At 41.5% G+C, this 123,528-nt stretch overlaps 1 protein-coding gene across 1 annotated transcript; it reads right to left on the bottom strand.

Moving 5' to 3' along the window:
• Nucleotides 1-26,611: 26,611 nt before the first annotated feature.
• NWD1 (NACHT and WD repeat domain containing 1) lies at nt 26,612-121,560 on the bottom strand (the record flags this gene model as incomplete). The annotated part of the gene is made up of 21 exons (XM_082260980.1): nt 26,612-27,007; nt 35,505-35,610; nt 38,944-39,491; nt 44,469-44,745; nt 44,930-45,084; nt 48,026-48,116; nt 48,921-49,199; nt 55,723-55,919; nt 57,209-57,331; nt 60,096-60,293; nt 64,731-64,895; nt 70,006-70,123; nt 73,843-74,002; nt 75,200-75,403; nt 77,194-77,792; nt 77,871-78,197; nt 81,493-81,848; nt 93,119-93,473; nt 108,222-108,338; nt 111,402-111,487; nt 121,458-121,560. The coding sequence occupies 21 exons, from the start codon at nt 121,558-121,560 to the stop codon at nt 26,709-26,711; spliced, it is 4,863 nt and encodes a 1,620-aa protein (XP_082117106.1). The 3' UTR covers nt 26,612-26,708.
• Nucleotides 121,561-123,528: the final 1,968 nt, after the last annotated feature.

Here is a 123,528-nt window from a genome sequence, read left to right as displayed (position 1 = left end):
AAAACCAGTATTTTTTGCTAGAAAATTAACATAGATCCCCCAGACATTATATATCTATCTATCTATCTATCTATCTATCTATCTATCTATCTATCTATCTATCTATCTATATTTAGCAAAGACTCTGGAGAATAAAATGGCAGTCATTGCAATATTTTATGTCACGCAGTATTTGTGCAGCGGTCTTTCAAACACCATTTCTTTTAAATACATTAAAAGAAACTGAACAGTAAAGTTAGCCCTTTTTTTTTTGTATGTTGTGAAAGATGAGGTCATGCGAAGTAAATAGATACCTAACATGTTACGGTTTAAAATTGCGCACACTTGTGGAATGGTAACAAACTACGGAACTTAACCACTTGCCTACAGGGCACTTTCACTCCCTTCCTGCCCAGGCCAATTTTCAGCGCTCTCACACTTTGAATGACAATTGCGCGGTCGTGCTACACTGTACCCATATGAAATTTTTATCATTTTTTTTCACACAAATAGAGCTTTCTTTTGGTGGTATTTAATCACCGCTGGGTTTTTTATTTCTTACAAAAAAAAAGACAGAAAATTTTTTGTGAGTACATTTTGAAAATAAATAAATTTTTCTCCTTCACTAATGTGCGCTGATGAGGCGGCACTGATGAGGTGGCACTTATGGGCACTGATGAGGTGGCACTGATGGACACTGACGGGTGGCACTGATGGGCAGCACTGATGAGCAGCACTGATGGGCAGCACCATCACTGCCCACACCCAGTGCCCCTAGTGCTGCTAGTCAGTGCCCATCAGTGCCTAGATGAGCAGACACTGATGGGCACTGTAAACAAAAAACTATTAGCGCAAAACCTAATACGTGATATACATACAGTGCAAGCAAAATAAAATCACTGTGCGTGAAATTAAATGTGCTGAAATGTGCATAAAAATGTACATAACCTGTAAACAATCAATGTGCATCAAAGAATGACCGGCAGCATACACCAATCGTGTCCACACTTCACAATAAAAATCACATAAATAAAAAACGTGATGCGCCAGATGTGCACAAAATTATTCCTAAAGTGACTATATAGATGAATAAATAAAAGTCCACATATACAATCCAATAATAATCGTGCTCAAATCCAATTGTAAATGTGTAGAAGTGTCCAAATTAAAGCCTCAATCCCGTGAGAGATAAGTAAACACCGGTGTGTAAAGTCCCTCCACCAGAAAGATTGGCCTCTCACCTCAATATAGGACCCTAACGGGCCAGCATTAGCCTATATGTGGGTAATGGACTCCTGGGATGACTCTCCAGCCTTTCACCTCTGGAGGTCGCGGGACATATAGTAAAAGATAAAGGCAAAATCTAGTGCTCTCGGCTTATAAATGTGTAAGCTTTATTGGGTAAACGAAAGCAACTCACATTGTATGGGCACTCAGCCGTGCCTGCTAGTATGGAAATCGGTAGTATGTTCCACCCGAGAGACGAGCGGCGTCAGCCACGCAAGCTCCGCCCCCCCTATGATGGGCACTGACTGGCAGCACTATGGGCACTGATGGTGGGCAGTTTTGTCATTTTATTTCCCTCAGTGCCCTGATTACATTCCTCTGTGTCCCCTAACCGCTGATCGGCTCTCCTCTTCCTCACACGCAGTCTCTGTGTGAGGAAGGAGAGCTGGCAATGAGAGATGATCTCATATGTTTACATTTGAGATCATCTCTCATTGGATGTTCCGATCGCGTGGCAAATGGCCACTGTGATTGGCCATTCACCACGATCTGTGATTGGCTGTGTCCAAGGGACACGGCTGACACAGATTTTCCCCGATGCGCGCGCGGGGAGCCTGTTATTGGGAGGCCGTTTAAAGACGGCCTCCCAGAAATTAGAGCCCGCGCTGTAGCCGTCTTTCGGCTTTAGCGCGGGCAGGAACTGGTTAAGCACCCGCCGACAGTAATCCTACTGCAGCAGTGCAGCTCCCCTGGATCCAGCGACCTACGTCGCTGGACTCCTAGCTGTCTCGGCGGCGCCAGTCGGGCCGGAAGAGGAGAGGCGGTAATCACCGCCTCTCTTCCCCGATCGTCGGGGAAAGTGTGAGAAGACCCGTCTGCTTATGTAAACATAGCAGGCGAATCTTCTCTGTGACAGACAGGGAGAGAACACAGGATTCAGCATAGCTGAACCTGCAATCTCTGTCTGTGTCACAGAACCCCCTCCCCCCACATACGTTAGTAAGCATGAGGCATACATTTAACCCTTTGATCACCCATAGGGTTAACCCCTTCCCTGCCAGTGTCATTATTACAGTAACAGTGCATATTTTTAGCACTGATTACTGTAGTAATGTCACTGGTCCCCCCAAAAGTGTCAAAAATGTCAGTTAGGGGTCCGATCTGTCGGCCGCAATGTCGCAGTCCCGCAAAAAATCGCAGATTGCCGCCATTACTAGTAAAAAAAAAAAAAATTAAAACGACATAAATCTTTCCCGTAGTTAGTAAATGCGATAACATATGTGCAAACCAATCAAAATACGCTTATTGCAAATTTTTTTTTTTTTTTTTTTTTTGTACCAAAAATATGTAGCAGAAAACAAACTGGCCTAAAGTGTTAAAAAATTTAGATTTTTTTCTTTTTTTTTTTTTGCGACTGTTGTATAGCAGAATGTGAAAAATATTGTTTTTTTTTTTTTTTTCAAAATTTTCGCTTTTTTTTTTTAAAGCGCAAAAATTAAGAATGAGGACAGGTGATCAAATACCACCAAAAAAAAAGCTCTGTTTGTGGGGAAAAAAAGGACATCCATTTTATTTGGGTACAGCGTCACACGACCGCGCAATTTTCTGTTAAAATAACGCAGTACTAAATCGCAAAATAGGGCCTGGTCATGAGGGGGGTGAAATCTTCTGGTCTTTTAGTGGTTAAAAATCTCTATAGGCGACGTTTTAAAAAATTTTAACGGTTACCAGTTTAGAGTTGCAGAGGGGCTCTTTTTTTAGAATTATTGCTCTCGTTCTGGTGATCGCGGAGATACCTCACGTGTGGTTTGAACACCGTTTTCAGTTGCATACGCGACCTGCATATGCGTTTTCTTTCGTGCGCAAGCTCACGTCGACAGGGGCGCTTTTGAAATGTTTTTCTCTCTTCGCCTTCCAGGACGGCCCAAACATGAGAGATGATAGGCTCCTCCCACAGGAAACACAATCAATTAACAGTTGTTAAAGGCCCCACCCTTCCCTCTGTACCTCAGTTTAGATTGTGTTTCTTCCTACAGCGGAACGTTTGTTGTTTTCACTGACCTGCAGACTTTTTTGATAGTCCTATGGTACCCCTGTGAGCCAGGTTCAGCAAAGCCATTGAGAGTAGAGCTCTACCTGCCACCCCTCCCGGGTTTCTCACAGGTCGCCCCCATGCCTACAAGCCGTCGGTCACCTGGGTGCCCCTCTAGGCTTGTCTCCGGCGCCAGCAGCTCTCCTCCACAGAAGGCTTTTTGGAAGCTGCCGGATGGACGCCTCAAGCCGCTTCTTTGAAACCACAACTTCCAGGATGCAGCAGCGGAGACAAAGTGTGGAGGAGACGCCGGATCCGCTTACTAGCGGGAAAGCAGACTCCCAGGCTACAAGAGCCCGGACAGTTGAAGGGGAAACGATGCCTCCACAACCACCCTCCGCAGAAGGAGGTGGAAGGCCGGTCCAGTCGCAGCCAAACCCATGGTTTTGATCCGGGTAAAAGTGCTGGAACATATCCTTGCATGTTATTAAAGACGGCTGGGGCTGAGTCCCGTTTCCCAGACCTTAGTCGGACTTACTTAGTGTCCTTTCTATGGTCCATGTATAATAAAAGAAAGAGGGGGAAGGCAACCCACCTCATGTGATGCATCCGGACAGCTGCAAAGCAAGGACGCCTACCGCAACCATCCTCATGTGAGAGGAGGGGGAAAGTTGGTTTAGGTGGCTACAGGTAAGCCCAGTCGGAACCAGGTAAGTGCTCTGTTTCCTTGACTGTTTGGGATTAATACCAGCATTAAGCAATCTGTACCTGTAGCCAAAAAATTTACTGTGAACAGGAAGAGTGATCTGGTAGTGGTTTCCTCTTCTCCTGTGAATTCCCTAGATGGGATATTAAGCTAGAGCCATGCTCCCCATGGGGAAGCATGTAGCCGGCTTACTATGAGCAGGAAGAGTGACCTGGTGGTGGTCTCCTCTTCCCCTGCGAAATCCCCAGATGGGATATTAAGCTAACTGATAAGGAGGTCTCGGGTTTAGTATAAACACTTTCTCCCTCTGGGAGCATGTAGCCGACTTACTATGAGCAGGAAGAGCGATCTGGTGTTGGTTTTCTCTTCCCTTGTGAAATCCCCAGGTGGGATATTAAGCTGGCTGGTAAAGAGGCCTCAGGTTTAATGTGAGTTTCCCCCTTCCATGTGTTCAGGAGGACAGTAAGCAAACCTGGGGCCGTGGTAATCCTAGGGAGCTTAGCAGCAGATCCCTAATTACACCAAAGACTGCAGCTGGATCTTTGCCAAAAAAGCTTCCTGACTAAATCAGAAAGTGCTGTGAGCTTTTTTAACTCTGAGAAGGGTGTGGCACTTGTATGGACCCTTTCGGTTTGTGTGCAGTCAGGCAGATCCTTGCACTACATGGAGAAGATAAATCTGAAAGTAATCTAACAACGAGGGTTGTATTGTGTGTATCCAGCCTTAGAATTCTTATAGGCTACTGCTACCACTAAGCAAGCTACTCATTCCTAAGGGATTAAAAACAGACTTGGCTTTGGTGTGTAAGGCTACATCTACACTGCCAAAAGTCATGCGACTGGCAGTGCGATTTGCAGTGCGACCTGGATACGCCTTTTTTTTGTATGCAATTTTTTTATCTAATATTGCAGTTTCTGACTAGGGGGCGTGTCAGGCTGGTGCAGGCACCTTTTATTGGTAAGAGTCGCTGCAGCTTTATGTCGCACAGGACCAGGGAAGGTCGCATGACAAGTCGCACCAGTAGAACAAAACTTAAGGGGTGTGACCCCTAGTGTTTGAACTACTACCCATCCCGGGTCAAACTAGATGCATTACTGTCTGCAACTCTAGTTGATAAATTATTGTTAAGTACAAAAATCTCTGTACAAACAGCTATATATATATGGTGGTTTGTCCAGTCTCTTAAGGGGCTGATTGCCTTCAAATAAAGTTATGTCCAGCCCTTCATGCGAAGAGACTGAAGTCATTGATCTCCAGACCTGTGCTCGTTAAGATCTCACACGCAAAAAAAAAAAAAAAAGACTTGACTTGACTTTTTGCATGGTTTGATGGCTTCTTACAAATACACAATGCAGAAGCTCATTGGTGTCTTTGAAGTGTTTTGTGGTCGACTATCAAAAACACGCAGCCTTGGTTGTCTGTCTTTTTGTCTGTCTAGTTCGACTATATGGTATCTTGTCTACTGAAAATGCTCCACATGGAAAATTGGGGATGTCTGCGGTTAAAACCTATTACACCTTTTTCCTTCAGCATTTCAGAAATGCACTACATTGTTGGTAGCAACATTTCTGTTGGTTACTTGGTGGTAACCTGACTATTAAGTCAGAAATGCACAAGGGCCAGAGTCAGGTCTACTATAACTGCACTGGTGCTAACAAAAAGTAGCAACTTTAAAGCGATTGTTAGTAACCTCGGCGACACAGCTGTACCAGGTTACTATTCAGAAATACGTAACCGTAGGTTTGGAAGTGGCATTTCAAAGTATCATTTCGGACAATCCATAAACTCTGGAGGTTTATGGTAACATTTCAGTCACACGGCTATACCATGTGACCATTTAGAAATGCACGGCATAAAAGACACAATATTGCAAATTTTGTTATAACTTTTGTTGCCTGCCTGGTACATGCCTATACCATGTTACCATGCAAATCGCACACCATTCAAATATGGATAGTCAAGCTGTACCTGGTTGCTAATCAGATATTTTCAACTCTGTTGTTAACAATGTTTTGCCACCATATGACTACATCCGGTGGCCAAGTATAAACGCACAACAGGGACATGGCTAGTGTCCTGGGTACCCTGTTGACTATCAAAAAATCCACGACATGGATGTATAGTGGTGTTCGGACATATAACTATACCTTGTTGTTCCTTAGAAAGGAGAAAACTTAAAAGTTTGTATTCCATCTGGTGTGTTGGTTATATGAAGGTACCTGGTCAGGTATCAGCAATACGCAACATGGGAGTTGGTGTCCCTTCTGTCCTTATATGGACTTATGAAGTTAATGTTGTGGCCTGCCTGAGCTAGCGGTGCCTCAGATATACGCATGTATGTCTACATCCTTTTTTCTCTGGGGTAGTGCGTCAGTAACGCACAATCGGTAATCTTCTATACATGTGATGTTATTGGTACATATATCACCTTTATCACAGACCTTATATCCCCAGGGAAATGGAAGGCTCAGAAGCTTTGACTGCAGAAGCTTCAGATACCACAAGACACAGTCCTTTTCTTATTAGGTCATACCAGAGGTCTTCCTCTGCTTAAAAGCCTGGTAAGGTCATAGGACCCTAAAAGAGGGATAAAATATCCTCCTCTGGCCTTTAGGAACTCTGTGCATGGGAGTTTATCACTTCAGCCAGAAGGGTAGAGGACGTGGTAGTCTGAAGAGTCAGTGTCAGAACCTGTCTGACCCGTATGCCCTACACTGTAGTTTTACGTCTTGGGATGTATCCCTCCTGGGTACCTTACGGTATCCAAAGGGCTCAGCTCCTTTCTGCTTAATTGCGGACAGATCTATAAGGAGTTAGTTTATAGCCTTATATCTACAATAGGGCCAAAATATGAGTTTATCTAGCTCCTGTCTACTTATGGTGGACAGATATATAAGGTTGAACCTATAGAAGAGGTTCCCCTTTTACGTTTTGGTCCTCAAAACTAACTTCCCGTAATTATCACTTCAGCAGAAGTGTAGGGGATTCACAAGATCTTTCTGGAAAAAGATCTTTTAGGTTTTATCTTCCCAGATAGAATTGTTCGCAGGCCAGATCCCTTAGACCTGCCCAAGGTAACCTCTTCCTTTTACAGGAAGCAAGTAATAAATTTTACCATCCTTGGGTGGTAACCCTAAGAATGCAAGATAAATAGGATTTCACGGATTAGATGTGAGGAGCCGCCTCCTCAATTAATTATGGAGGATCAGGGAACTGGAGGGATCCAATCATCCGCTGATCCCCTACCCTGGACCAATAGGACCACGGGCCTAAAAGTTTTCAGTCCTTGGAAAAAGCTGGTGCATCTGGAGAACAGCTCCGCAATACGGCCACCTGGTCCAGACATAGCACGGCTCTGAAGAATTACCGTGGAGAAGTACTGTCTCAACTAGACCTAGCCTTTGGCCGGAAGGTCTTATAGGCAGTAGTCCCACCCTAAAGTAGGCCGATGGGTAATCTAGTATCCTCTCATGTTTGGGCCGTCCTGGAAGGCGAAGAGAGAAAACTTACCGTTAGTTTACCGGTAACGACTTTTCTACTGAGCCTTCCAGGACGGCCAGCCTACCCGCCCTGTTAAAAGGGTGCAAGTAAGAGTAAAACTTAGGTGGTAAGTACCTATAGAATTTTTGGAACACTTCCCTCGAAAATGATTGTGGAAGATACTTTTTTACAACTGAGGTACAGAGGGAAGGAAGGGGCCTTTTAACAACTGTTAATTGATTGTTTCCTGTGGGAGGAGCCTATCATCTCATGTTTGGGCCGTCCTGGAAGGCTCAGTAGAAAAGTCGTTACCGGTAAACTAACAGTAAGTTTTTTTTTTTTTGTTTTTTTTTTCCCCTATTTTATTTTATTTTTTATTTTTAGCACTGTTAAAAATAAAAATCTGATCAATTTATTGCTGTCACAAGCAATGTAAACATCCCTTGTGACAGTAATAGGCAGTGACTGGTACTCCTTTATGGAGGGATCTAAAAGACCCCAGACCCCTCAACTGCACTTCAATTATTCAAAATAATTGCCATTTTTGAATACTGACCGTTTTTTAAATGGGGTGTCGTTAGCCACAGAGTAAACGGAAGTGGCGTCATGATGCCTCTTGCGGGTCACTACTTCGGAGACTCAATCAAAGCCAAATCTGACTTTGTTCCGGAGTCCAACCAGCCGGTGGATGTGCCGGCTGGTTGTTCGGATCTCCCGCTGGGACAGAGCCGCGGGAGGGGGGACGCAAGCAGGATTTTTACCGTTACAAGGGAAGTGCAACGGACCAGTGTGAAGACAAACCTAGAAGTTAACGTGTTTGTTAAACTAAAAAAAAAAATATAGAGATCCTGTTTCCTTTATAGCAGGTTAAACAGCACAGCACAGTGCTTCTGCTGTCTAAACTGCCCCTCTGGAAACTGTAAAAAAAAAAAAAAAAAAAAACTTGGCTGATCCTTCCACTTCCTATGTCCCACCCTGTGTGCTGACCACGATAATCGTGACTGCTGAGCCTTGACTGCGGTGGTCTGCCTGCATGCCTCTGCAGGGCTGCCGCTAGAATTCCTGGGGCCCCATACAGCCTACCTGACAGGGCCCCCTTCCACCGAAAATATCAAAATTATATTATCACCCCCTCCCCCAATCCCTCTTCCTAGAAAAAATCCCTCCCAATCAGTGCTAGATAGGGAGTAGTGCCTTACTAAGCTGACCAAGATTTCCCATAGATGCAAATGTTAGACAGGGAGCAGTGCCATACCAAGTTGACCAAGATTCTCCATTGAGGCCAATGTTAAAAATCGGGAGTAGTGCTATACCAAGGTGACCAAGATTTCCCATTGAGGCCAATGCTAAATATCGAGAGTAGTGCTATACCAAGCTGTACATAGTAGCGAATGTACGTAAATGCCTCTGTACTGCACCCTCTTCCCAGCTGCTACAACCTCTGCAACACACACACCTCTCCTCTGCCCTTATCTTCCCCAAAGGTCCCCCATCTTCCACATGATTACCTTTCTAAAATACTTTTCTGTTGCTGGCTGCCATAGCTTCCTTCTCCTTCTTCCCTATGCATGTGTTGCTTGACACAGGGGCCGGGTCTAAGTAGCAGTCCCGCCCATTACCGACATCACAGCAGGAATATGACAGGTGCAGTCTCTGCATAGTGCACACCCAGCTGGTTTGTTAGCCAATCCCTGGCTGTTCTAAATGTTCCCACTGCTGCAGGTCCTTCTGAGCTAGAAGGTAACATTTATCACCAGAATTATGTCAGACAAAGCCTCTGTACAGCGGGACAGTCCTGCCCAGGTTTGGAGGTATGCTGTCATCCTACCGATCTTCCTGCTGTCCGGGCCCCCTTATGTGCCGGGGCCCCATACATGAGTACTGGCTGTACCCCCCTGATGGCGGCCCTGTGCCTCTGTCATCCGCTGTGTCTCCTCTCTGCTCTCCACCGTTCTCTCCCCCCCCCCCCCCGCATCAGCTCGGGAGTCTGTGTGTCTCTCTCTCGGCCTCAAAGCCTCTAAATACAGAGCGGCCAGCTCAGCAGGGACTTGACTCCTGGCTGACGTCAGAGGGAGAGCTTGGCTCCTCCTGCTGTAGCCCTGGATAGTAGTAGCAGAGCAGCTGGGAGTCGTGACCAGCCTGAAGATACTTCACAAATAGGTATTTAGAGGCTTTGTTTCTTACAAACTCTTATACAGTGCAGGATGGGAGCTTGAAAGAGAGGGGCTGGCAGCAAGGCATACTTTAGGGTTACAAACCCTTTATTAGGCAAGGGGAGAGAGAGCGGCACAAATCTAAGTGCAGTATGTTGATCACCAGCAATTTATTGGAAATAAAAACACTCGCATAGTGACGTATGGTACAGGCATGGGATAGTGTGGAGTACACTGTAGTAGTGGGGTCCTGGTGATAAACAGAGGTCCTGTGTCTCCCCACGTTCTGGCCACGCTGGTGGTGTCCTGGGCTCCAGGTTCAGGGAGGAGAGGAGGAAGGGCTGTCGTCACTGGTCGACTCGAGTGGCACCGATTGGCGTGCCCCGTTATTGGGCTTTGATTCCAGGAAATATCCTGCTCAGTCAACCAACAAGGTACTCTAGGGGGATATATATAGCAGCCATTAAGTGTCTATGAAGTGCTACGACACTTTAGCTACTAAGTATATGGGAAGATCATTTGTGGCATTGGTCAGCTAATATACAGGGAGTCGTTTCTGAGATCCTACAATAATATCTGACTTAACAGCCCATCATATTTAAACACGGTATGTTTTGCTATCTCTTGTTCTAAGATAGGAATTGATACTTTAGTCATTATATTCCTTTCTTTTCATTCACATATACCGGTATATATTTCGGTATTTGATTATGGAATTCTGCACACCTACCCCACCGTTTTGATTAATGGGATTCCCATATCCGCCTGGGGAGGCGTCCATTTCCCGGTGCCCTTGGGGTGGGGCTCTGCATTGAATAAGGTAGGCATAGAGTGATTTTGCATACATTGTATCTTCTTTGATATATTTTGCAAATATTATGTAACATAGTTCATCCTTGATATGAAAATTAATATGTGATTATTGTTTTTCAGTATTAGATGCTCTGTATGATGATATAATAAGCTCCTGAAGAAGCTGCAAATATTCCACGAAACCTGTTGAGCCCAACCAATCCAGATGGTATTGTACATATTGACAGCTAAGATACCTTTAGGTTGACTCCCATTTGTGATGTATCATTTCAAGTGTAAACATACTAAATACTTGCAGTTGTATTTTTTGTATTAGCGTTTTACTATGGAGATGTTCTCCTTTATTTTGTATATCTTTGGATAATAAAATTATGTTTTAAAAAAAAAAAAAAAAAAAAAAACTTTTTCTTACCCAATCTGTTACGGTACCATTAAAGTTCATGTATGCCTCACTTCTCTCCTCTCCAAATTAATAGGATGTAGGTACCGTCTCATTTGTATGTACTATATGACTCCCTCTTTATTTCGACTGTTGTTCTTAGACTAAATTTTCTAGTCCCGGAGTTCAGCTTTAAAGTAAAACTCAAGCCAAAACTTTTTCTTTTTTTTTTTTACATTTTTTGGAGGTGTTCTAAACCCTGTCAATTTTCTTTGAAATTATATTTCTGGCCCATTGGGGTCATTTTTTTTCACTACTTGTCCCATAGCCAAAATAGGAAGTGAGAGGAATTCCCGCAAAAGCAAGAAAATCCCTGTTTGTCACCAGAACTAGTGTCACCATTGAATGATTTCCCTCCCTATTCCTGTTCTGGTGACAACTCAAAATTTGGGTTTTACTTTCAGTGATAATGGTTTACCAGGACAAACAGAGGGGACATCATTCTAAGCAGGACACAGACAGCAATAAGAATCATGACAGGTGTTCTAATTCATCTTCACTCCGTTCAAAACTACAAGTTTTCCCTTTAGCTATACTTTAAAGCAGAGCTCCACCCAAAAAGGGAAGTTCCACTTGTTTGCACCCCCCCCTCCACTGCCACATTTTCGTTCCAGTGATCTGAGCCAGAGGTGACCCCCTGCAGTCTTCTGGGACACATCGCAGGTCCCAGAAGACCACGGGACCAGTCACAAAGTACAGCATGGCTTCACTTTTTGTTCCCCTTACTTGCTTGCAATGCTGGCACCCAAAGAAGAATGAAGAATCGCTTTTGATGAGGTCATCGCTGGATCTCTGGACAGGTATGTGTCCTTATAATAAAAGTCAGCAGCTACAGTATTTGTAGCTACTGACTTTTTCATTTTTTTTTTTGGCGGGGGGGAGCCTGGAGCATCCAATTGGGGAGCTTTGCTAATTAGATCCAGCAAGGGTGTGGAAAAAAAAATTGATCCAAGAGCCAACGTGGACTGTGAATTATTGTGTAATATATTCAGTACCATCCTTTCCAGAAACTATTGTGAGACATAAGAGAGAGACAAAAAAAGATAGAGGAACCAGAGTGTCTCAGAGAGGCACGTCTCTTCAAATGGGGTCAGGTCTCTCCGGTCAAGGTGTACAGACGTTACTGGGGATGTTCAGAAGCGATCGGCTGGCTGCACAGCCACCAGATCGCTTTCATCTGACAGCTAGCAGTCGTATATACATACACTCCTAGTGACAGTGTAAAATCCTGATGTCAGGTCAATATGGCATACAGACCTGGAAGCTAAAGGGTATGCCCAGGGGGCAGGAAGGATTGGCGATTATGTGACAACTGGGATTGACTGTCACAGTGGTCACATATTTGGAAACCAGTCCTGTGAGCTGCCGACTGTTAGTGGGGTTAAGAGCTGTCTTTGAAGCAGCAAGTGTGCTTTTAGTACAGAAACATTGATTTCCCAGTGACGCACATGTAAAGTGTGTGGGCATTAAAGTGTTATGTGGGCTACAACAGGTTAATATGGACATACACTATACAGCCGTGGCCAAACGTTTTGAGTGACACAAATAATAATTCTCACTAAAGGGCCCATACACACAGTAAGAAAATCGGTGGTAAAATTTCGTCCGACAAACTATCTCCTGATTTTCAGATTGTTGGTATAGTGCTTTCTACAGCCGAATAGGAATTTTAAGACGACAAAAACCGAATGTGCAGGCTAAAAATTTTTTATTGTATGTGAACGCAACGTTCAGTTTTCGTTTAATTAGTACAGTTTTCGTCCGAAAAAAATCGTAAGAGCAGGACTACGCATGCTCGGAAACGAAGGAATGCATACAAAACAATTCAACACATTACATCACTTCTGAAGATGAATTTGTATGAGAATTTTAATATGAAAGTAACCTCTTCACTTTCAATACGAAATTAGCATGCAACAAAAAACAGATGAAAATTTTGTCCGACGCTGATTGTGTGTACAAGGCTTAAGTCTGCTGCCTCAGTTTTTCCGATGGCAATTTGCATATACAGTAAACCCCCCTCCATCGTGGGGGTTACGTTCCAGGCCCACCCGCGAAAAGTTAAAATCTGCGAAATTGAAAGACCCTATTTAAATACACTCTATGCATGTTTTTATAACTTTCACTGTACTTTTAAAAGCATTTTAAGGTCTTTAAACACACTTTTAAAACAACTGAAACGCATTTAAACACATAAAAGATACTGAGAGACAGAGCAAGAGCAATGGAAAACACAAAAATATTTAATTAACAATGACTTAATTAGTCAAATAATATTAATAGGTCTACAGAAAAAAAATGCAATATACCGGGACCGCAAAAACTGAACCACGATATAACTGGGGTTTACTGTACAGTGGATATAAAAAGTCTACACACCCCTGTTAACATGTCAGGCTTCTGTGATGTAAAAAAAATGAGACAAATAAAAATAATTTCAGAACTTTTTTCACCTTTTAATGTGACCTATAAACTATACAACCCAGTTGAACAACAAACTGAAATCTTTTAGGTGGAGGGAAGTAAAAATAAAAAATAAAATAATGTGGTTGCATAAGTGTGCACACCCTTAAACTAATACTTTGTTGAGGCACCTTTTAATTTTTTTACAGCACTTTCTTTTTGGGTACGAGTCTATCAGCATGGCATATCTTGAGTTGGCAAAATTTGCCCGCTCTTCTTTGCAAAAACTCTCCCAATCTGTCAGATTGTGAGGGCATCTCCGGAGCACAGCCCTCCTCAGAGCACCCCTCAGATTTTCAATTGGATTCAGGTCTGGGCTCTGGCTGGGCCATTTCAAAACTTTTAATCTTCTACTGGTGAAGCCATTATTTGTTGATTTGAATGTATGCTTTGGGTTGTTATGCTGAAAAAGGAAGTTCCGCTTTTAAGCCTCGTACACACGATCAGATTATCGTCCCCAACCGCTCTGCTCGCTGCAAAGGCCGGAACTAGGCCCAGGAGCAACCCCTCTTGCTTAACTTCTCAACCTCCGCAATCCTCCTCCGCCCCCAGGTTGAGGTCCTGAGGCGGTTGTGGACTTACTATTTTTCGGATGTTACCCCTCATTTTTGCTACTACTGTCGTGGTGATCTGTTTTGCACCACTAGGACACAGAAGTGTACCTAATTCAATGCAGACTTTCCGATGGACCCACACCTGATGCTACACCATTTTCCCCCAATAGGTCAACTCCAGTTTCGCCCATTATTTGGGATCTTACGCTGCTCGATGGCCTCCACTCCTTTCTCATCCAGGGAGTCGAGTGGGAGCCGACTAGTGATGTTTGGCTATACCTACATGCCCTTGTGGCACTGCTTTTTTTTCTTTTCCAAATGTAATGTGTGTTTTTGTTATCGGTTCTTATGAGTTCTCTGTTTCTTAGCACTCTAACAGATGGATCAGTTTGTTGCAGGTCTCTCGCTGCATTGGCTGGAAACCTGGGGTATCCCTTAAACCTCCCTCTAGAATGGCTTCTCTGAAGATTGTATCATACAAAGTCCACGGCTTGGGATCGCTCTGTAAACGCAGTAAGTTGTGGCTCGAGACGAAACGCCTGGGGGCACACATTCTTTTATTACAGGAAACACTTTCACACTGACTCAGACCCCTGCGTCCCCAACCACCTGCGTAATCAATGGTATCTTGGCAACTCTCCACATCCTAAGTCGGGGGGGGGGGGGGGGGAGGCCAAAGCCAAACACAAGCTGTGTCCTTTCATTATGAAAGACCAACTCGTTGATCCCAATGGTAGATTCATGTTGCTTAAGGGCATCATTATTGGACGTAAATTCACTATTTCAGCCGTGTATGCCTCGAATTCTCAGCACCTTACCTTCGTAGACTCTGTTCTGGACTCCCTCTCCACCTTTTGGGAAGGCCAGTTACCCTGGGTATTTTGGCATCCAGTCCTGACCTACAACTAGACACATCCACGGGCCATTCAGTGCACTCCTATGCCTTCCTTAAACACTTTAGAAAGTCATTACACTCTTAACACCTGGTCGACTGCTGGAGAGGGCTGCATCCTACTGACTTGGACTTCAGCTACTATTCAGCAACTCACAATATGTATATGCCAATAGATATGCTGCTGATGGACCAGTTCTTCTTGCAGTCACTCTCTGGCACGTCAATGGAATCGATAACTGTTTCGGATCATGCCCCGGTGTCCATTTCCCTACATCCCCTGACGTGAGGTCTTTGACCTGGTGAATGAATGAGAATGTCCTAGACAACTCAGTGGCGCTCAAGCAGATATCGGACTCTATCTCCATATCTTTTGCAGAGAACTTAACGGATGACCTGGGACTGGCCTACATTTGGGAAGGGCACAAAGCAATAGTTAGGGGAGAGTTCATCTCTCAAGGTTCCAGGTTGAAAAAGGCTCGGGAAGGGGGAACTGCAAACTCTGCTTACAAAAATTAGCAGTGGGGAAGAAGGGGAACACAGACACGACTTATGGACCCGGGAGCTGGCTGCGAGCCTCCAAGCCCTTTGTTTGGAGATCCCTAACCTGCGTGATACTCGGATTCGGGTACGGTTGTGACCTAACTTCCACAAATTTTACGAGTTCTGGAACAAATTAAGCAGACTACTTGCCAGAGCCCTTAGATGCCAATAAGCCTCAGGGCATGTCTACACAACGGTAGGTACCTCAGTTGTCTATTCCTCTAAAATAGCTGCAGCCTTTCGCGACTCCTATGCTGAGCTTTACCACCTCCCTGACGCACAACCTCGTATCACAGCGACTCAGAGGACTGAACGCATCCTGCAATATTTGGAAAAGGCTCAGTCACCTCACATTTCTACTTAAGTAAGTAAACAATTAGAGACACCCATCACTCTGACAGAGCTGACAGCGGTCATTATAGAGCTCCTGAAGGAGAAAAGCCTGGTCCCGATTACTTCAACAATGCATATTAGAGCAAGTTTTACTCACTACTGTCCAGCCCAATGTGTGCATACTTTAAGGCCCTGGTCTTTGGTACCGGGACACTCAAGGAGGGGCTATTCGCCCATGTTACAGTTATCCCTAAAGAAGTGAAAGACCGCACCATCCCTAGCAGTTATAGACCAATTTTGCTAATAAATACCGATCTAAAAATACTAACAAACGTCCTGTTCTACCAACAGTGATACATCGTGACCAAACAGGTTTTATCGCCGGAAGAAAAGCCCGGGATATTTAAAAATCATGCAATTCAGTAATTACACTAAGCACAGTCACAGACTGACAACCCACCCTGTCTCGTCCTTTCCACGGATGACGAAAAGGCATTTGACAGGGTGGACTGGTGGTATTTTTGAATGGTGCTGACAAATTTAGTCCTTGGCCCTTACATGCTTTTCTGGATAGCATCGCTATATAACTCTCCAGAAGCTTGAGTAAACAGTACCCGTTCTGATACGTTTCCAATTTGTAACAGAACCAGACAGGGTTCCCCCCATCCCCCCTCATTTTCACACTCACCCTTTAACCACTGTGTAATAGGATATGACTGAATCCTGATATCCTGAACCCTGATATGGATTTTTGCGTAGGGACGAGGGAATATAAATGATATGCTTACGTGGATGACATTTTGTTCTTTGTTGTGGACCCCTTGATATCACTTCCCAACATCATGGCAGAACTACAGGGATTTAGCTTGTTTTCAATTTTAAAAATCAGCTATAGTAAGTCTGAAATTCTGCCTCTGAATATCACTTCGGATTTACGTGCACGGCTGCAATCCTCCTCTTCCTTCACCTGGTGCCACACTTCTCAAAAATACCTGGGGGTCCACCTCACTCCCCAATTCTCATAGCTATAGTCCTGTTATTATACCCTCCTGCTCCCCACGATAAGAGTAGATTTGCAAAACTGGAACCAGGACACATTTTCGTGGATGGGCCGAGTCAGTGTTTTAAAGATGAACGTGTTAACTCGGATCCTTTTCTTCCTACAAATGTTGCCCATCTTCCTGCCCAGGTCTTTCTTTTCGACCCTCAACAATATCTGAAAAATATTTGGCATGGGCGAAGCCCACATTTGGCTCCCTGCATATTGCAGAGAACGAAACAGATGGGCAGATTTGGCGTGCCTGTTATTCGTAAATACTATGAGACGATTGCCTTGCAGCGGATATTGGACCGGCACCTCAATCTATCTACTAAACCAGTGTTTCCCAACCTTTTTTCTGTCAAGGCACCCTTTTAAATTTTGCACAAAGCTCGAGGCACCCCATTCTAAAATGTAAAATCCTAAATTCATAGTTTTACAAATTGCAGCAGCATGCACACACATGGGACACCCATCATTAGATATGATCTATTCCTAAAAATGCAATGTACCCCTGCACACTGGTACTGACTAGCATTCCAGCTTTTCTCTTCTGCCCCAGTTTCTTTACCTTATGCCCCGTACACACGTGCAGATTATCTGAAGACTTTTGTCTGCAGACTTACCAAAACCATATAATATGAGGTCAAACCTAAACACTTTCAATTTGTATGCAATCCGGCAGGCCCTTGCACTACATAGAAAAGGTAAATCTGAAGACAAAAGTCTTCAGATAATCTGCACGTGTGTACGGGGCATTAGTCAGCTAACGTGACCACAGTAATGACAGAGAGGGGCGGGTAAGGATCAAACAAGGATGTTGTCAGGCGCCTGGCATCTTTCTGATCAACCTATGCCATTAGTTGTTGGGACACTAGCAGCTGTCCAACACATTTCCCAAACTTGTAATGCTACACATTAAAACACTGCGGCTTTGTGTAACAAAAAAGGCAGCATTAATCCACCCTCTGGTTTATTGACAATTTTTGGGCAATTTTTAGACATTTTGCCAAGGCACCCTTGAAGAGTCTGTAAGGCACCCTGGTTGAAAAAGGCTGTACTAAACTATGAGTCTTTTTGGAAAAATTCCTGGCTGTTCGCAACCTAGCCCATGCACCCTGGCTGCCTCCAGAGTATCGAGGACTCCTCTCCCACCACTGCTCATGCTCTACTGTTGTGGGATGGGTAAATAAATCAGGGGAACTAGCTCCCCTGATCTCCCCACTTGCTCCCTTGGGAGGCTTCCCCTGGGTTACTCCGAGGTAACACATTTCCTCCTTTCGCTTATGGGAAGTGGATGGAGAGGTGCGTTGTAGGTTTTTCCACGACCAGGGGTTGTTATCTCTGGAGACCCTTAGGAACAATACAGTCCCTTCCCTTTGGATGATTGGCAGTATAAGCAGCTTCAACACTACTCGCAGCTTACCACAGGCCATTCGTTTCCCTTCCTCTGCTACTCCTATGTATGTCCACTGCTGCGATTCCTCACTCCCACCTCTGTCTTGAGTGGACTGCTGTCAACACTAGAATACAGGGGAAAACAAGTATATATATATATATATATATATATATATATATATATATATATATATATATATATATATATATATATATATATATAAGGGAGTGGGAGAGAGACCTACAACACCAATTCACTGAGCCACAACTTGAGCATTTATATCACCTTACCCATTCCAGTTCTGTGGATACAAAAATGAAGGAGAAAGGTTTTAAAATATTAACCAGATGGTGCAGAGCTCCCTCTAAACTCAAAAAAAATTTACCCTGCCCTTCCTGATGCCTGCTGAAGGGGATGTGGACACTGGGGTACCTTCCTCCACATTTTGTGGTAGTGCCCTGGATTGAAACCCTTTTAGCAGGACATCAGGTCCCAGATTAAAGCCATTTTGGGCAATGATTTGGCTGATTCCCCAATAGAACAGCTGCTTCATGTGCTACATGTATGTGATTTTGCGCAGCCGGGCCACCCTGCCGCAGTATATATGCAGTGGAAGGTCCCAAACTGGTTAATTATGTTAAAGTGACTGTTATGAGAAAGGTATGGGGACTACAGTTGCTGGCCCTATTTTGAAAATGCTTTTGGCCAGCTAACTGGAGAGAGTTGAGAAAGCAGTGATACGCAGTCTCCCCATTCGATTGATAATGGACAAAGGACAGATGGGATAATACTAAGGGGACCATCACTATCAAGATAGACCAAAGGGAGAGTTAATAATCTTATCTGGCTGTATAGCCCTGGCTGTCTCTCTCCCTCCTCCATAGCCTCCCCCCCCACCTTCAGGGACTTTAATATATTTTAGATAAACTCAGGGAACCCATGCCTGTATATTACAATATGGGATGTTATACCTGCCTTTTTAACATGTAACATCTTTTTACATCAGAAGAGTGGACCCCAGCCTGTCACTAAATAAGACCCTCTATTATTTGCTAGAACCTCTCCGATTGGTCTCTTCCGATATACCCCAGCGCCCTCTATGGGTTACCGATACTATTATAGCTCTGAGAAGGCACTATCCTTGTTCCCCTAGCCCTGAGGAAGCATATATTTTAGCAAACCGCATTGGCCATTTAGGAACTTATATGAATGGTGCTTATCTCATAGCCATGACGTATATCCATGTAGTTTGTATTGGGATCATGTGCAATAAATGAGAAGATACATGTTGGCATCTGTTTTTTAACTATGTGTAATAAAACGTGAATTTTTATTTATACGGTTTGCGAGTACTTCTTCTGGCCTGTATAGTCCGACCTCTGTTTCTATATATTTTGAAAATGCTACTTGCCTAGTTGTGTCTAGCTTTAGTACTTTTAAAGTAACAGACCCAAACAAGGAGCTTATTGTAAAAGAATGTCAGAAAAGTGTCAGAATTTTGTATATATTTGTTTTAGGTCCGAGACCCGCAAAGCATTACAGCCAGGGAACTAACATTTTCAAGGGAGAAGTCAGCATTGACCGCTCCATAATATTTTTTTATGGCAAAATCACTTTAGGAGGTATACTGAAGTTTTGTAAATTGCAGTGACTTGTATTGGTCACTGAGTGTCACTGTGGTAATATGATTTTATGACTGTGGAAAGCGCCAGAACTAAAACTTTGTGATCATACTCCTATACATATGATAGCACTAATATATAATTTTTTTTTGTCATTTGAATTTATTTTATTAATTTAGTCTATGAATCCATCATTTTTTTCACTTTTATCTTTTTTATAGAAAAGATTCTACAAGCCCAATTAAGCCCTTTGCTAATGAGTGCATGCATTAAATAATGTTGTAGTGAAATCTTAATCCTTGGTGCTAAAAACCAGTAATAATGTGCAAAGTGAAATAGCCCATTGCAGCCTGACATATTTCTTGCCCCCTCTGTTTAGAGCAGTCAGTACAATTAAAATGTTTCCTCGGACCAGCCACGAATGCTGTCATAAAAGCAATTTGTAGCTTACAAAGCACGCCTTCAACTGCTCCTAACAACCAAGCACATTAGTGGCGAAATGAAGGAGAGGTGAATATGGGGAGGGGGAATTAAAATGAACCCATTGCTTTGCTGTGCATGGTCAAAGCACGGGTTCACTTCAAACACTATTGAAAATGAAATATCATGAACATTTTTTCATAAAGGTAATTTTTGATTTTCATAGAGATCTTTCATATGGGAATTGCCTATTCAAATTTTTATAGTGGGCCAAGTTAACTACACTTAGATTTGTAGGGGACTAGGGATGAGGCCTAGATTATATACCAGTAGTAGTTTTAAGCCATCAATATACATTTGATAAACAACATAGGTACCTTTTTTAAAGAGACCTGGTGCCGGACAATTTAAAATCCTCTTTTAAGAATGTTTAATGTTTTCTAAGCATCTTATTTAACTACAAATGCCTCCCTTGTGGTACACATCAAAAAGCCCTGAGGGTGCTGAACATTTTAAAGTTGATGTCAGCAGCTCCAGCAGATTTAGAGCTGTTACTTCAGTCACACTCTATAGCCGGGGTCGGCAACCTGTCGATCACAGGCAGGGGACTGGTAGACCGTAATACTTGATCCCCAGAACTGGGACAGTAGGGGCGGCGAGGGCAGCAATTACTGAAACTGATTCCCTGTATTTTCCTCCTGCACAACCTTAAAGTCTGCTTCTCCATTTCTCTCCCACTGGCATTCAGCTGCTGCAGGAGTATAGATACCAGTAATTGCCACCCCCGCTGCCTCTCCTGTCCCTGTTCCTCTTCCTTATGCTGCCTGGGCCCCCTGTGTGCTTTCCTGCTGCCTTCCCTCTCCTCTCTTGCCAGCTGCTGCAAGGGATCTATTCAAGATGGAGAACATGTGAAGGGGCCAGTATATATGTAAATTATGGGCCCCTTCCTTTTCTGAATGAACACTCACTGTGTTCATTCATAGCTGAATCATAGCAAACTGTGAATGAACAGGAAGCCACTCAGAACATAGCACTTTTATTCACTGTCCAATATAGCTGGGGCTGCAGAGAAAGGGACTTGTAATTTTCTGTCCTCAATCCCTTTCTTTGTCTCAAAGTGAAACATCTGGGGTCTGTTTCCTCTGCCCTACTGACACCGTCCTCTGCCTTACTGACATTGTCCTTTGCCCTACTTACACCATCCACACCGAGTCCACTGCCCTACTGACTGATACTGTCCACTGTTAAGGTAGGGTAAGGTAAGTTTATATTTTTAGAGTGACATTTGTTTTTTTATATTTTTCTTGGTTTTGCTTACGATTTAGTTTAGCCTTGCTAGTTAATTTCTTTAAAAAAAATAAAAGGGTGCCTAAACTTAGTAATTTTTGATCTTTCATGTTGTTCCGGTAGGTTATTGTATTGGATCAACCGGCACCAGACTGAGTACCTCCATTGACGGATGCTCCTAGTGCTTCCCAAGGGCTCCAAGAACTCCACCAGACACCATAAACACCTCAGACCCCACGAACCACCGCAGCTTGGTTGGGGTCTCGCCGTCACCTATCCACCCTGGACCTACAACAAGGCTCCAGGTTCCCGTGGGTGAACCTCTCTTTCCCCAGAGAGTGAAGAAGGAACAATCTCTTACAAGAGCTTAGTGATTATCCAAGGGAGTATGAAGAACATAGCAATCCCTTGTAGCAGCTTCCCCCAATAAGAGACAGCACTCTAGATTGAGGGTGAAGTAGAACTGAAGCTTTAATGGTACAGCTGCACTTTTATACAGTTTTCCCTCACAAGGTTACAGCCCAGGTGGGCCTTGGTGTGGACAGGACATGACATTCACAATCCAATAGAAACAGGGTTTTACACTCAGTCATTCCCATACAGTGTACACAATCCCTCCCCTCTGGCTGCTTACAGTATCATATGCAGATGAAAGTGTATACAGGAACTAAATATCTAGCCATCTGGACAGAACAATGTGAGGTAATTAACATTTAACAATGGGACAGACACAATCCACATTCCCTCCCAATACACAAACAATAGGGAAGTTTGCCAATGACAGTCTGTGTGTGTGTTATTTTTCCAGTTTTTCATTCAAATTTGTTTTTTCTTTTTTTTCAATAGCGGAATAGAACAACAGTATCCAACCTGTTAGGTGTGCGGTGCTGCACATATCATGCAACCTCAGTGCATATGTGGCTGCTTAATCTGCCTTTTAATAAGAAAATAACTTTTTTCCTTCATATTTTGCTGTGACTTACAGCGTTTAGACAGACACTGCATTTCAAATATGCTATTCAACAAGCACCAATTAAGGGGACAAATTTTTCAGTTTTTCATTCATACATTACAGTGCGATACATCCATTGCATACTGTTGTATTGCGCCTTGCAATAAAAAAAAAACATTTAGGGGACAGAAAGATATTAAATTGCGGCTTAGTCTGTATCTGTACATGTGAGATACACCCGTTGTGTACTGTTGTTCTAGTCCGCTATTCAATAAACACCCATTTAGGGAAAAAACATTACATTGCGGCTTAGTCTGCATATTTTGCTGTCAGATACACTCGTTGGATACCGTTGTTGTATTCCGCTATTCAATAAACACCCATTTAGGGAAAAAAGATTACATTGCGGCCTAGTCTGCATATGTTACAGCGCAACAAGGCACACAGGTCTCGCATGGAGGCCCAGTTACTGGTGGTGAAGTGCTGTTCCGCAGAGCGACTCATGCGTGCGTGCTGCAGCTGAAACTCCACTATGGCCTGCTGCTGCTCGCACAGTCTGGCCAGCATGTGCAAGGTGGAGTTCCACCTTGTGGGCACGTCACATATGAGGCGGTGAGCTGGAAGGCCAAAGTTACGCTGCAGCGCTGACAGGCGAGCAGCAGCAGGGTGAGAATGCCGAAAGTGCACACAGACGGCCCACATTTTTCTGCAGCAGCTCTGACATATCGGGGTAATTTCTAAGGAACCTCTGCACCACCAAATTAAGCACATGCGCCAGGCAAGGGATGTGTGTCAAACCGGCTAGGCCCAGAGCTGCTACGAGATTTTGCCCATTATCGCACACCACCAGGCAAGGCTTGAGGCTCACTGGCACCAACCACTCATCGGTCTGCTGTTCAATGCCCCTCCACAACTCCTGTGCGGTGTGTGTTTTTTTTTCCCCAAAAGAGGCAAGTTTTAAAACTGCCTGCTGTCGTTTACCCCTGGCTGTGCTGAAGTTGGTGGTGAAGATGTTACGCTGACCGGATGAGGAGGCGGTAGAGGATGAGGAAGCGGAGTAGGAGGAGTTAGGAACAGGAGGCAAACTGAAGCGCACTGCAATCCTCGGTGGTGGAAGGCCATGCGCCAAACTGCCATCCGCCTCAGGCCCAGCCGCCACTGCATTTACCCAGTGTGCTGTTAGGGAGATATAACATCCCTGACCGTGCTTACTGGTCCAGGTATCCGTTGTTAGGTGGACCTTGCCACAGATGGCGTTGCGCAGTGCACATCTGATTTTGTCACCCACTTGGTTGTGCAGGGAAGGGATGACTTGCCTGGAAAAGTAGTGGCTGCTGTGGGACAGCCATCGCCATAAGGCTTTTAAAACTCTGCGTCTCCACCAGACGGAATGACAGCATTTCAAAGGCCAGGAATTTTGAAATGCTGGCATTCAGGGCCAGGGATCGTGCGTGGGTAGGGGGGTACTTCCTCTTCCGCTCCAGTGTTTGGGAGATAGAAAGCTGAACGCTTCCATTGGACATTGTGGAGATGGTTATTGGTGAGCCAGGTGGTGGTGTTGCTGGCAGATCCTCTGTTTGCGGGGTGGCAGGTGCCGGTCTCACTACAGAGGTGGATGAAGAGGCCGAGACTGCAGCAGCAGAAGAGGAAGCAGGAGGAGCCAGAGACCTTTCTTGGTTTTTGAGGTGTCTACTCCACTGCAGCTTGTGCTTTGCACTTAGATGCCTGGTCATGCAGGTTGTGCTCAGGTTGAGAAGGTTTATGCCTCGCTTCAGGCTCTGATTGCACAGCGTGCAAACCACTCGTGTCCTGTCATCAGCACATTGTCTGAAGAACTGTCTAGGGAACTCCTGTGAGCTGGCTTTGGTGTGCTCGGTCCCTTGCTGCGTTAGGCAGTAGCAGGCGTAATGTCTAGGGCACAGCCGCTCCGCTTTTGCACCCTGCTCCCTCTTCTGCTGTGCTGGTGGCTCTGTGTGACCACCGCCTCTTCCTCCAAACTACTCAGGTCACCTGCATGACGTTCATTTCATGTGGGGTCGAGGACCTCATCGTCCTCCACATCATCTTCCACACAGTCTTCACCCCTGCAACCCTTGTCGGTTTCCACAATTCGGAATTCCGCAGCAGTCGGCACCTGTGTTTCGTCATTATCTGAGATGTGCTGCGATGGTCCTCCCATGTACTCATCTTGAGACATAAGTGGTTGGGCATCGGTGCACTCAATCTCTTCCACTTCTGGGGCAGGGCTAGGTGGATGGCCCTGGGAAACCATGCTAACAGAGTCATCAAAAAGAAGAAGAGACTGCTGCATGACTTGGGGCTCAGACTGCTTGGCTGATTTACAGGGGGGGTGAGGTGAAAGATTGATGGATATGGGCTGCAGGTGCCAACTCTGACCTTTCAGCAGAAGACTGGGTGGGAGACCATGTGAAGGAACTGGAGACACTGTCAGCAACCCAATCTACTATCGCCTGTACTTGTTCTGGCCTCAACATTTGTAGAAGCGCATTAGGCCCTGCCAAATAATGCTGTAAGGTTCTGTCGCCTACTCGCAGCTGAGAAAGGTGTTTCACTTGTGCGTGTAGCTGCCACAGATCGACCACCTCTTCTCCTTGCAACAGGAGCTCCACCAGCAGCACCACCACCCAGCACTAACATGGTGGAGCAGTATGTGTGCACACGCCTAGACGTACTGAATGACGGGTCTGCCCCCTTCAACTTCTGGGTCTCCAAATTGGGCATGAGCTTGCCCTTTACGCCTTGGAGGTGCTGGCCTGGTGTATTATCTGAACATGTATTTAGCACGGCTGGGGGCGCTATCACAGACAAGCGCAGCCGCCTGTCCAGAGCCAATGTGGACAAGCTCACGTTCATTAAAATGAACCAGGCATGGATCCCACAGGACTTGTCCGTACCTTGTGCAGAATAGACATGTATACCGTCCTTACCCAGCCATTGTTGTATTTTTGATCTTTCTCACTCTTTTTGGGGTGTACCCTAATTTAAAAGGAAATAAAATTAAAAACAAAAACCAATGTTGGCTACCTTGTCCTCCTCCACCGCCGCTTCCACCTACACCGCCACCTCAACCTCCTACTCCATATGGGCCTCATCCTCCTCCTCCACTGCCGCTTCCACCTACACCACCATATCCTCCGTCACCTCAACCTCCTACTCCATATGGGCCTCGTCCTCCTACATCATTCAAGATGATTATTTTTTATTTTTATGCCATGCTCTTAAGATGATTTTGCTGACATTTTCAGCCCCCTAGCCCTTTCCATGTTTGTTTTAGAGGCATTTTAGTGCTCAAAAGTTCGGGTCTCTATTGGCTTCAATGGGGTTCTGGATCGGGACAAAGTTCGGGTTAAGTCCAGGTCACGAACCCGGACTTTTTTTTTCAAGTTTTTTTCGGTCGCTAAACTCTACCCATGACATGACCATGATAAAATCTATCTTTGCAGTGCTCCCCCACACTGCGATGGTTAACTGCTCATTTCATGCAGAAGTGCAGGAATAAGGTGTGATACTTACCTCATTCTTCACTTCAGCAGGGTCCTTCCACTGGTGTGATCAATCCCGTTATGCCATCTCATTACGTTGTTCCCAGCCATGGCCACACTCCTGCTTCCGTCACATTCAATGCAGTATTAACAGCTCTGCATTGTACATGTTGATACCCAGGGACTGCCCACAAAGACTTTTGTAATGAGGCAAAGCGCAATGTGCAGTATCTCATAGCAACTAGTCAGCAAGGGTGACTGCTCTTAACTGCTAAAAAATGTATTTTGAATGGTTTGAATATAAAACCAAACCTGCTTCAAACAAAAATTTCCTCCCAAAGCATAGCAGGCACTCTTTCTGCAGAGGGTTGAAAGGGAAAGAGTAAGTGGCAGCTGACCACGTTCCACTGGGGGTAGGTTTGGGGGGGGGGGGCACATAATCTTAGACTTGTAAGGGGGAAGAGAGGTAGATGATCGTGGACCGGGAGGAGGGGTCATGTTTAAACTGTCAATTATCCCAATTACAGGAGTTCCCACCAGTTCCCCCCTTTTCATGTCATGGCACCAGCCATGGGAAGCCTTTGACAAATGAGAAAGGGCAAGGCTTAGCACATACAGTACTCTTGCATATTTATGAAAGTAAATATATAGGGGAGGATATAGAAAGAAATAGGATTAGAAGCAAAAAAAAAAGAAAAAAAAGTAGTCATTGAAAAAAGGAAAATATTAAAGTGCTTTGTAATTAGAAGTGCATATTTGGCAAATTACACATTTGTATAACATAGTTTGCTCAGTTTGTAAATAAAGTGCCGAAAACTGTTTTTAGGAAAAATGTAAAAATGACAGACTAGATATATAAATGTTTTTTCGTTTTAAACAATGTTGCAGATTTGGGAATTTTTGTTTTCTTGTTCTTTGCATCTCCACCATTTCCTTTCATTTTTTGCTTCCAATTTGACAGTTTTGTTGTTGGCACCTTTAGACTTTCTAGAACTGACAGTACATGTGGCTTTGATGTTTTGCAATGGGTCATACTGCGGGCTGACGGTTTCTGGGCACTGAAACTTCTCTCGGATCACATAGCCCAGACGTGTGGTTCCTATAAATCCACTAGAAGTAGAGACAATTCGGGTGACAGTTGCATATACATATTGTACTGCAAGCAGGGCACCTGTGTAATGGGACATGACAAGAAAGAAGCATTAACATTATGTACCACATGCCTAGTCACATATATAGTATCTCACAAAAGTGAGTACACCCTTCACATTTTTGTAAATACAAACCCAATTCCAAAAAAGTTGGGACGCTGTACAAATTGTGAGTAAAAAAGGAATGGATTAATTTACAAATCTCATAAACATATTTTATTCACAATATAATATAGATAACATATCAAATGTTGAAAGTGAGACATTTTGAAATGTCATGCCAAATATTGGCTCATTTTGGATTTGATGAGAGCTACACATTCCAAAAAAGTTGGGACAGGTAGCAATAGGAGGCCAGAAAAGTTAAATGTACATATAAGGAACAGCTGGAGGACCAATTTGAAACTTATTAGGTCAATTGACAACATGATTGGGTATAAAAAGAGCCTCTCAGGGTGGCAGTGTCTCTCAGAAGTCAAGATGGGCACAGGATCACCAATTCCCCCAATGCTGCGGCGAAAAATAGTGGAGCAATACCAGAAAGGAGTTTCTCAGAGAAAAATTGCAAAGAGTTTGAAGTTATCATCTACAGTGCATAATATCATCCAAAGATTCAGAATATCTGGAACAATCTCTGTGCGTAAGGGTCAAGGCCGGAAAACCATACTGGATGCCCGTGATCTTCGGGCCCTTAGACGGCATTGCATCACATACAGGAATGCTACTGTAATGGAAATCACTACATGGTCCCAGGAATACTTCCACAAAACATTGTCGGTGAACACAATCAACCGTCCCATTCGCCGTTGCCAACTAAAACTCTATAGGCCAAAAAAGAAGCCATATCTAAACATGATCTAGAAGCGCAGGTGTTTTCGCTGGGCCAAGGCTCATTTAAAATGGACTGTGGCAAAGTGGAAAACTGTTCTGTGGTCAGCCGAATCAAAATTTGAAGTTCTTTTTGGAAAACTGGGACGCCATGTCATCCAGACTAAAGAGGACAAGGACAACCCAAGTTGTTCTCAGTGCTCAGTTCAGAAGCCTGCATCTCTTATGGTATGGGGTTGTATGAGTGCGTGTGGCATGGGCAGCTTACACATCTGGAAAGGCACCATCAATGCTGAAAGGTATATCCAAGTTCTAGAACAACATATGCTTCCATCCAGACGTCGTCTCTTTCAGGGAAGACCTTGCATTTTCCAACATGACAATGCCAGACCACATACTGCATCAATTACAGCATCATGGCTGCGTAGAAGAAGGATCCGGGTACTGAAATGGCCAGCCTGCAGTCCAGATCTTTCACCCATAGAAAACATTTGGCGAATCATAAAGAGGAAGATGCGACAAAGTAGACCTAAGACAGTTGAGCAACTAGAAGCCTGTATTAGACAAGAATGGGACCACATTCCTATTCCTAAACTTGAGCAACTTGTCTCCTAAGTCCCCAGACGTTTGCAGACTGTTATAAAAAGAAGAGGGGATGCCACACAGTGGTAAACATGGCCTTGTTCCAACTTTTTTGAGATGTGTTGATGCCATGAAATTTAAAATCAACTTATTTTTCCCTTCAAATGATACATTTTCTCAGTGTAAACATTTGATATGTCATCTATGTTGTATTCTGAATAAAATATTGAAATTTGAAACTTCCACATTATTACATTCTGTTTTTATTCACAATTTGTACAGTGTCCCAACTTTTTTGGATTTGGGTTTGTATTTTATTATTTCTTTTCATGTGATAACACTGAAGAAATTATGTAAAACTGGTGAACCTTGCGCTTATGGTAAATAAATAGTGATAAATAAGATATATTAATTAAATATATGAGCTGCCTGCTGCAATAAAAAAGTGCAAGTGCTTTTTTTTAAATGTTGGTCTGTGATTGCAGCGCTGCTTCAAAGTGTAAACGTGCATAAATAGCTAAAAATTCAGTAGTGCAAAGTAAATAGATATTTCATACTAAAAAAGGTAATTCATATAGTGCAATTATACTGTGCTTAAAAATAGTGCAAATTAGCTTGATAAATATCATCCAAAAAAACAAGTGCAGAAATTATTACTAATGAAAGTCCAATATAATAGTCCTTTTTTCAAATTATAAAGTATTTAACTTTATAATTTGAAAAAAGGACTATTATATTGGACTTTTATTAGTAATAATTTCTGCACTTGTTTTTTTGGATGATATTTATCAAGCTAATTTGCACTATTTTTCAGCACAGTATAATTGCACTATATGAATTACCTTTTTTAGTATGAAATATCTATTTATTTTGCACTACTGAATTTTTAGCTATTTATGCACGTTTACTCTGTGAAGCAGCGCTGCAATTACAGGCCAACACTGAAGAAATTATACTTTGCTACAATGTAAAGCAGTGAGTGTACAGCTTGTATAAGATTCGGTTCACACTGGGGTGGCACGACTCCGTACTACTTCGGGGCGACTTGTGCATTCCCATGCACCATGACTTCGGAGCGACTTGCATGGGCTTCACATAATGGAAGTCTATGCAGGTTGCTCCGAGGTCGCCCCCGAAGTAGTACAGGACCCTTTTTCTAAGTCGGAGCGACTTGTGTCGCTCCTATAAGAACGGGTCCTGTAGCAGTCAATGGACCGCGAGGGAGCGCGATTTGTCAGGCTGACAAGTCGCCTGACACGTGGCGCTAGTGTGAATTGAGCCTTACAGTGTAAATTTGTTGTCCCCTCAAAATAACTCAACACACAGCCATTAATGTCTAAAACGCTGGCAACAAAAGTGAGTACACCCCTAAGTGAAGTTCAACATGGCACCTCATGGCAAAGAACTCTCTGATGATCTGAAAAAAAAAGGATTGTTGCTGTACATAAAGATGGCTTAGGCCAGTGATGGCAAACCTTGGCACCCCAAAAGTTTTGGAACTAAATTTTCCATCATGCTCATGCACTCTGCAGTGTAATTGAGCATCATGGAAAATGTAGTTCCAAAACATCTGTGGTGCCAAGGTTCGCCATCACTGGCCTAGGCTATAAGAAGATTGCCAAGACCCTGAAACTGAGCTGCAGCACGGTGAGCAAGACCATACAGTGGTTTAACAGGACAGGTTTCACTCGAACAGGCCTCGCCATGGTTGACCAAAGAAAATGAGTGCACATGCTCAGCGTCCTATCCAGAGGTTGTATTTAGGAAATAGACATACGAGTGTGGCCAGCATTGCTGCAGAGGTTTAAGGGGTGGGGGTTCAGCCTGTCAGTGCTCAGACCATACGCCGCACACTGCATCAAATTGGTCTGCATGGCTGTCGTCCCGGAAGGACCCCTCTTCTAAAGATGATGCACAAGAAAGCCTGCAAACAGTTTGCTGAAGGCAAGCAGACCTAAGGACATGGATTACTGAAACCATGTCCTGTGGTCTGATGAGACCAAGATAAATGTATTTGGTTCATATGATGTCAAGCGTGTGTAGCGGCAACCAGGTCAGGACTACAAAGACAAGTGTGTCTTCCTTACAGTCAAGCATGGTGGTGGGAGTGTCATGGTCTGGGGCCGCATGAGTGCTGCAGGCACTGGGGAGCTACAGTTCATTGAGGGAACCATGAATGCCAACATGTACTGTGGCATACTGAAGCATAGCATGATCCCCTCCCTTTGGAGACTGGGCCCCCGGCAGTATTCCAACATAACGACACCAAACACACCTCCAAGACGACCACTGCCTTGCTAAAGAAGCTGAGGGTAAAGGTGATGGACTGGCTAAGCATACGGTATCTCCAGACCTAAACCCTATTGAGAAGCTGTGGGGCATCCTCAAATGGAAGGTGGAGGAGCTCAAGGTCTCTAACATCCACCAGCTCCGTGATGTTGTCGTGGAAGAGGACTCCACTGGCAACCTGTGAAGCTCTGGTGAACTCCATGCCCAAGAGGGTTAGGGCAAGACTGGAAAATAATGGTGGTCACAGAAAATACTGACCCTTTCGGCCCATTTTGGACATTTTCTTTTAGGGGTGTACTCACTTTTGTTGCCAGCGGTTTAGACATTAATGTGGTGGGTAGGAAAGTGCGCTGATTCAATATAGGGTGTGCTGCTACCTTAGAGTGTATGTTGTAGAATAGGTAAAGAAATCAGGTGCGCTGCCCTAGTGCATATGTGCAACATACAAAATGATGTAAACAAATAAACCAAAAATGCAATAATAATGCAAAAAAATGAAAACGTATGCAAGTGGATGCCCTATCGGGAGAAACGCGTCAGAGAGGAGGCGCCGCGTCATCACATCTAGACCAGGCAGCGGTCTGCACTGCAGGCGGACCCCGCCATACAGCTCCTCCGTGAGGGAACTCGCTATTATTGTCTTCACAACTGTAAGTGCAACCACTTGTTTTAATAAAAATCTACTGTTGGTAATGCACCATTGCGGTCCCCTCTGTTGTGTCCCCTATTATTGAGGTCGACCAGACTAAGGAGTTACAGCAGCCAATCAGAGTCTAGCCACCTTTGGCAGGATCTTCTTTCGTCAGGCTTTCTGACTGGGTCTGTTCCTCTTGGACACAAGCAACTACATCAGCCATCCTAGAGTCCAGTAACCCCCGGCAGGACCACTCATCACCATAGAACCAGGCTTCTTGTTTGGCTTTTGTCCGGTAAGAGTCTAGGGAGCACGAGTGTGTCAGAGTGCCTTCTGTATTTCTGGGAACTTTTCTACCTGGCTGCATGACCTTTGGAGCGGTCATATTCATATATGCCCTTAACGTTTAACTTCTGGTAAGAGGCCAAGCTGGTGGTGGGACTTTGCACCTTCCAATCACAGTTCACCTTTCCCCAAGCTGGAAGTTTTTGTCACCATTTTTTGCACTTTATTTATGGACTTATAATATGGACGTTTATTGCACATTGGTGTATCACTAGTCACCTTCTGGACATTTTTTGTTTTACACGATTTGCATACGTTTTCATTTTTTTGCATTATTATTGCATTTTTGGTTTATTTGTTTACATCATTTTGTATGTTGCACATATGCACTAGGGCAGCGCACCTGGTTTAGACATTAATGGCTGTGTGTTGTTATTTTGAGGAGACAGCAAAATTACACAGTTATACAAGCTGTACACTCACTACTTTACATTGTAGCAAAGTGTCATTACTTCAGTGTTGTCACATGAAAAGATAGAATAAAATATTTACAAAAATGTGAGGGGTGTACACAATTTTGCGAGATTCTGTACGTGCATTACAATTTAAACAGAAAATCAATTAAATATGTTGGTGAAATGTGGTTTACTGTAAATCCATTCCCTAAGTGTAAACTGCTAAATATACAATTTTAATTGTAAATACCAAATCGTTTTCCATGTTGTACAGTAGTCTTTCATAAAATCACGAGTCAGTCTCTCATCAAGAGAGCTCAACTATGCCCACCTTTTCCACCCTGCTACGTCTATCATATAAGTCGTACTACAGCTTCTATGAATAAAAAGCTATCTGTGAATGGAGGAGAGGACGATTGATTGACATGTCCATCCCCTCCGTTCATAGATACTGCTTCATTAAAGAAGCTGAATAATGGCTTCTATGGATGGAGCAGCTGGTCAGAAAGGGCAGGCATAGTCAGGCTTTGTTGTTTAAGAGTCTGTGAAAGCCCGTTACTTGTATCAGCCTCTGTCACACTGGAAGCAGCAGGAGTAGGGGGGCATGGACTTACTGGAAGATTTCTACTTACTTAAGACGAATCCGCATAAGGGGCACATCCTACTGACTGTAAGTTGTCTTTTTTTGCGGATTCCTTTTTTTTTTCTTTTGCCTGTTCACTCCGCCAGTAGGTCTTTTTTTTTTTTTTTTTCAACTTTCTTTACCAGACCAAGCTGTCCAGTAAAACTGGCAGATACAGGGTTGAGACAAACCATTTAACACTGACAGGGGTGCTTACGATGGTCAGCTTTTATTCATTTATGTAAAACCTTTATCCCAAAAGGCAAAAAATGTTTATGTATCTGGTTAAAAGGTTTTAGCAGGAGTTTTGCTTTACTTTGTTACACAAAACCATCTAAATCTAGCCAGTGCATCTAACGCCGCAAAACAAAAGTGTGCAAAGTCTTACAATTTAGTTTTCTCTTTATAGCAGCTACAACATAAGTAGAAAAGTCTTTCCCTTGCCAGCAGCTGCAGTGTAGGACTTGTCTGATATGCCCTCTAGTTAGTCAGACCTATAACTCTACAATTTGCAAAGCTCTTGCTGCCTGCTGATTGGAGAGCTCTATAGTTGCAGCAAAGATCACTGCTTCCACAAACAGATTAAGGATCTCATTCTGCACCACGCTGGTAGGAAACAGCCTTTTCTACCCAGGCTGTGGCTGCTTTATAAGACTGTGCACACATTTTGGGGGAGACTTACTAAAACTGGTGCACACAGAATCTGGTGCAACTGTGCGTAGTAACCATTAGCTTCTAACTTCATCGTCTTCAATTATACGTTGACAAAAAGCCCCTGTTCACAACGGTGCGATTTGTCAGTTCCAAATTGCATGACAAGTTGCACCCCATTGTTGGCAATGGAACCATTCAAATTGCAGCGACTCATGTTGCAGCCATTATGAAAAAGGTTCCTGCACTACTTTTTTCTGATTTCATTGTGACTTACATAGACTTCTGTTAAACTAAGTTGCAAGTCGAAGTGAAATCAGAGGTGCAAATCGCACTGATCTGTGGCTTTAAAGTAGTATTTTCTGGAAAGTGTTTAGCAAATTTAAAATGAAAGTTGGGCTTAATTTGCTTTCAAACAAATGTTTTTATTTTTTTATTTTTATTTTTTTTATACAATACAAACTATGCATTGTTTTGTAAACAAACAGCTAATACATGCTGCACCGTTGAAACAAGATTCCAAGAACACTGTGGGGTTGATTTACTAAAGGCAAATAGACTGTGCACTTTGCAGTTGCTCCAGAGCTTTACCTTGTTTACTAAACTACGGAGCAACTCCGTTTGGAAAGTGCACAGCAGGGTCTGAACAAAGATTGGAAACCTCTCTGCTGAAGCCATATGAAATGGTGGTGGGGAGGGGAGGTGATTCATTGCTTTGGTCTTTCTACCTCTGTGTGTAAATTTTATCTTCAGCTATTGAGCTCTTTAGATAAGTTTTTTTTTTATAGGAGGATGTAAGGAGAAACCAGCTGCCTGGATATAAGCATACAAAATATCCATATTTTAAATATGTACAAAAATACTATAGATTTCTTTAAGCATTCTGAGTTGATGAATATATTCAGAAATAATTAAGGGCTTGTTTACACTTCAAAATGTTGCGGGGGATCAGTAGACCTGGGGATTACTAATAAATGGGGGATCAGCAGAGCTGGGAGTTAATGCTGAGTGGGGGGGGGGTCAGCATACCTGTGGGTTACTTCTGAGGATCAGCAGAGCTGGGGGTTACCACTGAGCTTGTGATCAGCAGAGCTGAGGGTTAATGCTGAGTGGGGGATTAGCAAATCTGCGGGTTACTTCTGAGTGGGGGATCAGCAGAGCTGGGGGTTACTACTGAGCTTGTGATCAGCAGAGCCGGGGGTTAATGCTAAGTAGTGGGATCAGCAGAGCTGGGGGGTAATGCTGAGTAGGGAGATCAGCAGAGCTGGGGGTTAATGCTGAGTGGGGGATCAGCAGAGCTGGGGGTTAATTCTGAGTAGGGGGGTCAGCAGAGCTGGGGGTTAATGCTGAGTGGGGGATCAGCAGAGCTGGGGGTTAATGCTGAGCAGGGGGATCAGCAGAGCTGGGGGTTAATGCTGAGTAGGGGGATCAGCAGAGCTGGGGGTTAATGCTGAGTGGGGGGATCAGCAGAGCTGGGGGTTAATGCTGAGTGGGGGGATCAGCAGAGCTGGGGGTTAATGCTGAGTGGGGATCAGCAGAGCTGGGGGTTAATGCTGAGTGGGGGATCAGCAGAGCTGGGGGTTGCTACTGAGCTTGTAATCAGCAGAGCTGCGGATACTACTAAGCAGATCTGCTGAACAAAAGTACTTATGAGCCAGGGATCTGCTAAAAGGGAGTACTAATTAGCTAGGCCCCTTTAAAACAAATAGAAAATTAGCACACCCAGTTCATTTGCCAAGCTTCAAAAAAAGCATTGCATAAGCATCAAAAACACATTAAGGCTGCATTCACACTTGAGCATAGCGTTTTACCGCAATTTTTACCGTGATTTCCAGTCGTTTTTTTCAGGCGTTTTTGGAGGCAGGCATTGACCTCTATCAAAAACGCTGGTAAGCAGCCCAAAAAGAAGCTCATGTACTTTTTTCAGCTACAGGCGTTTTGCAAAAAGCTCAGATGTGAACAGGGGCCATTTAAATGAATGGGGTTTTACTTGTTGGGTGTTTTGGAACGTTTTTTTTTAGCGTTTTTGGAGCTGAAAAACACTCAAAAATGCCCAGGTGTGAATGGAGCCTAAAGAAGCATGTTGAAAGCAGTAGGTGTGTGTGTGTTAAAGTTGAAGCAAATGTAAACGAGCCCTAAAAGTGTATGAAAATAAGGAAATTAATACTCACCAGTGGACACATCCCACACCTTAATGGCTCTGTCCTTAGATCCAGTATAAATATAACGATCATCTGGTGAGAAGCAGGCACAATCAACTCCTTGAAAGAAAAAGCCCTGGAAGTAAAATGAGAGTGCCATTTAAAATCTTTATTTTTTATCTTTTTTTTTTTTAATGAGCATACATCTCTCTGAAGGCAGGGAATAGGAATAAAGCTGTCAATGGTCTCATATCATAACACTCACTTGCCTTGACCAGTCTGTAGGTAATACATGTTTGAACTCTTATATAAGGCTGCATTTACACTTAAAATATAAGTATACCCTCAGCTTGTAAAACATTCCTTTCCGTTTAACCACTTCCCACCCAAGGACGTCCTCTCTATAAAGAGGACCTGTCATGGCCCATGTTGTTCATCCCATGTGATAGCACACAAAAATAGTATAAATAAATAATTTTGTATAAAAAAAAATTAAAGCGCCCCTGTCCCACCGTGCTTACGCGCAAAAATGCAAACACATATGTTACTCCCGCACGCATGTGTAAACGGTGATCGCACCACACATGTGAGGTATTGTCATGAACGTCGAAGCGAGAGCAATAATTCTAGCACCAGACCCCCTGTGCAACTCTAAACTGGTGACCTGTAAAGGTGTTTAAAGCGTCGCCTATGGAGAATTTTAAGTAGGACTGAAGCAATGAATCAATTAATCGACAACTAATCGATTATGAAAATAGTTGTCAATTAATTGGTCAGCGGATTAGTTGGCCTGCATACAGAATGCATTAACAACGAATCAATGATTATGTTTACATATCAGAAAATGCAGTGCAACGCACATACAGCTCAGTACACCGTCCATACATGTCAGTAGATGACAGAGAACTTGGGAATGTGTGAGGAGCAATGCCTCATGGGAAATGTAGTCCTGGGCAAGAGAAGGAACCAAGTGATTCTAAAGGCAGAGGTTTTTTTTTACTTTGCTATATACTGTACCTTGCTTACAATCACTTTAAGGGCTCTGTGAAGGGAAGATCAGCATCTGAACCTGGAGAAGGTGGAGGCTGATAGACTAGAGGCGATATAAGGCATTACAATTACATTTAAACTACAAGTTTACTAGTATCCTAGTATTGTGCATTATATTTAAAATATTATATCCATGAAAAAAAGTCTCAGCTGTTAGTACTACTTTAATATATAAATGTTATTTTCCTCCCCCTCCACCCTTCATATAGCTTCATGTTTGATTCCCAGTTAAAATATCCTGCATATCCAACTTCTGGGCCTATTTTTTATTATATACTTACACATGATACAAGATATAAATACTTTCACTGTTTCACAGTAGAAATTATAATTATATTACAGTAGCGATATCTGCTTTTTTTTTTTTACTAAAAGGGCTTTTTTTTTTTTGTAACCCCATCATGACAGGTGATGAAAAAAAGCATGCTGCTGCTACTAAAAGGCTTCTGGTGCCCGTGTATTGTATTGGATTTTTGAACAAAAATATTTGCATCTATATTTATACAAAAATGATTTGTATATTTGTTGAATGGACAAGTGTTGTTTGAAAATTCCACTTAACAATCCAATTTTAAAATGAATATAACTCCTGAGCAAGAACCAAATACACTATTTGAAGATTCATTTGATCGAGAAGTTTGCCATTCTGCTCCTTCGAATGTTCCTGTCACTGTGGTTGACAATGAACCCCAAATAGACCCCACTAATGGTTGGAAAATCGGATGAATGTTTTTTAAAAATTTTCAAAAAAAATGTAGTTTGTGTATGGCCAGCATAAGTGACAGCAGGCGCAGGGAGCTTGTATCCAGCTACCTGCCTATTATTAAGGGAGTGTGTCATGAATATTATATACCAATCTGGCATGAAAATTTGCAAAAAAGTGTTTTAGGTCTTTTCAAATTTTAAAAATGTTGGTCTCTGAGTCTGATATGTACCACATTTAAACCAATAATATATATATCTGTCTCCGAGTGGATTAAATATCCAACCATATAGCTGGATATTTAAATTTACCACTGCATATAGATATTCAAGAATATTAACTAAATTATACACCAACCTTTTTTTTGTTGAGGTTTTTATCCAATTAGTCGATTAATCGAAACAATAATCGGCCTAGTCGATTAATCGAAACAATAATCGCCCAACTAATCGATTATGAAAATAATCGTTAGTTGCAGCCCTAATTTTAAGCACCGTAGTTTGCCGCCATTCCATGGGCAGCTGCATTTTTAAAGCGTGACATGTCAGGTATTTACTCAGCGTAACATCATATTTCACAATATACAAAAAATTGTGCTAACTTTACTGTTTTTTTTTTTTAATTCCTGAAAATGTTTTTTTACCCCAAAAAATTGCATTTGAAAAATCAGCTATCCTTGTTGTCAGTGCATTTTTTGTGTGGCTCAAGACAATTCCTTCTCTTCCAATGTAACCCAGGAAAGTCACAAGGTGTGACACCCCTGTTTTTTTTTTTTTTTATAATAGTGGTCATGCCTTAGGGACAGAAGAACCTAAAGAAATGGATTTCTTTACCAGAGCCCTAGAGAGAAGGAAAAGCAAGTTGTTTTTTTTTTTTTTTTTAAACGTATCTTAACCCAAAAACAAAAATATAATTTGCAGGTTACCTTGCCTAGATGTTATGGCTGTATTTGTTTTCTATTTCAGCTGTTTTTTTGTTTTTTAAGCTGGTGTTCCTGCCAGTAACACACTTCCTGTCCTAGGTTATCAACGCTCACTTGCTGTACTATATCTATGCTCCCCCTATTTGCATGAAAAATGCCCACCCATCTTATTTTTATTACATAGAGGGAGTTAGTGTAGTTTGCAGAGGTTAAGCTGGCCATACATAGATTAAAATTCATCTAGTTCAGCAGGGACCGGCCAAACTTTGATCCATGTATGGGCACCCTGGTGGTACACAAGTCGATCTTTTGATCAACTTGTGTACAAGCAGCCAGTCAGGTTTTTACAGAACAATTAGGGCTGCCAGCTATAGCTGGCAACATTAATCATTGTGTTCTGCTGGCAGGGAAGGCTCCCCGCTGGCAGAACACAATAGCATTGTGGGACAGATTCCCCCATCGACACAGTCAGCGCAATCAAACTTTTTCTTTCCTTCCACCAATGGAAGGATGTGGCCTGCCTTAGCTAAATACAATTACCCAAGATTTGTAGCTAGATCGACAGGACATTCTTCCTTTTGAAAAAAAGTGCATTCAACACACCTAATAACCAGTAAGCTGCAATATATTACATTTTTATTTTTGTGTTTAGATAAACTTTAACGTTAAACTTTCAATTATTGGCTTTTATATTCTGGGGAGATCCATGAAGTATACAAGCATTCTAATTAAATTACATAGAAACCTTTGCATTCAAAAATTGGCATATAAACTGTATGGTGAGCATAGGGTACCTTGTAACACATCTCATGTTCCCAGCAACCAGTTTCCATGTTCCAAAGACGCTGAACTGAGTCCTCACAGCCACTTAATGCATATATTTCCTTTGAACTTGTTTCTAAGCAAGTCACTTTGCTTACATGGGAATCCAAATGCTTTTCTTTCCTTTCTGGGCAAAAAAGACACATGTCTCCTCTCTCTGTACCATAGATAACCCTTTGATCTTCAAATATAGCTATATTGCTCACAGCACTTGGGACTTGTGGATGTATGGAGTGTAATGGGCCATCAAGCATTGGAAGTGGATCCCCCTTTGTAACTTGATAAAGGAGAATTAAATTGTGGTGTGCTACAGTCAGGTAGCTTTCTTGTTTGCTTAATGAGAGGCAAATCACAGCCAATTTATGATCAGGTGGTGGAATACATGCCACATCCTGCCTTTGGTCTAATGGAAAAGCCAGTACAGTGCCAGATGTCAAACCGCAGAACAAAATCCTCTTGGTGTTGGCAACCTCCAGGCACGTTACTTCAGAAGAGGCCTCAAGGATATCTGTCATAAGACCTGAAAAAGCATATAATTATATGACCTCATGTTGTGAGAATTGTATAATCTTGCACATTTACTTTTGTTTACACTGTGGAAATTGTTGAATTTTATAGCACCAGACACTAATTAGAATCAGAAACTGCTTAAGGTGAGCCTGTGGCCACCAAATTGACAATCAAGTATTTATGAGCCTCAGACCTCTTTAGCCATAGACACTATGGAACAATCCATCCTCAAAGTTTAGAGCAGCTTTTTTCTAACCTTTTTAAAACAAAGGCACACTTGCATTACCTTGTCTGCCTCAGGGAACCCCTGCCAATAATTACTATAGCTACAGTTCATTGTACATTAGCATTTTGGTCACTGCAAAGAATGCACCCTACATTTGTGGTCGTTTGGAAGAATCACCCCTCCTTAAAGGTAGCTAAAAAGATCAGTAATGTCAATGGTTACTTATATGAAGGGCAAAAATTAATCCATTGCTCAAGGAACCTCTGGCACAATCCTGGTTGAGAAAGTCAGCAAAAAGCACTGAAGTCCTTCGGCTCAGTTCACACTGCCGCGACTTGTCATGCAACTTGAGAGAATTAAGTTGTATGACAAGTCACACCCCATTACCTGCAAAAAAACTGTTCTAAATGGTGCAACTCAAGTTGCAACGACTTAGAAAAAGGTTCCTGCACTACTTTGGGGCGACTTCATCATGACTTGCGTTGACTTCTGTTAATGAAGTCGCAAGCAAGCCGCAGCAAAGTTGCGCAACTTTCCAGTTGCGGCAGTGTGAACCATGCCTGAAAGTTATTTTCTCAGCTGCTTAGCTCACCCTGCTCCCTTTCCTAGCAGTACCTTGGAAGAATTTAGCCTTATAATCTCTAATGTAAACATGGCGCAGGTTCTATGGGAGGGGGGAGCAGGGTTAGCTGACCATGCTGAAATAATGTAACTTTTAAATAATCCAAAACAAGGAAGGGAGAGATGCTCGCTAAATATAAGCCACCTTCTAATTAATTAAATCCAAAGGATGCACAGAGACAGTTCACCTGGTGCCATGGCAGTCCCCACTCGTTTCACTCCTCACAGGAGCTAAAGCCTCGTACACAGGAGAATATCGGACAAATGACCATAGTTTTATTTTGCACGTCTCATATTGAAAATGAAGAGGTTACTAAAGTTATAAAAATTCTCGTACGACAGAATACAACTTCGGATGGGATGTATTGTATTATATTGTAATGTATTCTTTCGTTTCCAAGCATGCGTGGTCTTGGTCTTCTGATTTTTTTTGGACATCCCTCCCCCTGCCACCTTTCACTGCTTTCCCAGGCTCTTCCCATCCCATCAGGAGACCCGAGGGACTAGTCAGCACGTCTGTCGACTGGCCCGGCGACCCGAACAAAGGTCTCGGATATAGTGATCAGAAGAGATGTCATGACATCACTTCAGGTTTCGTGGAATCCTAAAGGTTTTCATTACTTGTGACAGCGATAAAAGGAATAAAAATTAAAAGCAACAATAAAAAAATCCAAATATAATATAATAAATTATTCATAAATGTATTGATTAAAAAAAAAAAAATGAAAGTACCCCTGTCCCCCCGTGCTAGCACGCAAAGGGGAATATGTGCATCAGTCCTGAACGCATGCAAACCAAGATTGTCCCACACATGTAAGGTATCACCGCAAACGTCAGATCATGGACAGTATTTCCAACACCAGACCTCCTCTGTACATCTAAAGCGATAACATGTAAACACTTTTAAAGCATCTCCTATGGCTAGTAAAATTTACATTGTTTGTCGCCATTGTGTGGGCATGCGCAATTTTTAAACCGTGAAATGTTTGGTATCTATTTACTGTACTAAGCCTGACATCATCATTTATATTTTACAAAAAAATTGGATTAAGTATTGTGTTTTTTTGCCTTAAAATTTTAAACTGTATATGTTTTCCCAAAAAACATTGAAAAACATAAAAAATGTCAAAACCCATCAATTTAATCTTTAGCGCCTCTCATTTAAAAAAATATATAATGTTTGGGGGTTCTAACTAATTTTCTAGCAAAAAACAAAAGAAATAACAGATTTTCACATGTAAACAAAAAGTACCAGAAAATGCCTGGTCTTCAAATGGTAAAACGCTACATGGACATTGTCTGACAAGGGAAGAGGCATCTCCAGCAGCCGGATAACAAATGAGACAAACATAACCCGAAGCGGATCATAGTTTGTTTACAGTACACTGGGTAATAATATTGGCGCATACACCAACACTGTATAAAGCAGCTGACACTCAAAAGTTAATCTACATAACCCAACAAAATAAATCCAAAGAAATAGTGCAGCGCTAAATAAACATTCATATAAAATTCATATAATATTCATATTCATATAAAAAAATTAAAAGCAACAATATAAAAATCAAAATATAATATAATAAATTATTTATAAATGTATTAATCAAAAAAAAAAAAAAAGTACCAGAAAATGCCTGGTCTTCAACTGGTAAAACGCTACATGGACATTGTCTGACAAGGGAAGAGGCATCTCCAGCAGCCGGATGACAAATGAGACAAGCATAACCCGAAGCGGATCATGGTTTGTTTACAGTACATTTGCTGAAATATTGCTTTTAAACAAGTTCAATACTTCTGCTGCAAACTTTGAGCATGCACTGCTCCAGAGTGACTGCTGCTACAGCTGTCAGTGAGGGCATGTGTTTTTACTTAAGCCCCGTACACGTACCGATTGTCGGCCGTAAAGATTCGGCCGACGACCGATCGGCCGATTGTAGGCTTGTTAGTATGATGCTTCCAACAGCAGACAGCGCACTTTCGGCCGAAAAGAATCTGTCGTGCAGGCATTAAAATTTTTGTTGGCCAACACCAGAACGGCCGATTGTTCGCCAGTCAGTACAGAATTCGGCCGACAATCAGCAGATTTGCAAGACTGGGCATGCTCAGAAAAGAAAAAACACAGGGAAAGTTAACCATCACATGACATCACTGCAGTCGGCGGACAAAATTCTTGTGCAGTCTTTTGCACTTTTCAGCGGACAGGACAACCCTGGACAAAAGACGGCCGATCAGTCGGCCGACGATCAGTACGTGTGTATGAGGCATTAGTCTTTATGTATCATTTTCAAAACAGACAGAAACATTTGCTTTAATGAGCAAAGTAGATAAAAAATATATAGTAGGCCAAGAAGGCATAATGCACATGTACAGTAGTTGTCAATAGTTAATCACCCAGTATCATACTGGGTGACATGGGCATATTATTCAGATATACATAACAAGAATCCATCATAATAGGACATTTATTTCAGGACTCATTGGGACCATCTACTTGTGGATTAGCCCTAAAGTGGTTGTAACAGCCAGCTGTTCTATTAATCTCTCCTACACTGTGTAATAGTTTTTTTTTAAAACAATGCCTGTAAATACCTTATCTCCTCTTTCATGGCTGGTCATGTGACCTCCAGTCGCTGTATTCCTCCGATCTACGGGCTACAGAGGGAGGACCTGAGATCCACTCTGATGTCAGCCGGGGAGGTCAAGTGACCGGGCAGAAGAGATCAGAGATGAGGTATTTGCAAGCTTCGTTTTACAAAAACTTTTACACAGTGTATGAGAGATTACTATAACAGAAGAGCTGGCTGTAATTGTTCTTTACTTTTACTGTCAGTTACTAATAGTAGGTGAGAGGGGGGAGAGGCACACACAGGAGCTGACAGGGAGAGAGGAGAGCAGCAGGATGACAGAGATCATGTAACCTGACCATGGTAATCAGGGATCAGCAGCCATGATTACCGTGGTCAGCACACAGAAGGGGACACAGGAACAGGCAGGATCAACCAGGGGCAGATTATACAGCACAGGCCATATGGGAACAGGATCTTTCTCTTTTTTTTTTTGTTAGGGTTACAACTACTTTAAAATGATAAAGGAAATATAGAACAAAAGAGAAAAGCGGAGAGTTTCAGTCAAAATGAGTGCTTGTTTTAATTCAAATTTACTGCTTGTTATGAACATGCAAATATGTCATAGCCTGGGCAAAGACTCACTTTAATGTTGACACTAAATATAAATGGCTGATATGGCAGAATTTTTTCCTCTAAGGAATCAGTGGGGGGGGGGGGGGGAGTATATTTGGTATGTCACAGTACAAACCTTTTTTCATGTTTAATAAATGTTTGAGTTTGGATTTGAAAATGTAGGTCTAGAGTAACTTCTAGTGGTATGGATACAACCACTGGTGTGCTGGTACTGCTGTGTTGAGCGGCAATTTGCTTTTATTTTTAAGTACTGTATATCCATACTTTTTTTTTTCATCCTATATGCACATTTTTTTAAATTATTACTGATACAAAGAGTATCAATATAGTACTTTATTATTTTGATGGATGTAGATTTAAATATATTATAAATTGAAAAATATATTAAATATATCACCTTGTATAACTTGTATATACATTATATTCTGTCCCACTTTTCATATTAAAGTAGAAGTCCACCTCAACACTAAAATTCCTGCATCTATAGACCTCCACGATCTAACACTAACCTATCTAGCCCTGTAAAGAAGAAATCCGTATATATACCTTTTTTGAAGCTGATCCAACCTGATCCCACGCTGAGCTGTCAGCCGCGGCTTCGCTGTGGGGACAGGTGCAAAGGAGGCAGCCGACAAAAGAAGCCCCGTAGTATTGGTGACGTCACTCCCCATTCATTTTACAGCCATTGTCAGCTGTGTCCTCTGCAGAGCTTACACCGCTGGTGACCACATCAAATCGGCTTCAAAAAAGGTATATATACTAATTTCTTCTTTACAGGGCTAGATAGGTTAGTGATAGATCGTGTATGTCTATAAATGCAGAGGTTTTAGGGTGGACTTACACTTTAATTTATTTTTCAGTATTGTAAATAAAAACATCAGCAAACATGGGACCATGTGTTTGAATGTAACATCTATAAAACAGAAGTGCTTTAATTTACCTTGCACTGTGTCCCAGACCACAATTTTGTGTTTGTTACCAGTTTTTGGGAAATAAACCCGGTCACCTCCATTGGAGAGGGCTACACAGCCACTACGATCTTGGAAAGGAGGCAGTGTCTTGTGCTTCTGATCATAATCTAGGTTCCAAAGTTTGAGGTAGTAGGCAGTGTTAGATGAAGATAATAAAGTGCTTCCTTTTAAAGCCAGTCCAGTGACTGATACTCCCATACCAAAAAATGTGTCTAGAAGAGCTCCCCTCTTTGACAAACTCCAGACCTACAAAATATAGTAAATGTAATTGTGAATTTTTAGTTTGTCAAAGAAGCACCTAATTTGTATTTATTATCAATATATATATATATATATATATATATATATATATGAAGTGCTCAATCTATTACACAGCAGATTTTGTACTTTCTGGACAATATCGTAGTAGCTTTAAACGCTTCTTACTTACTCTAATAGTTTCGTCTTGGGATCCAGTTACAATTATCTTTTTGTGACTATGTATTACAGCAGTTTTTACCATGTCATCATGTTCTAGACAGGATTCTAGAAATGTCCTAAGGGTGTTAGAGTCGGCCCGAAATACTTGCACTTGTTTCCCAAATCCTGAATAGAAATAAAGAGATTTTTTTTTGGAAATCATGAAAATCAGAATTGTACAAAAAAAAATGTTGTTTTATAACTGAGAAATTTTCAAAGAGGAGGGGTCTGTGCAGGGGAAACATGTCTGGATTGAGGAGTTTGTACTAAGGGGAGGTCCATCCGTACTAAGGGGTCTTTGCTGGGGGTGATCAGTTTATGCTGAGTGGTCTGTATTGGGATGATGAGTCTGTGCCTGGGGGGGGGGGGTCTGTACTGAGGGGCTTGTGCTGGGAGGGCATCTGTTCTAAACAGTCTGCACTGGGTGTGGTCTGTCTGTACTACTGAGGGGTCTTTGCTGGGGGAGGTTGGGCTGTGCTTGGGGGGGGGGGGAGAGAAGGATTGGACTGTAAAGTTGGGTCTGTCTTTACTGAGGAGTATGTGTTGGGTGTTAGGGGAGATCTGTACTGTGTGGAATGTGGGCTTGGGATTGATTTGCTCAGGGAGGAGGGGATAATTTTTGGTTGTACTCTGTAAAGTGGCATGTGTGTTACACACTCCAGGGTAGTTTATCAAAACTGGAGCTACCAGAGTTTGGAGAAGTTGGGCATGGTAACCAATAAGCTTCTATGTTTTATTTTCAAAGCTTAATAGAACAAGCTGAAGATAGAAGCCTATTGGTTGCCATGTATGTATGTGCTAAATATTCTGGCTACTCCAGTTTTTTAAATGCCCCTCACTGTGTTTTATATATTTCATACTCCTGACCACTCTATATACATTATTATTTATTTATTTTTCCTGAAGTTCTTAAAGTTAGACTGTGTGTAGAAAAGCTAATAAAAAGGAACAAGTTTATTTTAATTTGTGTTTTAATGTTTATATGTGTCTGTTACACTCTAGCTTGTGGCAAAGTCATTAAAGCATATTTTTTGGGTAAAGGACTGTGGCATATGTGTGCAGAATATAGGGGAGTATCTCAGGTTTTATTAAACTATGCTCCTTTAGGTTGCTCCCACTGTGCAATATGACCACACCCACAATTTGGCTATTTTTAGGGGGGGGGGGCAAAAAATTACCCTGGGTGCCAGATATGCTAGGTATGCCACTGATTACCATTTTTGAGAAACAATACTTGGGGCTCTTACCGATTAAAACCTCATTCTACATCTGATTTTGATCTGATTTACTAAGCTAATGAAAAGTTCTCTTGCAAAGCGAACAGCCTTTTTGCCTTTCTTTTGGTAAATCAATCCCGATCCTTGATCTGATAAACTCTGATGCTAAATCTGACAAAATAAAATAAAACATGCATTGAAGGACACTCAAAGAATATCATGCTCTATGTATGATGCTATCACCTCCTCCTACAGTCTTCATCCCAGGTGTCCAACCTGCCTCCCTTGGGGCCCTAGATGCTTTCTTCAGCCAGTAAAGAAAACTATTCTTAACCGGTTGCCGACTGCGCACAGTCAGCCCCGGCCAGGCAGAGTGATGTAGATCTACGTCGCTAGCCTGTCACCGGGTTTTGAGCCAATAGCGGGCTAGCGAGCGCCCCTGAGGCGCGCGCCCGCCTCGGCTCGTTCACAGAGGAGTCCGGGCGTGTGACCGGCGGACCCGATGTCCGCCGGTCACACTACGATCGTCGGTAGAGCGGGATAAAGGCGGACGGCTTATGTAAACAAGCCGCCTGTCATTCTCCCCTGTGTAAAAATGGAGATCAGACGGTTCTACTATGTAGAACCGTTGATCTCTGTTTTTACAATAGGAGACCTGTCCCATCACAGTTAGAATCACGCCCCTAGGACACACTTAACACCTCCCTCTCCAATACAGTTAACCCCTTCCCTACCAGTGTCATTTTTACAGTAACAGTGCATATGTATAGCACTGATTACTGCAGTAATGTCACTGGTACCCCCAAAAGTGTCAAAAATGTCAGTCAAGGGTCCGATCTGTCCGCCGCAATGTCGCACTACCGCAATAAAAATCGCAGATCGCTCGTTAAAAAAAAAACACCAAAAATGACAAAAATCTTTCCCTTTGTTAGTAAACGCGATAACTTTTGCGCAAACCAATCAAAATACGCTTTTTGCGATTTTTTTTTTTTTTCAAACATATGTAGCATAAAACAAATTGGCCGAAAATGTTAAAAAAAATTTTGGGGGGAATTTCATATAAAAAAAGTGAAAAATATTGTTATTTTTGCAAAATTTACGCTCTTTTTTTGTTTATAGCGCATGATCAAAAAATCACACAGGTGATCAAATATCACCAAAAGAAAGCTCTGTTTGTGGGAAAAAAAGGACGTGAAATTGGTTTAGGTACACGACCGCGCAATTGTCCGTTAAAGTCACGCAGTAAAAAATCGCAAAAAAACCCCTGGTCAGGAAGAGGGTAAAATCTTCCGGGGCTTAAGTGGTTAATACTGGTTTTTAGTAAGTACATTCTTTTTTTTTTAATTTCTTTCACGCTATGTTACTTTTTTCCTGTTAGGCCCATCACTTCTTTATTTATTACAGGTACTTATATAGCGCTGTCAATTTACACAGTGCTTTACATATTAAACAGGAGCCAATTAACCTACCATTTCTTTTTCTTAGTGCGGAAAAAAAGCAGCTTAAAAGACATGCATAAAGCTGCATCTTACACATGAATTTTGGCCTGTTAAGCGTTTGAGCGTTTCTGGAATGCATTGGCAAGAATATTAATATTATTATATTTGTTAAATTTATGATGAGGTTAGTGGAATGTAGGATGAGGTGTTGTTTAAAGTTGGATGAGATGTTGTCTGCTATAGGATACAGTTTTGTTAGCTGAAAGATGAGGTTTCATCAGTTTTAGAATGAGTTGACAAAAGTAGGATAGGTTTTTGCTGGATGTAGAATTCATTTTTTTTTTTCAGATTTGGCCTGGGGTTTGGTAAATGTTGGTTGACTGTTCAAGACGGTTGTGCCTCATTACTTACCTGCAGCAAATAATGACTCATCATCAGAGACCACTGAAAAGATCAGAGCACTGGGCATTTTTTCAGCTGATACAGCTCCTCCGGTGGAAATCTGATGTACAAGACGATGAAACTTAATCACACAAGTACAAGTTTTCATTATGATCATCCTTTATTCAGTTTGACCCACATATAATTACCAATTACCTAATAGATTTAAAACTTTTGGTTTCGCCAGTTTTTATTTTCCAGTAGGTGTTGGATTTGACTTTCTATTACGCATATATAACAGGAAGTCATAGAAGTACTGTAAATAGCATTTATCACAACTTACTGTACATTTTTAAATACTGATGAGCGCCTACATAAAACAAATGTATACAAGGTCTTTAATATTAAAATCAAACCCAGGAATTCCTGTGGGACTGATGCCCTTTGTTTATTCAAATTTTCCCAGAGTACTCCCATTATTCCTCTTCAATGGATTATGTTTTGTTAGTGTGTTCAATCTATTCCTTGAGTAAAAAGCCTCAAACTAGCAGAGAGAATGTTCAAAGCTAAGCATTGAAGTATTTTACAGAAAGATTAGTTGTTGATTGGAACTGACTTTCAGCAGTAAGTCCATTTAAACGGGCTTGGGACAAACAAAGATCGATACTCATACAAAAAGGTTTAAAGAAAAGCAACACAAAGAATAAAAATGGGGAACAATGGATGGACTTGGGTCTTTTTCTGTCGTCTCTCCTCTGTCTCTAAATAAAGGTCATTAGAAAAAGTTTCAATAAGTTTAAACCTGATTCTTAAAAAAATTAAAAAAAAAAACAAGAAAATGTAAAATCAAGGACAAGTGTTGAAGAAATGAAGAATTAGTAAGCATGCACTAGAATGTTGCAGATGTAATAACCATTCAACTTACCAATGCCAGAAGGCCATTTTGGAACCCAACCACCATCTTTCCATATTTGGGAATAACGCAGCTACATACTGGATGTGCAGTCTCAGCATCCATACCAGGTATCTGTCTTGAACCCCTTAGCTGTCCTGTGGTGGATTCCCAAATGTGAACTGTTCCTCCTTTAGTTACTGTCATTACAGTTTGTTGTGGGGAATATACAGCAGCTTGCAATGGAAACCCAGGAACTCCTGGCGAAAAGCACAGAACAGGATCCCCAGATTCTATATTCCATCCACAGACCTGAAGAATGAAGAAAGACAAAAGTGGTTGTGATATTAGAATGAGTAATAAAGAAACAGGAAATGTCAGTTAAACTTTATCTGGACTTCATGCACTTGGGCCACAGCATACACCATCCTCATTAGGATGATACTCCATCTAGTCGAGCTCAAGCTTGGCTATACTAAAACTCTTTATATGGTTCACCCTCTAAACCCTTTCTTTGTACATAGGTTGCACTGAATTCAGGTTAATGTATAGTAGGTATATAGAGAAAGTACTTGATGCTTTTGGCTTGCATTGTCATGTGTTCAGAACTGCCAATGCATTGAGCAGGGTGCTATAAAATACATAGGTTTTAACAAGGAGATCCCTAATGTTTGTCCATATTTATTAAGCGTTAAGTATATAACTCACCTTTTATGTTTGTTTTGGGTATCTTATGAAGAATTCCAAATGTGGTATGAAATATTGCTCAGTGTAACTTATTTGTGTGTGTGTGTATAATACAGTGCATCTGGAAATTATTTGCAGCGCTTCACTTTTTCCACATTTTGTTATGTTAGTCTTATTCCAAAATGGATTATTTTCCTCAAAATTCTACAAACAATACCCCATAATGACAATGTGAAAGAAATTTGTTTTGAAATCTTTGAAAATCGATAAAAAAGAAAAAAATTCTATGTACATAAGTAGTCATTCTATGTACATATGTAGTCACAGCCTTTGCGCAATACTTTGTTGAAGCACCAATTACAGCCTCCATTCTTTTTAAATATGATGTTACAAGCTTGATACACTTATTTTTGGGCAGTTTCTCCCATTTTTCTTTTCAGGACCTCTCAAGCTCCTTCAGGTTGGATGGGGAGCGTCGGTACACGGTGCGACCTTATATAGACGGGTGTGTGCCTTTCCAAATCATGTCCAATCAATTGAATTTGCCACAGGTGGACTCCAATCAAGTTTTAGAAACATGTCAAGGATGATCAGTGGAAACAGGATGCACCAGAGCTTAATTTGAGTGTCATGGTAAAGGCTGTAAATACCTATGTACATGTGTTGTTTTTAGTTTTTTATTTTTAAAAAATTTGCAAGGATTTCAAACAAACTTCTTTTACTTTGTCATTATGGGGTACTGTTGGTAGAATTTTGAGGAAAATAATGCAATGAATCCATTTTGAAATAAGGCTGTAACATAACATAATGTGGAAAAAGTGAAGCGCTGTGAATACTTTCCGGATGCACTGTATGTGTCTCTCCTGTAATATTTAGTTACAATAATGTCAAATCTCTTGCTACCTGAATAGAAGCTATAAAAAGCAATTTGTAAAGGCAAAAAATGACCAGCGCTATGGAGTGTGCGGTGAAGCGTGAGAGACTGACAGGTGTAAGCAGCCAACAACCAAACCCCAAAAGGGGTCAGGATATGTGTAAAGTGCAAAGAGAGGTTGTAAACGGCGCTACCTTTGTGCAATTAAAAGAGATAAAGTGCATACATTCACTGTTAAAGAATTATAAAAAGGGGGTGTCCCATAAAATTGAAAAAATATATATGCTGTATATCAAGTGGGTTCAAGTCAGAAAAGATCAAGATATCCTAATCTGTGATAAAATAAAACCCAAAAAGTGCTGAAGTGCAATAAATAAGTTTAATACCATAGACAGTGTTTTTATTGTGATGTACAAATAATAGAAATCAATCCAGTGTAGAAATAAAATCAGATGTTAGTGATATTCCGGGCACTGTTTATTGCTGAAAGTGCACCATGCCCGCAGAAAACAAATCAGTGAAGTGAAAGTGATAAAGGTTACCAGGGAAAAAAATTCCTTAAAATAAGAAGGAAATAATGAAATGAAAATGCCAGCTGCAAACACCCGTGTGGCCACTAGGTGTCGCGCTGTAAATACAACCTGCCCTGCACGGAAGCTTTAGGCAAGGATGGATCTCCAGGGGTCCCCCTCCACAGTCAAAGCACCAGTTGGCGTGTTTCCATATGGAGAGAAAGAAGAGGGGAGCCTCATGAAGTATCAGATCGTATAAATAAAGAAGAAACGTAGCATCCACTCACTGTGTGAAACCGTGATAGCTGCCTCGAATCAGTAGTACTCGCCAGGAAGCTTCCGCGTTCCACGGCGGTGGAATCTCAAAACCGGAAGTGACGCTGTGACGCAAAGGGCACTTCAGCACTTTTTGGGTTTTATTTTATCACAGATTAGGATATCTTGATCTTTTCTGACTTGAACCCACTTGATATACAGCATATATATTTTTTCAATTTTATGGGACACCCCCTTTTTATAATTCTTTAACAGTGAATGTATGCACTTTATCTCTTTTAATTGCACAAAGGTAGCGCCGTTTACAACCTCTCTTTGCACTTTACACATAAAAAGCAATTTACACTGCTTTAACCACTTGCTGACTGCCCGCTGCAGATTTACTGCAGCCGGCTGGCTGGGCTGTGCGAAAACGACGTAGCCCTACGCCGGTCGTGCGCGTTGTGCTCCCGCCCCCACTAGGCAGCGGGATGCTGATCCACTGGACCGGCGGCCACGATTGCCACTGGGCACCCGCGAACGCTCCCCGCTGAGAGAGAAGAAAGGTCAGCTGTTGTAAACACAGCTGACCGTTCTCTCTGAAATGCTCACCGAGCACCTGTGATCCTTCTATATATATCCTTCTCTGTGGTCATTTCACAAGCCCATCCCCCCATAGTTAGAAAACACAACCCTAGGCTCACATTTAACCCTTTGATCACCACTGTGTTAACTCCCTCCCTGCCAATGTCATTATTACAGTAACAGTGCATATTTTTAGCACTGATTACTGTAGTTATGTCACTGGTCCCCCCAAAAGTGTAAAAAATGTCAGGGGTCTGATCTGTCTGCCTCAATGTCGCAGTCACGCTAAAAATTGCAGATCACCGCCATTAGTAGTAAAAAAAAAAAAATGACATAAATCTTTCCCCTAGTTTGTAGACGCGATAACTTTTGCACAAACCAATCAAAATACGCTTATTGAGATTGTTTTTTTTTTTTACCAAAAATATATAGCAGAATACAAATTGGCCTAAAAGGAATTTAATTAAATTTTTTTTTTTTGGGAATGTGATATAGCAGAATGTGAAAAATATTGTGTTTTTTTTTTTTTTTTTTTTTTTTAGAATCGTCCTTTTTTTGTTTATAGCGCAAAAAATAAAAAATCACAGAGGTAATCAAATATCTCCCCAAAAAAAACTCTATTTGTGGGAAAACCCCAAAACCAGAACACCACGAACAGGGGAAAAGTTTGTTAGAACATGCAAACTCCACTGAAGTCTGTGGGACTCGAACATGAAAAATCAAAAGTCCTCATTTTAAAGGCTTAAATGCAAGTTATTGCCAAAAAAAGTGTATGTGGTTCGGGTACAGCCCTAGGGGACATGTACCCATGCAAAAAAAAAATTCTAAAAATAATAGTTTTTACAGGAGCAGTGATGTTTTTAATATCGCTTAAAGTGAAACAATAAAAACAAAAAATTCCTTTAAATATCGTGCCTGGGGGGGTCCCCTTAATGTGTCTGTAAAGTGGCGCATTTGTGTGATGTATGTAGCCTGCTGCAACAATACTGACATTTCTAAAGGAAAAAATGTCATTTAAACTTGCTCGCGGCTGTAATGTATTGTCGGCTCCCAGCAATACAAATAAAAAACCTGAAAAAAATGGCATAGTCCCCCAGTCCATACCAGGCCCTTCTTATTTTTCATGCCAAGATTGAAAAAAAAAAACAGCGTGAGGTCCCCCCCCAAAGTCCATACCAGACCCTTATCCGAGCAAGAAGCCTTGCTGGACAGGATAATGGGGGGGGGGGGCGAGCGAGCACCCCCCCTCCTGAACCATACCAGGCCACTTGCCCTCAACATGGGGATGTTGATGGGGACAAGGGCCTCTTCCTGGATAACCCTGGGCTTTGGTTGTCGGGGTCTGCGGGTGGGGGGCTTATAGGAATCTGGAAGCCCCCTTTTAACAAGGGGGCCCCCAGATCCCGCCCCCCCATGTAAATGGATATCGGGTACATTGTACCTCTACCCATTCACCAAAAAAGTGTACAAAAAAAAATAAAGACAAAAGCCAGTTTTTGACAAGTCCAATGGCCAAGTGAATCTGACCTGAATCTGATTGAGCATGCATTTCACTTTCTGAAGACAAAACTGAAGGGAAATATTAAAAAATCAAAATAGTGTCCCCCGATGTAAATCCATCGTCAATCACTTCGCCCGCCGCGGTACCCAAAAAATAGAAAAAAAAAAAAAGAAGCTCCTGCCTCTTCACACGCCTCCCGTGTAATGAGCTGTTTGAGTTGTGACAGCTCTTTTATAAGAATCTGACATCACGAGCGCCCCATAATGCACTGCTCAGGTGCAGTGAATAAATTACTGACGTCACGTCAGAAGGGGCAGTGCCACCGGACGGTGTCCCCGCCCCTTTCCTATAAAAGAGCTGTCACAGCTCCAGCAGCTCATTATGCCGGGAGGCGTGTGAGGAGGCGGGAGCGTTTTTTTTTTTTTCCTATTTTTCGGGTGTGGGGGCGGGCGACGTGATTGACGAGGGATTTACATTGGGGGCACTATTTTCTTTTACTTTTTAATAAAGGACTTGTCAAAAACTGGCTTTTGTCTTGATTTTTTTCTTACACTTCTTTGGTGAATGGGTAGGGGTACGATGTACCCAATATCCGTTCACATGGGGGGGGAGCAAAATCTGGGGGCTCCCTTGTTAAAGGGGGCTTATCGGAAACTGGACCGCAGACCCCGACAACCACAGCTCAGGGTTGTCCAGAAGGAGGCCCTTATCCCCATCAACATGGGGACAAGGTGCTTTGGGGGGAACCCCATAGCACCCTCCCCATGTTGAGAGCAAGGGTCTTGATATGTCCAGCCAGGCTGCTTGCTCGGATTTTTATTTAAATTCTGTCATTAGAATCAGCCCTATACTACACTGCACTGCTTTATATAAATCCTGCAATAACTGATATATATTTATTGATTTATAGATTTATTTATATATATATATATATATATATATATATATATATATATATATATATATATAAAATATATATACTACACTGGCTGATCTATTACTAGATACAACACACAATCCACTAACTACCTGCCTAATCTCACTGCTATCTCGCCTAACACACTATACACTGCTGCATGTAAGCAGAAGCTTTATATAGTGCGTGGCATGGACTTAGCCCCTAAACCATGATTGGCTAAAGGCACCCTGCCTTTGGCCAATCACAGACATTGTGCTGTGATTGGCCAAAGCATACAGGTCATGTGCATGCTTTGGCCAATCATCAGACAATCAGTAACTTATTTACTGCACCAGCGCAGTGCATTATGGGGCCCTCAACGGCGGGCTAACTTCACGCCGAGCGCCCCATTTGTTCGTGTTTTTAGCGAACACACGAACGCCCGATGTTCAAGTCGAACTTAGTTTCGTCTCAAACTCAAAGCTCATTCCTAGTTATTACTCTCTGCTCTGCCCCTCCACTGCTCATATGACGGGAAAAGGGCGCATGCGCAGCTGATTTTGGCTCTCAACTGCATGCTGAGAGCCAGAGCCAGCTTCAATCAAGGCTCTGGGCAGATCCTAAAAATGTGGTTGGGGTCCTTCCAGAGCCTAAAGTTCCTCTGTGACTTTAGCCAGCTATTGGCTGATTCTGGGTCACAGGAGAGCTCAAATAAGCACACTCCTGTGACCCACAAGAGTATAGCCAAAAAAAACATTTCAGTAAATTTACATCACATCCCTAAACTCTCTTAAATGGGTGGGGGTGGGTTAAATGACACCCACTGGAGGGTCATTCGCAGCTGTAGATATTGTTTACCACTGAAAATATGAAGGCTCCCTAAGAGTCATTCATGACAGGCAATGACTAATACATCAGACTGAAGTTAAGCTGCAGTAGAATGGACTCTGTAAATATTGTCAAGCACTTTTTTTTAAATTATTTCTCATTAAAATTATTTTCTTCTCATAAAATGCTCTCAGAAATAAAGAATATCTACCTTTTGGAAGAAAGCTATCATATTGTAAACTCTATTACCTTCCTCTCTGGCACAGACATTTCTTTTAGGAAGGAATTGCTACAGCATATGTTGTAAATGTTCTATGTTTCCATTAAAACACATGGTAGCAGCTACTGTTTGTGTAAAGGACCAACTCCAAAGTTACCAACCCCAGTGATGATCACCCTCAGTCTGCTGGTGCAGATTGTTGTTCTACAGGCTGGATATCCAGCAGGTTGAGGCTGAGAGTGCATATGTCACACTCTGGTGACAGCAGTGGGATTTGAGACTGACACTCTCAGCTATAGATACACTCTAGGAGCCATTGGCATAAATGGTAAAAACAGCTAAATTAGTTCTGGTTACTTTTTTTCCACATCCTTGTAGTTTTTATTCTGCTTTGCTGAAGAAGCCAAATGTGCACTCTTTTAAGTTGTGTGTTTATTTTGTAGAGTTTATTACTGGATAAAAAAAAATGACGCACCTGAGATCCTGCTGCTGAATAAACGATCCTGTTCTTTTCATCCACATGCAAATAGGCATTTTCATAAATTGTATGGTCTTCTTGAATGGTCAGATAATGTTTACCAGTTACCAGATTCCACAGGAGCAGGGTATTGTCAAGAGAGCCAGAGACTGCATGCGTTCCTTGACCAAAAACCTGGATGCATAGTATCCCAGCTGAAAGTAGACACAGTGAAGGAGATTTACTAAAACTGGAGCACTCAGACTCTAATGCCATTGTGCATGGTAGCCAATCCACTTTTAAGTCCAGCTTGTTCAATTAAGCTTTGACAATAAAACCTGGAAGCTGATTAGTTTTTTATGCAGAGCTGCACCAGATTTTACACTATCCACTTTTAATAAATAACCCCCAGTGAATTAAAATTAGTCTTGTTTTTAAAGTGAACTTGTAATGGCAGGAAAATTAGAGCCACACTTACTAAATTTTTAAAATGTTCGCCCTCAATGACCAATATAATCTTAAATTTACTACCTATAGTTACTGACTTTGAAAAGCTGACCTGGTAGGTCACATCACTTTATCTTTAGGGTTTTCTAAAATCCAGGATAATCCATGTTACAACGTAATTCACAATAAATGTAGTGACCTCACCACAGCAAGTAAGCATATTAGTGGCAAAGTTATGTTCTCCGCTACCTGTCCAGTAATGTTCACAGTGATTGAGTGATATGCTCCCAGTTGCTTGATTTGTTAGGCCCACTAGTCCCTTTGTGACTGACTGCCTTTGTAACATGAGGCAGATGGTAACCCACCTACTGTAAGATCACAAAAAGAGGATGAATGACTATGGAGCGGTCACACAATTGCAAATAAGGGGTATTTTTAGGGAACTATAAAATAAAAAAGGTATTGTACATTTACCAGGACAGGGACAGTTTCAGAGGTAATATTTTGTTTGTTATCTGGAGCTCTAGTTTAACATGCAAGATATTTTTTCTATTTTTGGTCACATACTGAAATGATAAAATAACTACTTGTAGTAGTATAACCCTGAAAGTGACAGTCCACCAAAAAGTGACATTAGCTAAGGTATAGTGGCTGGCACTGTTTCACACTCCTTGGAAATGTAGTTCCTGTCTACCTTGAGGTGTTCCAACTCTTCCTGTTTCATTATTCATCATATAAAATTATTAGAAAATCCAGAAGTAAGAATAAGAATTGTTTTTAAGGCTGCATCAGCTGTGCCAGACCAATGAAATCAAGAGTCAAATATGAGAAACTGATAGATGGTCCACTAGCTGATATTTTAGTTTTGGGTGAATTTCAAAATAGACCCATTGTGTAACTCTTTATTTGTTATAAGTATATAATAATGCAACATTTATGTTGTGAAAAGATACTGTATCTATGGAATTTTTCCCAACGTTGTATACATCCATTATATTCAAAGCAAATTATTTCATTTTATTATATTTAGTGTTTTGTGATTGTCTTTACCACCTACCAGAATGACCAGTTAATGTGTGAATCACTTCAATATCCTTTATGTCCCACACTATCATTGTGCCATCATCAGATCCCACAACAACAAGATCCTTGTACGAGCAAACTTCCATTACCGTGATGCCTAGAAGGAAGCATTAATACATTAATAAATATTAGATCAGCAGCCAAGTTGTTTCTGTATGAATCCAGACCAATCTTTAGCCAGTCTAGAAGGGGCATGATGCTTATAGACTCTAGCAGGATTGAACTTGGCTATGATCAAAATCAGGGTGTGGAAAAACCTGTACTTCACCAGAGTCTCAGGTGGTTAGACTAGATTTGTGTGGAAAACACTGTCAAGAGTGAGACCCTTAAAATGGCCCTTCTAATGACATCTAGCTGGTACACAGACAAACATTGAGTGCCAAATGCATGGAAAAGGAGAAGTCAGGGTTTAAATTCAGCCAAGCAGAGGCCAAAGAACAGATCCCTCCATCTATATAGCCTGCATAAATAAATCTGCAGTGCTGGCTAAAGTATTCTGAAAGCTAGCACAAGTGGCTGTCAGAATATCCAAGCAACGACTGCATCTAATTTGTTGGCTGTTCAGCCAACAATTTTCAGCCAGGAAAATCAAAGGATGTTTTGGTGTGATGAGTCATCAAGAACCAGCCAACATTTACTCAGTATATGACCATCTTAAGGATTAGACAGAAACATTTTTGTTTGGTTAGGATCATTGCCTAGGGCAACCAGAGAAAGGTGTTGAACGGGGGGGGGGGGGGTTCTGGGCTTTCAATTTCAAAGGACAAAGCAAATCCACACAAGGCAGAGCTCAACAGAGTACAGAGTTTAACAAAATTAAGCTGGTCATACATAGATCAAAATTTTGATGCATGTATGGGCAGGCTGATTGTACCAAATTCGATTCATCAATCTACTTCTACTGGTTCAACCAGCCTGTTGGATTTTTCTACATACGATTACTGCCAGCGATTATATCTGCTAGCAGTAACCATTGTATTCTGCCAGCCGGGAAGAATACAACAGCGCTGTGGGAAGCACTGATTGTGTTGATGGAGGAATTGGATGATTGTATTTTCTTCTACCCATAGTGCAAGGAAAGAAAATCAAGCCATCATTGGCCTGCCTTAGAACACGGGAGGTCAGCAAGATCCATCCAAGCAACAGCAAAGTGTACCTAAGGGCTAAAAAGAGTAGTATTTACGGTTTTCCCTTACAAAAGGAGCTTAGCCAATCAAGACAAATGCCATTATAACCCGATGTGTGGGTGTACTTATTTGACAGAATGGGGGTAAATCGCATTTGATATTATATACTGCACTTTGAACAAAAAATAAATGCCTAAAAACCAAAGGGAATTTCTTAATGTTCATTGAGGGGCACAGGAATAGTAGCAAATCATACAAAACTGGATTAGAGCTTACAGTAATGTGGTTTGGTATAACAAATGTGTCAACCCCCGTTTAGAGGGTCATAAATGACCGGCAGGAAGAGCTGGGAGCATTTGCAGTTGCTTACCTGCATGACAGTGCAGTGTTACTTGAGAACAACACCTCATACAACTGTCACAAAACTTGGGTGTACTGACAGCAGCTAATCTGCCAGTCAAACCCAGTAAGTGTCAGACAGGCATGACAGAAGTCCAGTACTTGTGACACCTGGTAGAAGACACCCTGAAATAGTCTCATTCTTGGGCACAGCTGGCTACTAATGGAAATTTCTACACAACTATAGACCCTTGACTAAACTCCCAACTGACCTAACCAACTACCTAAGTTGGTGTTCTGATTGACAAAGTATAGGAACGCCTTTCAGGCTGTAAAGGAGGACTGGCCAGTGTTCTTGCACTACAAGCTCCAGATTTCACTTGTTGCTTTCTGGTGTCTATATTTCTGCTTATGGCTTAAAGGTGATCTTGAAGCAGGAGGATCAATCAGGATAGGATTCAGGAACATCCCAGGGATTTGTCTTTTCTATTTGTTCTCTTGGGTTTTTTATTCTTTCACATTCTCTTCTCATCTTTTTTGTTCTGCTCTATACTTTTGTTCTCTATTTGTTACAGTTTTAACTTGGTATATATTCCTCATCCACCTCTGGATATATAGTATAATGCTTTTTTATGTGAATTAACTCTAATATTATCCATTGCATGATTACTTAGTCAACAGTTAAAACATCAATAAAAAATATCTGAAAAGCCAGAATACTGTGATGTATGAACCTCACTCATTTTTTTCCAGGACAGAAGGATGGTCAATATAAATGTCAGTTCCTCCTTCCAGGATAGCACCCCTTCATTTTAAATAACCCTTGACGATGTGGTAGGGCAATCTATTTGAACATGTTCATGCAATAAAGTTTATCACTAGCACTGTATCTTATATTCCTGCTCAGAGATTGTGCACGTGATATGACAATAGTAGAAAGAAAATTTCCTTTCCTATGCTAACCCATTAGTTTTTTTATTTCTGCACTGGGAAGAATTGAATACTATACATAAAGGAACTGCAGCTTTAGGCACCAAAAAAAAAACAAAAAACACTAAAGGCATAATTATTGTTCACTGTGGTATATGAACTAGAAATTAAGTGGTGGGGTGATTTACAAAAGGCAAATAGACAAAATATACTTTGCAAGTACAGTTGTTCTAGAGCTTAGTAAATAAGGTGAAGCTTCACTTTGCAAAAAATACCCAGCCACACGCAACCGGAACAAAAAACAGCATTTTTGCCTGCACATGAATGGATGATGGAAGTCAGCAGAGCTTCCCCTCATTTAATAAGGTGTAGAACAACTGCAACTGCACAGTGCACAGTCTATTTGCCTTTACTAAATCAGTCCCCATAGTTCTGATATTCTGGCATCAATTCATCATCAAATACCTTTCTTGAATCCTGTAAGAGTGGTCTGTAGAGGTCCACCAGGTGGCTGGAAAAATCCACTTATAGGAATAAAGGTGGGATTTGGATACTGCTCAAACCAGGTGAAACATTGCTCGCAGAGGTCACCAATTAAAGATGGGCAGGACAGTTTAAAGAAATGCAGCCTTGCCAACATCTCTACATATATGATGCAGGGATCTGCAGGGAAATAACAAAAGTTTTGATTACAAGAGCCTTTTACACATAAATGGTTAAGGCAAGCAAATATCACCTGGAAGTCCTGTTTGTTCTGAATTTTAAACTGTTGCATTTAACATGCTCTCTTTCAATATTCCTTTGGAAAATTACATTTGCACGTTACGCTTTACAACAACCACCAGGCAAATAATACATAGCCAACATGTTATTTACTGTATTAAATGTAGGTTTTTTCATGCTTCTAGGTTATGTACCTAAATCTGTCTTAATACTGGGTTTCTGCATAGCAGACTCAACAAAAAAGACACATTTTCAGCCTAAAGTAACTATGTCATTATGTAGCACCCCCCTAGGTAGGTGCTAGAGAGAGAATGGCATGGGTCTGCCACCTAAGGGTTAACTTAGTGCAGTCTAATTTCAGTAATTGGCAACAGGCTGCCTTATTTAAACACCTCAGCAGCACTGTGTCTTTGCTGTCCGATCTGCAGCTTTAGCTTGAGTTCTGTTCCTGTGTTTGTATTGATTCCTGTATTGACCTGGCTTGTCTGACTTCGTTGCTATCTCCAGTCCTGACCCCGGCTTGCCTTGACTCTGCTATACCTGCTTCCTGCCTGATATCCTGCTGCCAACCCCTGCCTGTACACTGACTACTCTCTGCCTGCTGCTTGAACTGTATCTGATTACCTGTGTCTGAAACCGGCTTGTCTGACCCTGCTCCAGTCTTTGCCCATCCAGCTGCTTTCAGTTCCTGGAGATGCTGTCCTGCATCCGCGCCTCTGTACCTGCTTCTTCCTGCTGCTCAGCAACCCAGCCCTGTTCAGTGACTTAGCTACTCTTCTCAACTGCCAACAGAAGACCAGCGCAGGCACTCTTACCTCACTGCGCTCTCGCATCCACTGTTGCAACTCCAGTGGTGACTGAGCCAGGGCTGTACGAGGGGTCTCCCTCTGCACGTCAGGCTCTGCTACAAGGTACGTGACAGAGAGAGAGAGAGAGAGAGTATAGTTTTGGATCATTTCTGCTTACCAGAAAAATTGCCAGCTAAATCTATATTGTTCTCTGCCTACTAGAGAGCAGGTACTGCTAGTGAGGTCTGCTCATGGTGCTTAGGTGCAGCTCAGTTTGTCTGAAGTGTTTCACACTGGTCCAATAGGGAGGCATATTGGACAGTAGGAGGAAACCTGACAAATGAGTGCACAGGCATTTAGTACAGCCCTGGTGATTGGCAGAGGAAAGTGCCTCGGTGCATGCTGGGATACTGTATAAATGCCAAGGGCACATGTGCTCAGGGTCTTTTTAGCTGGAGAGCAGGGTCCCGGAGGGAGAAGGAATTTGCTTTGTAGAAGTTGCCATGCGGCCTTGGGTGGTCAACCTGAGGGCTTGAGAGTTAGAGAGGAGCTGAACCTGGAGGTCCTGGAAGAGAGACACTGGAAAGGATCTGATTCTGCATACATTGGGTACAGGTCTGTGCCGTGGGGCCTGCCCTGAGAGGGCCATCCCTTCAGCTAGTAGTCAGTGGACAGGTGTCAGTCAAGGGGATACTAGAGAGTGTCCTGAAGATAATGTAGTTGCATCAAGTCTACTGTTTGAGAGAGCAAGGCGACTTAACCCCTTCCATACAAGTTGCAGTATGGTTAAAGCAGTGTGACTGCTTCCACAAGTAACCTGGTGAGGACAAGTGAAAGTTGTCCTTATCAACTGTAAATAGTTCAAGTTGGAATATCCCACTATTCCCTTCTCCCATCCAAGTTCCACAATAAATACCAAAACTCCTGGACTGTTTATTGAGTAATGAGCAACTGGGAGCAAGGATGGATGTGTGAACTGTCTGCAGGTAATCAGAGGAGGCCCAAGAAGTCATCACACAGCAAGCACTAGGGGGACAGTGCTACATCTATACTAAATTTTCCAAATAAAACTATGACTTTAAAAGAAGGCTGTAAATACTAATCTCTCCTGCTACATTATTTGCTGACCTCCATGTCACTGCAGGAGACAGTGGGGACATGGAGGTTGGCAGAAGGAACCAGTGAGAGCTGCTGCTGGGGACACAGAAGGATGTGTTAGTTTCCCAGTGAACCTCAAGGGACCATTTCTCAGGAGACGAGAAGGTGTACAACACCACCATCAGCAGTCTCATTTTACAGGTACAGGTAGTTTTGGTAAGTTTAGTATAGGAGCCACATTAAGCACCCTACCTCAATAGGAGTCCTGGTGGAATTGTGTACATATACTCGGGTATATACTGTATAGTTATTAATAGAGATACTGTTAGATAAATGTTGCAGCAAAGTCTAGTTGTATGTGCCCTTGAGGATGATGCAGCATCGGTCCTTGCGTCAAAGACCTAAAGACAAGGTAGTAATGAGGAGATCCTCCAACTGTTGTCCAACCAGCCTGGAATGCAGACCTAGCTATCTGGCACTAATAGTCTCTTCTTCGGATCTAGGTGAAATGTAGTCTCTGGCAGGTACAATATGGCAGCTCTCCCTAAGCAACACTGAAACAGCCACAGAAACAGCACAGCTATCAGTAGCACAGTCTGCCCACAGGTCCCAGCAGCAGCAGCGCTCTGCATGTTTCCTTAGCAATGGTACAACACCCCACCCCACTTTCCTGCAGGCCAATACAGCAGCACAGTTCCTCCTTAGTGGTGTTTAATAGTCTCTTCTGATAAAGGATTGAACAGGGCAGGTGGCTGAGTATGTTTCTATCTTCCTTTACTTTCTCCTTCCTGGTTATCTAATCCAGACCACAGGTTTAGGAAGTGATGTACATAATTATACATAAAATTGTTATATAAGCAGCCAACAGCAGATTGCAGTCTATTCCTACAAGTACATTCAGAAAATGTATTTTGCTTTGAGCAAATAATTATTTTTCTATGTTAGTTTATCTGGAAAGTAGATAGTAGAAGTGGCTCAACATGTGATCTTTAATAGTTTAGGCTTTAAGTAAATATCATGTACACGGTTTCTGGAATTCTTTAAGACCTAAATTGATTCAAAGCACCCACCACTTTAGAATAAGATGCAAAATTCAAAATTGAAACAAACTGATTACTGATAAAAACTTTTTTTTTAACCACTTGCCGACCGGGCCATAGCCGAATGATGGCTACAGGGCGGTCGGCTTATTCTGGGATGGTGAACAATGACATCCTCCCAGTATTGCACTTCGCGCACCTCCCTGGTGCGCACACGGACGTGTCCCTGCTCGCCGGGCCCCTTGGATTGTAGTAAAGGGCCAATGACAGCAGCCCTTTACCACGTGATCACTCCGTCCATTGACAGAGCGATCAGTTGTCAACAAACCGGTGCATGCCCAGTTCAGTTCTCTCCTCGCACGGTGTACACATTGATCGGTACAGCGTGTTAGGAGAGGAGGGAGACCGCAGCACTGCTCACCCGTGCCTCAATCATGCCCACCTATAATTCAATCATGTCAATCTGTGCCTCAGTCATGCCCATCCATTTCTCTATCATACCCACCCATGCCTCAATCATGCCCATCCGTGCCTCAATCATGCCTCATCTGTGCCTCATTCATGCCCATCTCTGCCTCAATCATGCCTCATTCATGCCTCATCTGTGCCCACCCATGCCACATCAGTGCTCATCCATGCCACATTCATGCCACATCCATACCACATCAGTGCTCATCCGTGCCACATACATACCACCTCAGTGCTCATCCGTGCCACATCAGTGCCACTACATGGCTTATTAGTGCATCATAAAAGTGTAATGGTAGGAAATTAGATTTGTAATGTAATTTCATGTCCCTAGAGCACCTGACAGTGCTCCCTGAATGTTGGGCCTCTGTATGTTGCCAGGCTCTGTAAAAGTCTGACACATGCGGTATTGCCATACTTCAGAGGAGTAGCAGAATGTATTTTGGGGTGTCATTTTTGCGATGTAAATGCTATGTATTAGAAATATCTTATAAATGGACAACTTTGTGTAAAAAAAAAAAAAAAAGAGCTTTTTTTTTATTTTCTTTCCACATTTTCCAAAAACTTGTGGAAAAAAATGACATGTTCAAAAGACTCATAATGCCTCCTAGATTATGTGTTGGGGTGTTTGCTTTCCAAAATGGGGTCATTTTGTGGGGGTTTCCATTTTCCTGGTGCTCCAGGGCCTTCAAAAGTGTAATCGGTAGTCAGGAAATTATACGTGTAATTTGTGCTTCTAGAACGCCTGAATCACGTGTGATTGTTTCACTACTTGACTGTCTTTAGCTTTGAAATATGCTTGCCCCCTTCTTATTGAAGATGCAGGCTTTTGCATTCTCTACCATTACATTTATGACGTCTGTAAAACTCAAATCTATTCCTAAGTTTAAATTAGGTTCTTTAAATAATATCTTTCAAAATGAAGTACATTATCATTTTAAATGTATCTAGGTTTAAATTAAAGAGAAAAGCAAAAAACTCACCTATATCGCCCTCAATGAAGTTGATAGTCGGCTGAAAAAGTCGCAGGGTGTCATGCACAAGTTTGGCCTCATTATTGTCAACGTGTTTCAAACACATGTCAAAGTCTTTGATAAGACTGTTAATTCCACAAGCAACAGTTTTGCTAGATATCCAGGTCATATTACCTGTAGACATTATTTTATAGATTTTATAATTTTTCTACAAAACAAACAAACAATAAAAGAGAAATTCCGCTAATAAATAGAAATATGGTAAGTGATGTTCGTAATTAGGATTTATAGAAGACCATAACACCTAAATCTAAACTAGTAATTCTGTGTCTGTAAGGTCACTACAGAACATTTGTCTCACATTTTGAATAGAATGCACTGGCTGTGAGATTTAGGGGGCCATCGTGCTAATTTCCATTGTTTTTATGGATAAATGGAATGGAACATTTTTTATGTCTGTTAAATCATGGGATTTCTGTGAAATTTTGCCATTTCAGAGACCACATGGAAAGTGAAATTAGGAACAATTTCTTGGTTTTTAAGAGGGCTTTAAATGACTCCTGAGGCTTACGTAAGCTCCGGGACCTGTTCTTGTGCTTCATTAGTGTATGTTTTTTTTTTTTTTTTACTTCACAGAAAGGAAACACGGTCATTGAAAGAGTGGAAGCAACAGCACACAAATAATGATCAAATGTGCAAAAAAAAAAAAAGAGGAGTGGATAAATAATACTAGATTAACCACTTGCCAACCGCTGCCCCATAGATTTACTGTGCAGGGCGGCTCAGCTATAATCCCGTAGATCTACGTGACTATGTGCATGCGGGAGGCAGACCGTGGGAGGAGAGGGCTTGTAAACAAAGCAAGACGGTTCTCCTGTCAGAGAGGCAGGGAAAGATTGTGTGATTCAGCTAAGCTGAATCATCGATCTCTCTCTGCCTCTGTTAAATCATTCCCCAAAACAGTTAGAAAGCAAATCTAGGGAACACATTTAACCCTTTGATTGCCCCTGGGTTAACTCCTTCCCCGTCAATGTCATTATTACAGTAACAGTGCATATTTTACTGTAGTATTGTCTATTGATCGACCAATATCGTTTTTTTACCGCCAATACCGATATTTTGGTCATCCGATATCGGTATCGGCTGATATTGGCCGATATTTTCGGACATTAAAAAAAAAGAAAATATTATATATATATATATATATATATATATATAGTTTTTTTTTTCTTATGTCTACAGGTACTGCACTTAAAAGCATTTAAAACGCCAAGTTTGGCTATTTTGAATGATGTAAGTTTCCCCCTCCACAAGTCCCAAAGCCTGTCCATTCTCGGGGAATGTGAGCTCTGCAGGGTAAGGTAGAAGGAGGAAAGGGGTTTAGACAGGGGCTAATAACTCCTCCTCCATTGCCAAGGTCAACCCATGGGGATACTGAGCCCGGAGCGTGTGCCGTAGTTTAAGATAGCAAAAATACATCCACCCAGGCAGACCGCGCTCTCTTCTGAGGACAGGAAAGGAGAAGATGGAGCCCCTGGGACACACGTCCCGGAAAGTCATCACTCCAAAATGGGCCAAAACCTGGTTTCTGTGAAACTTCACCAAATCAGTACAGGATTAAATCAGTTACACCCAAACCACTACATTCAACTCTAATCCTAAAGCCAATGTCAGATGTAGGCATCAAACTGAGGGCTGACCTGACAGCGAAACTAGGCATACATGAACAGATCTGTTTCCTGACACAGCTGGTTTTATAAATGGGTTCCTCAATCTTTGGGCATAAGCACAGCAGTAGTATGGTGACATACTGTAGGGGAACCAGTCATAATTTACTGATTAGTATTGACTGACTGATATCAGGCAAAATTAACAACCTCTTCCTCAAAACGGGCCTATTTTTGGCAAATTAGATCAGAAACAGCCTAGTCTTGTCATCAAAATTAAGGGCCCCTTGAATCCTTTCACTGCCAGAGCCATTTTTAAATTTTGTGCACACAGGTTTAAAAATTATTTTACGCCTGAAGTTTACATAAAACCTCCAAACATTATATATTTTCTGAAAGCAGACACCCTAGAAAATAAAATAGTGGTAGTTCTAATTTTTTTATGCCACTTGATATTACTGCAAAGGTCTGGGAAACACAAAGTTTCAGTAAAAAAAAAAACACTAAAAAGAATTTTAGGGCAACCAAACGCAATAAGCTACCCAAATTTTTGGTCAACTATAAGGGAGGAAGTTGCACCGAGTAAATAGATACCCAAGATGTCAAAACTTAAATTTGTGTGCGCCTGTGAAATGGCGACAAACATCAGTACCCTATATTTTCTATAGGTTCCGCTTCAAAAGCCCCCTATAGTTCATTAGTTTTGTGTTATGGAGGAGGTATTGTGCTAGAATTATTGCTCTCTGGCGTGCGTGGCATTATGTAACGCGTGTATCCCAATCGATGTTTTCACATGTAGGCGCCCTGACATGTCTGTTAACATTTGTACGTGCGTATATGTGGGGGTGGGGGCCTCAAAACAAATTTGGGGGGGATTTTATGTGCTTGGGTTTAAATTTATTTTTATGAAAAACTTTTGTTTGATTAACTTTTTTCTTTTCATCACATAGGGGACAAAAAGATTTTTAGGTGACAGGTTCTCCTCTAGGCTCCACTAAATTGCAATGCAGGATGTATTGCAATACATCCCTTTCTGGCTATTCTAGCCGGGGACACTGAGAGGCTAACCCAGAAATGACATCATACACGTCTTTTTTCTAGGTCACAGCAAGAAGGGGAGGAGAGAAAACGTGCGTCCGCTCTTCTCCCTCCCCTCCGCCTGCCGGCATGAATGTCTGCAGGCAACAGTGATGCATGGTGAAGGTTCCTTGCAAGTTTGGGGCTGCATTTCTGCAAATGGAGTTGGAGATTTGGTCAGGATCAATGGTGTACTCAATGCTGAGAAATACAGGCAGATTCAACATGCCATACCATTAGGAAGGTGTGTGATTGCTTCCAAAATCTGCAGCAGGACAACTTCCCCAAAAAGCAAATGTCATTAAAAACTATCTTCAGTGTGAAGAAGAACAAGGAGTCCTGGAAGTGATGGTTTTGCCCCCACAGAGCCCTGATCTCAACATTATTGACTCTGTCTGGCAAGAGGCAGAAAGATTTAAACGAGTTGTAAAGTCAGGAAGGTTTTTTTATCTTAATGCATTCTATGCATTAGGATAAAAACCTTCTGGGTGTAGCAGCTCCCCCATCACCCCTAATACCTGAGCCCCTACTCTGTCCACCGATGTCCATGAGTCCTTCCGCCGTCCTGGGACTCTCCCTCCTGATTGGCCATTGGCTCCTGCAGCTGTCAATCCAATTTAGTGAGCCAATCAGGAGAGAGATGGGGCGGGGCCGAATGGCAGCTCCGTGTCTGAATGAACACACTGAGCTGCAGCTCAACTCGGGCGCCCCCATAGCAAGCTGCTTGCTGTTGGGGTACTCGACAGGAGGGAAGGGCTAGGAGCAGGAACGAGGGACTTGAGAAGAGGAGGATCCGAGTTGCTCTGTGCAAAACCAACTGCACAGAGGTAAGTATAACATGTTTGTTATTTATTTATATATTTTTTTCAAACGAGAATTTACGATCACTTTAAGGCAGCCTACATCCAATTAATATCTGTGGTTAGTTCTCCAAGATGTTTGGAACAACCTACCTGCTGAGTTCCTTCAAAAACTGTGTGCAAGTGTACCTAGAGGAATTCAAGAATTGATGCTAAATTAAAGGCAAGGGGTGGTCACACCAAATATTGATTGATATTTATTTTACCAGCCGCTTTATTAGGTACACCTTGCTCGTACCAGGTTAGACCCCTTTTGCCTTCAGAACTGCCTTAGTTCTTTGTGGCATAGACTCAACTAGGTATTGGAAACATTCCTCAGAGATTTTGGTCCATATTGACATGATGGCATCACGTAGCTGGTGGATGTTAGAGACCTGGCGCTCCTCCACCTTCCGTTTGAGGATGCCTCACAGATGCTCAATAGGGTTTAGGGTCTGGAGACGTGCTTGGCCAGTCCATCACCTTTACCCTCTGCTTCTTTAGCAAGGCAGTGGTCGTCTTGGGGGTGTGTTTGGGGTCATTATCATGTTGGAATACTCCCCTGCGGCCCAGTCTCTGAAGTCTCCTCAATGACTTGTAGCTCCCCAATGCTGGCAGCACTCATGCAGCCCCAGACCATGACACTCCCACTACTATGCTTGACTGTAGGCAAGACACACTTGTATTTGTACTCCTCACCTGGTTGCAATCACACACGCTTGACACCATCTGAACCAAATACATTTATCTTGGTCTCGTCAGACCACAGGACATGGTTCCAGTAATCCATGTCCTTAGTCTGCTTGTCTTCAGCAAACTGTTTGTGGATTTTCTTGTGCATCATCTTAAGAAAAGGCTTCCTTCTGGGACGACAGCCATGCAGACCAATTTGATGCAGTGTGCGGCGTATGGTCTGAGCACTGACAGGCTGACCCCCCACCTCTTCAACCTCTGAAGCAATGCTGGCAGCACTCATGAGCATGTCCACTCAACTTTTTTTTTTTTGTCGATAATGGCGATGCCTGTTCTGAGTGGAACCTGTCATGTTCAACTGCTGTATGATCTTGGCCATCCTGCTGCAGCTCAATTTAAGGGTCTTGGCAATATTCTTATAGCCTAGACCATCTTTATGTAGAGCAACAATTCTTTTTTTCAGATCCTCAGAGAGCTCTTTGCCATGAGGTTCCATGTTGAACTTCCAGTGGCCAGTATGAGAGAGTGAGAGCGATAACACCAAATTTAACACACCTGCTCTCCATTCACACCTGAGACCTTGTAACACTAAGGAGTCACATGACACCGGAGATGGAAAATGGCTAATTGGGCCCAATTTGGACATTTTCATTTAGGAATGTACTCACTTTTGTTGCCAGCGGTTTAGAAATTAATGGCTGTGTGTTGAGTTATTTTGAGGGGACAGTAAATTTACACTGTTATACAAGCTGTACACTCACTACTTTACATTGTAGTAAAGTGTCGTCACATGAAAAGATAGAATAAAATATTTACAAAAATGTGAGGGGTGTACTCACTTTTGTGGAATAGTGTGTGTGTATATGTGTATATATATGGTGTATGTGTGTGTGTATGTATATATATATATATATATATATATATATATATATATATATATATATATAAATACATGCAGTATTTATGTAGTAACTGTCAAAATAAATCACAAATGTCAGTAATACATACCTAGAATTTCTCTTTGCAATTCATCAATGGCCTCTGCATAAAGAAGATGGTAAGGAAGTTCATTCATTTTTCTTAGATTTGGCATATCTTTTGAGAACCACAGCGGCTGTGGTGCTACCTGTGATCAAAGTGAGAAACAAATGTAATTTACTACAATTTTATTGTTATTATATTATGTTTGAAGACTTACAACACTGGCATAAAGGTATGACTTTTACAGGACTTTGCTCGCAAGGACTATAGAGCATGAAACCAAATATCTATTTTATGTGAAAAAGCTGCAAATAACATTGACGGTGTGTAGCAAAGTAATACACCTGCAGATATATAGTGATATGTAAAATGTTTCAACTTTGTTGAGGGGCTGCCTACTGCTGTACAGCGCTGTTCGCATGTTAGACAAAAGGAGGCATCTAAGTCACAGTTAATAGCGTACCAATATGGGATTACTGGAGAGAATGTGAGCAGTAAGGTTTAATAGTAATGATCTTTACTTTACCATTTTCATTTTATATATTATTTGTTCCAATAAAGTCCCTAGTCTTTTAAATATTCACTCAGAACTTCTGCTAAAAAAGCCTTTATTATAAAACATTTAAAAAAATATAAAATGTATTATGAAATGTAAGTTTAGAGACCTTTTAGTTGAATAAATGCCTTGTTTTTTTATTTGTAAATGTTCTATAATGATTCTCCTTGACTATTATGATGTCATTTGTTTTCGATATGTTTTCAGACAAACTATGAGAATTTCCAGAGTCTATTATGAGAATATGTAACAGTTTAATTTAAAGTATTTCTAAACCCACAACAGTAAGTGCCGGCTCACATTAGTGCGATCACAGAGATCGCATGTAATTCGTAGCGCACTGCTCCTAAATGACATGCGATCTCTGTGCGGTGCAAACTGTATGGCTGAATTTGCACCGCAATCGCACTAAACACGCACATGATCCTTTTTTATCCGCAGCAGTATCGGATCGCATGGTGGTTCACACTAGTGCGATCCGATTCTGTGCGAACTTGCAGATCGCACTGTGATATGCGATCTCAACTGGGGGTGTCGTTAACTTGTAATTGACACCCCCCGCGTATCGCATATGGCAGTGTGAACTGCCAGGGGTGCGGATGTGATTCGGGAACAGGCTGCATATATGCAGCGTTCCCGCACCGCAGAAGTGTGAACTGGGACTTAAATCAGTCTGTATATAAAGTAGAGCATGCTTGTTATACTCACAGTGCAACTCACAGTGGAACCTAACGGGTTAATCCTCTGCATTGTGTAAAAAAGCTGTTTGATCCTGTCTCCTCTGATCATCTTCTTCTTCCACTGACTCCAATAAAAATCCTGATATTTAAAGAGCCAGTGGACAGGCTGCACATGCTCAGTTTGGTATGTATTATTAACCACTTAAGCCCCGGAAGATTTTACCCCCTTCCTGACCAGGGTTTTTTTTGCGATTTTTTTACTGCATGATTTTAACGGACAATTGCGCGGTCGTGCAACGCTGTACCTAAACGAATTTGATGTCCTTTTTTTTCCCACAAACAGAGCTTTCTTTTGGTGGTATTTGATCACCTGTGCGATTTTTTGATCATGCGCTATAAACAAAAAAAGAGCGTAAATTTTGCAAAAATAACAATATTTTTCACATTTTTTTTAAAAGAAATTCCCAAAAAAATGTAAAAATCAAAATTTTTTAACATTTTTGGCCAATTTGTTTTATGCTACATATGTTTGGTAAAATAAAATCGCAAAAAGCGTATTTTGATTGGTTTGCGCAAAAGTTATCGCGTTTACTAACAAAGGGAAAGATTTTTGTCATTTTTGGTGTTTTTTTTTTTTAACGAGTAATGGCGGTGATCTGCGATTTTTTTTTTTGCGGGACTGCGACATTGCGGCTGACAGATCAGACCCTTGACTGACATTTTTGACACTTTTGGGGTTACCAGTGACATTACTGCAGTAATCAGTGCTATACATATGCACTGTTACTGTAAAAATGACACTGGCAGGGAAGGGGTTAACTGTATTGGAGAGGGAGGGGTTAAGTGTGTCCTAGGGGCGTGCTTCTAACTGTGATGGGACATGGCTACTACTGTAAAAACAGAGATCAACAGTCCTACATAGTAGAACCGTCTGATCTCCATTTTTACACAGGGGAGAATGACAGGCGGCTTGTTTATATTAGCCGCCTGCCTTTCTCCCTCTCTACCGATGATCGCAGTGTGACCGGCGGACATCGGGTCCACCGGTCACACGCACGGACTCCTTAGTGAACTAGCCGGGGCAGGCGCGCGCCTCAGCGGGCGCGCGCTCGCCCGCCTCAGCGGGCGCGCGCTCGCCCGCCTCAGCGGGCGCGCGCTCGCCCGCTATTGGCTCACAAGCCGGTGACAGGCTAGTGACGTATATATGTACGTCACTTTGCCTGGCCAGGGCTGACCGCCGCAGCATATGTACTTGCCGCGGTCGGCAAACGGTTAAAGAGTTTTTTGTTTTTTTTTCTTGGGAGAGTGCATGTGTTCAGCACAGGGCCAATCAGCACTGTCCAGACAGAGGGTTGGGAGTCCTGCATCCTGACAGGACAATCGTGGGAGATTGAAAACTCTTACTACCAGCTTTAACCAGCCACTCATAGAAGTCACAAGACTGCTATATACTGCTGATGAGAAAAGGTATTTAGCGGTTTATATTTACTAAAATAATTGCATTTCTATGTTCTGTGTACTGTGGGAGACCAGATATAGTGAATGCAGAGTCTTGGGTTTAGTAACACTTTACGTTGCATCTTTTTAAACAATTATGTGATTTCTGAATGCAGGTGGTTGTACCATAGCTCATTTAGGAGTTATAGAGCAAATGCCTATGGTATTAGGACGTTCTAGTATATGTAAATAATTTTTAAAATATGTAGGTTTTTTTACCTTGATATAATGCATTATTCTGTGTAGATTTTTGACACAAAAAAAAAAAAATTCTTAGTCTGATTTTAAAATGAATGTTTAAAGATTTTTGTACATATTTTCTTTAATTATTTATAATTGCTAGATCCACAAATAACATTTTTAAAAATTATTGTTTCTTTTTTTCAGTCAAGTAAATATTAAATATTATCTGTGAATTTGGCATTGTTATACCTAGCCATCAGTTGGAGCTTTGCACCAATTTTCATGTGTTTTACCTTAATTACTTGCTAATTAGCCTACTACTTTAGCTTTTTAGCTCAAGATAAAGTTAGCAGACACAAGTGAATTAATCAGAGCAGTGAATCATCACCCTCACTCTGGCTGTGTTAGCTTTTTGTATGAAGTTCACCCTCCCTAGCCGGTTTCAAGCTAGAACCTTCTAGCCAGGTATTTAATTACCCCTTCCTGAAGATGTCAGCAACCTCCAATGTTTACATCCTCATAAACATTTTTTCCTGTGCAGTAACTAACCATAGAATTGAATGGGGTTCATACTCTTCCAGTAGAGATAGTAGAAGTACATCCCCATTCAAGCCTTCAGGGAGTTATTGTGCAGGTGTGGCCAACACTAGAGAGAATTTGGGATCAGATGATGTAAACATTGGATGAGCCCACCACTGTCGGTAGAGATAAGTAAGCACCTGGGTGGTTGTGGCAGGATTAGGAGTCTAGGTTAGATTAGGTTACAGGCTAGGTAGATTAGGCTGTTTTTTTAAATTTCCTTTATCGGCTGATGGATGTTACCAATGATGTTATTTAAAACAATAGTTTTTCAAGAGAAATATATTTGTTAGCTAAATTTCATTACATTACGTGTTACATTATAAAATGACATTAAGCTATGTTTTAAAACAGCTAAAGTTTAAGTACCTTTCGGTCAGCACACAGGGATTGCTTGAGAAGTGTGAGATTTATCCTCCGAAGAGCCCCCATACTCCATGTGCCCAAAAAATATTCCGCCAGGGTATGATGTCTTTTCTTCTTTTCTGAATCACTCAAGTAGTGTTCCTGTGCTACTTCAATAAACTGCCTGTAGCCACAAAATCATTCAGAGAAGAAAGAAATTAGATGTAACTGTTCTTTGGATATGTGTTCCAGGCACATAACTGGGCATATAACACAAAGGGAAGGTTTTAAAGGATAACTTCACCTTTAGTAACATATTATATGCTACACCCATATTCAGGGTATAGCATGTTACTAAATCAGCAGCCCCCACACAACCCCAATCCCAAATTGTGACAGCGGGCAGAGGATACTCTCCCCGCACCAGCTGTCACAATTTAAAAACAGAGTGACCACACAGCCGCTTCATTCATTCACAGAGTTCTGTGAATGAATGAACAGGTCCTGTCTACCACCACATACTTTAATTATTTATTTTATGTGTAAATTAAGTCAAAACTTTGGTGTGGGGTAGGATTAGAACCCCTGTCAGGTTTTACTGCTATCTGGGGTTTCATTAGATTTCCTCTTAGCTATTGTCATGATTGCAGTGGTTTCACCAGAGAGGAAGTGAAGGAGAATCTGCAACGGAGGCACAGACAGCAATAAACCAGGGGGTATATCCTTCCCTTTCATTACTAAAATCTGCAGTTTTTCATTTCCTTCACGTTAGATGAAGCCATTATCATTGTGACAGGAAGTGAGCAGAAATCTCTCTAGCAGAGCACTGGAACGCAGTAAAACCCAACAGGCATTCTAATTCCTTACCACTGCATCCAATATTAAAAAAATGTTTAGGTTGGACATAGTGTACACTTTACCAAACCAACACAAAATTTGTCATAAAATGAAGTGTTTAAAGAAACATACGCTTTAACCATGCCGGGCAAAATAATGGGTTCACTCTTATAGTGGTCCCACCAGCAGCCTACTGATATTTCCTTTGCTCCCCCAATGCTCAGTTTGTTCCTCATGATTGATGAGCATTACCTCTGTGTAAGATCTGTATCACTACTTGATCTTACAGAGGACCCAAGATTCCCACTCATCTCCATGTGACAGCACTGGATTCCTGAGTGGCCAATCAATTATCACCAGCATATTCAACTAGAAAGGAGGGACATAAATCACATGCTACCCTATACCTGTAAGTACATCGCTTCCAGTGGCCAAACAGAGCAGTGGGGGGGGGGGGGGGCAAAAGAAGATACGTCCAAACTTCTGGTGGAGCCTGCATGGGCAAAACACAGGTTCACATTAAAACAGGACTGAATTTTCATACCTATGGTATAGGCCCAGTACTGTGATTCCATCGGCCTGCCTCTCCACCAAATATCCATCCAGGTCTTGCCGTAAGTGAGTCCATGACAGTGCAGGAATTCGTATGACATCACTTCTTGGGGGAGCCCAATACTGATAAATATCGGCAAGAACCTCATCATCTATAGAGAGAATATCCTTTAGTTCAGCTTCTGATAGACCCGTCCTAAAGTTGAGATAAATATTGAAAATTATTCATAATACTTTCTATAAATTGTTACTTTCAATTGCTGTTCCTGTTATGATTAACTCATAGGTGCCTAAACTTGTTATTAAAGTACTAAATAACTACTCTGCCTCCCACCATACAGGACAGAACAGGACTGGCAACAAGGCTGGCTCTTCTATCTATACAGCAGCCTGCATCTTTTCTTCTATGCCCAGTGAGCCTGCAATATGTTTTACTGCTTGGATTCATATGTTTGAGAATTACATACGTGCTGCTGATCAGAAGGAGTTACCTATTGCAAGAGTGCTTTGCTTATTCACTGCCTGGGAGCAGAAATAAAGTGCAATTTTTATACTCCACCAGCAGAAGATGGCTTAAGCTCTCAATACATTAAATTGGCCAGTCCATCACCTTCACCCTCAGCTTCTTTAGCAAGGCAGTGGTTGTCTTGGAGGTGTGTTTGGGGTCATTATCATGTTGGAATACTGGCCTACGGGCCAATCTCCAAAGGGAGGGGATCGTGCTCTGCTTCAGTATGTCACAGTACATGTTGGCATTCATGGTTCCCTCAATGAACTGTAGCCAACAGCACTCATGCAGCCCCAGACCATGACACTCCCACCACCATGCTTGACTGTAGGCAAGACACACTTGTCTTTTAACTCCTCCCATGATTGCCGCCACACGCTTGAAAACATCTGAACCAAATATGCTTATCTTAGTCTCATCAGACCACAGGACATGGTTCCAGTAATCCATGTCCTTAGTCTGCTTGTCTTCAGCAAACTGTTTGCAGGCTTTCTTATGCATCATCTTTAGAAGAGGCTTCCTTCTGGGACGACAGCAATGTAGACCAAATTGATGCAGTGTGCGGCGTATGGTCTGAGCACTGACAGGCTGACCCCCACCCCTTCAATCTCGGCAGCAAAGCTGGCAGCACTCATATGTCTATTTTGCAAAGACAACCTCTGGATATGACGCTGAGCACGTGCACTCAACTACTTTGGTCGACCATGGCGAGGCCTGTTCTGAGTGGAACCTGTCCTGTTAAACTGCTGTATGGCAGCTCAGTTTCAGGGTCTTGGCAATCTTATTATAGCCTAGGCCACAGGTGTCAAACACAAGGTAAGGGGGTGCATTGTGACGTAAGGAAGGGTGGGTGACTCTTGACTTCTGATGATGGGGGGGCTCTTGACATCTCATGTAAGGGTGTAAGGGGGCGTGGGGTGATATAACTGGCCCTTTGAGGGCAACCATAATGCTGATGTGGCCCACAATTAAATTGAGTTTGACACCCCTGGCCTAGGCCATCTTTATGTAGAGCAACAATTCTTTTTTTCAGATCCTCAGAGGCACAAATATAACCTAAACTATACATATAACAATATAGAGCAGCTATTTTCAAGTAGGGTTCTGTGGAACCCTAGGGTTCCTCCAAAGGTTGCTAGGGGTACCTTGAGTTGTGGCTAACTGACCTTCCATCTGATGGTACCTGCAAAGTTGTTAGGCATATCACCACTTGGCAGAGCTGATAGCATGGCACCAATTGTCTTTTTAGCTCACCTGTAAGGGTGGCATTCTGATCACCACAGTAAGACAGTAAGAGGGCATTCTTCCCACTGACCACCAATGTAAAAAGCATTTTCCCACTGACCCCCATTGGACTAATCTTAGCAAGGATAATCTTGAAACATCAAAATTACTTTTAAGCGTTCTGTGGTAAAAAGGTTGAGAAAGGCTCATAAAGACATTCTTACAACGTACAGTAGATAAATGTATTTACCCACCTACATGCTGCAATGTATCCCAGGACATGAGATACCAGTAATTTACCATGAACAGCTTCCATCCTCTTATACAACTGATGCACAGCTTCTTTAGTACTTGTAGCGATATGGAGTTCTGAGGGTGGTGTGTAAGATGACCATCTCTTGGCTTCATCGAATGCCAGTTTAAGAAGCAGTGGCTGCCCGCATTTTCTGAAGCTGTTCAGTACAATATCAAGTTGGGCAGGAGTCAACTTCCGTCCAGCTGAAGACATGAGCATTTCAATCACCTGACCCCCTTGTTCAGCAGAGAGTTGTTGCACCTCCAAGTAAGAAGTTGCATCAGTAATTTTCTCTTTTAGGGTGTTCAGAATGCCTCCTTCATGAGGTAATGTGGACAAGACAATGTGCACATTGGTTGGGCATACCTTTGGCAGCCAGTGGAGATGATGGGCTCCTTCTGACGAGGAGAGCTGGTCAAGTGAATCAAGAAAAAGCACCAACGTTTCTGACCTTTCATTGGATACTTTTGTGAGGATCTGGTGAAAAAATCTCACTGTTTCATTGTAAATGTTAGTGACCTGTACAGTGGGGAGGGGCATATCCAATGCTAAGCATACCTAAGTAGAAAATGACAATCATAAGAATATAGCAATTTGACTGTGTCTAGGAGTAAGCACAAGTCACAGCAAACCTACCTGTTGGCAAATACTTTTGAGAACATCATGGATTTCAGAGCTTTGAGGTGAAGTTCCAAGAAGCCTTAAGATCAACACACAATTTCCATCAGTTTTTGCAGATTGTCTAATCAGTTCAAAAGCCTTGCACATAAGAGCAGTTTTTCCTGACCCAGAAGCTCCATAGATGACGAGAGGGAATTGCACAGGGGTTTCATTATTCCTGAGTCGACTCACAATGGTATCGAGCAATTCCTGCCGTCCACAAAATACTTCTGACTTTGTACGTGACAAATGCAGATGATGTGTTACCTCCTGCCGAAGCCCTCCTAACCAAGGATATTGTTTCTGCAAGCAAGTACCAGCAACGATTACTTTTCTACTTTTTCAAATGGGTGCATAAGAATCTAGATACTTAATAATTTTTGAAGATATTTTTATAGTGATAACTGGGTGTAGCACAATGACCAATAAAGTTTATGCTTTTTGGTTTTATTTTGCAATTGGCTTCCTATAAGCCCAGATCATCCTGGACCTGCTCCACTCTGTGACTGGACAGTGAAATGAGAAGCAGCACAGTGAGAGGTGAGCTGCAGGTATCTCTCCCTCTGCTTTCTCCTCCTATCACCATGTTCCTTGTCAGCATATCAACTGATCGTCTCCTTGTATTGTTGTTGCTTCTTCCTCTTCTCACACTCAAGCCCTGTTGTATGGGGACTGCATAAGGCTGAAACAAGGTAAAATTCGGCCCCTTACACTCCTTGCATGAAAAAAACATGAATTATTGCAGAGCTGTTTTAATGTGTATCTTGCATATCTGCCCAGATTTTGGCTTCAAATGCCACAAAAGCTTGGACTATTTTGATCAGGCACATAAACAGGTGTCATGTGGTATGATGTTTCACATGCTAGAAGCACTCATGTGCAACCTTTGGGAGGGAGTAGGAAAAAGTTCGAACCACTGTCAGTTTTTTTAGTGCTGTCTGCATCTCCATTAGGGAGATCCACCCTCTCTTTTTGATTTAGTGACCATTGTTACTAGAACCGAAAATTAGACAAAATTTTGATTTGTCAAGGGAAAAGGAAAACAGATCTTCCAATGGGGACACCTGTTCCTGTGACATTTGTCTAATGTTCCTCCTACTTTGCAGAGATCACCTTTTACTTCTTTTTGTGATACACAAACATGGCGCATTGATGGTCAGATTTACAGTCCTTGAGAAGGTGATTGAGGACACTAGGGGGGGGGGGGGGGGGTAATTTCAACAGGAAACTCCTACAGCAGGAGACCCGGTGGATATATAATTTAAATGCTACAACATCGCCGGGCCTAAATGAGGCTTTAAGTTTTAAGCCCTTCCTGTAGAATTATCAACTGTACCCCTCCCAATAAACCGAACATATTGCTTATCTCAACGAACGAATATAGACATCAACAGTTGATGGATATTGGGCCTGATATATAACTATACACTATATAATTGTTTGTAGCTGCTTTGTTAGATATACTACATATATAATTATGTGGCTTATAGAGATATGTCCATATCCATAAAATGGATATAAGGGATAAATATATACTGCATTACTAATGTATTTTGTGAGCTTCTTTAGTGACGGCTGGATGGGTTATAAGTACAAATAATTATATATGATGGTCCCATGTATAGTATTTCTGGAACTTTAGCCCCCTTTTTTTATCATTAGGGGCTTATAGTATTCGGGGCAGTGGAGCTGAGGTGGTGGCACTTGGGGTCAAACTTTTCTTCATTGTTTATTATAAAGTTGTAAGTTATGGTGTATAGTTTTGAATGTTGATCGGGACACAGCAACATGACCAATTTGACTCGACCTTACTATTGGACGAAAAATAGGATGTCTCTGTGCGGGCCCCCTTGATGGGGGGCTCTTCTTTCTTTACCGATTCCAACTGCCTCCCCTTTAAATACAAAATTTCTTCCTCTCTGTTCACCCCATTATTTTGTTTTTTTATTTAGATTCATGATGCACATGCACACTGGAACCATCACGGCTGTTGCGCAGTTTGGCATGTTCGTGTTCTCGTATTCGCATTGGCTATTTGACACGCGTGGTGGTTAGTTCTTCGGTGCGCATGTGCCCAAGTGGAGTGTTGATTGGTGCCTTAGTGGGAGCTGGGTGGAAGATGGGGGTGTGGATGAGATGTAAAAGGAAGTAGGCGTAAGCTTATGAAGGCATATGGTTTGATTGGTGGAATAGTGCTAACCCAGGAAGGGATGAAAGAGGCGCACAATTATGACATCACATGCTTTTTGGCGCCAAAACTAGCATAAAAGAGACACATTCATTCACAGACATTCAGCTGATGGTGGATGAGTGTCTGTGAATCATCTCTGGTAAGACTAACAATTTATTTAATACACTATGACTGTAGTATGGATTTATAGCTATATTAATGGACTTCTATCTTTTGTGGATTACTCTATAGGTGCTTATGTGGAAGATTTTTAAACGCTGTAATAATTCCTTTGATAATACTGACTGGACATAAAAATTATCCATTTGGATGGTGTTTGCATCAAGCCCAGGGGCCTAAAACAGCTATTATAGGTAATTATACCTCTTATTTAGGGATAATAATGATTAATTGGAAGTGAATGCTATATAATTCATCATTCAACCCCATAGGTTAAGACAACATTGAAGGGAGGATTATAACCCATACTTTGGTGGGCTGATTACCATTATCCTTTTCAAAAATGTTAAGTTAATATCAAGTAAGTAGAAATGAGCCAATGGGTATAATTAAATATTGCCCTTAGTGATGTGGACCTTATAGCTGGTTTATATATAATACAGTTGTTTTTTGTTTAAATCTATATAGGGTTTTATCTTCAATAATTCCAAATTAGGAAACATATGTAAATGTCCGTAAAAGCGCCTGAAACTATCTCATGTACCATCACCCAGCTGTTACTGCTGGAGCTCCCAAGTATATTGTAAGTCAATGCAGCTATCAAAGTACCTGATCCATTTTCATTGTTTTGTATATTAAAGTTTATAAATATTATGTTTTTTCTATGTTATTTAGGACAATTGCCTGTGCTGCCAAGTTATATAGGTCCTAATGAATGCGATTGAATGTGATTGATTGAATGTAATTGAATGCAATTGAATGTGAAATGCATTGACCTCTTGGAACAACCAGCATAGAAACAGTGATTGTTGGATTACTTGGTATATTGTATACTGTATGAGAGCTATGACTCTTTTTTTCTTTGGTTTTAAACCTTTTTAATAAGACAAAGTTGTGCAATAAATTTGATACTTTTATATATATAACTGTGTACAGTCCTCCGTTTTGGTACCAGTAAAGTTTGACATTTTTCTGGAAGTTTTTCTTTTTTCTTTTGTTTTTTTCTTATTGTGTTTGGAGACAAAAATTAAAGGATAATCTATCTAATTGGACACTGACTGCAAATAATCTTGACAGGGATTTTCTACTCTATCCAAAACTTAAAAAAAATGGTCTTTTAGATACAATATAAATACAGACGGCATTACTTATAATTAGATTGCAACCCAAAGAAAAGAGTTCCCAGAAAAGTAGATTACATGTAAAAGGTCACATAAACTTATTTTGGATTTAGTAGGTTTTGTTTACCTGTGATTCTGATATCTCCTTTTCTCTTGCAGACAGACATCTAAGTATCTGGTGATTTACAAGAGCAATCACCTGTTCACAAAGCTTCCTTAGGTAAGTGGTCTTTAATGTATGTTTGCTTAGCTCCACAGTGAATGTTTTTACTTTGTTTGAATGTTTCTCGACAATGCGGGATTTGAAATCTTCTAAAAGATCTTGAGCTTCTGAGTCAGGACTCCCATCTTCTTTGACATCTAAAATTTGTGAAGCATTATCTTTACAGAAGTCAATGTCTTTAATTTCTCTTAAGAAGATAGTAGCGCCTTCTTCATTTGTGTCAGAGGCAAAGAGTCCACAATCAATCTCACATTCTGTTACTGAAATAAATTAGATACAGAATGGTTTATTAGGTATATACATTAATTGGTATTATATGAAAGCTAAACTTCAGGAAACAGCTACATTGACAACTGAAACACATACTGTGTATATTTTTTTAATGCATTCGTACTTTACAGCATTTCTTCACACCTGCCTAAAACTTTTACACAGTATATATTTACTGTTTACATGGGAAAATGTTGTTCAGCTGCTCTTGTGATCTCTACACCAATGCTGCAGTGTCCAAGAGCTCACATTGCTACTTTCTATACTATTTGGTTGTCCAGTGAATATGGAGAAAAAGGTGACCCAGAAAGCTGCAAAGCTCAAAGTGAAAATAGATGTGTCACCTGATTCATCGTTCCACATAGCAGATATGTGAAAATTGCAAGCCTGACAATAATTCATTACAAATCCTTTAGCAGGTAAACCAATAAACATATATGTATTTTAAACAGGTTGTTTATCTGCCATTGTAGATGATTTGTTTAATTCAAAAACCCATTTGGCTTCCACATTCCCTTCAGGTATTGTATGGGCTATTGTGGCCAGCTCCAAGGTCACTTGACTTCTTGGTTTTAGCCAGCAATAAAATAAACCTTTGAGCCTAATATATACAGTGGGTACAGAAAGTATTCAGACCCCCTTAAATTTTTCACTCTTTGTTATATTGCAGCCATTTGCTAAAATCATTTAGGTTCATTCTTCTTCCTCATGAATGTACACATAGCACCCCATACTGACAGAAAAACACAGAATTGTTGACATTGTTGCAGATTTATTAAAAAAGAAAAACTGAAATATCACATGGTCCTAAGTATTCAGACCCTTTGCTGCGACACTCATATATTTAACTCAGGTGCTTTCCATTTCTTCTGATCATCCTTGAGATGGTTCTACACCTTCATTTGAGTCCAGCTGTGTTTGATTATACTGATTGGACTTGATTAGGAAAGCCACACACCTGTCTATATAAGACCTTCCAGATCCCAATGCATGTCAGAGCAAATGAGAATCATGAGGTCAAAGGAACTGCCGGAAGAGCTCAGAGACAGAATTGTGGCAAGGCACAGATCTGGCCAAGGTTACAAAAATATTTCTGCTGCACTTAAGGTTCCTAAGAGCACAGTGGCCTCCATAATCCTCAAATAAAAAAAGACATTTGGGATGACCAGAACCCTTCCTAGAGCTGGCCGCTCGGCCAAACTGAGCTATCGGGGGAGAAGAGCCTTGGTGAGAGAGGTAAAGAAGAACCCAAAGATTACTGTGGCTGAGCTCCAGAGATGCAGTCAGGAGATGGGAGAAAGTTGTAGAAAGTCAACCATCACTGCAGCCCTCCACCAGTCGGGGCTTTATGGCAGCGTGGCCCTACGGAAGCCTCTCCTCAGTGTAAGACACATGAAAGCCCGCATGGAGTTTGCTAAAAGAAACACCTGAAGGACTCCAAGATGGTGAGAAATAAGATTCTCTGGTCTGATGAGACCAAAATAGAACTTTTTGGCCTTAATTCTAAGCGGTATGTGTGGAGAAAACCAGGCACTGCTCATCACCTGTCCAATACAGTCCCAACAGTGAAGCATGGTGGTGGCAGCATCATGCTGTGGGGGTGTTTTTCAGCTGCAGGGACAGGACAACTGGTTGCAATCGAGGGAAAGATGAATGCGGCCAAGTACAGGGATATCCTGGACAAAAACCTTCTCCAGAGTGCTCTGGACCTCAGACTGGGCCGAAGGTTTACCTTCCAACAAGACAATGACCCTAAGCACACAGCTAAAATAACGAAGGGGTGGCTTCACAACAACTCCGTGACTGTTCTTGAATGGCCCAGCCAGAGCCCTGACTTAAACCCAATTGAGCATCTCTGGAGAGACCTCAAAATGGCTGTCCACCAACGTTTACCATCCAACCTGACAGAACTGGAGAGGATCTGCAAGGAGGAATGGCAGAGGATACCCAAATCCAGGTGTGAAAGACTTGTTGCATCTTTCCCAAAAAGACTCCTGGCTGTATTAGATCAAAAGGGGGCTTCTACTAAATACTGAGCAAAGGGTCTGAATACTTAGGACCATGTGATATTTCAGTTTTTCTTTTTTAATAAATCTGCAACAATGTCAACAATTCTGTGTTTTTCTGTCAGTATGGGGTGCTATGTGTACATTCATGAGGAAGAAGAATGAACCTAAATGATTTTAGCAAATGGCTGCAATATAACAAAGAGTGAAAAATTTAAGGGGGTCTGACTACTTTCCATACCCACTGTACATTGGACATCCAAAGCACAAGCTTAATTGCATCAAAAAGACTTATAGCAGCCTTGGAGTTACTCCCAAGCAGCCCCAGAATTAAGTAAGAAGCCTCTGAAACTTACAGAGATATATGAACTAATATACTATGTGGCAGCATTAGTTTAGAATTAGAAGGAACAACATCCTATCATCATAGAAATGTACAGTATCTCACAAAAGTGAGTACACCCCTCACATTTTTGTAAATATTTTATTATATCTTTTTATGTGACAACACTGAAAAAATTACAATTTGCTACAATGTAAAGTAGTGAATGTACAGCTTGTATAACAGTGTAAATTTGCTGTCCCCTCAAAATAACTCATCACACAGTCATTAATGTCTAAACTGCTGGCAACAAACGTGAGTCAAAATGTCCAAATTTGGCCCAAAGTGTCATTTTGTGTGGTCACCATTATTTTACAGTACTGCCTTAATTCTCTTGGGCATGGAGTTCACCAGAGCTTCACAGGTTGCCACAGGAGTCCTCTCACACTCCTCCATGATGACATCACGAAGCTGGTGGATGTTAGAGACCTTGCGCTCCTCCACCGCCCATTTGAGGATGCCCCACAGATGCTCAATAGGGTTTAGGTCTGGAGACATGCTTGGCCAGTCCATCACCTTACCTACCCTCAGCTTCTTTAGCAAGGCAGTGGTCATGTTGGAGGTGTGTTTGGGGTCGTTATCATGTTGGAATACTCCCCTGGGGCCCAGTCTCCAAATGGAGGGGATCATGCTCTGCTTCAGTATGTCACCGTACATGTTGGCATTCATGGTTCCCTCAATAAACTGTAGCTCCCCAGTGCTGGCAGCACTCATGCAGCCCCAGATCATGACACTCCCACAACCATGCTTGACTGTAAGAAAAGTCACACTTGTCTTTGTACTCCTCGCCTGGTTGTCGCCACACATGCTTGACACCATCTAAACCAAATAAGTTTATCTTGGTCTCCTCAGACCACAGGACATGGTTTCAATAATCCATGTCCTTAGTCTTCTTGTCTTCAGCAAACTGTTTGCGGGCTTTCTTGTGCATCATCTTAAGAAGAGGTCCTGGGACGACAGCCATCCAGACCAGTTTGATGCAGTGTGAGTCGTATGGTCTGAGCACTGACAGGCTGACCCCCCACCCCTTCAACCTCTGCAGCAATATTTTCCAAAGACAACCTCTGGTTAAGACACTGAGCGCCTGCACTCAACTTATTTGGTCGACAATGGTGAGGCCTGTTCTGAGTGGAACCTGTCTTATCAAACTGCTGTATGGTCTTGGCCACCGTGCTGCAGCTCAGTTTCAGGGTCTTGGAAAACTTCTTATAGCCTAGGCCATCTTCACGTACAGCAACAATTCTTTTTTTCAGATCCTCAGAGAGTTCATTGCCATGAGGTGCCATGTTGAACTTCCAGTGACCAGTGTGAGATAACAACAAATTGAACACACCTGCTCCCCATTCACACCTGAGACCTTGTCGCACTAACGAGTCACATGACACAGGGGAGGAAAAATAGCTAATTGGGCCCAATTTGGACATTTTGACCAGTGTTGGGGGTAACTAGTTACAAAGTAACTGATTACAGTAACTACATTACTTTTTTTGGTAACGAAGTAACGTAACTAGTTACAATACTGATATTGGTAACTACACTACTTTACTAGGCTATAGGAGGTAACTACACTACTTTACTAGGCTATAGGAGGTAACTACACTACTTTACTAGGCTATAGGAACGCACTTTCCTGCGTTACCCAAGCCGTGCGATACAATCGTTATTTTGAAGAATAGAGAGGGATGAAGTTTATGACTTTTTGTTGCACTTTGTTTTATTCAGTTTTTTCAGGTTTTGTTCTCATGTTTCCCAAAGCCTGTGTTTATACAATAAACTCTATGCAGAAAGAGTGTCATGTATCTTCTTCTACACGGTCAATTAAGAAAGAGGGAAGTAAAGTAATAATAAGTAGTGAAGTTACTTTTCAAATGCAGTAACTAGTAAAGTAATCTCGTTACAATTTACAGAAGTAACTAGTAACTAGTTACATTTTTTGAGTAACTACCCCAACACTGATTTTGACTTAGGGGTGTACTCACTTTTGTTGCCAGCAGTTTAGACAATAATGGCTGTGTGTTGAGATATTTTAAGGGGACAGCAAATTTACACCGTTATACAAGCTGTACACTCACTACTTTACATTGTAGCAAAGTGTCATTTCTTCAGTGTTGTCACATGAAAAGATATAATAAAATATTTACAAAAATGTGAGGGGTGTACTCACTTTTGTGAGATACTGTGTATACAACAACAACAGAAAGAAGATTTTTTAGGTACCCAAGGAATAGAACCATGTATTTGTGTAAAAAGTACATATTTTTATTATTATGGTTTAAAAGCACCATCTGTGATCACTTAGTGTGTAAAAGACATTTATACATATGTATTGATATCTGTGAAGAAACGTGTTTACAGATTTTCTATGTTTTTCAACTGTTTCTATATTTCATACAGAATTAGCCTTTGCATTCCCCTGAGGAAGCAAAGTAGATCAGAGAAATGTGTGTAAGAATAAGCAATTATTTGCCTACTGTACTATCAGCCCTGTAAAATTCCTAAAGGCTCTTAATTGGATGTAATTATATGGGACTGGTATATGAAGTGTTACTGCTAATGGCACAGGGATACCTGTATAAGGAGGCATCTCAATGACTATATAATTTTTACAGTGCTTTTAAATGATATTAATACAAATGTGTACTTTTTGCACAGATATATGGTTGTAATCCTTGGGTACCTCAAAAGTCTAGCATTAATACTAGTTTTGCCTAAATCTATGCTTTGTTTACCCTTGGCCAAAGTTAATAGAGGCAGATAAAGCCTAAAGTAGGGCGCACAGAACTTTGTTCATGAATATGATTGTATTTTGATCGATCAGATTTTGAGATTACATGGTGTTGGTAGAAATGAGATTGATGATTTACGATCGTAAGTTACAATAACATCTTAACTATTGATCAAAATCTACTTTCCTGTGCATTACAATTCAGTTGAATGGGTTGTCGGCTATAGATTGATAAGTCTGATTGGGGGAGATTATTTAGAAAATAAATTAATATTTTATCGAAGTGGCCATTATTACAGGTAGAACAATACAAAAAAATGTCAGTATGTTCTAACAGGGTCCCAAAAGTTAACATTGATATTAGGCTATCATTCTCTTGACAAACATGTTCAATTTCAATCATTCAGAATACATGCCAATTTTACTCATGGTACCTATAAATGTTTTATTGGCTTGTAGATTGTACAACACAGCCCATTTCCAGAATAGTTTAGCAACAGATACTGAAATACTAATACATTTTCACATGCTAGATATACAATGTATACATAATGTATATGTTTCTAACTCCAGTGTTTGCTTGGTCTCCAACTGAATTTAGTTGACCCCAATGTAATTTCCTCCATCATAACAACTTTTTCAAATTAGAAGCCAGAGTTGGCACCCCTAGTGCTCTGTTTCATGACAACTTTCCTAATACCATTTCTAATTGCCTCACCAGTTTTCTGATGACATTGTCATCTCTCTCACATACACCATTCAGATAATTAATTAATTTTACTAGGTCAGTTTGTAGTGGAGAATAAACCTCTCAATGGTTGTCCTTCCTAGGTAGGCTACCCCAATCAAATAACAGCTTGGGTCAACAGTCTACTATGCATTACTCATAAATGTAAGTGTACATTTGTATTTTCTGCTTTTAGAAATATGTTGTTCTAAAAGTTACTTGCAGCCTCTACTTTTTTAGGACATCCTGGAGTCCATCATTTATTTATTACAAAAGAGATGCTTGCTAGCTTTTTTTTTTTACTCATTTTATTTTTATGACATTTTCATTGACAGAAAAAAAAAGATACAAAAACAGAAAAAGAAGTAAAAAATAAAAGGGGGAGAATACAAAAATCCTTCAGTATTCATATTTCCTCTTCCTTAAACATGACCATGGATAAAGTCTAGTCATATGTTTTTCTACACATGCCTATATATCTTTCTTCCCCATATCTTTTAAAACTGCAGATTGGTATTACATGCTGTTATTCAAACAATGCACATAGACAGGTTAAAAACCCTTAGATTTTTTGCCCCAAAAGTATGCAACCTTACAGAAACTGCCCGATCAACTGGTTTTCTAGGTTATCTTTAAGGTTGGAGACATCATCTAAGGGTGATATTTAATTGCATAACAGCTTTGTGTATTTTACAAATACAGAAACAGCACTTCTAAAAAAAAAAAAAAAAACCCTATTCTTACAATATGAAACTTTTTAGATCTCAATTTATATATTAGAAGTCTTTAAAGAACCATCTAAAAGTCCAGATATTAAAACTCAACAGTCATCCCCTGTATGTAGTCCCTTAACAATCACTTTAAACAACTCTATTTCTAAAACAGAAGGCTAAACTAATGGACTCTAAGCTTCCAATCATGTTTCATGCTGTCCACACCACTCATTGATGCAGTGTAAGGGAACATCATGTGTTGAAAAATCTTCAGAAACCCAAATTTTTAGGAGCCAGTCACAAAATACAACCTATGATAATGCTGTGGTCATGCACTTTGTAATGGCCAAGCATAGACGAGGCTGAAACACAAGCATTAGCATTTACATAACATTCAACAAGGAAGAAAAGGACTAAAAAAGGAAAGAGTGTGTGGATTCAAGTAGAGGAAAATGTCCAAAGGGGTGAGTAAGCATTGATGGAAAGGGAGGAGAATGGTCACAGAAAGGAGGAGAGTGAGCATTGATGAAAGTGAACAGCAAGGATCCCAGAGAAACGTATATGCCTCATTGGTGAAACCAGGGGAGAATGGTCAGAGAAACTAGGTACAATTGGGTAATCATTAGTATTTCAGCCTCTGCACAATGACCTAAGCAACAAGGTAAAGCAGCAAAAATTCTAGATGTTAAGACAAGATGCAGGTCTAAATGAGCACTACAGAAAAAACTTCGAGAGCTGTCTACCACCAAATACATTATATCATCGCCAAATCTTGCCAAAAATGGCCAGATCATGCAACTCTCAGTTAAGTAAACTATACTTATAACTACTAAAAGGTAACAAAACTGACCAAAGCTAATGTGGGAATTCACAAATCATCACTATATCTGTCCCTATTTTGTTTTATAGTGGGACGCACTCCCAGAGCACATACAATTTCTGTAGCCCAGGGGCATGTCCAGGGGAGGCGGGCAATGGGGCGATTGCTCTCCGGAGAAAATAGTAAATTGGCCAGCAGGTGAGCGGGCAGGCCAGTAAGCGGGCGGGCGGGCGGATGAGCAAGCGGCAGGCCAGGGAGCAGAGAGGCAAGCGAGCGAACAGAGAGATGACATGCCCTGCATTACCGCAGTACAGCTTCTGATAGAACACCCCCCTCACTGTGAAGTCATGGGCAGCAGAGAGATTACATTATCTCTCATTGCCCGTCCTAACTCTGGGACACAGCCACTGGAAAGTAAAAATCTGTATCTTGTGGCAAGTGACAATCCGCATCTTGTGGCATGTGACAAACCACATCTTGTGGTAAGTGACAATCCGCATCTTCTGGAAAGTGACAGTCCGCATCTTGTGGCAGGTGACATGGCAAGTGACAATCCGCTCTAGGTGGCAAAGGATGTGGCAAGTAACAAGCTGCATCTGGCAGCAGGTGACGTGACAAGTGACAAGCTGCATCTGAAGGCAGGTGACGCAGCAAGTGACAAGCTGCACTTGGTGGCAGGTAACGTGGCAAGTGATAATCCACATCTGGTGGCAAGTAACGTGGCAAGTAACGAGCTGCATCTGGTGGCAGGTGACATGGCAAGTGACGAGCTGCATCTGGTGGCAGGCGAAGGGGCAAGTGAAAATCTGCATCTGGTGGCAGGCGACGTGGCAAGTGACAGTCTGCATCTGGTGGCAAGTAACTTGGCAAGTGATAAGCTGCATCTGGTAGCAGGCGACGGAGGCAAGTGACTAACTCCGGGCTCCCACTGATTCTACATTATGGTGAGTTGAAATATTTTGTTTTATATTACAATGTAATAATGCACTTGAATCATCCTGACACCATATCAACCATGGTACCATGATGATTGAAGCGTCAACACCAGCCATTGCCCCAACAAATTGCCTGCAAAAAAACCCAATCCCCCCCCCCCCTCCTCAGGCCTTGGCATAATTTTCCTCCACTCAGCCTGTCTCCAGTGCCAAAAAGGTTGGGAACCGCTGCTGTAGTACATCAGGAGACCTGCAGAGAGATCACAAAGATCTCCAGCAAAGTTGATAAAAGTGTTAAGACCGCCGCCACTGTAATGGCTGGCCTTATCACTTTCCTCACTGTGGTTGGCATGTCTAACTTTTTTTCCCTATCTCCTCTGCGCTGAGAGGAAGCTGCATAGGTCACTTCCTCCCAGCCACATAGGAGGGAAGAATAGTGAAACTGTCTGACAGTATTCCATTTCCAGGGATTGGTTCTGTAAGCAACACCTTCTTTTCTGGCAGTGCCCTTCCCGAGACTAGACTCTGGATCTGCCCCTGCTGTAGCCTGGATCTTTTAAAAGTGGAACACTAGCAGTCCATCTGCTAATTTAGATACAATTTGACAAGCCTCTTACAGCCATACACTTGACATAAACATCTAGGACTTAGAAGTGATGTAGCAGGATCACTGAGAGTACATACAGTGATAGTCTAGACTAGAGCACAGAGATACTGTATGTTTGAGAAGAATCCCCAGCAAAGAGTAGAACAGTGCAAATGAATAGCTCCAAACTGCAAACTGTCAATCTTTTTTGCTGACGCTAAGTCTTTTATCCAACCTTCTATCTAATATTACTGCATTTGTTGTTTTGAAAGCCTAGTATAAATTACCAGGAGTTGGTTTAACCAATAATTTTTGTGTATTAATTCCTCATGGGCTGATTACCTGGGGGTGTGACAGGGGTGTGTACCTTGCCTGCATATGTGTGTTAAAATGTGTACCTTTTTCTCTTATCAGAAAGTTTAGAGGTTGACAGATGACTTCATACAGCCTGCATCAATCGAGCCAGGGAGGAACAGAAGCCATTGTGAAAAATTAGAATAGTACTGCTGACCACACATTTTACAGCATTACAGAGTTAGTGGGTAGGGAGAAACAGTGAATGAGTGGAAGACTGCAAGGAAAGCACATAATATCCATAACAGAGCAAGGGGAAGAAGGCAGTGGAGGGAATAGTTATATCAGGATGAGAGCAAAGAGGAGTGACAGTGAGGGGAAGGGAGATGTTCAGAAAATGTCTGCTGGGTCTGGATCGATACTGGAGGACAGTAATTGACTGATGCAACAAGGGTAGCAGCACTGTAGGCTGGATAGGAAAGAAAAGGTCAGAAAAAAAGACTAGGCTACCAGCTGAACAGAACTCTGCCATAGCTAACTACAATCAGGATAAAAACCTCATCGCGCAAGACCTTGCCTGAGAGACAATGAACTTTCTCCCTGGGAGGGTTTGAGGTGTGATTTGGATGCCTGGTGAGATCAGAATGTATTAGAAAGCACTCCCACCACTTGTGAGGAATGAAAAGAAGGACTGTCTCAGAAGGACTCGAAAAGAGACATCACTGCAACATCTATCCCTGCCTGTGGACTTGAATTAAACTAGAGCATGTGTCTGGAGACCCAGAAGAGGGTGCCCTGGGTCCAGTAACACTGCATAAGTTAATCTGTTGTTTGGTAAGAGCTGTTGTGCTTTCTTCAAGAGCCCCAACTCTGCCTGCTAGCATTTATTTTTCTTTTTTTCTTTCATCAGTCACTGGCCATTAAAACTTGGACTGTTATAGCAAGTTAGGACTGTCTTGCTAGGTAAATGTAGTTTAGTCCGGTTAATTACTGGTAGTCAGAATACTGCAGATGTTTAACTATACCTCTCATAGCAATGTTGTTGCCTTATTGTTTGCACATAGCTATTCCTCTCTTCTTTTAGGCTATGGTTGGCCTAATCAATTCTTTGAAATACCGCAAGATGTGTGGGTAAGTGTTGGGTGAGTGAGATGTGTCAACTCCAAGTGTGTAGAGAAATCACAGTTCAGCACTTCCCCTCGGGGTCGTGTGACATAACCTGGTAAATAGGGTTTGTAAATCAGATGTTTAGGCTGCTAGGGAAAAATGACTAAAATGTTTAATTTATGGATTAAAGCTAAGCTCTAGGCATATACAAAAACACATTTTAAAAAACAAGTAGTTATAAAAAGTAAAAAAAAGAAAAAAAAATGCATATTTAAATGAAACTAGTATAAGTATTAGAGAAGTGACATTGCTAACAATTTTCATCTCAAAGTTTCAAAACTTTCATTGTATCTAAAACCAAGTTTTGGATGGAGTTATGTGAGGCTATAATGCTGTCAGTTTTTTTTTTTTTTAATCTCTGTCCCCATTAGGAAAAATCCTTATTTACACTTGCCCTGGCCACCATTGTCAAGTGAGGGAAAATTCAAGATTTTGTGTTGTCACCAGAACAGGAGGTGGGAGAAAATATTTGATTTACTTTTTGTGTAGGATAAGGTGTGGAAGAGTTAGGTCCTTTGTTAAATTTTATATATTTTCCTACCATCCTAACATTTTTCTTAACAAGATTTCTGTTAGCTAAACTTCAAGTTTAACCACCTGAAGTGTGTTTTCAGTATATTCCCCTGGATAATCCTCCAGGTTATTAGTGGCACCCTCAATAGCCCCTAGTAGATTCTTCAAAGAATATAAAAAGAATGCACTTCAGATAGGAGAAACAAGAATTGCAGTTCACAGTAAGTTAATCTGTGACACCGGAACAGGAGGTAAGAAAATATTTTCAAGAGGGACTCCGCAAAGAAAATACGACTAAGGACCCTGCCCTTTATGCAAAACAAAAAAGTTACCCTTTAACCTAAAGTCTCAGAAGCCACCCCAAAACCCTCTAGACTTTTACCATTACAAACCTGATCTGAAATACTTGTGTTTTTGCTCTAATGTAATCAGTCCTTCTTTCTGAGCATTTTCTGCTGCTGAGCGCATTGCCTCAGATAGTCGTTTTTCAGTTTCTCTCCACTCCTTGATTTCTTTTGCCTGAAGCTCTGCATGGGATGGATTCGAGTCAGAGAAATGAGGAAAGTAAACTGTGATTGGTTGAAATATATAAATAGGAGGAACAGAATTCATGTCTTTCCAATACCAGTGGGTCAGCAACTGAGCCTGAGCTTCATCCTTGAGTACTTTTTTATGCAGAATATTAAATTCTTCCTCACCAATAACTCGAGGCATGGGTCTATAACCATATCGATTACCAACCAAACCCTGTGGACATAAAGATATAGACAAATATGTAATATGTATCAATAGACATTCAAAAACACTAATAAAGAAATAACACATGAATAGACTTTCTTCTGTGTGCAGTGCTTTATTATTATATGTATACTAAGACTTTAAATGAGGTTCGTTACAAACAGTTGGTAAATTTATAAATACATGAAAACACATTTATTGATTCATATCAATACAAGTAGAATCATAACACAATACAATGTAAATTATAGTAATGTTAAGAGATGATTTATATATTTAGGAACCTCACCAACAGATTGTGAAAAATACATGATTACAAAATGTGGTAAAACATATTCAGAATCATAAATGATTGGGATCGATCATAGCACACTGTAACGTATGATTATTATGTTGAGAGCTGATTACTGTATATTGGTGGATCTCAGTCAACAGAATGCAATACATTGGTTCATGATTAAAAAATATTCATGTATACGGTCAGACATATAAACGCATGATTGTAGTAAAATAATTGCATCCAAAAAGCTCAACACGTTTTGTGGAATTCGCTCCACTTCCTTAGCTCCAAGTTCAATCCCAATATTTTGCACTACACCCTGGCCATACTGTGCAGAATAAGAACCCCCTTTAAATTGCTAGTTATACCATTGTTGATCCCGCAATGGAGATTCTCACTTCTCTTGAGGTCCCTTTATACATGCCTTGGTGTCCCAGTGCAGATGCTCCCAGACAACCCTCAGTCCATAGCACCACGTGTTCAACTTGGAGCTGATTTATACATACCTTGCATCTGCGCCTAAGGAAGTGGAATGAACCCTTATGCCCAATGCCCCTAAACCTTATCATTCTTTCAGTTCTCAACACTGTTTCTGCAAACCCCCCTTTTCCCTGGCTCTCATCATCCAACCTTACTGCTCTGGAATGGTCACACTTTTGCAAATATATATATAATAATACCGATGTGTCTCCATGTTTATTAGGGCTACTTTTTTTTTGTGTCCTATTAACTGACACAGTATACATATTTGAAAAATGTTATTTTTTTAAGATATACTTTATGTCTTCTACAGGATAATTCAATACATAACTTTGCTACAGGTTTTTTTTATACACTTGTACGAAGGAAAAGGTTACATATTGGCTTACATTAGACTTCTATTTACTTTTATGGCAACTATTTTTGTTCTATCAAACTTTCATGGGAGTAGCTGCTTCATGTAATCTTTTTGTGAATGAACAAGTCTTCCTCATGTGGATTTTTGTTGTCAGCATGTGTAAACAGGCAAGTTCATGCATGTATTGAGTAAAGGAATGGATTTTAGAGAAGACAATCATAGCGTTTTAAAGCTCTTGACCTATCACATTGCCATGCGTGAATGATTCCTTGCTCTGCACTTAACTCTTTTTCATAAATACCAGTGTGTTATTGTGAGAGCATAAAGAATAAACCCACATAGGACCGAAGATTATTTCCCCTAAATTGTAACTATAGCAATGATCCCTTCAGCAGCTGGATTTTTACCAAGCCCTCCTAGCCTTCCTAATAGTGACCTGTCCTGTAGCTACAACAAGACATTCACTAACCTCAGATGGACAGACAGGTTTCAAAACTTCCACACAGACTCCTATAACTTTATTCTTCTTTTGCAATTTTATTTACTCGATTGTCATTGGGAGGGAGTGTTAAGGGTACAGGATACCCCCAAAACAGCAGCAAAAATGCTTCTGCACAGCAGACATCTCAGTAAACTCTGAATTTATGGATGGGCTACTATTTTTAAATAGCTTTGGACCTCTCCTACAGGTAATCTGTAGAACACTTTATGCATCTGCTTCAGGCAAATGTAGATTCTGTAGGTCCAGGTAGGTGGCTACTTATACATTTTCTTGGCCAGGTTGGTACTCTTTAGCATACTTGGGAACTTCCTGGAATAGACAGAGCAATGCCTGAAATTCCAGTGTGATTGCAGAGTCAGTACTGGAAATTTCAAATCTCCTGAATGCTTGCAATGTTTGTAAACAGCAGCACACGTGATACCACACACAGTGGGATGGATTTACTAAAACTGGAGAGTGCAAGATCTGGTTCGGCTCTGCTTGATAGCTAATCAGCTTCTAACTTCAGCTTCTGCAATTAAGCTTTGGCAAAAAAAAACTAGAAATTAATTGGTTTGTATGAAGATCTGCACCAGAATTTGCACTCTCTAGCTTTAGTAAATTAATCTTCCTGGAGGAGGTAGGGGTGCTGCGCTGGAGCAGAAGTAGATTTTATTAAGCAGGCATGTAGCGGATCATTACCCTTGTTACAAAGTCTCCAGCAGAATATTGCAAGTTACATGAATCTTTGGTAAATCTGGTGAAAAATGAGAGTTTACTGGTATGGTATGTGGAGAAGGAGAGTGCTAGCCAAGCTGGGTTTACTCCTGTCTGGCAGGTGTGTGTAGAGTGCCTCAAAGCAGTGTAAGTTAGTGTACGCAAGCTTGTTCACAGGCTGGGACATGTAGTTTTACTGTAGAACTACATGTCCCAACATTTGTAATGGAGCTACTAGCTTCACTAAGGCAAGGAGGTAGCATGACTGGATTATGTAGCATGTCATTCTTATTGTCATCACTGTAACTGTCATTGTCCATGAAGTATATTGTCACGGTCACCCATTTTTTGCTTTCATATTGTCACTTTTGCCCTCAAACTGATCATTTAAGCCCCTCTCACATTTACTGAAAGTACAATTTGACCATATGGACTATTCGACATGGTGCACTACTAATGTCACAATTTGCCTTTTCCCCCACTCTTCCCATAAGTCCACCCTTGTTCCCAGGACTTTAAAAAAAATTCTCAGGTAGACACTTTAGGCCTCTGTCACAGGACAGTTTAGGATACTCTACAGTAAGTCTAGGTGGGCAGATAGGGGAAAAAAACACTCTTTCTTGGTTCTAGCTTCCTTCTCCAGGCAAAAGGCCTAGGAGGAAAGGACTGAACCTCTCTGCAGCTACACTGGACAGGACTCGGCTACCTTCACATCCCCACCAAGCAAAGCCTGGGAGGCAATAACCCTTCTAGAAGGTCTCTCCAAATATGTAACCTTATCCTCAGTCCACATAACTGAAAAAACCCTCAGTGATTTACCGAGGCAGAATAAATGTTCAAAACCCAGTACAATAGGGTTATTGAGATTACTCAACAGTAGCAGAATTAAATAATTAAAAATAACAAAGCTCAGCTAAAGCTTAGCTGAAAACACTAAATTTAGGCCAGGGACATTCCGGCTTATTGTCTATTTTCACTTTTGCAATCAAATTTGAGAAAAAAACACATTTATGAATATATGTGAATGTGTGTTACATGTTCCCATTCACACACCAATTGAAAATGGGAGAAAATTTAATCTGCCCCACTGACAGGAACACACTGAATTTCCCCTTAAAGCGGAGTTCCACCTAAAACCAAAAAAAATACATAAAAATATCCCTGGGACAGTCAGGACTAGTGCATTCCACAATGGATAGCCTCTGAACTGTCCCGGGTTGCACTTACCTGCAAGAAGAAATACTTACCTTGAAAATGAATTGTCCAGCGCTGCCATCTCAGGTGTGGGCAGCTTGAAGCCAGCGCGATCCTCTTCTGCGTCCTCTTCCGTCCTCTTCGGTCCCACGATGCACTGCACCGGCCCCGCCGTCACTTCCGGGGCTGCAGCGTTATCCCTGCACAGCTTCTGGGCGTGCACAGAAGCTGTTTAGCAAGGTATGACGGTGCCTGCACTGGAACTGACGTCGGGGCCGGTGCAGGCGTATTGATTCCTGGGAGCGATGACGTTCAGCTCCCAGGAATCATTGCAAGCCAGGAAGTGACGACTTGCCGTGGCCGCCGAGGGAGCAAGAAGAAGTAAGGTAAGTATATTATCTTCTAAAACAAATTAAGTAAAAAAAAAAAAAAAATTGCGATTATCCATTTGTTTTTCAGGTGACCCGGAGCAAGAAGATGGACGGAAGTTCAATTTTAGGGTGGAACTCCACTTTAATTACATACAATGCAGTTAAAAATCGTTACCTCTGTGTTAGGATGTATAGTGTTCAAATGCAGTTTACAACTGATAATGAAATCTACCAGCACAGTTCAATTATGGTAAAAAAATAAAGAGGAACTATCATTAAAATAGTTGATGTAGCACCCTCCTAGACAGGTGCTAGTTAAAAGCATTTATTGCTCCTTCTGTTTATCAGGGGAGCCTGATCTGTTAGTTTGCCTGTCACATGTTTCCAGGTGTGATTCACTGGGTCTGAGGGAGTGTCCCCACTGTATCCAATGAGGGAGCGTGTTGGACAGTGGAGAAAACCTAGCCAGTGGCACATCAGGGTTTATGGCAGTCTCAATGGGAGAGCATTCTTGCAATGCATCCTGGAATTGACCATAAATACTGAGGGGACATGTGACAGGGAGTCTTTTGGCGGGAGCAAAGTCCCAGCAGGAGGTGGACGGCTGTCTCTCCTCCTGCTGAGTGGGGAAGGTGGTTCAGGCAGTCGGCCTAGTGAACCAGGTGTGGAGCTGAGCTGCAGAGGATCCAGAGTGCTGACAGTGGAGCTGCTGGCAGAGTCTTTCAGGAAAAACAGTGTATGTGAGTACCAGGAGATTTGCCAAAGGGTCTACATAGGAAAGGGGACAACTCCAGAGAAGTCAGGGGATCAAGGAGTTAGCTCACACAGGAAGTTTAACAGTAAAGGGGGTGCCGTGTAGTTGACCCTGAAGAATAGGAACAAAGGGGGTGCCAGGAAGGGCCCTGAAGATTCTTCTGCAGTACAGTACTACAGTACAGTTTACCTCAGGAAGTTCACTTAATTCTATTTCACTACTTATGACAAGGTGAAGGATTGGCCTAGCCGCGACTAGCGTTATACAGTGCTACTCAGCGTTACTCAGTGTTAATCAGCATTAATCAGTCGTCCCAGCCAATTGTGCATAGTTATACAAGTTGGAGTATCCCACTCATCCCTTCTCCCATCCCAGTTCTCAATAAAAACACAAAAACCAAAGCTCCTAGACTGTTTCCTGACTGAGCCAAAATCACTCTGAAAATGTTGAACTGTGCTGCTGCTGCTAATGGTAACCCAGGGGAACCTTTATCCAGCAGCTCCCAAGGGAGTAGTGCTACATTATTGTTACTTTACTCCCCAAGGAACAAAGTTCATATGATCTAAGCGATCTGTCATTATTATGAATGAACAATCAGTGCTTTCTCTTCATTTATAGTAGTAGAAGATCATTCAAAAATATGGCTCTATGTAATATATCTAGCTACTTTTACTTCATACAAGGCTCAGGCAGATACAGTATACAGAGTCGTAGCTCTAAATGTTTTTTTTACTATTACTATTACTTTTACTATCAGCGCTGCTTCTTCATTCATAGTGACAGATCACTTTGCTTTGAGAAGGGTCAGGGCTCTGTGTTGGCTGTACTTCCCCTATATGAACACCCATAATTTGAGCTTTAAAAGGGGGTGGAGCTACAGTCAGCATAAGGAGTTGTGTTTTGGGGGCAATGGGGCTACCAATCAGAATGGGGAAAAGTGCTATATACACTTGGTCCCTTGTAGAATTACCCACTTATAGACCAAGCCTTTTCTGGCACTTTTTGTTTACATGCAACAATCAATATTTTTTGCTAGAAAAATTCTTAGTGCCCCCAAATATTATATGAATATATTTTTAAAGCAGAGGACCTAGAGAATAAATTGGCAGGTTTTGCAATTTTTTTTATGTCACGTGGTGTTTGTGCAGCAGTTTTTCAAACACAATTTTTTGGGAAATTTAATATGAATTCAAAAAAACACAATACATGACCCAATTTTTGGTAAAATATAAATTATAAAAGAAGATGTTTTACGAAAATAGATACCACACTTGTCACGCTCAAAAATTGCGCACACTCGTTCAACTGTGACAAACGACCAACATTTTGCTGTCCAAAAAAACACTTTAAAAGCCTTTACAGGTTACCACTTTTGATTTACATAGGGAATCTGGTGCTAGAATTACTGCCCATGACCTGAGTTCACGGCGATACCTCACATGTGTGGGAAGATTGCTCTTTGTGTGCATGTGGGACCAACACACTTTAATTTTTTTTTTTTTTACATTGTCGTTTTAATTTTCTTTTTTTTATCACTTTTATTGCTATCACAAGGAATGCGAACATTCCTTGTGACAGCAAAAGACATGTTACAGATACTCTTTATGGAGAAATATTGGGTCTATAAAATCCCAAATACCTCCTCTGCACTTAAAAGCATTTGATCACACCAAGATCAGGGAGATCAAATGCTTTTGATATTTTAAAATGGCACCATTTACATCCAAGTAACCCGGAAGTGACGTGATGCTATTGTTTCTGGGTTACTATATCATAGAGATCAACAAAGCCGATCGGGACAGGAAATCCTTGTACAGCTGTGGAAGGGAGCGGGAGGGGGTGGACATCCTCTCCCGCTGCTTGAAAAAGGAATCCAGCAGGTCGTTAGCCTCTAGGATGGCTTTTACAAGAGAGTGGACTATCTGCTCTAAAAAGGGGTACCAGGATGATGCCTGCAGCTGCATCCCGATATAACTGCTCAAACTCCAGGTATGTTTCTGAAACATACCTGGTTAAATAAAATTTAAAAAAATTTAATGATAGCATATACACTGCTCAAAAAAATTAAAGGAACACTTTTTATCAGAGTATAGCATCAAGTCAATTAAACTCCTGGGATATTGATCTGGTCAGTTAAGTAGCAGAGGAGGTTGTTAATCAGTTTCAGATGGTTTGGTGTTAATGAATAGTGATGGACGAACATCGGCCGGGGCAGTTTGCGCAAGTTCGCGGCGGGCCCCATTTACGTTAATGGGAGGCAAACTTTAAAAAACGTTAGGTCATATTTGCAGCCACAAAATACTTACTAGCTGTGCACAAATAGTCCCACCACATGGACACTGTCATAACAGAAGTATTGCTATTGGAAAAGTTGCCCTAAAATTTTTTTTTTTACAGCAAAATTTTTTTTTTTTTTCCTAAATCAGCCATAACTGACAGCAGTCGGTAAATACATGTCAAATACATATAGGGTCCATTCACATGTCTGTAAAATGGGTCCGCATCCCTTCCACTATTTGGCGGAACGTTTACAGACCCATTGATTTTAAATTCCAGTCTGAAAAATTAGGCATTCACAGGATAAAGAAGTAAGTGTCGGCCAGTACAGGCCCCAAAAATTAGCCCACATGCGTTTACCTGATAGCTAAGAACGTTGTATTCTGTGGCTGAAGGTACATTAGGCATTCACAGGATACAGAAGTAAGTGTCGGCCATTACAGGCCCCAAAAATTAGCCCACATGCGTTTACCTGACAGCTAAGAACGTTGTATTCTGTGGCTGAAGGTACATTAGGCATTCACAGGATACAGAAGTAAGTGTCGGCCAGTACAGGCCCCAAAAATTAGACCACATGGGTTTACCTGACAACTAAGAACATTATATTCTGTGGCTGAAGATACATTAGGCATTCACAGGATACAGCAGTAAGTGTCGGCCAGTACAGGTACCAAAAATTAGCCCACATGCGTTTACCTGACAGCTAAGAACGTTGTATTCTGTGGCTGGAGGTACATTAGGCATTGACAGAAAAAATAATTGTCAATTAAAGGCCCCAAAAATTAGGCATTCAATGGAAATGAAATGCCTTTTATGCCGCTGTATTTACCAAAGACAAGGACCATGAATTTTTTTTTTGAGGGTGGATCTGGTGGATATTTGTGGCCTGTCATGAGGAATTGTAATAAAAAATGGTCTACTGGTCACATGTGTTGAATTCCTCAGAGATACATGCCTCATTAATTTTTATAAATGTGAGGTAGTCAACACTGTAATGAGCTAGGCGAGTGCGCTTATCGGTCACGATCCCCCCTGCTGCGCTGAACGTCCTTTCGGACAGGACACTGGACGGGGGCAAGCCAACAGTTCCATTGCAAATTGTGCAAGTTCTGGCCAGAGGTCAAGCCTGCCCACCTAGTAGTCCAGGGGTTCATCACTCCTCAGAGCGTCCACATCGGCCGTTAACCCGATGTAGTCGGACACCTGTCAGTCTAGGCGTTCCCTGATGCTGGATCCGGAGTACAGCTGTCGATGGGTCAGCTGAAAGAATGATTTAATATCTGAAGTGACCAACACATCTTCAAACCGCCCTCTTCTTGCAGGCGCTGTTGGATTGCTACCCCCAACTGTTTCTCTGTGAGTGGAAATTCCTTCTCACGCAAAAGCAGAATGCAGCATTTCACAAAGCAAGGCCTGGAAGTGCTGCATTCTGACCGCCCTCTGTGATGTTGGTAACATTTCCACCATTTTTTGTTTGTACCGGGGGTCTAAGTACGTTACCACACAGTACTGGTCCTTGCCCTTTATGCTTTTTATACAGGGGTCCCCCTTAAAATACTGGAGCATGAAGGCTCCTATTCGCACTAAACTGGAAGCGGTGTAGTGGCCTGGCTCCAGCTCATCATCCAGGATAATGTCGTCCTCGTTCTCCTTCCCCGTCCACGGACAACACCAGGGATCCCAGAAAGGTTTAAAGCATGCTCTTCTTGCTCCTCCTCATCCGCCCCGGCACCATCCTCCTCTGACTCCTCTTCAGACTCCTGTTGTTGTCTCAGATGGAGTAGCACCCCCTGGGAATTCATCCAACATTGCGACATCCTCATCTTCCTGCTCCTGCTCCTCGACGGCTTGATCAATGACATGGCGCAATGCATGCTCCAGAAAGAAGGCGTAAGGTACGATGTCACTGATGGCGCCCTGGCCGCGACTGACCAGTTTGGTGATCTCATCAATTGTCAGAAGTCTGAATGCGTCGCGCATGTGCAGCCACTGGCGAGGTGAAAAAATCAAGCATATACAAGGTTGAGTTCCATCACGTCGAAACAGTCACAAATAAGACGCCTGATGGGCAGGTTCTGTCACCGCTGAATGTCAGCAAGGCGAGCCATGGCTGTGTAAGATCTTCTGAAATGGCCTGAGATTTCCCTGGCCTGCCGCAAGACGTCCTGGACCCCAGGGTATTTGGCAACGAATCACTGCACGGCCAAGTTCAGAACATGTGCCATGCATGGCACATGTGTAATTTTGCCCTGTTTCAGCGCACTCAGCAGATTGGCACAGTTGTCGCACACCACTTTACCAACTGTCAAATTGAGCAGTGTCAGCCACTGATCTGCCTGTGAACGCAAAGCTGAAAGGAGTGCAGGACCAGTGTGGCTCTTGGCTTCCAGGAACAACAGACGCAGCACAGCATGGCAACGTCTCACCTGACATGTGGAATAGGTTCTGGGGATCTTGGGAGGTGCAGCAGAAGAGACGGTAGCAGCGGAAAAGGAGGAGTCAGCCGAGGAGGAGAGGAAGGATGGAGTAGAAGGAGGAGAAGAAGAGGCATGCCTGCATGCAATCCATGGCAGTAAAACCAAATCTACACGGGTGCCACGGGTTACATGCTTGACGGCCATCTGAAGTTTCACCCAGTGGGCAGTAAAAGTTATATACCTTCCCTGCCCGTGTTTGCTAGACCATGTGTCTGTGGTCAGATGTATCTTGGCACCGACACTGTGTGCCAGAGATACATTCACTTGCCGCTGAACATGGCCATACAGCTCTGGAATGCCCTTCTGCAAAAAATATTTCCTGCCTGGGACCTTCCATTGTGATGTTCCAATGGTTACAAATTTCCGAAAGGCCTCCGAGTCCACCAGTTGATATGGCAGTAGTTGGCGGGCTATCAGTTCCGACAAGCCAGCAGTAAACCGTTGGGCAAGAAGGTTATCCGGCGTCATCATTTTTTTACATTCCAACATTTGGGCCACAGAAGCCTGCCTTTTTCCAGAACAACGTGAGGACGGCATGATGGAAGGTGGAGTGGAGGACAATTGTGAGGAGAGAGGAGAAGGAGAAGAGGCTGGACGGTGAGAGCCTGGAGTGTGGCTTTGTGGGCTCTGACTTCATCGCTCCCACTGGTCTCGTGATGGGAGTCCAGGTGCCTTCTTAAGGCGGTCTTCCCTAGGTGAGTGTTGGGCTTACCGCGACTTATGCATTGACTGCAAAGGCTGCAGATGGAAACACTATTGTCAGCAGCGGACACATTAAAAAAAGCCCACACTGTGGAGCCATGTGCTGGCGTCCTGGGAGTGCCAGATGTGACCGTACATGGTTGATGGCTCGCTCCTGATACATTAGCAGTCTGCTTTGTCCCTCCTGTGCAATGTAACTTCCGCCTGCTTCTCCTCCCTATCTGCTGGTCTGTCTCTGCCTCTGAACTCCCCTCCTCTTCCTCTCTTGTGGGCACCCACATGACTTCCATAGACATGTCATCATCGACGTCACCTTCCCCACCACTAACATTAGAGATCTCGGAGTAGGCAGCAACAGCGGGGACCAACCTCCTTGGGCTGATCTGGGTACTGTTGTCAGACTGCTGAGTGGTGGCTGTTGCAACCTCCTCTTCCTGATCCGATGCCAAGAATGGCTGCGCATCGCAAATGTCTTGTGATGGATCAGAAAATAATTCCAGTGACTCAAGCGGAGGGTATGTGGTGGTGGTGGTGTCTTTGGGGGTGCACACAGCAGAGCGTGAACAGGGTGCAGATAGAGAGGATGAGGAGGGTGCAGAAGAGGAAGGCTGAGTGAGCCACTCAACCAAGTCTGATGCGTCCTTTGACGTAATCAAACACACCTTCTGAAACTTCACACTTTGGCTCCGGCCTACTGCTCCTGCCCTACCCCTACCACCCCTGCGTAAGGGCCTGCCTCTTCCTCTGCCTGTCATTTTTTAAATTACCCTGTGACAAAAGTCTCTAGAGAAGCGCAGTATATGTGAAACAAGGTATAGAACACGCCGCTTCAATCTGTGGTATTGGGGGACCACTGGTCTATCACATCACTTGTACAAAAAATGTACCAGTAAGTTTGGCACTGTGTGTAGCAGAGTTAACGCAGCAAAAGAGGCAATATTTTTGCAGGACACAAATACACTCATAAAAGTATACTCAGATAAAACCCCAATTCAATCTGTGGTATTGGGGGGCTACTGGTTTATCACACCAGTTGTACAAAAAATTGGCCAGTAAGTTTGGCACTGTGTGTAGCAGAGTTAACGCAGCAAAAGAGGCAATATTTTTGTAGGACACAAATACACTTATAAAAGTATACTCAGATAACACCCCGCTTCAATCTGTGGTATTGGGGGGCCACTGGTCTATCACACCAGTTGTACAAAAAATTGGCCAGTAAGTTTGGCACTGTGTGTAGCAGAGTTAAAGCAGCAAAAGAGGCAATATTTTTTGCAGGACACAAATACACCTATAAAAGTATACTCAGATAATACCCTGCTTCAATCTGTCGTTTAGCGGGGGCCACTGGTCTATCACACCAGTTATAATACTTTTGTCACTGTTTGTAGTTGTAGTATTGCTGCAGAAACGCTCACCACAATCACAATGCTGCACAGGTAGGGGGTATGTCCATGTGCTGAAATGTCTCAATTGGCTGTCCTGTTCCACCTGATGGCTGTGTCATGGGTCAAAGTTCTCCCCAATGTAAACTAATAGGACCTCCGCGAACAACGCCATATGTTCGCAAAATTGGCGGACTGCGAACGAGCAAAGTTCGCCGCGAACCGACCGCCGGGCGAACCTTAAGGCCATCCCTATTAATGAAATTAAAAACAGGTGCACTAGATGGGCAACAATGAGACAACCTCCAAAACAAGAATGGTTTCACAGGTCACAGACATTTTTTTTCCCTACTCATCTTTTCTAACTGTTTTCACTAGTTTTGCATTTGGCTAGGGACAGTGTCACTACTGGAAGCAATGAGTCAAACTCCTCCAGGATGGCACATCAATACATGCCATTGCCAGAAGGTTTGCTATATCTCCAAGCACAGTCTCTAGAGTATGGAGTAAAGTCCAGGAGACAGGCAGTTACTGTAGGAGAGCTGTACAGGGCTGAAGAAGGTCCTTAACCCATCAGCAGGATCGGTATCTGCTCCTTTGTGCTAGGAGGAACAGGATGAGCACTGCCAAAGCCATATAATATGACCTCCAGCAGGCCACTGGTGTGAATTTCTCTAACCAAACAATCAGAAATAGACTTCATGAGGGTGGCCTAAGGGCCTGAAATCCTTTAATGGGCGCTGTGCCCACTGCCCAGTACTGTGGAGCTTGATTGGCATTTGCCATTGAACACCAGAATTGGCAGGTCCACCACCGGCATCCTGTGCTTTTCACAGATGAGAGCAGGTTTACCCTGAGCACATGGGACAGACGTGAAAGGGTCTGGAAAAGCCGTGGAGAACATTATGCTGCCTGTAACATTGTTCAGTATGGCCAGTTTAGTGGTGGGTCAGTGATGGTCTGGAAAGCCATATCCATGGAGGGACACACAGACTTCTACAGGCTAGACAATGGCACCCTGACTGTCATTAGGTATCGGAATGAAATCCTTGGACCCATTGTCAGACCCTACGTTGGTGCAAGTGGGTCCTGGGTTCCTCCTGATGCACGAAAATGCCCGGCCTCATGTGGTGAAAATATGCAGCCAGTTCCTGGAGGATGAAGGAATTGATACCATTGAATGGTCCCCATGCTCGCCTAACCTATATAATCCAACGCTGCCAGGTTGCACCTCAGTCTGTTCAAGAGCTCAGTGATGCCCTGGTCCAGATCTGGGAGGAAATACCCCAGTACACCATCCGTCATCTCATTAGGAGCATGCCCTGATGTTGTCAGGCATGCATACAAGAACGTGGGGGCCATACAAACTACTAAGTACCATTTTGAAGTGCTGCAATGAAATTTCAGCAAAATGGACTAGCCTGCTGCATCATTTTTTCACTTTGATTTTCAGGGGGTCTTTGAATTCAGCCCTCTGTAGGTCCATAATTTTAATTTCCATCAAATGATGTGACATCCTTCTCATTCCTAATACATTACCCAGTCCATATCAGTAAAGATATCCAGCATGATTTTTTTCCCTATTGAGATCTGATGTGTTTTCAAAGTTTTCCATCGGGTTCTTGGTCACCTCCCTGACTAAGACCCTTCTTCCCCAATTGCGCATTTTGGCTGGGCGGCCCACTCTAGGAAGAGTCATGTTGGTTCCAAACTTCTTCAATTGATGGATGATGGAGGCCACTGTGCATATTGGGACCTTCAATGCTGCAGAAATGTTTTTGTACCCTTCCCCAGATCTGCGCCATGATACAATCCTTTCTCAGAGGTCTACGGACAATTCCTTGGACTGCATGGCTTGGTTTGTGTTCTGACATGCACTGTTGACTGTGGGGCCTTATATAGACAGATGTGTGCCTTTCCAAATTGTGTCAAATCGCCTGAATTTACCACAGGTGGTCTCCAATCAAGTTGTAGAAACATCTCAAGGATGATCAGTGGAAACAGGATGCACCGGAGCTCAATTTTGAGTGTCATGGCAAAGGCTGTGAATGCTTATGTACATGGGATTTTTTCAGTTTTATTTTGAATACATTTTCAAAGATTTCAAACAAACTTCTTTCATGTTGTCATTATAGGGTATTGTTTGTAGAATTTTGAAGAAAATAATAAATGTAATCCCAATTTGGAATAAGGCTGTAACATAACAAAATGTGGAAAAAGTGAAGCGCTGTGAATACTTTCCGAATGCACTGTATATAATGACAGTAATGGGATTTTTACTACTGCCAGTACGAAAGTGCAATTTTTAGGATTCCAATAAATGTTTTATACTGGATTACGCTATGGTTGGTTTTCCATTTTATACACATAGCATGTAATCTGGTGATCGAGATCCGGAGGCTGCCCGCTTGAAGATGTGATCAGGCGGTGGGGAGCTCCAGGACGCTACATTGCTGGATCCAAAGTGAGTATAGTTCCACTTTAAGACAAGGTCCCTACAAAGCTAAACACAGACAGTGGTATAGTCCTTCTGATATGCTACCTAAAAATGAGTTATGTGCTGTGTGCATGTAATAATTCAATAATTCAGCTGATGCATAAATCCAGATGACATGAAACTTGGGTATGTTTTCCATAAAGACTATGGCACACATGCACACCTGTGTTATTTATATTATGAATATAAAGTGGTCTGCCTAGGGAGGTTCCTTTAGGATTGTATTAGAAGTTAAATACACTCAGGGGAGGTGTGTTTTCTATTCTATTTAAAGGCTAACAACAGATAACTCCTCGGTTTTACTCAGCCGTCTGGATCAGTCTAAACACTCAAAGGCTCTTTCCCTTTCTGCTTTATGGTGCAGGTGTCTACCTACCGGAAATTGCTTGCCACATAAACACAAAAAATGTTTCAATTACAGCAGGTCTATCTATTGATTAAGATAGAAGAGTTACTTTAAAGGATAAGTTCACCTTTTTAAAAAAATATATAAATGCACATCTTTTGGCAGATAAAAAAATGTACATTAATTATTTTCTTTTACTTGGAGCCTGAAAAGCATTGCACCCGCGATCAAGCAGATCGCTGTACCATGCAGGACTCCTGCAAACTTCTCAGTATATCTGTTTGCTCACTACTTTACATTGTAGCAAAGTGTAATTTCTTCAGTGTTGTCACATGAAAAGATATAATAAAATATTTACAAAAATGTGAGGGTTGTACTCACTTTTGTGAGATACTGTATATAGGTGCAAAATCAGAAAGTCCTATAAGATAATAAACTTACAATAAAATATGGTCCCATAGAAGTTTTCCGACAAGCTTTAATTTCCTCTAGACAAAGATCTGTAGTCATGTGATCCACTGATGCATAATCTCGTACTCCCCAACGCATGTCCACAACCTGTAAGATAGCAGACTGTAAGAAGTACCCAACACACATACACTTGGAAAGTGTGATATGCACAAATGAGTGTACAGTAATCCCCCGCTACATCGCGGTTCAGTTTTTGCGGTCCCGGTAATTCGCGTTTTTTTTTGTAATGTTATTTTACTATATAAATCATTAAAAATGAAAGATTTTTGTGTTTTTCATAGCTCTTGCTCTGTCTCTAAGTATCTTTTATGTGTTTAAATGAGTTTCTATTGTTTTAAAAGTGTGTTTAAAGACCTTAAAATGCTTCTACACGTACAGTGACAGTAAAAAAATCATGCCTACAATGCATTTTAATAGGGTTTTTCTATTTCGCGGATTTTCACTTTTCGCGGCTGGGTCCGGAACGTAACCCCCGCAATGGAGGGGGGTTTACTGTACATCATTCAGCATCACATGTATTACTTTAGTAATGGCATTAAAAAAAAAAAGATGTGACTCTGTGTGTGAGTGGACATGTAGAGCAGCGGCTAGGGAGCAAGCATGCTTAGGTGCCCCCATTGCAAGCATTTTGCTCTGGGGGCACTCTGCAGAAGGGAGGGGCAAGGAGTGCCGACAGGGGACCCGAGAAAAGGAGGATCGGAGGTGGTTTGTGTAAAACCTATTACACAGAACAGGTATAACATGTTTGTTATTTTTAAAATAAGCTGCCTTTAATATCACTTTAAAGTGTTCATTAGAAGTTACATCAAGTCACATAGACCCTGCTACATTTAATTTCCAGTCCCTGGTCTGCCCCTTTCATTCATTGGATTTAAGTTCTTTCATACATAAAAGCTCAGCATCACCTGTGGATGTTACCTAGGGCACGAAAATGCTGTCTGGCTAGAACTCCCACTCCAACCACCCTTCAAGGCATTTTGATATTTGGATAACCCCTCACAAGAGCCAAACATGAGCTAAACATGCCAATGCCAGGGACCAAAAAAAACAGCAAAGAACCAGCCCTGGTGGGGACAGTGCTGGTTCCCTGGTTCCCTGGACAGGTAAATGTACTGATTAATGAACCACTTGAACGTGGTTGTAAACCCTTCCATATACCCAGTGAAGTGACTATCTTAAGGTGATACACAGAGATTAAACAAATCCTCCAACATATGTTGTATCTGTTTATCTGCAGTATTTTCTTCTCTACAGCTGTTCAAAGTTCAGAAATTATAAAGCTTGTTTAAGCTGTCAGAAAGAAGGGGGCAGAGAGCTGACGTTCAGTAACAGCAGAGTTCAGTAAGGAGAGCTCTGAGAGCTGATTGGAAGGCAGGGACACACCCCCATTACACAGCACACAGGAACAGATCTGAGGCTGTCAATCAGCTGAAGCTCCCTACCCTGTCACCTTTTTTTCTCTTGGTGTCAGGAAAACTTATCAGAAGTGATTCATTCTGATAGCAGAGAAATGAAGCAGCAGACAGAAATGTCACTTAGTGCTCTTACTTGAGACAAGTACACACTTTAGAGGGATATGCTTTATTTAATGTCTGAGGTTTACAACCACTTTAAGTTAAAAATTCAAAAGTTAGAGTAAAGTCCTTTCATAATGGTTATTGCAGACGAGGGAACCTAGAAACACTACATTAGAAATAATGCTGTTCAATTTACAGTGATATAGGAAGCTGGTAGATTCAAAATACAAGTTTCTATTCCTGATTTGCTTTTTATAGTTTAACCAGTTGCCGACCGCCGCAAGTACATATACTGCGGCGGTCAGCCCCTCCTGGGCAAAGTGACGTATTGGTACGTCACTCGCCCACGAGCCTCTAGGGGACAAATGCGCGCCGCCAGAGGCGCGCTCCCGCCCCCACTCGTTGCCTGACATCGCCGCACGAGTGACCAGCGGCTCCGATGTCCGCCGGTCACTCACAATCTCCCGCTGGAGAGGGAGAAAGGCAGACGGCTGATGTAAACAAAGCCGCCTGTCTTTCTCCCTGGTGTAACTGCAGAGACTATACAATCCTGCTGTGTAGGATCGTATGTCTCTGTGGTTACATCACAAGCCACGCCCCTTGACAGTTAGAATCACGCCCCTAGGGACACACTTAACCCCTTGATCACTAATAAAGTTAACCCCTTCCCTGCCAGTGTCATTTTGACAGTAACAGTGCATATTTATAACACTGATTACTGTAGTAATGTCACTGGTACTCCCAAAAGTGTAAAAAATGTCAGTCAGGGGTCTGATCTGTCCGCCGCAATGTCGCAGTACCGCAAAAAAAATTGCAGATTGCCTCTATTACTAGTTAAAAAAAAAACAATAAAAATTACATAAATCTTTCCCGTAGTTAGTAAACGCAATAACTTTTGCGCAAACCAATCAAAATCAGCTTATTGCGATTTTTTTTTACCAAAAATATGTAGCAGAAAACAAATTGGCCTAAAATGTTAAAAAATTTAGATTTTTACATTTTTTTTGAGAATTTCATATATAAAAATGTAAAAAATATTATTTTTTCAAAATTGTTTTTGTTTATAGCGCAAAAAGTAAAAATTGCACAGGTGATCAAATACCACCAAAAGAAAGCTCTGTTTGTGGGAAAAAAAGGACATCAATTTCATTTGGGTACAGCGTCGCACGACCGCGCAATTGTCTGTTAAATTCACGCAGTGCCGAATCGCAAAATAGGCCCTGGTCTTTGAGCAGCCAAATCCTCCGGGGCTTAAGTGGTTAACCAATTAATCTGGAGTTTAGAGGTCACATAACATAACACAGTATTATGCTTCTTATTGGGTTTTATTTTTTATTTGTAAAGTGCAATCCCAGCCAATAGATTTTTAGTTTTGGATACAGAGGAAAAGGATTAGTACCCCTGTCAGGTTTGTAATGCTATTTTTCATGATAGGATTTTTATAGTTCTTCATATGCTTTTGGAGATCTTTCCATCTGATAAAACTGTAGTCACTGGTACAGTAAGTTTGAGAAAATATCTTTAACAGAGCCCTGGATAGTAAAAAAAAACCTGACAAGGGTTCAAATCCTTCCCTACGTACAACTTAAAATATTTTTGGCTTGACAAATTCTTTAAATGAATGCGTTTTTACCTCAAATGTTAGTCCGTGTTGCTGGCAAAAGGTTTGTATCTCAGGATAGGCCATCTCCATTAGTGCATTACGCTCCTCCGCCATATCTGAAAAGGTTGAGTTTGTATTGCAAAGTTAGTACCTGTAGTATCTGTAAGGAAATATCCTAATAATCTATTTTTATAATAAAAAGTATGAACTATACTTTATATGTGATATATGTTAAAGTCGAACTCCGGCCAAAAAAAAAAAAAAACACCCCTGCAGTGGAGCTCCTTTTGAACTGCAAGATTTAAAGCGTAACACTACTTTTGTTGAGAATACAACATTCCCCTCTGGGTGATCTCTGTACATTACAAGGATTATGAAAAACTTTGTTGCAGATTCCTACCTTTTGTTGTTCTGAAGAAATCATTGCTTGTTCCTCTGTGCCGAGTGGGTCAAATGGGAGTGGTTTTCTAATTATCTATAAGCTGTGGCAGCTGCAGGACACTAACAAGGAAATCTGCTGGGCCTGCATCCTTTTATGGCGTATAAATCCTAAAAAAAATTGTAATATAAAAAATATTACTAGCAGCGCAATGCCTTGCCTCAAAATTGCCCTAAGGCCTACAATATAACTGAGATCAGTATATATAGAATGGTATGGGATAGGTGCGTGACAACAAATAATGACCTTATTGTAAATCTTAATATAAATCCCAACATGTATAGTACATCTTCCCCAGAACAGGTAAGCTATTCAAATTGCAAATAACCATAAAGTGCAATGGTGCCAAAAAAAGTACAAATGGTGTCCTGTTATCATAACTGGTAAACCATACAAATTACAATGCACTTGAAATAATAAAAAAAAAATATATAAAATGAAAAAAGTTTGTGCAAAGAAAGTGCCAAACAAGTGCGGTTATAGTGTCCTTGGTGGGTGAAGTCTCTCAGTGTCCAATATGTTAGGCTGCCACTGAATTGGTGTGGACAAATATCTGCTTGGTTTGATTCCTCTGGAATGCACCAATATACAATGGTGGTGTCACCCTCCGTGCTCGTGAGATGTAATAGAAATGCACACTCACCAGATGATGTTGTCCCCCCAATATCGTACTGCAAGGGGAGTTAAGCAGGCTTATTAGGATAATATCCAGATAGGTATCCCCTCCGTTCTTGCCTGGGTGGTTCTGGATGGTTCTAGTTGCTGGTGTGTGCAGCTATAAAAAAGGGGTTCCTCATTGTGTAGTATGTTTTTAAAATTGCCAAATTTTATTAAAACATTACACAGTAAAAAATGTTGGTGATACAGTGGATAATATTGCCCTGGGAGCCGCTGTGCAAAAACAAACACACCCTGGTTGAAGAGTAGGAAGCCGGCTGTGGACACTGCTGATCCTCGTTCTGGTATGTGCCCTTGGAACGCACTCTGCTCTAAGCATACCCGGAAGCCGCGTGCAGCGGCGGACTGCGATCAGCAGTGTCCACAGCCGGTGTAACGTTAAAAAAACCCTACCTCGTTAAAATTCCCTACCCTCGTCACTTCCTGGTCACATACGTCATTCAACAGCTGAGCAGCTTAGGAGTGTGCATGCTCACAGCTCCGGAGAGTAGGGAATTCTCACGGGGTAGGGTTTTTTAACGTTACACCACATCAGCTGTTGCCGTGGGTACATTAAAACATCTCCGCTCCAACATGAAATCATCTCCGCTCCTACCCCTGTGACTTCCCTGATCTCGGCTACTAAATGTAAAAGCGGCGGCGGGTCTATGAAAATAGAAATCACGGAGCCTAGATCTCCGTGATTTATATTTTCATACACCCACCGCTTTTACATTTAGTAGCCAAGATCAGGGAAGTCAGAGGGGTTGGAGTGGAGATGTTTCAATGTACCCGCGGCAACAGCTGATGTGGTGTAACGTTAAAAAACCCTACCCCGTGAGAATTCCCTACCCTTCGGGGCTCTGAGCATGTGCAGTGGTAAGCTGCTCAGCTGTTCAATGACGTAGGTGCACCGGAAGTGACGAGGGTAGGGAATTTTCATGGGTAGGGTTTTTTAACGGAACACCGGCTTCCTACTCTTCAACCAGGGTGTGTTTGTTTTTGCACAGCGGCTCCCAGGGCAATATTATCCACTGTATCACCAACATTTTTTACTGTGTAATGTTTTAATAAAATTTGGCAATTTTAAAAACATACTACACAATGAGGAGCCCCTTTTTTTTACCTGCACACACCAGCAACTAGAACCATCCAGGACCACCCGGGCATGGACGAAGGTGATGCCTATCTGGATATAATCCTAATAAGCCTGCTTTGACTCAGCTTGCCGTACGGTATTGGGGGACAACATCTTCTGGTGAGTGTGCATTTCTATTACATCTCACAAGCACGGAGGGTGACACCACCATTGCATATTAGTGCTTTCCAGAGGAATCAATCTGAGGAGATATCTGTCGGCACAAATTCAGTGGCAGCCTAACATATTGGACACTGAGAGACTTCACCCACTTTGCACAAACTTTTTTCATTTTATATATTTTTTTTAATTTATTTCAAGTGCATTGTAATTTGTATGGTTTACCAGCTTATGATAACAGGACACCATTTGCACTTTTTTCGGCACCATTGCACTTTATGGTTATTTGCAATTTGAATAGCTTACCTGTTCTTGGGAAGATGTACTATACATGTTGGGATTTATATTAAGATTTATAATAAGGTCATTATTTGTTGTCACGCACCTATCCCACACCATTCTATATATACTGACATCAGTTATATTGTGGGCCTTAGAAGCAATTCCGAGGCAAGGCATTGCGCTGCTAGTAATATTTTTTATATTACAATTTTTTTTAGCATTTACACCACTGTGGGTTGTAGCAGCAGCAGTCCACACATACACATTTGTTTAAGCGCCGGTTCACATTACCGCGACGCTACTTGCAGGGGCGACCTCCGAGATCGCGGTGCGAGCAGCGCGCCGCGACCTCGGAGCGGCCGCCACGGACTTCATAACATTGAAGTCTATGGCGGTTGCCTCCTGGTCGCCCCAAAGAAGCTCCGGACCCTTTTTCTAGGTCGGAGCGACTTGTGTCGCTCCTATTAGAACGGGTCCGCAGCTTCCCTATGGGAGGTGACCTGCGGCGACCTGTGAGGGGACCAGGTCGCCTCACAGGTCGCCCCAGTGTGAACCGGCACTTAGACTTCTCTTCCTGGCGCGAGTGTTTATTTTCTTTTGATTATCCTTTTAGACGTGTTCCTATTGAGAGTATTTCACCAAAAATTACATCTTTGTTGCAGGGGATGCCAGAAATCTGACTTATATCTTAGGCAGACTTCTAGGAAAATTAGTGAGCAAATCCCACAAGCAGGAAATTATGTTTCTGAGGTGTGGTCAGTATACATTCTGTGTACAGAGCAGCTCCAGGTAGCCATATTGCATTGCAATTTCGGAAGATTACAATGGCTGCAGACTGAAAAGGAAAGGTCATTTTTAATAACATTCAATTACAATATATGATTTGTGTCACAATTGTATAAGCTATATTATTTTTTCTTTATTTGCAATTTTTTTTTCTCCACGAAAGTGGAGTTACCCTTTTAATGGTAATTTTTGTCTAGAGGGAACAGAGAAAGCAGTTATACCTACTTTATTTCTCACTTTCCTGCCAGCCAGCGCTCTCCTCTCTTCAACACACAGTCTGAGCAGGCCCTCAATAAAGTCATTTACAATGCAGGACTGTTGGTCCTACACTGTACGTGATGACGTCAGATTGCTTGCGACTAATGATGTGGCAAAAAGAAGCCACTTTGACTACTAGTCTGAGAAGGAAGCTTGCAAGATGGAGGAATGAGGTAAGTATAACTGCATTTCTCTTCACCCACAAACTCAGATAAAAGTGAATGTGTAACTGGAGTTCATCTTTGAAGTGTTTTTTACCCCAACATTTCATATTGCTGATATGTGTCTGTGCTACCATGTACTTGTGTTAAAAAGTTATCCTGTGCTCTTTGCATTGCTTCCATGTTGTAAAATTCCTGGTGATCCTGCCAGCCCCCCTGCTTTCCTGATTTGAGCAGACCACACTAGGCATAAGAGCGCATCCTTCCCAGCATTTTCTAGCTGTGCTGGGAGAACAGCCTGCCTGTGCTCCAATGAGCGTGCAGGTGCAGATGTTGAGAGCAGTCAGGAGGCTGACTAAAGTTTAAGAAATTTGAAACCACTCCTCCTTTACTTTTGTTTGCTGGTCTTAACCTGGTTATACAGTCTATAAGTAGACTTTCAAATTAACATTTGTCTGAATATTCTTACGAACATTTGTATAGACATGTGCGATTTGTTTCATTACTCATCGCAGTTTGAACAAAATTTTCATTATACAGAGATTCAGATGTATACGAATTTCTGAATCACAATAGTAACGAATTTCAAAAAATCCAAAATACATTTTACCAAAACTAATTATCCAAATTCAAATTTGAATTAAAAAATGAATTTGAATATGAAATGGAAACACTGAAATAAACTTAGTAAAGTATAAAAGTGAAATAAGATGATGATTCTACCTAGGCTGCTTTATAGACTAGAATATAAAATAATAGAATATAATGGAGCAGAATAGTAAAAAAAAAAAAAAAAAAAGAATTTGAATAGAGTAAAACAGAACAGAATAGACTATAAAAGAATAGAATAGACAAAAACAGAATAGAATAGCATACAATAGAATAGAATTGAAACAAATAGAAAATAATAGAATAGAATCGATAAGAATATAATAGAAAAAATATAGTAGAGATTAGAATAGAATTGAATATAATAAAACAGAATAGAATAGACTATAAAAGAATAGAATAGAATAAAACAGAATAGACTAGAATAAAAACAAATAGAAAATAATAGAATAGAATAGAACAGAATATAATAGAAAAAATATAGTAGTGATTAGAATAGAATAGAAAAAAATAGATTAGAATAAAATAGAACGAATATTCTTCTGAATATTCGAAGTTGGAATTGATTTGAAAAATTTAGAATTTCAAAATAATTTTAAAATATCGAATATAGGAAACAAATCCAAATATACGAAACAAATTCTGAAAACTAATCATTCTAACATAACGAATATAGTTAATGAAATTATAAACTTAACAAATGAATACGAAATGAAACAAATTTTTCCATCGTACACATCTCAACATTTGTACAAAAATTCTTTGGACATTCAAAGACATTCAATGACTGGATGAATGTCATGCAAAGGTACCTAAAACCGTTGTTTGGTTTTACCATTTGATTTTGGAATGAATGTCATTTCCTGAACTAAAACTACATAAACTGTTTGTCAAAAAGTTTTTCCATCCTGCTTCTTTGAATTTTACTGTCACTGTGGTCCAAAACAAACAAATTGATTTGACCCCACTAGTAACTAGGAAATCGAGTTCTTATAACAAAAAAATTTCAAACTAAATTCTACTAATGTAGAGCAAGTTTGATATTCCCAAACATTGCTCTATTTAAGTATTCTGCATGTCTCCACCAGTAAAAAAATTCTAGCAGTCACATTTTATTAAATCTTGCAATAGAAGGGGTGGAGCTTTTACAAAAGTTCACTATTATTTAGATGTGTGTAAAGCACCATGATACATAAATACAGCTTTGTTAGAATAAGGTAATGTTTTAAAAATATATATATTTTTTATGTATAATTTGCAGTTATATATGTACATGGAGGCAACCATATTTGCTTATTACATTTGCCCTGCTTTAACCACTTGACGACCGCCCACCGCAGATCTACTGCGACAGGCGGCCGCTCCTGGGCAAACCAACGTAGTACTACATCGCTTGCTCAGGAGACTCTAGGGGGTGAGCGCCCACCGGCGGCGGCGCGCTCATGCTCCCGCTCGTCAGCTGGGGAGCCAGTGCGTGTGAGAGGCGGCTCCGATGGCCGCCAGTCACTCGCAGTCTCCCCCCGCTGACAGAGATGGACGGACAGCTGATGTAAACACAGCCGTTTGTCCTTCTCCCTGAAGTGATCAGAGAGGCTATGTGATCCTGCTATATAGGATCGCATGTCTCTGTGATGATCTCACAAGCCCAACCCCCCCACAGTTAGAATCACTCCCCTAGGCTTACATTTAACCCCTTGATCACTAATAGTATTAACCCCTTCCCTACCAATGGCATTATTACAGTAACAGTGCATATTTTTAGCACTGATAACTGTAGTAATGTCACTGGTCCCCCCAAAGTGTCAAAAATGTCAGTTAGGGGTCCGATCTGTCCGCTGCAATGTCGCAGCCCCAAAAAAATCACAGATCACTGCCATTACTAATAAAAAAAAATGACATAAATCTTTCCCCTAGTTAGTAGACGTGATAACCTTTGCCCAAACAAATCAAAATTCGCTTATTGTAATTTTTGTTTACCAAAAATATGTAGCAGAAAACAAATTGGCCTAAAATGTTAAAAAAAAAAAGATTTTTACATTTTTTTTATGGGAATGTTATATAGCAGAATGTGAAAAATATTGTTTTTTTTTTCAAAATTGTCGCACGACCGCACAATTGTCAATTAAAGTAACGCAGTGCCGAATCGCAAAATAGGGCCTGGTCATTAAGCAAAATCCTCCAGGGCTAAAGTGGTAAAGTGCTACACAATGGCTGCTCTTTATTGTTCCTCCTAGAAAAGCAATACATATCTGAATCACAGAGCTCCTTCTAGTGGGTAATCTACAAATCTCCACATTTATTACAATAACAAAAAATACGGAAGAGGAAAACTGTAAAGATGGGAACATACCATAAAAGTAAACCATTGCAATAGTAACTAAAAATCTGTACTTACAGAAATACACTATTCTTTAAATTTTGAGTATAAATTTAAAGTATGAGAGTCACGGTACTACAATTAATGCGTCATACCATTGGAACTCCCAGTGTCTTCTTACAGTCAAAACAACAAGGCTTCCATGCCTTGCCAAAAAAAATATTTTTAGGCTACTGAACTGAAAAAGCATGTTACAAATGTTTGTTAACATTGTGAGCCATGTGGTTAGAAGGGATTTCCAGGTTTTGTTTTAAGATATAAACTTTACTGGGCCCAGAAGTGATCTCTACACATATGCACCAATTGGATAATTTTTTATTCATGAAAGACTCTTTTTAAAAAGAATATGCCACTAACTAAAAAACACAGATAAAAGAACAGAAATAAAAATAATCAAATGCAACATTTTCATTGTTTTTTAAAAAAATGACTACTCCAGGAAGAGTCAATTCCCTAGCATAGCCCCCTTTCTCCTTGTCCTCACTGCCCTCTGTAGGAAAGCCTAATTACTCTCTGTGCTGGCCCAGCTCCTGCACTCTTCTCTTCACCTCCCTACATAACCTTTATACGTAACTGCCAGGAAAAGAGTGAAAGGGAGTGAAGAAGGATATTTAGTGTCACTTAAGTGATAGCTCTGAGTCTGCTGGGGCTGCTGACAGCACATCCAAGATGATAGCACCCAGCAGTCTCGGGGCCTTTTGGGCTTTTACTGGCACATAGATACATAAAATACACTAAATTGTCAAAAGTATTGGGACACCTGCCTTTACACGCACATGAACTTTAATGGCATCCCAATCTTAGTCTGTAGGGTTCAATATTGAGTTGGCCCACCCTGTGCAGCTATAACAGTTTCAACTCTTCTGGGAAGGCTGTCCACAAGGTTTAGGAGTGTGTCTATGGGAATGTTTGACCATTCTTCCAGAAGCGCATTTGTGAGGTCAGGCACTGATGTTGAACGAGAAGGCCTGGCTCACAGTCTCCGCTCTAATTCATCCCAAAGGTATTCTATCGGGTTGAGGTTAGGCCAGTTAAGTTCCTCCACCCCAAACTAACTCATCCATTTCTTTGGACCTTGCTTTGTTTACTGGTGCGCAGTCATGTTGGAACAGGAGTTCCCTTCACTGGAACTAAGGGGACAATCCCAACCCCTGAAAAACACTCCCACACCATAATCACCCCCTCCACCAAATGATTTGGACCAGTGCACAAGGCAAGTCCATAAAGACACGGATGAGCAAGTTTGGGGTGGAGGAACTTGAATGGCCTGACCTCAACCCGATAGAACACCTTTGGGATGAATTAGAGCGGTGGCTGCAAGCCAGACCTTCTCTTCCACATCAGTGCCTGACCTCACAAATGTGCTTCTAGAAGAATGGTCAATTCCCATAGACACACTCCTAAACCTTGTGGACAGCCTTCCCAGAAGAGTTGAAGCTGTTATAGCTGCAAAGGATGGGCCAACTAAGACTGGGTGCCATTAAAGTTCATGAGAGTGTAAAGGCAGGTGTCCCGATACGTTTGACAATATAGTGTTCATAGTTACAATGCACATATAATCCTATAGGAAGATTTTTGTTGAAATTAATGGTCTGGTGATAGGATTGTGTTAAAAAAAACAGTTTTTTTTTATTATAATACCAGCAGGCTCTAGTGTCTAGTGTGTAAAGATTTACCACGCCAACAATAGTGACCTGCAGCCAGCAAAAAATGAAAGACAATTCGTAACAACCAATGGTAAAAGATATTGGTATTTAATATGCAATTGTAAATCAATGAAAAAATACAATAAATATGTGAAAAATAATCAGGAACTAAAATCACTGTGTGCAAATAATGCAAAGGTATGCAAAAAAATTGCAAATAAATATTAAAATGCCTTATAAAATATACAGAATTAGTGATCATTAAAGTGCATGATGCCAATAAATGTAAAAAAAAATGAAAAAAAATAAATAAATATTAAGTCCATCGAGTTTAGAGAAAATTGATAAGATGATCTCTGTAGCTTAAGGAAAGTCCACCAAAGTGCAAAGTGCAAAATCTCCTTAGGTCAAGTAATGTTATTTCTGGTGTATGTGACCGCCACCGATATGTGAAGTAAGGAGGGGGCTTACCAGAAAAATAGGACCCAATAGAGCTTACACTCTTCAGGTCACTCACGTATATGAAGTGCCAATAAAGGAACCATTTATTTTAAAAGTAGGGGTCAGATGATGTCTTATGAGGCAAAATGTGTTGGGTCAGCTACAGGTGTTGCGTTTACTCTGTCCAGGATTCTACATACCATTCATAAGCGCTTTTTCCTATTGAATACTGTAACTGTTCCTACTTTTAAAATAAATGGTTCCTTTATTTGTACACACTATGTGAGCTTTTTGTTTCATTGAGCCTATGTGGAGGACATCCCAGTTGATCCCAATAGGACATCCTTTGGTTTACATACACGGCTGATGAGATGTGTTTGGAGGTTGCTTTTGAACACTGAAGGCAATCCAGCATCAGAGATACAGTGACAGCCCTCCTTCTTTATATACTGTACGTGAGTGACCTGAAGAGTGTAAGCTCTATTGGGTCCTATTTTTCTGGTAAGCCCCCTTCTTACTTCACATATTGGTGGCTGTCACATACACCAGAAATAATATTATTTCACCTAAGGAGATTTTGCACTTTGGTGGACTTTCCATAAGCTACAGAGATTAACTTATCCATTTTCTCTGAACTGGATGGACTTATTTTTTATTTATTTATTTATTTTATTCATTTATTTTTGCATTTATTGGCATCATGCACTTTAATCATTACCAATGCTGTTTATGTTATCATGCACTTTAATATTTATTTGCAATTTTTGTCACACCTTTACATTATTTGCACACAGTGACTTTAGGTCCTAATTATTTTTCATATATTTATTGTATTTATTCATTGATTTACAATTGCATATTTAATACCATCTTTTACCATAGGCTCTAATGTCTACTGGATGTTTTCTGAGACTGAAGCAGTGCAGCATAGCCTCCTTGATAGGGTTAAGACTGAAAAAAGAATCAGTTTGTCATTATTTATTTATAGCCATATCATTATTGTCATTAATGATGCAAGTAAACAAGATAGACACTGTTTCTTCTGCACAGGGACACCTGCAACCTTTTTTTCTGCAAAAATCTGACCTGCAGAGGAAATAGGACAAAATATAAAGCACTCAGGCCATGGTCAATGCGTGCTGCGTGCCTGCTGACACCTCTCATGACCTTACCTGAAAATGTGGAGCTTAGGAAGAGTCTGACAGCATTGGTGGACTCTGCAGGGAGAGGCACATCTTTTCCACGGAGAATGTCTTTTATGTTTCCTAGATCCATTTTGCTGTATTGAACTATTTGTATGAAAATATAAGACAATTCAGGAATTTATATTATTTTTTAATCAAGTTGTCAATGTCAAGTAATCGACGATTAAAAATGCAACACCTTAGATCCCGTTATTTTAAATTTCACAATTTTTAAACAGCTGCATGGTAGATGGAAGGAGACTGTAGCTTCCAACAATGTTCTATGCCTGGACAATGCAGATGAATATTTATGGCTAATGTACTTTTTTAATGTTTTAGATACTTTTTAAAAATGTTTTACCAATTTCACTAATTATTGTTTGTTCATTGATTCATACACCCACTACTTTTGCAAGTGATACTCAAGGATAATTACAATATGTGTAGAATTGTAAATAATTCTTGACATATACTCTTTTTTTTTTTAGTTATTCTCAGCATATATAGTACTTTAACCACTTGACTGACAAATAGAGCTTTCTTTTGGTGGTATTTGATCATCTTTGTGTTTTTTTTTTTTGAGCTATAAACAAAAAAAAGAAAGGCAATTTAAAAAAAATAATTAAAATTGAAAAAATCGAATTTCTTCATCAATTTAGGCCAATATGTATTCTGCAACATATTTTTGGTTAAAAAAAAAAAAAAAAATCCCAATAAGCATACATTGATTGGTTTGCACAAAAGATGTAGTGTCTGCAAACAATTGGCCATTTTTATTTATTTATTCATTATTTTTTACTAGTATTGGTGACAATCAGCAACTTATAGCGGAACTGCGATATTGCAGCAGATATTCTGACATTAACTGACACTTTTTGGGGGCTTTCTGTGTGTTGAGTTATTTTGAGGGGACAGCAAATTTACACTGTTATACAAGCTGTACACTCACTACTTTACATTGTAGCAAAGTGTAATTTCTTCAGTGTTGTCACATGAAAAGAAGTAATCAAATGTTTACAAAAATGTGAGGGGTGTACTCACTTTTGTGAGATACTGTATATGTGAAAGTTTTAGTTGGGAAAAAATGTTTTATTCTGTTTAACTGATCTTGCCGTCTAGGAATCCATGGTAGACAGCACAGCCAGGTCAATGACCTCCGTTTTCTTTATTGCAGTTAGGCAGTTTAGATTTGTCCAATAACCTCCCTCAAACCTCTGATGAAGGATAACATTTTACCACTGTGCACTGTTACTGTAATGCAGATTTGTATTTGACCACAAGATGGCAGTGCTTAGCAGCTCTGCTTATAATACTGTAGTTCGAATAGGGAAGTACAGAAACCTCTGGGATTTGTATGCTGGAAGGTTCCCCACAGTGAAGCTGAGCCTGAGACTAAATTACAAAGTCCAGGGGGCAGGAGCATATATAAGCAAAAGCCCTGGAACACAGAATGGGAGTTGGAGAGATGGTTTGCTTGTGGAACGAAGTATGTGCAAGAACTGTTTGGCGCCACGTGGACCTGAATCAGATCGGTTTAGGCCGGGAAGCTGCAATCGCCACTAGAGAGCTGGGTATCTTGAGAAAGGCAGATTGGTGGAGACCTGTTCACTTCAGGATTGGGAGGTCATCATCATCAACATAGCCACATCTTCGGGGGAACAAGGGCCCCCCCCCCCCCAGCCAGGTGCTCATTGCTTCATTCTTCGTTGCATAAGGACCAGGTGAGAGGGGTCCTAACCCTCTTAACATTACCCTTGTTGCAACTGTGTTTGCTGTTCACGTTGTTTCAAGTTCAAGGACATTTTACATTAAAGGCCTTTGCAAGCGGCACAGGCACTATAGCCCATCTATTGCTGCAGTGTACTTTACTTAATTGTTGCCACCTATACTGCCTGCAGGTTACCTAACTAAGTTAACCCCTTTATTACATGCTAGGCAGAACACTTTATTTACCTTGGCCAAAATTCAAGCCATCACAGAAAGGAGGGTGCAGCTCAAGTTCAATTTACAGTGGGGGAAACAAATATTTGATCCCCTGCAGATTTTGTAAGTTTGTCCA

The sequence above is a fragment of the Pelophylax lessonae genome, assembly GCF_965119305.1.
Source record: "Pelophylax lessonae genome assembly, chromosome: 1".
Taxonomy (NCBI): Eukaryota; Metazoa; Chordata; class Amphibia; order Anura; family Ranidae; genus Pelophylax; species Pelophylax lessonae.
The sequence above is the reverse complement of the archived record's forward strand: the minus strand, read 5'-3'. Positions and strand labels throughout refer to the sequence as shown.